At 50.9% G+C, this 144,179-nt stretch overlaps 1 protein-coding gene across 1 annotated transcript; it reads left to right on the plus strand.

Annotated features, from left to right (window-relative positions):
- The first annotated feature begins 44,731 nt into the window (after nt 1–44,731).
- Nucleotides 44,732–119,901, plus strand: arhgef38 (Rho guanine nucleotide exchange factor (GEF) 38). Its single transcript, XM_078412962.1, has 14 exons — nt 44,732–44,900; nt 84,568–84,755; nt 85,500–85,623; nt 88,972–89,119; nt 90,823–90,840; nt 92,036–92,235; nt 95,043–95,176; nt 96,176–96,280; nt 99,123–99,245; nt 103,073–103,411; nt 112,462–112,620; nt 116,325–116,523; nt 118,289–118,572; nt 119,716–119,901. The coding sequence occupies exons 1-14, from the start codon at nt 44,732–44,734 to the stop codon at nt 119,899–119,901; spliced, it is 2,376 nt and encodes a 791-aa protein (XP_078269088.1).
- The last annotated feature ends 24,278 nt before the right edge of the window (nt 119,902–144,179 follow it).

Genomic DNA, 144,179 nt, shown 5'->3' on the forward strand with positions numbered 1-144,179 from the left:
ATCATGAGAGGAATAGATCGGGTAGATGCACAGAGTCTTTTACCCAGAGTAGGGGAATCGAGGACCAGATTCAAGGTGAAGGGGAAAAGATTTAATAGGAATCCGAGGGGTAACTTTTCCACACAGAGGGGGGTGGGTGTATGGAACAAGCTGCCAGAGTAGGTAGTTGAGGCTGGGACTATCCCATCGTTTAAGAAACAGTTGGACAGGTACATGGATAGGACAGGTTTGGAGGGTTATGGACCAAACGCAGGCAAGTGGGACTGGTGTAGCTGGGACATGTTGGGCGGTGTGGGTGAGTTGGGACAAAGGGCCTGTTTCCACACTGTATCACTAAACTAAACTAAACTAAAAGCAGGGGAGATGAAGATGGAAGATAGACACAGAGTGCTGGAGTAACTCAGCGGGTCAGGCAGCATCTCTGGAGAACATGGACACAGAGTGCTGGAGTAACTCAGCGGCTCAGACAGCATCTCTGGAGAACATGGACACAGAGTGCTGGAGTAACTCAGCGGCTCAGACAGCATCTCTGGAAAGAAGGAATGGGTGATGTTTCGGGTCAAGACCCTTCTTCAGCTGGAGCTGGGAGAGATGGGTCTGGCGATGAGTGGCGGGATGAAGAGGCATCCTAATTCCCTCGGCGGTTCGCTGTGGACAACCGCTGTCCAAACAAAGCACGAATGCCCAACAACACGATGCCAACGCATTCATTAAAGGATTCAGCCCCACAGTAATTTGCCGTCTGCATGTTCCGGCTGACTGCACCACACTAGATGCGAGAATCAAAGCTGTCTGAATTATTCTTTCAGGAATTAAAAACTGCAATTAATTTTGTCGCATAAAGACTCTGTGAAGCAACACAGAGGCCTCTGATCCATCACGCATGGACAACATCAAACCTTCAACTAGAATCAGGGCGGCACGGTGGCGCAGCGGTAGAGTTGCCGCCTCACAGCGCCGGAGACCCGGGTTAGAAACATAGAAACATAGAAAATAGGTGCAGGAGTAGGCCATTCGGCCCTTCGAGCCTGTACGCACCGCCATTCAATATGATCATGGCTGATCATCCAACTCAGTATCCTGTACCTGCCTTCTCTCCATACCCCCTGATCCCTTTAGCCACAAGGGCCACATCTAACTCCCTCTTAAATATAGCCAATGAACTGGCCTCAACTACCTTCTGTGGCAGAGAATTCCACAGACTCACCACTCTCTGTGTGAAGAAATGTTTTCTCATCTCGGTCCTAAAAGACTTCCCCCTTATCCTTAAGGTGTGACCCCTGGTTCTGGACTCCCCCAACATCGGGAACAATCTTCCCGCATCTAGCCTCTCCAACCCCTTAAGAATTTTATATGTTTCTCTAAGATCCCCCCCTGATTGGTTCCATCCTGACTACGGGCGCTGTCTGTACGGAGTTTGCACGTTCTCCCCGTGACCGCGCCGGGTTTTCTCCGGGTGCTCCGGTTTCCTTCCACATTCCAAAGACGTGCAGGTTTGTAAGTCAATTGGCTTCTGTAAAGTGTAGATTGTCCCGAGTGTGCAGGATAGTGCTGGTGTACGGGGATCGCTGGTCGGCGCGGACTCGGTGGGCCGAAGGGCCTGCTTCCATGCTATATCTCTGATAAAAACAAAGTGGTGGGAGAGATGGGGAGGCACGGTGGCGCAGGGGTAGAGTTGCCGCCTTACAGCGAATGCAGCGCCGGAGACCCGGGTTCCATCCCGACTACGGGTGCTGTCTGTACGGAGCAGGTTTGTAATTGACCTGTAAAATTGTCAATTGTCCTCAGTCCTAAACCCGCTGTGGACAAGAGACAGGGGGTGTGGGGGAATGGGGAACGGGACGTGGGCCAAACCCAAGCTACAGGTCACGGGCAGGCACCTGGAAAGGGAAGGGTTATTTGCCAAGTGCAGGCAGGTGTGACTAGTGTATATAGGACATATTGGTCGCTGTGGACAAGTTGGGCCAAAGGGCCTGTTTCCTCACTGTCGCACTCTATGGTATTAATTGTTTGATTGAAAGACCAATATGGAAGATCAGGGAGGACCAACTTGTTTTTAAGAAAGAGTTAGATTTAGCTCTTAGGCCAAACGGAATCAAGGGACATGGGGGGAAAAAGCAGGAACGGGGCACTGATTGTGGATGATCAGCCATGATCAGATTGAATGGTGGTGCCGGCTCGAAGGGCCGAATGGCTGTGAGTGCGTGTGAAGTGATGATGGGGGGTGGGGGGGGCAGGGAGGGGATCCCAGGATTATGTTTCTGTTGCTCGAACCTGCAGTAGAACTCGTTCAGGTCGTTGGTCAGCTGACGATTGTCCAAGGAGTGGGGGGTTTGGGGGTTTAACCTACGTCTTTGGAGTGTGGGAGGAAACCGAAGATCTCGGAGAAAACCCACGCAGGTCATGGGGAGAACGTACAAACTCCGTACAGACGGCACCCGTAGTCGCGATGGAACCCGGGTCTCCGTCGCTGCATTCGCTGTAAGGCAGCAACTCTACCGCTGCGCCACCGTGACCGAGTGTAGTGAGGCTGAGGGAGGGGAGGGCAGGGAGTTCCCAGTGTGAATAATAAGCAGAGGACGGGGAAGCGAGGAGCTTGCCTGAATCAGAGGTTGTCCACTCTGCTCACCCGGCTTGCCAGCTGAAGATTAATGACATAACCTTCAGCCCAACTTGCCCACACCGACCAACATGTCCCTTCTACACAAAGATACTAGAGGAGCAAGATGAACCACTCCGTTGGAATCGCCTACACTTAAGTGTAGTACGCAAAGGAGCGGAACGTCCGCCATTTTAGTAAGGAAAACCCGCCGTCCGCCACGCCTCTCGCAGTGTAATCAGTGTTGTGGGGGAACAGTATGTGTGATGATACCATTAACATGCAGAATATATCTCATCTATCAACTCACAGATTTTTGTTACCTTTCGTTTTAAATGTTTCTGCAAGTTTCTGCCGACTAAAATGGCGCCGTGACGTACAACGCTTCTTAGGGTTGAGTGGTCGATCTTGCTCTACTTTATTATCGTTGCTCTACACGAGTCTCACCAGCCCGTATTTGGCCCATATCCCTCTAAACCTGTCCTATCCATGTACCTATCCAAATGTATCTTAAACGTTACGATAGTACCTGCCGCAATTACCTCCTCTTAGAGCTCGTTCCACACACCTTCCATAATTTGTGTAAAGAAGTTTCCCCTCAGATTCCTATTAAATCTTGCCCTGCTCAAATTTAACCTATGTCTTCTTGTTCTGAAGTCCCCTACTCTGTTCACTAACCCAATCTGTCCCCCTCATGATTTTGTTCTCCTCTATCAGGTCACCACTCATCCTCCTGCACTCCAAGGAATAGAGTCCCAGCCTACTCAACCTCTCCCCGTAGATCATGCCCTCGAGTCCTGGCAACATCCTCGTAAATCTTCTCCACACCCTTTCCAGCTTGACAACATCTCTCCTATAACATGGTGACCAGAACTGAACACAATAATCACCAACGTCTTATACAACTGCAACATGACCTCCCAACTTCTGTACTCATTTAGTTTACCCCCCCCCCCCCCATTGTAGATGCAATCATTATAGATTATAGATGCAGGAAAAATGTTCCCAGGGGACACAATCTAAGAATAAAGGGGAGGCCTTTTAAAACTGAGATGAGAAAAACCTTTTGTGAATTTGTGAATTTGTTGTGAATTTGTGGAATTCTCTGCCACAGAGGGCAGTGGAGGCCAATTCACTGGATGAATTTAAAAGAGAGTTAAATAGAGCTCTAGGGGCTAGTGGAATCAAGGGATATGGGGAGAAGGCAGGCACGGGTTACTGATTGTGGATAATCAGCCATGATCACAATGAATGGCGGTGCTGGCTCAAAGGGCCGAATGGCCTCCTCCTGCACCTATTTTCGATGTTCCATACAGCATGGGTTACTCAAGTCAAGTCAAGTCAATTTTATTTGTATCGCACATTTAAAAACAACCCACGTTGACCAAAGTGCTGTACATCAGTTCAGGTACTAAGAACGAACATACAATGGCACACAAACATAACAGCACATACATAAACAGTTCACAGCGCCCCCTCAGAGGGCTTCAAATGCTAGGGAGTAAAAATAGGTTTTGAGCCTGGACTTAAAGGAGTGGATGGAGGGGTCAGTTCTGATGGGGAGAGGGATGCTGTTCCACAGTCTAGGAGCTGCAACCGCAAAAGCGCGGTCACCCCTGAGCTTAAGCCTAAACTGTGGGATAGTGAGTAGCCCCAAGTCGGCCGACCTGAGGGACCTGGAGATAGAGTGGTGGGTTAGAAGATTTTTGATATAGGCGGGGGGGGAGGGGCAAGCCCGTTTAGGGCTTTGTATGTGAATAGGAGGAGCTTGAAGTTGATTCTGTACCGTACTGGGAGCCAGTGGAGAGAGGCCAGAATCGGGGTGATGTGGTCCCTTTTACGGGTACCCGTCAGGAGTCTCGCTGCGGCGTTTTGGACCAGTTGCAGGCGGGACAGGGATGATTGGCTGATCCCAGTGTATAGGGATGATCAAATATGATAGTGATGTTTAAGAGGCTTTTGGATGGGCACATGGATATGCAGGGCGGGCCCGTACAGGACAAACCAATTTAGCCCAATATATACGGGATTTCCCAGCAACCCTAGAGGGGGGAGAGACCTGCACTGCCCGCTGCCAACACCTCCCCCGCCGCTGCGGAACAGGAGGCCCATCAGCCCCTCGAGACTATCCCACAGCCCCGCTGTTAGCTTTATTTTATTATTGTCACTAGTACCGAGGTGCAGTGAAAAGCTATTTTGTTGTGTCCTATCCGGTCAGCGGAAAGACTGTACGTGACTACAATCAAGCCGTACACAGTGTACAGATACAGGGTAAAGAACAGTTAAACGAGTACTTTGGTTCTGTCTTCACAAAGAAGACACAAACAATCTCCCAGAAATACTAGGGGACTGAGGATCTAGTGGGAGGGAGGAACGGAAGGGAATCCATTAGACAGGAAATGGTGTTAGGTAAACTGTTGGGACTGAAGGCAGATAAATCCCCAGGGCCTGATGGTCTGCATCCCAGAGTACCCAAGGAGTTGGCCTAGAAATCGTAGATTTATTGGTGATCGTTCTCTCGACTCAGGATCAGTTCCTGTGTACTGGAGGGTAGCCAATGTAACTCCACTTTTTAAGAAAGGAGGGAGAGAGAAAACAGGGAATTATAGACCAGTTAGCCTTACATCGGTAGTGGGGAAGATGCTGGAGTCGATTATTAAACATGTTATAGCAACGCATTTGGAAAGCAGTGACAGGATCGGTCAAAGTCGGCATGGATTTATGACGGGGAAATCATGCTTGACTAATCTTCTGGAATGTTTTGAGGATGTAACAAGTAAAATGGATAAGGGAGAGCCAGTGGATGTGGTGTACCTGGACTTTCAAAAAGCCTTTGACAAGGTCCCACACAAGAGATTAGTGAGCAAAATTAGAGCACGTGGTATTGGGGATAAGGTAGTGACAGGAATAAAGAACAGGAAGTAAAGAGTAGGAATTAACGGGTCCTTTTCAGAATGGCAGGCAGTGACTAGTGGGGTGCCGCAAGGCTCGGTGCTGGGACCCCAGTTATTTACAAAATATATTAACGATTTAGACGAAGGAATTAAATGTGACATCTCCAAGATTGCGGATGACACAAAGCTGGGTGGCAGTGAGAGCTGCAATGAGGATGCAGGGTGACTTGGACAGGTTGGGTGAGTGGGCAGATGCATGGCAGAAGCAGTATAATGTGGATAAATGTGAGGTTATCCACTTTGGTGGCAAGAACAGGAAGGCGGATTATTATCTTTATGGTGTCAGATTAGGAAAAGGGGAGGTGCAACAAGACCTGGGTTTGTTTGTACATCAGTCACTCTCTGACTGAAAAAGTTTTTCCTCATCTCCGTTCTAAATGGCCTACCCCTTATTCTTAAACTATGGCCCCTGGTTCTGGACTCACCCAACATTGGGAACATGTTTCCTGCCTCTAACGTGTCCAACCCCTTAATAAACTTATATGTTTCGATAAGATCTCCTCTCATCCTTCTAAATTCAAGTGCATACAAGCCTAGTCGCTCCAGTCTTTCAACATATGACAGTCCCGCCATTCCTGGAATTAACCTAGTAAACCTATGCTGCACGCCCTCAATAGCAAGAATATCCTTCCTCAAATTTGGAGACCAAAACTGCACACAATACTCCAGGTGCGGTCTCACTAGGGCCCTGTACAACTGCAGAAGGACCTCTTTGCTCCTAAACTCAACTCCTCTTGTTATGAAGGCCAACATTCCATTGGCTTTCTTCACTGCCTGCTGTACCTGCATGCTTCCTTTCAGTGACTGATGCACTAGGACACCCAGATCTCGTTGTACATCCCTTTTCCTAACTTGACACCATTCAGATAATAATCTGCCTTCTTATTCTTACCACCAAAGTGGATAACCTCACACTTATCCACATTAAACTGCATCTGCCATGCATCCGCCCACTCACACAACCTGTCCAAGTCACCCTGCAACCTCATAGCATCTTCCTCACAGTTCACTCTGCCACCCAGCTTTGTATCATCTGCAAATTTGCTAATGGTACTTTTAATCCCTTCATCCAAGTCATCAATGTATATTGTAAATAGCTGCGGTCCCAGCACCGAACCTTGCGGTACCCCACTAGTCACTGCCTGCCATTCTAAAAGGGACCCGTTTATCCCCACTCTTTGCTTTCTGTCTGCCAACCAATTTTCTATCCATGTCAGTACCCTACCCCAATACCATGTGCCCTAATTTTGCCACTAATCTCCTATGTGGGACCTTGTCAAAGGCTTTCTGAAAGTCGAGGTACACCACATCCACCGGCTCTCCCCTATCATTTTCCTAGTTACATTCTCAAAAAATTCCAGAAGATTAGTCAAGCATGATTTCCCCTTCGTAAATCCATGCTGACTCGGAATGATCCTGTTACTACTATCCAAATGCTCCGCAATTTCGTCTTTTATAATTGACTCCAGCATCTTCCCCACCACTGATGTCAGGGGACTAACTGGTCATATAATTTCCCGTTTTCTCTCTCCCTCCTTTCTTAAAAAGTGGTATAACATTAGCTACCCTCCAATCCACAGGAACTGATCCTGAATCTATAGAACATTGGAAAATGATCACCAATGCGTCCACAATTTCTCGAGCCACACTCCTTAAGTACTCTGGGATGCAGACCATCAGGCCCTGGGGATTTATCAGCCTTGGAGTCCCATCAGTCTACCCAACACCATTTCCTGCCTAATGTGGATTTCCTTCAGTTCCTCCGTCACCCTAGGATCTCTGGCCACTAGAACATCTGGGAGATGTTTGTATCTTCCTTAGTGAAGACAGATCCAAAGTACCGGTTCAAACGTCTGCCATTTCCTTGTTCCCCATAATAAATTCCCCTGCTTCTGACTTCAAGGGACCCACATTTGCCTTGACTATTTTTTTCCTCTTCATATACCTAAAAAAGCTTTTGCTATCCTCCTTTATATTATTGGCTAGTTTACCCCTCGTACCTCATCTTTTCTCCCCGTATTGCCTTTTTAGTTATCTTCTGTTGCTCTTTAAAAGAGTCCAGCCAATTCTGTCCACTATACTGTAATACTGACACTTCCGATTTTTCCTTCTCCCTCTCAATTTGTAGAGTAAAACTTATATTGTGATCACTGGCTCCTAATGGCTCTTTACCTTGAGTTCCCATATCAGATCAGGTTCATTACACAACACTAAATCCAGAATTTGCCTTTCTCCCTGGTAGGCTCCAGTACAAGCTGTTCTAAGAATCCATCTCGGAGGGGAGAGGGAGAGAGGGAGGGAGGGGGAGAGTGAAGGAGGGAGGGAGGGAGGGAGAGAGAGAGAGAGAGAGAGAGAGAGAGAGAGAGAGAGAGAGAGAGAGAGAGAGAGAGAGGAGAGAGAGAGAGAGAGAGAGAGAGAGAGAGAGAGAGAAGAGAGAGAGAGAGAGAGAGAGAGAGAGAGAGAGGGAGAGTGAAGGGAGGGGGGAAGAGGGGAGGGGGAGGGAGGGGAGGGAGGAGGGAGGGGAGGGAGGGGGAGGGAGGGAGAGGAGAGAGACAGAGAGAGAGAGGGAGAGAGGGGAGGGAGGGGGGGGAGGGAGGGAGGGGAGGGAGGAGCACTTTCCCATCTCAGCCACCTCCTGCTCCTGACCTGCAGCTTACCCTGGGCAGCACCACCATCTGCTGTCCACTGCCGATACTGCAGGACTGCCCTGCCCTTGGTCCAGTGAGTCCCTCACCCTCCAGTGGACGGCACCAGTAAATGGGGAATTAGGGGTAGAGCACACATAAATGGGGAATTAGGGGAGGGCACCAGTAAATGGGGAATTATGTGGAGGGCACCTGTAAATGGGAATCAGGGGAGGGCACTGTAAATGGGGGAATTAGCAGAGGGCACCTGTAAATGGGGAATTAGGGGTGGGCACCAGTAAATACCCACTGAGTTACTCCAGCACTGTGTCCATGTTCTCCAGAGATGCTGCCTGACCCGCTGAGTTACTCCAACACCATGCCTGTTTTTATTAAACCAGCATCTGTAGTTCCTTGTATTTCCTTGTTTCCCTTCGTGGGAGAGTCTAGGACCAGGGGGACAGCCTCAGAATTAAAGGAAGTTCCTTAGGAAGGAGATGAGGAAGAATTTCTTTAGTAGGGGTGGTGAATCTGTGGAATTCTTTACCACAGACGGCTGTGGAGGCCGTTAATGGATATTTTTAAGGCAGAGATAGATAGATTCTTGATTAGACGATAGTTTAGAGATTACAACGAGGAAACCAGGCCCTTCGGCCCACCGGGTCCGCGCCGACCAGCGATCCCCCGCACATTAACACTATCCCACACCCACTAGGGACAATTTTTCAATTTTTACATTTACCAAGCCAATTAACCTACATACCAGTAGGTCTTTGGCGTGTGGGGGGAAAACAAAGATCTCGGAGAAAACCCACACAGGTCACGGGAGAACGTACAAACTCCGTACAGACGGCGCCCGTAGTCGGGATTGAACCCGGGTCTCCGGCGCTGGATTCGCTGTTGAACTCTACTGCTGCGCCACCGTGAACAGTTCTGTGTTTTTTGAGTCAGTGACAAAGATGGTTGACCAGAGTAGTTTAGTTTAGGTTAGTTTATTATTATCACATGCACCGAGATACAGTGAAATGTCGACGCTCTGATTCCACTGAAGTGCTGGTGTCATGGGTAGATGCCTGGGATGGTTTGTGTTAGGACTGACCTGGTCACACAGGGTCATAGACTCAACCAGTCCTGCAGCACGGAAACAGGCCCTTCAGCCCAACTTGTCCATGTTGACCAACATGCCCCATCTACACGTCCCATTCAGAGTCATACAGCACGGAAACAGGCCTTCAGCCCAACTTGTCCATGTTGACCAACATGCCCCCATCTACAGTAGTCCCATTTATACATGGAAACAGGCCCTTCAGCCCAGCAGATCCATGTTGACCAACATGCCCCATCTACACTAGTCCCATTCTGTCACACAGCATGTGAACAGGCCCTTCAGCCAGCAGATCCATGTTAACCAACATGCCCCATCTACACTAGTCCCATGTAGTCACACAGCATGGAAACAGGGCCTTCAGCACAACTTGTCCATGTTGGCCAACATGCCCCATCTACACTTCTTCTACATCCCGCAGCTCCGCTCTTGCTCCCCCCTCCCCCCACTCGCAACAAGGACAGAATCCCCCTCGTTCTCACCTTCCCACCCCACCAGCCAGCGGATCCAACGAATTATCCACCAACATTTCCGTCACCTACAACGGGACCCCACCACTGGCCATATCTTCCCATCCCCTCCCCTCTCTGCATCCGCAGAGACCGTTCCCTTCGTAACTCCCTGGTCCACTCGTCCTTCCCACCCAAACCACCCTAACCCCGGGGCACTTTCCCCTGCAACCGCACGAGATGCAACACCTGTCCCTTTACCTCCCCCCTCAACTCCATCCAAGGACCCAAACAGTCTTTCCAGGTGAGACAAAGATTCACTTGCACCTCCTCCAACCTCATCTATTGCATCCGCTGCTCTAGATGTCAACTTATTTACATCGGCGAAACCAAGCGCAGGCTCGGCGATCCGCTTCGCTGAACACCTTCGCTCGGGTCCGCATTGACCAAACTGATCTCCCGGTGGCCGAGCACTTCAACTCCCCCTCCCATTCCCAGTCTGACCTTTCTGTCATGGGCCTCCTCCAGTACCATAGTGAGGCCCATGGGAAATTGGAGGAACAGCACCTCATATTTCGCCTGGGCAGTTTGTAGCCCAGCGGTATGAACATCGACTTCTCCAACTTAGATAGTTCCTCTGTCCCTCTCTTCCCCTCCTCCTTCCCAGATCTCCCTCTATCTTCCTGTCTCCACCTATATCGTTCCTTTGTCCCGCCCCCTGACATCAGTCTGAAGAAGGGTCTCGACCGAAACGTCACCCCATTCCTTCTCTCCTGAGATGCTGCCTGACCCGCTGAGTTACTCCAGCATTTTGTGAATAAAAACCTTCGATTTGTACCAGCATCTGCAGTTATCTTCTTATACCCCCATCTACACTAGTTCCATTTAGAGTCACACAGCACGGAACAGGCCCTTCAGCCCAACTTGTCCATGTTGGCCAACATGCCCCATCTACACTAGTCCCAATCAGAGTCATACAGCACGGCAACAGGCCCTTCAGCCCAGCCCATCCATGTTGACCAATATGCCCCATCTCCACGAGTACCTACGTACCTAGATGGCACCCAGCCCAGGCAACTCTTTGTGAGCCGGTCACAGATTACAATCACACATTACAATTGCTCCACACTTTTAAACCTCTACTCCCTGCAGCAACAGTTCTTACTTTTAACTATCCTCTTCACGATATTCCCTCTATCCTACATTTGCACACTGTAAATGACTCGATTGCAATCATGTAGCGTCTTTCTGCTAACTGGTTAGCACGCATCAAAAGCTTTTCACTGTACCTCTGTACACGTGACAATAAACTAAACTCACACTCAAAAGCATTTGTTTGCCTGACATCCAGTCAAGAAAACGTCTTTACATGAATACAATCGAGATGTTCACAGTGCAAAGAAAAAGGATAAAGAATGCAACATGAGCAATGTTGCCTTGCCAACAGTCTGTCTGTCCTTTCTAGTTGTTTGTTATTTTAAGTTTGCGTTAAAGTATGTTTTAGTGTTCCTTGGTTTAGATAATAGACAATAGACATAGACAATAGGTGCAGGAGGAGGCATTCGGCCCTTCGAGCCAGCACCGCCATTCAATGTGATCATGGCTGATCATTCTCAATCAGTACCCCGTTCCTGCCTTCTCCCCATACCCCCTGACTCCGCTATCCTTAAGAGCTCTATCTAGCTCTCTCTTGAATGCATCAGAGAATTGGCCTCCACTGCCTTCTGAGGCAGAGAATTCCACAGATTCACAACTCTCTGACTGAGTGTGGGGGATGGGGGATGGGGGGAGTTGGGAGAGACTATTTTCAATCTCTTACCTCCACCGCGATGTGATTTGTCTCCGTGTCGTATCTCCATCCCCACTGCGGCCTAACATCGAGGAGTTGCCGGCCTTTCCTGGAGACCCGGCCCGGCCCTTCATGCCGCGGGCGCGGCGCGGACTTTAACATCGTGGCGCTGCGTTCCTTTGCCGGGGATCGACCGTGGAGAGCTCCAACCGCGGGGCCTGTGGACTTTAACATCGTGAAGCCCGCGGTCTCTGGTGAGAAGAGGTCGACTCGGGAGCTCCATGCCGCAGAGAGTTTCAAACCGTCCCGACGAGGCCAGCAGCCTCTCCGCATCGGAGGATGAGACGACCGGGAGGAGCCGACAACGGAGGCAGAGGCAGAGGAAGGAAACGGGGGAGGAGGAAGGTAAGAGAAAGAACGTGTCTGTTGCCCCCCAGCCCCAGGAGACTGGGAGCAGTGCCAATGGGCCCCAGCCCCAGGAGACCGTGAGCGGCACAACGGCCAATGGGCCCCTGCTCCGGGAGACCGTGAGCGGCACAACGGCAAATGGGCCCCTGCTCCGGAGACCGGGAGCGGCACAATGGCCAATGGGCCCCCAGCTCCGGGAGACCGGGAGCAGTGCAGTGGGCCAATGGGCCCCAGCTCCGGGAGACCGGGAGCAGTGCAGTGGCCAATGGGCCCCAGCTCCAGGACACTGGGAGCAGCGCAGTGGCTTCGCCAGAAAATACACCCTGTGCTGAGGAAGCCACCAACCTGTACCACTACCTGTGCGACAAGAATGTGCAGGAACTGAGCCAGATGATTGGCATGCGGGAGGATCGCCTGGGACAATAAAGGACAATGGAGCTGAAACTGGCATCCTTAAACGTGCGCAGTGTGAAGAGCACTGTGCGATGTGTAACCGCCTTGCAGTACCTGGCCAAGTAAAGGCGGATGTGACTTTTTTACAGGAGTGCGGGCTGCCACACCTTCGCTGCTATCGGAGGTGTCGCGATGGTGGCCCCACGGACTGTCGGTATGGTCGGGGGGAAATGATTGTCGTGCGTCCGGTCTGGGGATCTTGCTGCGGGGAGGGGGCTTCACCATCACTGAGGGTAAGGGAGGTGGTGGGGGGTCGTCTCTTGGTGGTGGATGTAATGTACCGTGGTTCTCCGCTCCGGCTGATAAATGTGTATGCCTCACCCAGGTGGAGCGAGCGGGTGGCCGTCCTCCAGCAGCTCCCACCGCTGCTGGCCACGTCTAGACCGCTCGTTCTGGCCGGTGACTTCAACTGCATCATCGATGCGGCTGGACGATCCGGCAGTGCCAACCACAGACTGGACGGCACCTCCAAACTCCTGGTGGAAACGGTCAAAGATGCAAAGCTGCGCGACGCCTTCAGTGACCCTGCAGGCGGAGTCCAGCCCACGGTTCACCTGGTCAGGACCAAACGGTTCAGCCCAGTCCCGGATAGACTTCCTCTTCACATCGAGGGCCGTCACGGTCAGACAACACCGACCTCGCCCCGGTGTTCTTCTCTGACCACTGCCTCCTTCAGGCCACCTGTCACCTACAGGAGGACCGGAAGGCGGGCAGAGGGACGTGGAAGCTAAACGTGGAGCTGTTGACCCCGGAGAACGTTAAGGAGCTAAAGAGGGACTACGCATGTTGGAGAACTGTGAGGCCCCTCTTTGACTCCCAGACACTCTGGTGGGAGGCAACAAAGGAGAACATCAAGAAGTTCTTCGTCTCCAAAGGTGTTCAGAGAGCAAGACAGGGTAAGAGGGAACTGTGTCAACTCCAGACAGATTTGCAGCAGCTACTCCTTCTGCAGAGGAGAGGGGTGGATGTGAGGGAGGAACTGAGAGAGTTGAAGGGCCGGCAAGCTCGGCTCTTTACCTCTGAATCCTCCAAGATCATCTTCCGGTCCCAGGGTCCGCCATGTTGAGCAGGATGAGACGTGCTCACGTTACTTCTTCCATAAGGTTCACAGGGGGAGCTCTGTGATCAAAAAGCCTTAGGGAGGAGGACGGCTCGGTAACATCCTCGCAGACAGACATGCTCAAGATCTGCAGATCACTTTTATAAGGATCTGTACGATGTAAAGACCACAGACAGCACCGCCTCCCAGAACTTCCTGTCCTCCATCACGGAAGTCTTGGACGACAGCAAGCGGGAGAGTCTGGACCAACCACTGACCCTGGAGGAGCTGACTGGCTCCATCCGTTCCTTTGACTCGAGTAAAACTCCCGGAGGCGATGGCTTACCGGCAGAGTTGTACTCGGCTCTGTGGGACTGGGTGGGCCCGGACCGAAGTGTATAACGATATACTCCTAGCAGGCAGCATGTCAGACTCTATGAGGAAGGGCAACATCACCCTGATCTACAAGCAGAAGGGGGAGATGAATGACTTAAGGAATTGGAGACCCATCACATTGTTGAATGTAGACTACAAGATCCTGTCTAAGGCCATCGCCAACCGGGTCAAGTCTGCTCTGGGACAGGTGATCCACCCGGACCAAACCTGTGCTGTACCTGGCAGGAAAATCTCAGACAGCCTGGTGCTGCTGAGAGATACCATTGCCTACGTGCAGGACAGACGGGTGGATGCCTGCCTGGTCAACTTGGACCAGGAGAAGGCCTTCGACAGGATATCGCACACGTACATGAGGGACGTGCTCTCCAAAATGGGCTTTGGGGAGGGAATCAGGAAGTGGATACAACTGCTCTACACCGATATCTGTAGTGCAGTCCAAATCAATGGGTGGGAATCAGACAGCTTCCCCGTCAGGTCTGGAGTCAGGCAGGGTTGCCCTCTTTCCCCTGTCTTGTTCGTCTGTTGCATTGAACCCTTTGCCGAATCCATCAGGAAGGATGCGAGCATAAGAGGAGTGACATTGCCAGGCAGTGGGGGCACTCAGGTCAAGGCCTCCCTGTACATGGACGATGTCGCCGTCTTCTGCTCGGATCCAGGGTCGGTCCGCAGACTGATCAGCGTCTGCGACCAGTTTGAGTTGGCCACGGGGGCCAGGGTAAACCGCAGGAAGAGCGAGGCCATGCTCTTTGGCAACTGGCCCGACCGATCTTCCATCCCCTTCACCATCAAGCCTGACTTCTTGAAGGTGCTGGGGATCTGGTTCGGGAAGGCTGAGGCGTGTAACAAGAATTGGCTGGAGCGGATAGCCAAGGTGGGGAAGAAGCTGGAGCTGTGGAAGCAGCGCTCCCTCTCCATCACGGGGAAAAACCTGGTCATCAGGTGTGAGGTGCTCTCGGGGCTGCTGTACTTGGCGCAAGTGTGGCCCGTCCCTCCCTCCTACGCCAGGGGTATCACCCGGGCCGTCTTCCGTTTCATCTGGGGGTCGGCGATGGACCGGGTGCGATGAGCCACAATGCACAAGTCGGCAGAAAACAGGGGCAAAAGCGTGCCCAACATCGCCCTCATCCTGATGGCCATCTTCGTGTGTGGCTGCATCAGGCGGAGCATAGAGCCAAGGCACGTGGGCACCAAATGCCACTACCTGCTGAGGTTCTACCTGTCCCCGGTGTTGCGAAGGATGGGCCTGGCGCAGATGCCACGCAATGTGCCAGTCAGCTGGACATTGCCGAACCATCTGTCGTTTGTGGACAGGTTCTTCCGGACCAACACCTTTGACCACAAGTCCATCGGGCAGTGGTCAGCACGGAACGTCCTGCAGGCACTGCAGGGGAATGACTCCATGGATCCTGTGGCGTGGTTCCCAGAACAGACAGCCCAGCTTGTCTGGCAAAATGCCTCATCGCCAGTACTCACCAACAAGCACCAAGACCTGGCTTGGCTGGCGGTGAGGGGAGCCCTCCCAGTCAGATCCTTCCTGCACCGCCGGAACCTCACTACCAGCGCACGCTGCCCTCGGGACGGCTGCTACGGAGAGGAAACGGTGGCCCACCTCTTCAAAGAGTGTGGATTTGCCAGGAGAGTCTGGAGGGGTCTGCAGGGGTCCCTGTCACGATTCATCCCGAGCAGCTCCGTCACAGAGGACTCTGTGCTCTACGGACTGTTCCCAGGGACGCATTCCGAGACTGACATCGAGTGCTGCTGGAAGGTCATCAACTCGGTGAAAGACGCTCTTTGGTCTGCCCGATCCTTGTTGACCTCCCAGCGGAGCAAGCTGTCCGTCAAGGAATGTTGCCGACTGGCCCACTGCAGACTGCAGGAGTACGTGCTGAGGGACGCTCTGAAGCTCGGTGCAGCCAACGCCAAGGCCCTGTGGGGGAGGACCACAGTCTAGGGTCCTTCCGCTGCTGGACATGGGGGGCAGGGTGTGGTGGAGAGAGACGCCCCTCCAAATAAGGGATATGTATGTAAATGTATGTAAATGTCTAAGTAAATGCCTGTATTGAATATGTAACCTCCGGAAATGTCGGATGGGTTTGTTTAAAAATGATGTTTTGTAAATGATATTTATAACTTGAATAAAGTATTTTTTGATAAAAAAAAAATAAAAAAAACTTTATTTTATGTGGCTGTGTGTCTTGTTGCTTTTCACTTAGTATGGCTGTGTGGTAACTCAAATTTCATCGTACATGTGACAATAAATTGATCTTGAAATCTTGAGTGCAAGATATATCATTGAAGTATGTAGGAACTGCAGATGCTGCTTTAATCCGAAGGTAGACACAGAGTGCTGGAGTAACTCAGCGGGTCAGGCAGCATCTCTGGAGAACATGGACACAGAGTGCTGGAGTAACTCAGCGGGTCAGGCAGCATCTCTGGAGAACATGGACACAGAGTGCTGGAGTAACTCAGCGGGTCAGGCAGCATCTGTGGAGAACATGGACACAGAGTGCTGGAGTAACTCAGCGGCTCAGGCAGCATCTCTGAAGAGAAGGAATGGGTGATGTTTCGGGTCGAGACCCATCTTCAGACTCGACCTGAAACGTCACCGATTCCGTTTCTCCTGAGATGCTGCCTGACCCACTGAGTTACTCTAGCACTCTGTGCCTATCATTGAAGTGCTGTCCTTGTGCTGCGCTGTTCTATGTTCCATGTTTGACCAGCAAGTGGCGGTCCAAAGGCAATAGCAGAGGAACCCCAGGGAGGATAGTGTTTGCTGAGGGAATGTGTCACAGAAATGCACAGCTCCCCTTGATGTGAGCTCCATTGACTCTGTCCCACTTAAGGGTGCCAACTTCCTCACTCCCAAATACGGGACAAGGTGACGTCACCACCCCGCGCCCCAACATGACCTCACCCAGCCATCGGCCACGTGCTCCCGCTCCACCAATGGCGGCCGCCCGGGCCGGGAGGCGGGTTGCTATGCAACCTCCGTCAGGCGGCAACGGGGCCTACACTGTCCGGTGTCGGGAGAGAAGGAATTTATAATGTAGGTATCATTGGGTGCTATTGTAACATGTATGTGCTTTGTTAAAATTTAAATAAAATTTAAAAAAAAAAAAGAAGGAACCGCAGATGCTGGTTTAAATCAAAGGTAGGCACAAAATGGTGGAGTAACTCAGCGGGACAGGCAGCGTCTCTGGAGAGAAGGAACAGGTGATGTTTTGGGTCGAGACCATTCTTCAGACTGATCCTAGAGGTATGGGAAGGTACAGAACAAAGACACACAATGCACATCCACAAAAGGATTTAACTGTACGTCGTTACATGTAATAATAAAGAGTTGACCATTGCCCATTAAAAAGACCAACTCCTATCTGCCTGTACTTAGAAACATAGAAAATAGGTGCAGGAGGAAGCCATTCGAGCCAGAACCGCTATTCATTGTGATCATGGCTGATCATCCACAATCAGTAACCCGTGCCTGCCTTCTCCCCATATCCCTTGATTCCACTAGCCCCTAGACCTCTAACTCTCTTTTAAATTCATCCAGTGAATTGGCCTCCACTGCCCTCTGTGGCAGAGAATTCCACACTGTAGGCCCGGACACTGTAGGCCCGGACATTGTAGGCCCGGACACTTTAGGCCCGGACACTGTAGGCCCTGACACTGTAGGCACGGACACTGTAGACAATAGACAATAGGTGCAGGAGTAGGCCATTCGGCCCTTCGAGCCAACACCACCATTCAATGTGATCATGGCTGATCATTCACAATCAGTACCCCGTTCCTGCCTTCTCCCCATACCCCCTGACTGCGCTATCCTTAAGAGCTCTATCTATCTCTCTCTTGAAAGCATCCAGAGAATTGGCCTCCACTGCCTTCTGAGGCAGAGAATTCCACAGATTCACAACTCTCTGACTGAAAAAGTTTTTCCTCATCTCCGTTCTAAATGGCCTATCCCTTATTTTTAAACTGTGGCCCCTTGTTCTGGACTCCCCCAACATCAGAAACATGTTTCCTGCCTCTAGTGTGTCGAATCCTTTAATAATTTTATATGTTTGAATAAGATCCTCTCTCATCCTTCTAAATTCCAGTGTATACAAGCCCAGTCGCTCCAGTCTTTCAACAGGCCCGGACACTGTAGCCTGGGGTCCGCTGTAGTCCCGGACAGTGTAGGCCTGGACAATGTGCCGGGCCCGGGCGCCGCCTAACGGAGGTTGCCTAGCAACCCGCCTCACGGCCCGGACGACCGCCATTGGCGGAGCGGGAGCACGTGGCCGTTGGCTGGGTGAGGTCACGTGGGGCGCGGGGCGGTGACGTCACCCCTATGTCCGTTATTTGGGAGTGAGGAAGTTGGCAACCCTACTTCTGTTCCGCCCCAGCAGTAAGGTGTTGTATGGTGTGGATGGTCTGGCTAGAATGACACCTGTACGTTTGTTGTTGTTGTGTCGCGGTCGGTCACCAGATCAGGTGTGTTTTAATGAGCAGCATTCCCTGGAGATCAGGTAACCCAGACGACCGTGCTCCACACACTCCCCTTTCCATCGCCTCAGAGCCGAGCTGCAGCTCAGTAGCAGCACAATGGCACAGTGGTAGGCCCGCCTCCTCACAGTGCCAGAAAACCTGTCCTTGGGTACTGTCTGAACGGAGTTTGCATGTTCTCCCCGTATGAGTTTCCTCCAGGAGTCATAGAGTCATAGAGTGATACAGTGTGGAAACAGGGCCTTCAGCCCAACTCACCCACACCGGCCAACATGTCCCAGCTACACTAGAGTCATAGAGTGATACAGTGTGGAAACAGGCCCTTCAGCCCAACTCACTCACACCGGCCAACATGTCCCAGCTACACTAGAGTCATAGAGTGATACAGTGTGGAAACAGGCCCTTCGGCCCAACTTGTCTATGTTCTCCAGAGATGCTGCCTGACCCGCTGAGTTACTCCAGCACTCTGTGTCCATGTTCTCCAGAGATGCTGCCTGACCCGCTGAGTTACTCCAGCACTCTGTTTTTTCCCCTCAAGATTTCAGCATCTGCAGCTCCTAAACTAAATCATGGGTGATTGATTTAGAAATTGGTTTCAAAGGCTGTATTCTTTAGTGAACAGAAAAACTGTTTGTGAGAATGTTACCGCTATTTGTTTACAAGAACAACATAGTGACTAGCATAACACTACTGACATTTACCATGTACACATTACTCTATAGCATATGACTGCTCACCCCCAGCTGCCTTACTAAACACAATTGCTTTGCTACAGAACCTTTTCCATCAGGGCAGTGACTTTAATTACATTGTCAAGAGTATTGCGTGCAGTTCTGGTCCACAGAAAGTATTTTATCAGGATGCACCACAGCTTGGTTTGGGAACAGCTCCATCCAAGACCGCAAGAAATTGCAGAGAGTTGTGGACGCAGCCCAGACCATCACACAAACCAACCTCCCTTCCATTGACTCCATCTACACCTCACGCTGCCTCGGCAAGGCCAGCAGCATCATCAAGGACCAGTCTCACCCCGGCCACTCCCTCTTCTCCCCTCTCCCATCCGGCAAGAGGTACAGAAGTGTGGAAACGCACAGCTCCAGATTCAGGGACAGTTTCTTCCCGGCTGTTATCAGGCAACTGAACCGTCCTCTCACCAACTAGAGAGTGGTCCTGACTTCCCATCTACCTCATTGGACACCCTTGGACTATCTTTGATCGGACTTTACTGGCTTTGCCTTGCACTAAACGTTATTCATGTTATTCCCGTCATCCTGTATCTGTACACTGTGGACGGCTCGATTGTAATCATGTATTGTCTTTCCGCTGACTGGTAAGCACGCAACAAAAGCTTTTCACTGTACCTCATGAGGTACACGTGACAATAAACTAAACTCAACCCATTACAGGAAGGATGTGGAGGTTTGGAGAGGGTGCAGAGGAGGTTTATCAGAAAAAGGAACTACAGCTGCTAGTTTACCAAAAAAAAAGACACAGAGTGCTGGAGTAACTCAGCGGCTCAGGCAGCATCTCTGGAGAACATGAACACAGAGTGCTGGAGTAACTCAGTGGGTCTTTGTGCCTTTAGGTGGACAGGCAGCATCTCTGGTGAGAAGGAATGGGTGATGTTTCAGGTCGAGACCCTTGTTCAGACTGAGATTCAGTAGGAAGGGAACTAGAGATATGGAAGGGTAAGGTGTGAAAATCAGATCAAAGCAGACGATGCTGAAGGAAATGTCGAATGGTTCATTGTTAGCTGAGAGGGAGATGACAACAAGGTACACAATCAGTAAAATTAATCAGGACTGTGAAACTAGTCGGAGAACTAGGGTGGGGGAGGGAAAGAGAGAGAGGGAAAGCAAGGGTTACTTGAAGTTAGAGAAGTCAATATTCATACCGCTGGGGTGTAAGCTGCCCAAGCAAAATATGAGATGTTGAGGGATGCACAGACAACAATCTCTCCCTGAATGTGGAGAAAACAAAGGAGATTGTTGTCGACTTCAGGAGAACACACACCCAACACCCCCACCCACTGACCATCAATGGTGCTGCTGTGGAACAGGTGAGCAGCACCAAATTCCTGGGGGTGAACATCACCGAGGATCTCTCCTGGAGCAACAACACCACGTCCATCGCCAAGAAAGCCCAGCAGCGCCTCTACTTCCTCCGCAAACTGAAGAGAGCGGGAGCCCCCACACCCATCATGTACACTTTTTACCGAGGCGCCATCGAGAGCATCCTCAGCAGCTGCATCACTGTGTGGTTCGGAAGCTGCACAGCCTCCAGCCGTAAGACCCTGCAGCGCATAGTGAACACTGCTGAGAGGATCACTGGCGCCTCACTCCCAACACTCCTGGTCCTTTATACCACCCGCCTCACCCGCAAAGCATTGAGCATTGTGGGTGACCCCTCCCACCCCTCCAACAGCCTCTTCACCCTCCTGCCTTCAGGGAGAAGGTTTCGCAGCCTGAGGTCGAGCACCACCCGACTAAAGAACAGTTTTTTCCACCAGGCTGTCAGGATGCTGAACTCTCTCCCCTCCCTCCCGCCTCTCTCCCCTGCCCCCATTGGACCTGGACTTTAACACCCCACACACACGCACATCCCGCACCAGACACTTTTTTTTTAACACTGCTATGGATAGGCTTTGCACTACTGTTCATTATTTTTTTATTGTAATATATTCATCTTCATCTTTTTTTCATTGAAGTGACTATATTTTATATTGATTGTTGTTTGCTGTGCCTTTTTAATTTTAACTTAATTTAATGCACTTTATTCCTCGGGATTGTGGGAAACGGTATTTGGATTTTCTGTCTGTGTAAACTAACTGGAAATCGACAATAAAGTTGACTTTGACTTTGACTTGACTTTGATATGAATTATGTGCAGGCAGATAAGAGTTGGTCTTGGCATCATGTTTAGCACAGTCATTGTGGGCCGAAAGGCCTGTTCCTGAGATGTTTCTATTTGCTCTCCACACCCTCCCAGTCCCCCCTCCCCCCTATCTGTTGTGGAGGAACAGGTTCATGACAAATTTTGGACAGGGTGAACTTACATAGAAAATAAGATGCAGGAGGAGGCCGTTTGGCCCTTCGAGACAGCCTGAACTTGCCCCTACTTTCCTGCTGTGTGTGGACATCAGAGGCTACAGGTGCCTGGAACCTTCATAAAGGCATGTGATCGGAGCAATAGACAATAGACAATAGGTGCAGGTGGAGGCCATTCGGCCCTTTGAGCCAGCACCACCTTTCAATGTGATCATGGCTGCTCAATCTCAATCAGTACCCCGTTCCTGCCTTCTCCACATACCCCCTGACTCCGCTATCCTTAAGAGCTCTATCTAGCTCTCTCTTGAATGCATTCAGAGAATTGGCCTCCATTGCCTTCTGAGGCAGAATTAGGCCATTCGGCCCATCAAGTCTACTCCGCCATTCAATCACGGCTGATCCATCTCTCCCTTCCAACTCCATTCTCCTGCCTTCTCCCCATAACCCCCCACCCATGGGTGATGTTTCGGGTTGCGACCCTTCTTCAGATCGTTCACTTGCCAGCCATTGTCCAGCCTCCATCTCTTTCCCAGGTTTCTCTCCCCTACTACAACTATGGCGCAGCGGTAGAGTTGCTGTCTTACAGCGAATGCAGCGCCGGAGACCCGGGTTCCATCCCGACTACGGGTGCTGTCTGTACGGAGTTTGTACGTTCTCCCCGTGACCTCGTGGGTTTTCTCCGAGATCTTCGGTTTCCTCCCACACTCCAAATACGTGCAGGTTTGTAGGTTAATTGGTTTGGTAAATGTAAAAATTGTCTCGAGTGTGTGTAGGATAGTGTTAATGTGCGGGGATCGCTGGTCGGCGCGGACACGGTGGGCCGAAGGGCCTGTTTCCGCGATGTGTCTCTAAACTAAACTAAACTAAACTACAATCAGTCTGAAGAAGGGTCCCGACCCAAAACGTCACCTACCCATGTTCGCTAGATATGCCGCCTGACCCACTGAGTTTCTCCAGCACTTTGATAGTTTAGAAATACAGTTTGGAAATAGGCCCTTCGGCCCACTGAGTCCGCGCTGGCCAGCAATCATCCCGTACAGTAGTTCTATCCTGCACACTAGGGGACAGTTTACAGAAGCCAACTAACCTATATACCTGCACGTCTTTGGAGTGTGGAGGGAAACCAGAGCACCTGGAGAAAACCCACGTGGTCACAGGGAGAACGTGAAATCTCCACACAGACAGCACCCGTAGTCAGGATGGAACCCAGGTACCAGGCGCTGTGAGGCAGCAGCTCTACCCACTGTGCCACCACGACATCCCCCCCCCTCTTTTCTGTGATATCACTTATAACCCTCATACACCACATCCTGGAGACCGTTTGTCTGTGAATCCTACAACTGCACAGCGTAAGCAGCCACTAAACATTCAACAAAGGATTCCTTCCTCACCACTTTACAAATAAAATGAATGCTACATGATGTAACCAGAAGGGAATCAGGACAACTGGGGTCAGACCAGGGTTGCCAACTGTTCCGTATTAGCTGGGACATCTCGTATTTTGGGCTAAATTGGGTTGTCCAGTAAGGGGCCGCCCTTGTCCTGTATTAGGCCCGGGGAGGGGGGGGGGGCTGTAGGCCCGGATGCTGTAGGTCCGGACAGTATAGGCCCAGACAGTGTAGGTCTGAACAGAGTAGGCCTGGACATTGTAGGTCCGGACAGTATAGGCCCAGACAGTGTAGGTCTGAACAGTGTAGTCCTGGACAGTGTAGGTCCGGACAGTATAGGCCCAGACAGTGTAGGTCTGAACAGTGTAGTCCTGGACATTATAGGCTCAGACAGTGTAAGTCCGGACAGTGTAGGCCCGGACAGTGTAGGCCCGGACAGTGTAGGCCCGGACAGTATAGGCCCGGACAGTGTAGGCCCAGACAGTGTAGGTCTGAACAGTGTAGGCCCGGACAGTATAGGTCCGAACAGTGTAAGTCCGGACAGTGTAGGCCCGGACACTGTAGGCCCAGACAGTGTAGGAACGGACAGTGTAGGTCCGGACAGTGTAGGCCTGGACACTGTAGGCCCGGACAGTGTAGGCCCGGACAGTGTAGGCCCGGACAGTGTAGGTCCGGACAGTGTAGGCCCGGACACTGTAGGTTCGGACAGTGTAGGTCCGGACAGTGTAGGCCCGGACACTGTAGGTTCGGACAGTGTAGGACCAGACAGTGTAGGCCCGGACAGTGTAGGCCCGGACAGTGTAGGCCCGGACAGTGTAGGCCCGGACAGTGTAGGCCCGGACAGTGTAGGCCCGGACAGTGTAGGTCCGGAGGCCCGGGCGCCGCCTAACGGAGGTTTCGTAGCAACCCACCTCCCGGCCCGGATGGCCGCCATTGGTGGAGCGGGAGCACGTGGCCGCTGGCTGGGTGAGATCACTTGGGGCGCGGGGGGTGATGTCACCTTGTCCCTTATTTGGGAGTGAGATAGGTCAGACACACTCTGTGTAAATACATTAAATGATTTTAAATGGAACATACTGCCACAGTGTTTATTTACTGCTTTATCTTATCAGTGACTTTTTTTCAAAATCGTTTATGTATCGTTGAAAAAAAATGGTATTAGCTTCGGGTAGAAAAAAAATCAATACTGTATTCAGTTTTGGTCAAAGAGTCACACAGCGTGGAAACAGGCCCTTCGGCCCAACTTGCCAACTTGTTCACCCTGCTACAGGAGTGATGTGTAGGAAGGAGCTGCAGATGCTGGTTTACACCGAAGATAGACATCAAATGGGCAGCACGGTGGCGCAGCGGTAGAGTTGCTGCCTTACAGCGAATGCAGCGCCGGATACCCGGGTTCCATCCCGACTACGGGTGCTGTCTGTACAGAGTTTGTACGTTCTCCCCGTGACCTGCGCGGGTTTTCTCCGAGACCTCCGGTTTCATCCCACACTCCAAAGACGTGCAGGTTTGTAGGTTAATTGGTTTGGTAAATGTAAAAACTGTCCCTAGTGGGTGTAGGATAGTGTTAATGTGCGTGGATCGCTGGTCGGCACGGACCCGGTGGGCCGAAGGGCCTGTTTCCGCGCTGTATCTCTATAATAAACTAAACTAAACTAAACTGCTGGAGTAACTCAGCGGGACGGGCAGCATCTCTGGTCGAGTGTGGTGTTGTTAAGCTGGAAAGAGTGCAGAGAAGATTTACGAGGATGTTGCCAAGAATCAAGAACCAAGAATCAGGGAGTCGTTGGATAATCTAGGACTGTATTCCTTGGAGCGCAGGAGGATGTGGGGTGATCTTATTGAGGTGTATAAGATCATTGGAGGAATTGAAAGGGTGAACGTGCTGAGTCTTTTATCAGAGTAGGGGAATCAAGAACCAGAGGACATGGGTTTAAGGTGAGAGGGGAAATATTTAACAGGAACCTGAGGGATTTTTTCACAGATGGTGTTGAGTGCATAGAACTAGTTGCCAGAGGAGGTAGTTAAGGCAGATACTTAGGTGTGCCAACTATCTCACTCCCAAATAAGGGACAAGGTGACTTCACCTCCCTGAGCCCCATGTGACCTCACCCAGCCAGCGGCCACGTGCTCCCCCCCCCCACCAATGGAGTCCGGGCCTACAGTGTCCGGGCCTACAGTGTCCGGGCCCACAGTGTCCGGCCCTACAGTGTCCGGGCCTCCAGTGTCCGGGCCTACAGTGCCCGGGCCTACAGTGTCCGGGCCTACACTGTCCGGGCCTACAGTGTCCGGGCCTACAGTGTCCGGGCCTACAGTGTCCGGGCCTACAGTGTCCGGGCCTACAGTGTCTGGGCCTACACTGTCAGGGCCTACAGTGTCCAGACCTACAGTGTCCAGGCCTATAGTGTCTGGGCCTACACTGTCTGGGCCTACAGTGTCCGGACCTACAGTGTCAGGCCTAATACGGGACAGTTAGCAACCAAAAGATACTATAACAACATTTAAACGATAGGTAAATGGATAGTAAAGGTTTAGAGGGATATGGACCGTACATGGGTAAGTGGGACTATCTTGGATGGGGCGTGTTGGTCGGCATGGATGACGTTTACCAGAATGATGGCTGTATAAGGGGATATCAGCTACAGGGAGAGGTCGGGACAGACCAGGATTGTTTTCTCTGCAACGCCGGAGGCTGAGGGGAGACTTGATAGAAGTTTATAAAATTATGAAAGGCATATAGAAAGGGTGGACAGAACATTTTTTCTCAGGGTGAAAATGTCAAAGCTGGAGGGCGTAGATTTAAGGTGTGAGGGGCAAAGTTTAAAGGAGATGTGGTGGGAGCCAGGGTTGGTGGTGGAGGCAGATACGATAGTGCTGAGTCAAATGCATTTAGACAGGTCAGGAATGGAGGGATGTTGACAACATGCAGGAAGGTGGGATTTGATTAACTTTACACCACTGTTGGCAAAACCTTGCCTCTCCCACCTTCGAGCTATGCCCTCGAATCGTTGACATTTCCACCCTGGGAAAAAGGTCCTGGCAGTCTACCTTATCCAAAGACGTACAGGTATGTGGGTTAATTGGCTTGGAGTATGTGTAAATTGTTCCTAGTGGGTGCAGTATGATAGTGTTAATGTGCGGGGATCAATAGATAATGGACAATAGACAATAGGTGCAGGAGGAGGCCATTCGGCCCTTCGAGCCAGCACTGCCATTCAATGTGATCATGGATGATCATTCTCAATCAGCACCCCGTTCCTGCCTTCTCCCCATACTCCCTGACTCCGCTATCCTTAAGAGCTCTATCTAGCTCTCTCTTGAATGCATTCGGAGAATTGGCCTCCACTGCCTTCTGAGGCAGAGAATTCCACAGATTCACAACTCTCTGACTGAAAAGGTTTTTCCTCATCTCCGTTCTAAATGACCTACCCCTTATTCTTAAACTGTGACCCCTGGTTCTGGGCTCCCCCAACATTGGGAACATGTTTTCTGTGTCTAACGTGTCCAACCCCTTAATAATCTTATACGTTTTGATAAGATCTCCTCTCATCCTTCTAAATTCCAGTGTATACATGCCTAGTCGCTCCAGTCTTTCAACATATGACAGTCCCGCCATTCCGGGAATTAATCTAGTAAACCTACGCTGCACGTCCTCAATAGTAAGAATATCCTTCCTCAAATTTGGAGACCAAAGCTGCACACAGTACTCCAGGTGCGGTCTCACTAGGGCCCTGTACAACTGCAGAAGGACCTCTTTGCTCGCTGGTCAGTGCGGACCCAGTGGGCCAAATGGCCTGTTTCCACGTTGTATCTCTAAACTAAACTAAACTAAAACTTATCGATGCCAACATAGTTTTATAATTTAATATAGGAAACATTTATTGTATCCGCTGTTCCAGGTGTCAACTTCTCCACATCAGCGAGAGGAAGAGCAGGGTCGGCGATCGTTTCGCTGAACATCTCCGCTCAGTCCACCTAAACCTACCTGATCTCCCGGTGGCTCAGCACTTCAACTCCCCCTCCCATTCCCAATCTGACCTTTCTGTCCTGGGCCTCCTCCATTGTCAGAGTGAGGCCCAGCGCAAATTGGAGGAACAGCACCTCATATTTCACTTGGGTTGCTTACACCCCAGCGGTATGAACATTGACTTCTCTAACTTCAGATAGTCCCTGCTTTCCCTCTCTCTCCATCCCCTCCCCTTCCCAGTTCTCCCACTAGTCTTCCTGTCTCCGACTACATTCTATCTTTGTCCCGCCCCCTCCCCTGACATCAGACTGAAGAAGGGTCTCGACCCGAAACGTCGCCCATTCCTTCTCTCCCGAGATGCTGCCTGACCCGCTGAGTTACTCCAGCACTTTGTCCATGTTCTCCAGAGATGCTGCCTGACCCGCTGAGTTACTCCAACTCTGTGTCCATGTTCTCCAGAGATGCTGCCTGACCCGCTGAGTTACTCCAGCACTCTGTGTCCATGTTCTCCAGAGATGCTGCCTGACCCGCTGAGTTACTCCAGCACTCTGTGTCCATGTTCTCCAGAGATGCTGCCTGAGCCGCTGAGTTACTCCAGCACTCTGTGTCCATGTTCTCCAGAGATGCTGCCTGACCCGCTGAGTTACTCCAGCACTCTGTGTCCATGTTCTCCAGAGATGCTGCCTGACCCGCTGAGTTATTCCAGCACTCTGTGTCCATGTTCTCCAGAGATGCTGCCTGACCCGCTGAGTTACTCCAGCACTCTGTGTCTACCTATAATTTAATATACTTCAGTATTGCCCTGGTACCCACAACCAGCACCTGTTCTGTGACAGTACATACCGATACGGCATACTAACACTTTAAAGATAGAAACTACATTTTCACATTTTTAGGATTGCATTTAGATTTAGGTTTATTGTTGTCACAGGTACCGAGGTACAGTGAAAAGCTTTGATTTGCATCGACTCCATCTACACTCCACGCTGCCTCTGGAAAGCAGCCGACATCATCAAAGACGTGTCCCTGTCCCACCCCGGTCATCCCCTCTTCTCCCCGCTCCCGTCCGGCAGAAGGTACAGAAGCTTGAAAGCGCGCACCACCAGACTCAGGAACAGCGTCTTCCCCTCTGTTATCAGGCTTCTGAACGGCCCTTCCATAAGCTAGGGCACTGTCCCATTCACCTCTACCCCATTGCGGACATTGGACTTTGTCTGTGGAGCTGATGCGCTACAATGCTGAGAACTATATTCTGCACTCTGAATCTTCCCCTTTGATCTACCTATTGTACTGGAGTTTGACTTGACTGTATTTGTGAGAAAATAACTGCAGACGCTGGTACAAATCGAAGGTGTTTAGGTCTGAAGAAGGGTCTCGACCCAAGACGTCACCCATTCCTTCTCTCCTGAGATGCTGCCTGACCTGCTGAGTTACTCCAGCATTTTGTGGATAAACACCTCTGACTGTATTTATGTGTAGTATTATCTGATCAGATTGGATAGCATGCAGAACAAAGCTTTTCTAATACTATAATACTCCTACTTTAAATACAATCAAGTCAAACTCAGGTACAATAGTAGAGCGATAAAACAAATACTTTTTAGTTATTAGCTTATTAAATTAGTTGATTGGTCAAAAAAATCAAAACAGAAGCAGGTGTTTGCTGAAGGGAAAATATTGTTGATCAATGTATCTTATTTTTTAATTGATTTGTGTACTTGCACCATTCAGTCACAAAAATATAGCACTGCCTATTATTGTCATGTCATCGAGTGTTGCTGATTTAATTTATTGTATTTTCCAAAATGATACCAAGATTTTGTTCCAAAGACATGTGCGTTTGCAGGTTAATAGGCTCTCTGGGTGAGTCACGGTGGCGCAGCGATAGAGTTGCCGTCTTACAGCGAATGCAGCGCCGGAGACCTGGGTTCCATCCCGACTACGGGCGCTGTCTGTACGGAGTTTGTACGTTCTCCCCGTGACCTGTGTGGGTTTTCTCCACCATCTTCGGTTTCCTCCCGCACTCCAAAGACGTGCAGGTTTGCAGGTTAATTGGCTTGGTGTAGGTGTAAATTGTCCCTAGACTGGGTGTAGGATAGTGTTAGTGTGCGGGGATCGCTGGTCGGCGTGGACCCGGTGGGCCGAAGTTCCTGTTTCCACGCTGTATCTCTAAACTAAAGCAAACTAAACTGTGCAAATTGCCCCTGGTGTGCAGGGAGTGGATGAGAAAGTGGGAGAACATAGAATTTTGTCACTCAAACTGTTTACGGTAGAGTAAATAACTCAGCCTTACAGCTCCAGAGACCGAGGTTCGATCCTGACTACGGACGCTTTCTGTTTGCACGCTCCCCCGCGTGGGTTTTCTCCGGGCGCTCCTGATTCCTCCCACATCCCAAACACGGTTTTTAGGTTAATTGGCTTCCGTAAATTGTAAATTGTCCCTGGTGTGTGGGATAGTGCTCATGTACAGGGGTGATCACCGGGTTGGCATGGACTTGGTGGGCTGTAGGGCCTGTTTCCACACTCTATCTCTAAACTAAATTATATTTATCTATAGGTTATTTCTGTCTTTAGTTTTTAGCTTTAGAGATACAGCGCGGAAACAGGCCCTTTCGGCCCACCGGGTCCACACCGACCAGTGATCCCCGCACAGTAACACTATCCTACACACACACTCAGAACGTACATACCTGTACGTCTTTGGAGAGTGGGAGGAAACCGAAGATCTTGGAGAAAACCCACGCAGGTCACGGGGAGAACGTACAAACTCCGTACAGACGGCGCCCGTAGTCGGGATCGAACCTGGGTCTAACATTCGCTGTAAGGCAGCAACTCTACCGCTGCACCAACTGTTAAAGCCCCTGTTAGGCTGCAGCAAGTAAGAAGTTTATTATTCTGTTCCCGGTACATGGACGATTAAATATTCTTGATCCTTGTAAGGAGGATTGAGGTGGGGTGTGGTTGCAATCCAGGGCAATGTGCAACACAAATTAACATCTGTAAATCCAATCATTAACCCGGCAACACTTCAGTTGCCGAGCACTATTCAGCCATCAAAGCTGGTCTAACCCCTCCAACTCTGCCGTCCATCCCCATCTGCATTTGCACTTTATCTTAAAGGGCAATGATTGAAACATGGGTTGCAGACGTTTGCATTTCTAAGGCATGGGAACATCTGAAAGACCCCTCAGGCCGACACCTTTCTTTGGAGAAGCCCAGTTGCTGTTGTTATGCATGAAGTCTGTCTCTGTGGCCCTGTCGGCAGCTCACCCGAACTGCACAACGTCTTTGTAATGTGACACTCCCTCCATGCAGAAACAAGGAACTGCAGACGCTGGTTTACACCAAAGGACGCAAAGTGCTGGAGTAACTCAGCGGGTCAGGCAGCATCTCTGCAGAACATAGACACAGAGTGCTGGAGTAACTCAGCGGGTCAGGCAGCATCTCTGGAGAACATGGACACAGAGTGCTGGAGTAACTCAACAGGTCAGGCAGCATCTCTGGAGAACATGGACACAGAGTGCTGGAGTAACTCAACAGGTCAGGCAGCATCTCTGGAGAACATGGACACAGAGTGCTGGAGTAACTCAGCGGCTCAGGCAGCATCTCGGGAGAGAAGGAATGGGCGACGTTTCGGGTCGAGACTCTGCTTCAGTCTGAAGAAGGGTGTTGACCCGAAACGTCACCCATTCCTTCTCTCCCGAGATGCTGCCTGACCCGCTGAGAAGAGTCGAGACTCTGCTTGACGTTTCTGCTTGACGTCTGCTTGACGTTTCGGGTCGAGACTCTGCTTCAGTCTGAAGAAGGGTCTCGACCCGAAACGTCACCCATTCCTTCTCTCCCGAGATGCTGCCTGACCCACTGAGTTACTCCAGCACTTTGTGTCTACCTTCGTTCTTTGTTTCTACATGGATAGATGCCGTTTCAGGTCAGGACCTTTCTTCAGACTCTCCCCCTGTGCCTGATCGAGGATGGTCATGCCTTCACTCTGCACCTTAAGCTGAGCTGTGTGGCTTTCCTGCAGGTGCTCCATGTAAGCTCCATCTGTAAGCCGAACGAATGAACTTAAGGAAATAACTTGCATCCAGGGGGCACTCCTAAGGACCTTCTACAACACGGGGTGGCATCGGCCATCTTCTATGGTGGTCTGCTGGAGCAGCAGCATCTCAGCGGTGGAAGGGAAGAGACTCGACAAGCTGGTCAGGAAGGCCAGCTCTGCCCTGGGTTGCCCCCTCGACTCAGTGCAGGCGGTGGGAGAGAGGAGGATGATGGCAAAGGAGGATGATCGCTGCTGGACAACGACTCCCACCCCATGCAGGGCACTGTCACTGCACTGAGTAGCTCCTTCAGTGACAGACTCCTTCACCCCAAGTGCGTGAAGGGGAGATATAGGAGGTCCTTCCTTCCCGCTGCTGTGAGACTGCACAACCAGCACTGCTCCCAGCAGTCGCGTAACAGTAACAGCTAAGAACACACAGAAAATTGATGACAATTTATGTATCTTATATTTATAATGAATCATCTCTTGCTGTCTTGCTATCCACTTTGCTGCTGTAACACTGTAAATCTCCCCGGTGTGGGACGGATAAAGGAATATATTATTATTATCACGCATTTCACCACCTCAGGGACTGCAATGCTTGACACTAGTTAAGTACTTTCCCAAGCCTTTATCCAAACACTCATGCTCAGAAATAGTTAAAAAATATATATATGTTTTCGACTTTATAGAAACAGCGCGGAAACAGGCCTTTCGGCCTACCGAGTCCACGCCAAACAGCAATACACTAGCTCAATCCTACACACTAGGGATAATTTACAATTAACAGGAACCAATTAACCTACAAACCTCCGTGTCTTTGGAGTGTGGGAGGAAACCGGAGCACCCGGAGAAAACACACACAGTCACAGGGGGAACGTACAAACTCCGTGCAGACAGCACCCGTAGTCAGGATGGAACTTGGGTCTCCGGTGCTGTGAGGCAGTGAGTCTAACTACTGCACCACCGAGCTGCCCCGATGCTAGAATGTACTCAAACTGTGCATTGAACATAGAACAGCACAGCACAGGAATAGGGGGACGCTGTAGGTCAGGGGGACGCTGTAGGATCGGACATTCTAGGCCCGGGACTGCTGTAGGTCCGGACAGTGTAGGCCCGGAGGCCGCCTAACGGAGGTTGCCTAGCAACCCGCCACCCGGCCCGGGCAGCTGTCATTGGTGGAGCGGGAGCACGTGGCTGCTGGCTGGGTGAGGTCACGTGGGGCGCGGGGCGGTGATGTCACCTTTTGTCCCTTATTTGGGAGTGAGATAGTTGGCAACCCCTAGTGCTGAAGATGATGCCACGTTAAACTGATCTCCTCTGCATGCACATGATCCATAATCCTTCTATTCCCTTCATAGCCATGCGGCTATTTACAAGTCTCTTCAATGCACTGTCTTTGCAAGCACACATATACCTATTAATAACTGTGTTTATGTAACACAAACACACAATGCTCATAAGACATGCAGTAAAGAACAGTCTGCATGTCATTACCCAAGTAATGATGAGTCAGAGTACAGGAGGGATATTGATCGTCTGACTGAATGGTGTCAGATTAACAACCTTCTCTCAACGTCGGTAAAACCAAGGAACTGATTGTTGACTTTAGAAGTGGAGGGCCAACGATCCACAAACTTGGCTTCATCCATGGGACTGTGGTGGAGAGAATCACAAATGACAAATTTCTGGTTGTGCACATCTCTGAAGATCGGTCCTGCACCCAGTAGTTTAGTTTAGATTTAGAGATACAGCGCGGAAACAGGCCCTTCGGCCCACCGGGTCCGCGCCAACCAGCGATCCCCGCACACTAACACCATCCTGCACCCACTCGGGACAATTTTTACATTTACCAAGCCAATTAACCTACAAACCTGCACATCTTTGGAGTGTGGGAGGAAACTGAAAATCTCGGAGAAAACCCACGCAGGTCACGGGGAGAACGTACAAACTCCGTACAGACAGCACCCGTAGACGGGATGGAACCCGGGTCTCCGGCGCTGCATTCGCTGTAAGGTAGCAATTCTACCGCCACGCCACCGTGACCGCCCTAACATTGATATACAATCTTCACGATGCAATCTTAAAGAAAGCTCATCAATGCCTCGACTCCCTTGGAAGATTTAAGAAATTCAGTATTCTAACAAATACTCTTGAACTTCTACAGGCGAACAGTAGCGAGCACACTGACTGGTTGCATCACGGCCTGATTCAGCAACTCAAACGCCCAGGAGCAAAGGAGACTGCAGAGAGTGGTGGACACTGCCCAGTCCATCACTGTACTGACCCCCCCACCATCGAAGGGATCTACAGCAGGCATTGCCTCAAAAAGGCAGCCAGCATCATCAGAGACCCACACCACCCTGGCCACACTCTCACTGACCCACACCACCCTGGCCACACTCTCACTGACCCACACCACCCTGGCCACACTCTCACTGACCCACACCACCCTGGCCACACTCTCACTGACCCACACCACCCTGGCCACACTCTCACTGACCCACACCACCCTGGCCACACTCTCACTGACCCACACCACCCTGGCCACACTCTCACTGACCCACACCACCCTGGCCACACTCTCACTGACCCACACCACCCTGGCCACACTCTCACTGACCCACACCACCCTGGCCACACTCTCACTGACCCACACCACCCTGGCCACGCTCCCATCTCGCTGCTACCATGGGGAAGAAGGTCCAGGAGCCTGAAAACCGTGACCTCCAGGTTCAGGAACAGCTTCTTCCCAGCAACCATCAGGCTCTTGAACATTGCACAACACCAAATAAAACGATGGTATGAAATGTCCTGCCTCAATTTGAGACTGTGGGCTTTAGCTTTGCACTAATAATGGGGATTTAAAAAAAAATTGAACTTTCTTTTGTATATTGTACTTTATTTGTGCTATATTGTGCTATATTTGTAAATGGTGCTTATAGAAATGGTATGCTGCTGCCTAAGAATTCACTAGGTCCTTAGGAATAGGAGTAGAACTAGGCCATTTGGCCCATCAAGTCTACACCGCCATTCAATCATGGCTGATCTATCTCCCCCTCCTAACCCCATTCTCCTGCCTTCTCCCCATAACCTCTGCTGCTATTCTCCCCATAACTTCCATATAATCTCCCCATAACCACTGTTATGTTTTCAGTTCATAAGATTCATATGGCAATTAAACACTCTTGGCTTGTCTGTTAGACACTCCAAAGACGTACAGGTATGTAGGTTAATTGACTGGGTAAATGTAAAAAAATGTCCCTAGTGTGTGTAGGATAGTGTTAATGTGCGGGGATCGCTGGGCGGTGCGAACTTGGTGGGCCGAAAATGCCTGTTTCCGCGCTGTATCTGAAATATGAAATAATAATAATAAATGCTGGAGTAACTCAGTGTGTCAGGCAGCATCGCTGGAGAGAAGGAATGAGTGACATTTCTGGTTGAGACCCTTCTTCAGACTGAGAGTCAGGGAAGAGGGGGACATAAAGATATGGAAGGACGTAGAGCTCTTAAGGATAGCAGAGTCAGGGGGTATGGGGAGAAGGCAGGAATGGGGTACTGATTGAGAATGATCAGCCATGATCACATTGAATGGCGGTGCTGGCTCGAAGGGCTGAATGACCTCCTCCTGCACCTATTGTCTATTGTCTATTGACAAGGTGTGAAAAGGACAGATCGAAGCAGGTACTGATAAGGAAATGTAGAATGGTTCATTGTTAGCTAAGGGGAAGGTGACAATGAGGCATACAATCAGTAAAATTTAATCAGGGGGACAGTGAAACTAGTTGGAGAAGTAGGGTCAGATTAGGAAAAAGGGAAGTGCAGCGAGACCTGGATGTCCTTGTACACCAGTCACTGAAAGTAAACATGCAGGTACAGCAGGCAGTGAAGAAAGCTAATGGCATGTTGGCCTTCATAACAAGAGGATTTGAGTATAGGAGTAAAGAGGTTCTTCTGCAGTTGTATAGTGCCCTGGTGAGACCACATCTGGAGTATTGTGTGCAGTTTTGAGGAAGGACATCCTTGCTATTGAGGCAGTGCAGCGTAGGTTCATGAGGTTAATCCCCGGGATGGTAAGACTGTCATTTGAGGAAAGATTGGAAAGACTGGGTTTGCATTCACTGGAATTTAGAAGGATGAGAGGGGATCTTATAGAAACGTATAAATTATAAAAGGACTGGACAAGCTAGAGTCGCCTGGCTTGGTGGCCATCTTGGAAAGGTAAGTGTGTCTTATCCCTTCTTTGCCATCTTGTGTGCCATGCTCAGGAAACTATGGTTCTTGGTTCTTGGTCCTTCAAAATATTCCGAATGGAATTTAAACTGGAGGTGATGGAGTGTGGACTTAAGCAAGAAGGGCTTCTTGGAGAAGAAGAGCTACCTTAAATGTAGTTGTGTCTGGTTGAATAACTATAGTAGGGTGAAGACTATTCCATGCTTTAATTGTGCGAGGGAAGATTGAATTGCTATACACATCTGTCTTGACAGCTGGTATCTCAAATTGAATCTCGTCTACTGCTGATATGTTTGGGTTTGGTGTAGATGTGGTCATCTATGTCAAGCTGACCATTTAACATTTTGTAAAAACAGGTCAAACGGTGGGCTTGACGTCTGTCTTGGAGAGTGTTCCACCCCAATGAATTTAGAAGTTCAGTAACACTCGCTTCTCTCTCATAGGTATTTGTAACAAAACGAGCTGCCTGTCTTTGGACACGTTCGATGGAAGAAATGTTTTTATTTGTGTATGGGTCCCATACTGCGAAGTTCAAATGTGGTCTAACAAGGGTGAAGTATAAGTTCTCCTTGATAGAAGTTGAACAGTGATAAAAGTTGCGTCTCAGAAAATCTAGGACACCTGTTGTTTACACCGTTGCTTGATGAGTCTGACCATTCCAACGTAGATCGTTCTGTAGGCAATAGACAATGGGTGCAGGAGGAGGCCATTCGGCCCTTTGAGCCAGCACCGCCATTCAATGTGATCATTGCTGATCATTCTCAATCAGTACCCCGTTCCTGCCTTCTCCCCATACCCCCTGACTCCGCTATCCTTAAGATCTCTATCTAGCTCTCTCTTGAATGCATTCAGAGAATTGGCCTCCACTGCCTTCTGAGGCAGAGAATTCCACAGATTCACAACTCTCTGACTGAAAAAGGTTTTCCTCATCTCAGTTCTAAATGGCCTACCCCTTATTCTTAAACTGTGGCCCCTGGTTCTGGACTCCCCCAACATTGGGAACATGTTTCCTGCCTCTAACGTGTCCAACCCCTTAATAATCTTATACGTTTCGATACATTCCAGTGTATACAAGCCTAGTCGCTCCAGTCTTTCTGTAATTTGACGCCAAGATACTTGGTGTGTTTGGATTCTTGAATGGTGGCACCAAGGATATTATATGATGTTTCGCCTGGTTTCCTCCTCCTGGTGACACGCATGGTTTCACATTTGGAAGCATTGAACTGCATCCCCCATTGTTGTGACCACGCAACCACAGTATCGAAATCTTTTTGGAGAGCATCTTTATCATCAGCTGACCTAATTGGACGGTACAGCAAACAATCATATGGACCTGCAACCCAAGATCCCTCTGTAGGTTCACGCTCCGAAAGTCCTATTGTTTATTCCATCCTCTCCACTTGCATTTAATCTCCCAATTCACACTGGTCCATATTAAACTTCACCTGCCACTTCCCCGCCCAAGTGCTCCAACTCCTTGAGACACAAAGAACTGAAGAAGAGTCTTAACCTGAAACGTCACCCATTCCTTCTCTCCAGAGCAGTGGCGTAGCTAATGGAGGAGCAAGGGGAACGACCGCCCCCTTCAGCACATTTTTGAAAAGTGGCGCCTTTTCAACAATTTTTTAACTCTTTGGTTCACTTGTGCTATAAAAGTCGAATCTCATTATTTTTTTAATTGTTTTTTTAATCGCATGGCATTGGAAGAACTTTCTGGAGTCATTACTTTATTTGACCAGCCTCCCAGTGTTTTGAACTGTCTGCTCAATCTCCTGTATAAGAAAATAACTGCAGATGCTGGTACAAATCGAAGGTATTTATTTCACAAAATGCTGGAGTAACTCAGCAGGTCAAGCAGCATCTCAGGAGAGAAAGAATGGGTGATGTTTCGGGTCGAGACCCTTCTTCAGACTGATGTCAGGAGGGGCGGGACAAAGGAAGGATATAGGCGGAGACAGGAAGATAGTGGGAAAACTGGGAAGGAGGAGGGGAAGAGAGGGACAGAGAAACTATCTAAATCTCCCGTGATGTGTTGGTGGCCGCTGGCATCTGGGGAACCAAAACAAACCGTGATGTCATCACCCCCTCTCCGACTGGCAGTTCACCTCGTCTTTCAGTACTAAAAGAACAACGCAGTCAGATCAAATCTTTCGCACTGACCCTAAAGAAACTTTGTGATACTAGATGGGCGTCCAGAAAGTCAGCAGTCTTGCAGAATTTATCAGCACTGGTAGTTGCTCTACAAAGAATTCTGGATAGTGAGATAGAAAACTGTACTCCTCAGCAGCTCGCTGAGGCAAAGGGTATACTGGAAACACTTATGAATTCTTAGTTGTCCTTATATTCTGGAGTAAAGTGCTAGACAAGGCTCTCAATTTATCCACATATTTACAGAAAAGTAGTCTAGATTTGGAAACGGCTTCTCATTTGATTCAGCTTTTTGAAAAAGATATGAAAAATATGCGAAATGAATATGAATCTCAATTCAAACAGATTGCAAATGAATTGGCTCGAAAATGTGATATTAATACGGAATACAAGCCGCACAGAGAATGTAAAAGTATGTGTTATGGCGCTTTTTTAATGTGCTCGCTCCCCCTGACTTTAGAACCTGGCTACGCCCCTGCTCCAGAGATGCTGCCTGACCCGCTGAGTTACTCCAGCACTCTGTGTCCATGTTCTCCAGAGATGCTGTCTGACCCGCTGAGTTACTCCAGCACTCTGTGTCCATGTTCTCCAGAGATGCTGCCTGACCCGCTGAGTTACTCCAGCACTCTGTGTCCATGTTCTCCAGAGATGCTGCCTGACCCGCTGAGTTACTCCAGCACTCTGTGTCCATGTTCTCCAGAGATGCTGCCTGACCCGCTGAGTTACTCCAGCACTCTGTGTCCATGTTCTCCAGAGATGCTGCCTGACCCGCTGAGTTACTCCAGCATTTTGTGTCGATCTCCCATCAAAGAATTGCAGCCTCTGGTTTAGAAAAAAAGACACAAAGTGCTGGAGTTAATCAGCAGGTCAGGCAGCATCTGTGGAGACGGTGGTTAAGTGACGTTTGAGGTCGGGACCTTTCTTCAGATTGATTGTGGTGGTTGAGGGGGGGGGGGGGGAGAGCTGGAAGAGAGGTGGAAGCAATGACAAACGTGGTGAGTGACAGTGGGTACGGGTGAGAGGGGTTTGATAGGCAGATGGATGGACAAAAGACCAAACCCCTTGAAATATGAGTGACTGTTAAATCTGCCACATTCAAAGTCAAAGAGCATGGAAACAGGCCCCACTGCCCAACTTCCCCATGCCTCTAACCTAACCTAAGGGCGGTCACGGTGGCGCAGCGGTAGAGTTGCTGCCTTGTGGCGAATGCAGCGCCGGAGACCCGGGTTCCATCCCGACTCCGGGTGCTGTCTGTACGGAGTTTGTACGTTCTCCCCGTGACCTGTGTGGGTTTTCTCCGAGATCTTCGGTTTCCTCCCACACTCCAAAGACGTCTAGGTTTGTGGGTTAATTGGCTTGGTAAATGTAAAAAAATATATCGCTAGTGGATGTAGAATAGTGTTAATGTGCGGGGATCGCTAGGCGGTGCGGACCCGGTGGGCCAGTTTCCGTGCTGTATCTCTAAACTAATCTAAACTAAACTATGTCCTTTGGTTCTCGATTCCCCTATTCTGTGCATTTACCCAATCTATTCCTCTCATGATTTTATACACTTCTATTCTCCTGCGTTTCAAGGAATAAAGTCCCAGCCTGCCCAGCCTCTCCCTGTAGCTCAGGCCCTCGAGTCCTGGCAACATCCTCGTAAATCTTCTCTGCTACTTAACCAGCTCCTTTCCAGCTTAACGGCTTCTTCCCTACAACAGGGTGACCGAAACTGAACATAATACTCTAAATGTGGCTTCGCTAATGTCTAATACGACTGTAACCTGATCTCCCTACTTCTATACTCAATACATGAAGAAAGGAACTAGAGATGCTGGTTGTGAAGGGTCTCGACCCGAAATGTCACCCATTCCTTCTCTCCAGAGATGCTGCCTGACCCACTGAGTTGCTCCAGCACTCTGTGTCCATGTTCTCCAGAGATGCTGCCTGACCCGCTGAGTTACTCCAGCACTCTGTGTCCATGTTCTCCAGAGATGCTGCCTGACCCGCTGAGTTACTCCAGCACTCTGTGTCCATGTTCTCCAGAGATGCTGCCTGACCCGCTGAGTTACTCCAGCACTCTGTGTCCATGTTCTCCAGAGATGCTGCCTGACCCGCTGAGTTACTCCAGCACTTTGTATCTATCCACTATACTCAATACTCCAACTGAGGAAGCCCATATACTGGTCTGCGTGTTATGAGGGAGTCCAGCATCATATAGATTTGTCGAAGGTCTGGAGATTGATGCAAGGGTCCCTGTCACGGTTTATCACCAACAGCTCCACAACAGAGGACTCTGTGATTCAGGGAACTGTTCCCAGGGACACATTCACAGACGGACATCGAGTGCTGCTGGAAGGTCATCAAAGCTGTCCGTGGGGGAATGTTGCCGACTGGCCCGCTGCAGACTGCAGGAGTACGTGCTGAGGGACGCACTGAAGCTTGTTGCAGCCAACGCCAAGGCCCTGTGGGGGAGGACCACAGTCTAGGGTCCTTCCTCTGCTGGACATGGGGGGCAGGGTGTGGTGGAGAGAGACGCCCCTCAAACAACGGAGGGGATATCACCCCGTGGGCCACATGAGTGGCAATGATGTTGTATGTAAAGACAGGTGTGAACACTACTGAGTATCGTAATATTTAGTGTATCGACACTGAATGTACCAAGAATTTCATACACTTTTTGTTTGTATGTCTTTTTATTATGAATATCTTTTTTTTAAATTAAAAAATTAAAAGAAAATTGTCCTGTAGAAAATTACAACAGAAAATGCTGCCATTTGGCCCATCATTCCTCACCCATTTGACACTTCCTCATGTATATTTTAATTTAACTGGTGTTTAAGAGGCTTTTCGAGGCTAATGGATATTGCAGGGGATGGAGGGTTACGGATCAGGTGCAGGTAGCACTTGGCAACATGTCCATGGCAGACGGGCAGGGGCACAGCGCTGGAGACACTGGTTCCATCCCGACTACGGGCGCTGTCTGTACGGAGTTTGTACGTTCTCCCCGTGACCTGCGTGGGTTTCCTCCGGGTCCTCCGGTTTCCTCCCACACTCCAAAGACGTGCGGGTTTGTAGGTTAATTGGCTTCTGTAAACTATAAATTGTCCCTAGTGGGTGTAGGATGGTGCTAGTGTATGGGAAGGGGATCGCTGGTCGGCACGGACCCGGTGGGCCGAAGGGCCCGTTTCCACGCTGTATCTCTAAAGTCTAAAGTAAAGTTCAGCACAGACATTGTGGGCCGAAAGGCCTGTTGCCGTGCTGTACGTCTGTGAATGCCAGACCTCATCATTTCACTGTGTAGAAAAGAACTGCAGATGCTGGTTTAAATCGAAGGTCTGAGGAAGGGTCTGAACCCAAAACGTCACCCGTTCCTTCTCTCCAGAGATGCTGCCTGACCCGCTGAGTTACTCCAGCACTCTGTGTCCATGTTCTCCCCGTGACCTGCCTGACCCGCTGAGTTACTCCAGCACTCTGTGTCCATGTTCTCCAGAGATGCTGCCTGACCTGCTGAGTTACTCCAGCACTCTGTGTCCATGTTCTCCAGAGATGCTGCCTGACCCGCTGAGTTACTCCAGCACTCTGTGTCCATGTTCTCCAGAGATGCTGCTTGACCCGCTGAGTTACTCAAGCACTCTGTGTCTGTCTTCATCATTTAACTAATTGCTGGGCCTGTCCTTTCATGCCGTCACCCTGTTGCTGTCAGCTGTTTCCTGGAACAATTTCCCTAAACATGCTGCATTCCTATTTAAACACGAGTGTCAGGACTGGGCTGAGTTGCGGGGAAAGGGAGCAGGGAATGGATGGCAGCTCACACATACACCGATCAGCCAAAACATTATGCCCACCTGCCTAATATGTTGTTGGTCCTCCGTGTGCAGCCCCATACGCAGCAGGGTGCGATGCACTGTGTATTGTGACACATTCCTCCCGTGACCACCATTAACATTTTCTGTGACTTGTGCCACAGTCGACCTTCTGTCAGTTCGGACCAGACGGGATAGCCTTCGTTGCCCTCGCGCATCGATGAGCCTTGGGCGCCCAACACCCTGTCTGTCGCCGGTTTGTGGTTTGTCCCTCCTCGGACCACTGTCGGTAGGTACTCACCACTGCTGACCGGGAGCACCCCACAAGCCTTGCCGTTTCACAGATGCTCTGACCCAGTCGTCTGGCCATAACAATTTGGCCCTTGTCAAAGTCGCTCAGGCCTTTACTCCTGCCCATTTCTCCTGCATCCAACATATCAACTTCAAGAACTGACTGTTCACTTGCTGCCTAATATATCCCACCCCTTGACAGGTGCCATTGTAACAAGATAATCAATGTTATTCACTTCGCCTGTCAGTGGTCATAATGTTTTGGCTGATCGGTGTAGATGGGTGCAGATAACAGGTAGTAACAGGTATCACAGCTAACTGGGAGGCAGGTAACAAATAGAACGTTACCGGTATTGGGGGCAGGTAACAGGTAGTAACAGGTAACATAAATAACGGGAGCAGGTAACAGGGGGGTAGCAGGTAATAACAGGTAGACTGTTCAGTCTTACTTCTTCAGTCTGCAGAAGGGTCTCGACCCAAAACGTCACCCATTCCTTCTCTCCAATGATGCTGCCTGTCCCACTGAGTTACTCCAGCATTTCAACAGTTCAACAGAGCTTTATTTGTCATTCGGTACCAAGGTACCGAACGAAACTACATAGCAGTCACACACAAAAAAGAACACAAGACACATGACCCCAACACAAACGTCCATCACAGTGACTCCAAACACCCCCTCACTGTGATGGAGGCAACAAAACTTCCACTCTCTTCCCCACGCCCACGGACAGACAGCTCGTCCCCGAACGACCCGCACAGTCCCCGCAAGGGGATGGAAGTCCCCGCGGCCGAGTCGCACCGGGTGCTGAAACGTCTCGCGGCCGAGCCGGGCGATGGAAGGCCCCGCGACCGAGCTGTGCGCAGCTAAGTCCCACGGCCGAGCCGCGCCGGGCGATGTTAGGCCCTGCGGCCGAGCCGCACCGGGCGATGGAAGGCCCCGCGGCCAAGCCGCACCGGGCGATGTTCAGTCCAGCGGCCGAGCCGCACCAGCGATGAAAAGTCCCGCGGCCGAGCCGCGCCAGGCGATGTTAAGTCCAGCGGCCGAGCCGCACCAGCGATGTTAGGCCCCGCGGCCGAGCCGCACCGGGCGATGGAAGGCCCCGCGGCCAAGCCTTTGATATAAACCAGCGTTTGCAGTTCTTTCCTACACAGGTAATAACAGGTAACAAGAATGGGGTTGGTGCAGGTAACACAGGTAACTGGTAACAAGAAACAGGGAATGGATAACATGCGACAGATAGAGGGTAACAGGTAACACAGGTGGCAGCGGGGGCAGGTAACATGTATTAGGGAACGAAACGTCACCCATTCCTTCTCTCCAGAGATGCTGCCTGTCCCGCTGAGTTACTCCAGCTTTTTGTGTCTATAGGGTGATACAGTGTGGAAACAGGCCCTTCGGCCCAACTTGCCCACACCAGCCAACAATGTCCCAGCTACACAGGTCCCACCTGCCTGCGCTTGGTCCATATCCCTCCAAACCTGTCCTATCCACGTACTTGTCTAACTGTTTCTTAAATGTTGGGATAGTTCCTGCCTCAACTACCTCTTCCGGCAGCTTGTTCCATACACCCACCACCCTTTGTGTGAAAAAGTTACCCCTCAGATTCCTATTAAATCTTTTCCCCTTCACCTTAAACCCATGTCCTCTGGTCCTCGATTCCCTTACTCTGGGCAAGAGACTCTGTGCATCTACCCACTCTCATCATTTTATACACCTCAATAAGATCACCCCCATCCTCCTGCGCTCCTGAGCTAGAGCTCAGACCCTCTAGTCCTGGCAACATCCTCGTAAATCTTCTCTGTACCCTTTCCAGCTCGACAACATCTTTCCTATAACATGGAGCCCAGAACTGAACACAATACTCTAAATGCGGCCTCATCAACGTCTTATACAACTGCAACATGACCAACTCCTGTACTCAATACTCTGACTGATAAAGGCCAATGTGCCAAACGCCTTTTTGACCACCTTATCTACCTGCGACTCCACCTTCAAGGAACCATGCACCTGCACTCCTAGATCCCTCTGCTCTACCACACACCCCAGAGGCCTACCATTCAGTGTGTAGGTCCTGCCCATGTTAGACTTCCCAAAATGCAACACCTCACATTTCTCTGTATTCAATTCCATCAACCATTCCTCCGCCCACCTGGCCAATCGATCCAGACCCTATGTCCTCTGGTCCTCGATTCACCTACTCTGGGCAAGAGACTCTGCATCTACCTGATCTCATGATTTTTCCACAACCATCTTCACTATCTGCAAAACCACCCACTTTTGTATCATCAGCAAACTTGCTAATCTTGCCCTGTATGCTCTCATCCAAATCATTGATGTAGATGACAAACAGTAACGGGCCCAGCACCGAACCCTGAGGCAAACCACTAGTCACAGGCCTCCAGTCTGAGAAGCAACCATCCACCATTACCCTCTGCTTCCTTCCATGAAGCCAATTTGCTATCCATTCAGCTATCTCTCCTTGGAGCCCATGCGATCTAACCTTCCAGAGCAGCCTACCATGTGGAACCTTGGCCAATGCTTTGCTGAAGTCCATCTTCAATTGAAAACAGCATCTGCAATTCCTTCCTACACATAACAGGTAGCAACAGGTAACAAGTAACACAGGTAACACAACAGCGGGGAAGGTAACACAGGTAGCAGGTAACAAGTAACAGGTAACAAGTACCAGGGCATGGACACCAGGTATTAACAAGTAACGTAATACAGGTAATAGGTACCAGGGCACGGACACCAGGTATTAACGAGTAACAGGTATCAAGTAACAAGTAACATAATAGGGGGCAGGTAACAGGAACAGGGCACGGTTACCAGGGATTAATGAGTAACAGGGACCAGGGCATGAACACTAGGTATTAACAAGTAACAGGGACCAGGGCACGGATACCAAATATTAACAAGTAACAGGTACCAGGGCACAGATACCAGGTATTAACGAGTAACAGGTAACATGTACCAAGGCACAGGTACCAGGTATTAACGAGTAACAGGTAACAGGTACCAGGGCACAGATACCTGGTATTAACAAGTAACAGGTAACATGTACCAGGGCACAGGTACCAGGTATTAACGAGTAACAGGTAACATGTACCAAGGCACAGGTACCAGGTATTAACGAGTAACAGGAACATGTACCAAGGCACAGGTACCAGGTATTAACAGGTACCAGGTATTAACAGGTACCAGGTATTAACAGGTACCAGGTATTAACAGGTACCAGGGCACAGGTACCAGGTATTAACGAGTAACAGGTACCAAGGCATGGATACTGGGTATTAACAGGTAACAAGTAACAGGTAACAGTAACGTAATAGGAGGCAGGTAATAAGTATCAGGGCACGGATACCAGGTGTTCAGAGTCGGCAGCGAGCACCGGGAGCGGGTCACATGCAGTAACAGGTAGCAGGGCACAGGTAACAGGTAACAGGTGGGCGTGTCGGCAGCTTCGGGCAGCGGCAGAGAGGCAGCGACAGCGGCGGCTCCGTGTCCCCCTGGTGCCCCCCTGGTGTCCCGGCGATGGAGGGTCCCGGGACCAAGCGCAAGAACCTGGGCTTCTTCAAGCCGCGGCTGTACATCCTGGAGCGGCGCCGCACCGACACCATCATCCCGCAGGGAGACGAGGAGAAGAGTAGCAACCTACGCCGCAGTCAGTCCGACCGCAGCGAGTACAGCCAGCGGCTAAAGGGTGAGACAGGGGGGAGGGAGAGGGGAGGGGGAGAGGGGGGGGGGGGGGGAGAGGGGAGGGGGGAGAGGGAGAGGGGAGGGGGGAGAGGGGGGAGGGAGGGGGGAGAGGGAGGAGGGGGTGAGAGAGGGGGTGAGAGAGGGAGAGGGTGGGAGAGGGAGAGGGTGGGAGAGGGGGTGAGTGAGAGAGAGGGGAGAGAGAGGTGAGAGGGAGAGAGAGGGGGAGAGAGAGAGAGAGGGGGAGAGAGAGAGAGGGGGGGTGAGAGAGAGAGAGGGTGGGAAGGAGAGAGGGGGTGAGAGAGAGAGAGGGGGAGAGAGAGTGGAAAGGGAGGGGAGGAGAGGGAGGGAGAGTGAGAGAGGGTGGGAGGGAGAGAGTGAGGGGTGAGAGAGAAAGAGGGAGAGGGAGGGGAGTGAGAGAGAGAGAAAGGGGGAGAGAGAGAGAGGGTGAGAGAGGGGGTGGGTGAGAGAGAGAGAGGGGGGGAGGGGAGAGAGGGAGAGAGAGAGAGAGAGAGAGAGAGAGAGAGAGGGGAAAAAAAAAAAAGATGGGGAATGGAGAGTGGGGAGGAGAGGAGTGAACAGGGATTCAAGAGAGAGCTAGATAGAGCTCTTAATGATAGCAGAGTCAGGGGGTATGGGGAGAAGGCAGGAATGGGGTACTGATTGAGAATGATCACTGATTGAGAATCATCATGAGTGGCGGTGCTGGCTCGAAGGGCCGAATGGCCTCCTCCTGCACCTATTGTCTGTTGTCGATTGTTTATTTGATGGGTAGAGGGGTGGGATGTGAGCAGAGGAGAGATCAGCAATGGGGTGGTGGGAGAGCGTGAGGGGGGGGGGGGGGTGAGAGCCAGCGGCCTGGAGAATGGTCGGGGAAAGATGGAGCGGAGGGGTAGGTTCGGTGGGATGGAGGGAAAGGGGAGGGAGGGAAATTGGGGAGGAAGAGAGGGCAATTGAATACGAGGTGGGAGGAGAGAGAGAGATACGGAGGGGAGTGGGGAAAGGTGAGGGAAAGTTGTGAGGGGGAGAGCAGAGGAGGGAGGAGAGGGGGATGGAGGAGAGAAAAGGGGAGAGGAGGATGGATCAGGAATGAGATGGATGAGGGGGAGAGATTGCAGGAACAGAGAAGGGGAGTGGGAGTAAAGCAATTGGGGAGGGGAGAGTGGTAGGAGTAAGGGAGAGTGTGGGGCAGTGGGGAGTGAAGGGCAAGTGGGGAGAGGAGGGTAGAGAGACAAAGAACTGCAGATGCTAATTTTAAGAAAAAGACAGAGTGCTGGAGTAACTCAGCGGGTCAGGCAGCATCTCTGGAGAACATGGACACAGAGTGCTGGAGTAACTCAGCGGGTCAGGCAGCATCTCTGGAGAACATGGATAGGTGGCGTTTTGGGTTGGGACCCTTCTTCAGACACAAAATGGATCAGATTAAAGTGACTCCAGTGAAAGAATAAACAAAATATTCCCCTTAAACCCTGACTGGGATTGGCCAGTGGGTTGTGAGTGGCTAGAATGAATCTTGTTGATGTGGGAGTGTTGTTGCTGTTGATGCAGGTGTGTTCTGGAGATGATACCACTGACCTCTGATGCCAAGGGTAACCTGCTCACCCTCAGTGGTGCTTTATTGCCTCATGTACAAACCCTCAGTGAAATTCTTTTCTTCCCTACAGCCCAGTAGAGTATTGCCGTACCCAAGCACATCCCCGATTAGCATAGTCCACTGATCCCGCATGCAAGAGGCTCCATGTTTTGGCGCCATTTTCCAAGTCCAGTCCGCGCTCTAGTTGTTATGAGCGGTGCCCGTTCCAGGCGAGCCCCAGGCTGCTGCAGGGCCTCCAGCCGTCGCCTTCCTTGGACGTGTGGATCGTCCAGTGAACCCACGTCCCTCTCCTTGCCCGTCCACCTTTGTTCCCCGCGGTTCCTACCGCAGCTGTCACGGGTGGCGCCGTGGTAGAGTTGCCGCCTCACAGCAAATGCAGACCCGGGTTCCATCCCGACTACGGGTGCTGTCTGTACGGAGTTTGTACGTTCTCCCCATGACCTGCGTGGGTTTTCTCCGAGATCTTCGGTTTCCTCCCACACTCCAAAGACGTGCAGGTTTGTAGGTTAATTGGCTTGGTAAATGTACACATGGTCCCTAGTGGGTGTAGGATAGTGTTAATGTGCGGGGATCGCTGGTTGGCGTGGGCCAAAGGGCCTGTTTCCGCGCTGTATCTCTAAACTAAACTAACCGACCTGGTAGTCTTTGTTGGATTGAAGTCGGAGGCTTCAAGTCTGTCCAGGCTTGCCCGCAGTGGTGAGCAATGAGCTGGGCTTAGATACTGCTGGCGGTCAGAGACGACTATCGGTGTGGTTTAGTTTAGAGATACAGGACGGAAACAGGCCCTTCGGCCCACTGAGTCCGTGCTGACCAGCGATCACCCCATACACTAGCTCTATCCTACACACACGAGGGACAATTCACAATTTTGCCAATTAACCTACAAGCCTGTACATCTTTGAAGTGTGGGAAGAAACCGGAGCAGGCGGGTGCAGGGAGAACGTGCAAACTCCGCACAGACAGCACCCGTAGTCAGGATCGGACCCGGGTCTCTGGCGCTGTGAGGCAGCAGCTCTACCACTTTGCCACTGTGCATGCCTGTAGTTGGTGGTTAAACTCTCCCCTTCTCTCCCCTCATCCTTCTCACTCCCCCTCCACCCTTCTCTCCTCTCTCCCATCCATCCCTCTCTCCCCTCCCCACCTCCTTTTTTTCCCCTCCTTTCTCCTCACTGCTTTCCCTCTTGCCTTCCTCCCGCCCCCCAACCCCCACCTCTACCTTCCGAGCATTCTTTGCTACATGCCCCATCTTCCAGGTCAAATTCCCCCCCCCCCCCAATCTTCCTGATCTCTCCACAACGTTCCTGTTCCCACCTAACGCTGATCGTGTAGCGGGTTCAAGGTGAGGCTCGCGTGACTGTTGAAGGCCAGAGAACTAGTTTTGTTTGGAGATGCATCATGGTTAAAGGCCCTTCAGCCCACCCAGTCCATGCCGACCATCGATCACCCGTTTGGGTAATTTACCGACAGGCCAATGAACCAGCAAACCTGTATGAAACCGGAGCACCCGGAGGAAACCCACGCAGTCTCAGGGAGAATGTAGAAACTCCACACAGACGGCATCCGTGGTCAGGATTGAACCCGGGTCTCCGGCGCTGTGAGGCAGCAGCTCTACCCGCTGTGCCAAAAAACCCTCGTCTTTGTCACTGACTCCATCCATCAGCCAATTAACACCCCCTTCTTTACACCCCCCCCCCCCGTCCAATCTGTATCGACCGATCAAACGTGCAAACTCCACACGGACAGCACCCGAGGTCAGAATCAAACCTGGGTCTCTGGCGCCGTGAGGCAGCAGCTCTACCCGCTGTGCCAGTTTTCCGAACTCTCCTGGCCAACATTCCCTACAAAATCCTTGGAATAGCTTTCCGCGCCTTCATTCCGTCTGTTTTGGACGTCTGGCGATCGTGTTTGCCCAAACGTGTCTTCAGTTATAAACCTCTCAAGATATAGCAGCACAGGGCTATTAATGCAAGTTCCCACTTGAAAAAATATACATCTAAAGTAGTCCTATCCATTAGTAGGAAAGAAAGCTGCAGATGCTGGTTCATATCGGGCAGCATCTCTGGAGAGAAGGAATGGGTGACGTTTCGGGTCGAGTCCTTTCTTCAGACTGAAGAAGGGTCTCGACCCGAAACGTCACCCATTCCTTCTCTCCAGAGATGCTGCCTGACCCGCTGAGTTACTCCAGCACTCTGTCCATGTTCTCCAGAGATGCTGCCTGATCTGCTGAGTTACTCCAGCACTTTGTGTCTACCTAATCCTATCCATTAAATGTCTTTTGCACAAGGGTCCTTTGAGGGTACTATTTTATATTTACATAAAGTTTAGTTATCGTTTTTAAACTTTAAATGAAAAAGAAAATAAATGCATTTGATGTGAAAATTTGGAGAATGATTTATGATTTATGATTGTGGTTTGATTCACCCTTGATAGTACAATTTGTGCTAGTGTGATACAGGCCCTTCGGCCCAACTTGCCCATGCTGACCAACATGCCCCATCCACACTAGTCCCACCTGCCCGCGCTTGGCCCATATCTCACTAAGCCTCTGTCCCATCCAGGTCGAGATATCCAGGGAATTCTGATGTGGTTTCAAAGTAGTTGAATGCCTTTTAAGTCACTGGAGTGTCCTTTATATAGAAAAAAGATAGATAATCTCATAACATATTTGGTGTGAAACTTGGAGAGTGGTTTGTAATTCAGGTTTAGAATGTGACCCGCTGCTGAAGTTTGACTGTACATTTTGTGTTGGAATATTGAGGGAATTTTGGCAATAGTTTTCAAGCTGTTAAATGCCATTAAAGTAATTTAGGTCCATGTTTATTATCATCACGTGTACCCAGATACAGTGAAAACCTATATTTTGCATGCTATCCAGTCAAATTAGATATACCAGACATAGTTACATTGTTCAAGTTAAGTGCAGCTAAGGTAGAGCAAAGGGGGAGATACAGAGTGCAGAATATAGTTCTCAGCATTGTAGCGCATCAGCTCCACAGACAAAGTCCAATGTCCGCAATGGGGTAGAGGTGAATGGGACAGTACCCTAGCTTGTGGAAGGGCCGTTCAGAAGCCTGATAACAGAGGGGAAGAAGCTGTTCCTGAGTCTGGTGGTGCGCGCTTTCAAGCTTCTGTACCTTCTGCCGGACGGGAGCGGGGAGAAGAGGGAATGACCGGGGTGGGACGTAATTTCTAGTATTCAAGTATCTGTCTGAGGAAGGGTCCCGACATGAAACGTCACCGATCCACGTCCTCCTGAGATGCTGCCAGTCCCGCTGAGTTACTCTGGGGCTTTGTGTCTTCTTGTGTCAGCCAGCATCTGCAGTTCCTTGTTCCTAATTTCAAGTATTAGTTGTGTGCGGTCGCTCTTGTTTCTGGCTGCTGTGACCCGTGTTTCTGTAACTCCATGCACCCTTGACTCTGCGATGCGTGTGTGTGTGTGTGTGTGTGTGTGTGTGTGGTGCAAGAGGCTGTAATGATGAGGTCATTCCCCAGCGAGCCGGTGTGCGTAATTGGAGCCAGTTCCTCGTTTAGACACCGCCCATATCATGTGGGTTTGATGTACCTGAGTCAACAGGTGCGTGTCTGAGTACATGATGTAATGTGTGAGCAGTTCAGGTGAAACAGGTGTATTCTTCATAGCCAAAATCCACCTGAGCTACAGTAGAGATACGCAGATAAGCCAGGGGTAACGGAGAAATGTCATGCTAATAGGGTCTGATCGACTATTCGGATTATTGCACAGTGAGATTTGCCTACCTTTTCCAGAAAATGGTTTGGGTTGTTTATTGCACTTGCAAGCTTGGGCGAAGAGTGCATTTTATTGCTCGTGTGAGCTGTTTGTGTGTCTGCAATGGTGTCACACTCAAAACAAAGGTGGAACTGTAAGCAGCTCACAAGGAAAGCAGCTATGGTTCAAGCAAATGATAGCATTCTCTGCTCAAGGTGACCTCTGCACTGACCAGCTGTTAACGACAGGGCGCGCGCGCATGCACACACACACGCACCCCACACACACACACACACCCCACACACACACCCCACACACACGCACCCCACACACACGCACACCCCACACGCACACCCCACACACGCACACCCCACACACACGCACCCCACACACACGCACCCCACACACACGCACCCCACACACACGCACCCCACACACACGCACCCCACACACATGCCCCACACACACACGCACGCACCCCACGCACGCCCCCCACACACGCCCCCCACACACACACTTCAGAGACCGTGCTGACCCACACATTTACACCATCCTGCACACACTGTGGACAATTTACACTTATATCAAGCCAAATAACCTACAAACCTATACGTCTTTGGAGTGTGGGAGGAAACCGAAGCACCTGGAGAAAGCCCACGTAGGTCACAGGGGAAAACGTACAAATAGCACCCGTAATCAGGATGGAACCCGGGTCTCTGGCGCTGTGAGGCAGCAACTCTACTGCTGCGCCACCTTGTACAGGGACATGTACATTGACTCCACAGTCACCTGTTGTCATTACTCTGTGTTGCTCAGGAACAAATGAGTTCATGCTTCTTTGAATTGCCTTGGGTTGTTTTGCTAAGCTAAAGCCATAGATTGTTGTAGGAGGATTTTACAGGAATCTGGTGACCTTTTTACAAAAACAGCAAAAGCTAGAAACTCAGTATGTGGAATAGCAACTGCACAGAAAGAAGCAGGTTTAACATTTCAAATTGCTGACTTTTCAGCAGAAACGTGTAGTGGAACGTTAAGCTGGAAATTTGAGGAAGGATATTCTTGCTATTGAGGGCGTGCAGCGTAGGTTTACTAGGTTAATTCCCGGAATGGCAGGACTGTTGTATGTTGAAAGACTGGAGCGACTAGGCTTGTATACACTGGAATTTAGAAGGATGAGAGGGGATCTTATCGAAACGTATAAGATTATTAAGGGGTTGGACACGTTAGAGGCAGGAAACATGTTCCCAATGTTGGGGGAGTCCAGAACCAGGGGCCACAGTTTAAGAATAAGGGGTCGGCCATTTAGAACTGAGATGAGGGAAAAACTTTTTCAGTCAGAGAGTTGTAAATCTGTGGAATTCTCTGCCTCAGAATGCAGTGGAGGCCAATTCTCTGAATGCAGTCAAGAGAGAGCTAGATAGGGCTCTTAAGGATAGCGGAGTCAGGGGGTATGGGGAGAAGGCAGGAACAGGGTACTGATTGTGAATGATCAGCCATGATCAGATTGAATGGTGGTGCTGGCTCGAAGGGCCGAATGGCCTTCTCCTGCACCTATTGTCTATTGAGAGGGTGCAGAGAATATTTACGAGAATGTTGTCAGGACTCGAGGTCCTGGGCTGTAGGAGGAGGTTGGGGCAGGCTAGGACTTTATATGAGGATGATCCTTAGGAATGAGTGGGTTAATATTAGGGTTGCCAACTTCCTCACTCCCAAATAAGGGACAAGGTGACGTCACCGCCCCGTGCCCCACGTGACCTCACCCAGCCAGCGGCCACGTGCTCCCGCTCCACCAACGGCGGCCACCCAGGCCGGGAGGCGGGTTGCTAGGCAACCTCCGTTAGGTGGCGTCTGGGCCTACAGCGTCCGGGCCTACAGCGTCTGGGCCTACAGCGTCCGGGCCTACAGCATCCGGGCCTACAGCGCCGTCCGGTCCTAATACGGGACAAGGGCGGTACCATACGGGACAAACCACTTTAGCCCAAAATACGGGATGTCCCGGCTAATACGGAACAGTTGACAACCCAAGTTAACATATGATGAGCGTTTTGACTGGGCCTGGACTCGCTGGAATTTAGAAGGATGAGCGGGAGACCTTATTGAAACTTACCGACCAGTGAAAGGCTTGGATAGAGTCGATGTGGAGAGGATGTTTCCACCTAGTGGGAGAGTCTAGGACCAGAGGGCACAGCCTCAGAATAAAAGGATGTACCTTTAAAAAGGAGATGAGGAAGAATTTCTTTAGTCAGAGGGTGGTGAATCTGTGGAAATTCATTGCCACACGCGGCTGTGGAGGCCAAGTCAGTGGATATTTTTAAGGCAGAGATTGACAGATTCTTGATTAGTGCGGGTGTCAGGGGTTATGGGGAGAAGGCTGGAGAATGGGGTTGAGAGGGAAAGATAGATCAGCCATGATTGAATGGCGGAGTAGACTCGATGGGCCGAATGGCCTAATTCTGCTCCTTGAATTTATGAACTGAATGGTCTGAAGAAGGATCCCAACTTGAAACGTTACCTATCCATGTTTTCCAGAGTTGCTGCCTAGGGTCGCCAACTATCCCGTATTAGCCGGGAAATCCCGTATTTTGGGCTAAATTGGTTTGTCCCGTACGAGACCGCCCTTGTCCCGTATTAGGCCTGGGGGCGCTGTAGGCCCGCTTGCTGTAAGTCCGGACAGTGTAGGCCCGGACACTGTAAGTCCAGACGGTGTAGGCCCAGACAGTGTAGGCCCGGACGCTGTAAGTCCGGACAGTGTAAGTCCGGACAGTGTAGGCCCGGATAGTGTAGGCCCGGAGGCCTGGGCGGCTGCCATTGGTGGTGCGTGAGCACGTGGCCGCTAGCTGGGTGAGGTCACGCGGGGTGCAGGGCGGGATGTCTCCTTGTCCCTTATTTGGGAGTGAGATAGAGGCACCACTATTGCTGCTTGACCCGCTGAGCTACTCCAGCACTTTGTGTGTTATTAAAAAAACTAACCAGCATCTATTGTTTCGTGCGTGTCCTCGGATCTTATGCCTTAGAGCGCAGGAGGCTGAGGGTTGATCTTACAGTGGTGTAGAACATCATTAGGGGAGTAGATAGGGTGGATGGACAGAGACTTTTAGCTTGGGTGGGAGATTCAAGAGCCAGAGGCACATGTTAAGGTGAGAGGATAAAGGTCAGGAAATTGCAGGGCAACCTGTGCAGACAAAGTGTGGTGGGCAGGTGGAATGAACTGCCAGTGGAAGTAAAGGCACAAAATGCTGGGGTACAGAGAAAAGCTTTTTTGATGCGTGCTATCCAGTCAGCTAAAAGACTATACATGATTACAATCGAGCCAGTGTCCACAGTCTACAGATACAGGAAAAAGTGAATAACTTTTAGTGCAAGGTAAAGTCCAATTACAGATAGTCCCAGGGTCTCCAATGAGGTAGATGGGAGGTCAGGACCGCTCTCTAGTTGGGGATAGGATGGTTCAGTTGCCTGATAACAGCCGGGAAGAAACTGTCCCTGAATCTGGAGGTGTGCGTTTCCACACTTCTGTACCTCTTGCCTGATGGGAGAGGGGAGAAGAGGGAGTGGCCGGGGTGAGACTGGTCCTTGATTATGCTGCTGGCTTTGCCGAGGCAGCGTGAGGTGTAGATGGTGTCGATGGATGGAGGCCGGGGTTTCCTGGAGGCTTTAGTTCCTGGACGTGTCTATGAGACTGTGACAAAATGTGTGCTGGCTGCTAACTGCTTCTCTCATTCTAACTGGGATATAGTCACCTTCCCCACCCCCAGCAATGTACCCTCAATCTCCCCAATCCTCCCCCCTCTGGACTACTTGGGCATAAGCCTTTAATTATAGAGTCACCAACATAGATTACATTTAGAATCATAGAAACATGGAGCACTGAAACAGGCCCTTCGGCCCAACTCATCCATCCATGATGACCAACATGCCCCATATACACTAGTCACATTTGCCTGTGTTTGGCCCAAATCACTCTAAACATTTCCTATCCATGTATCTCATAGAGTCATAGATTGATACAGTGTGGAAGCAGGCCCTTCGGCCCAACTTGCCCACACCGGCCAACATGTCCCAGCTACACTAATCCCACCTCCATAACCCTCCAAACCCTATCCATGTACCTGTCCAACTGTTTCTTAAATGATGGGATAGTCCCTGCCTGAACTACCTCCTCTGGCAGCTTGTTCCATACACCCACCACCCTCTGAGTGAAAAAGTTACCCCTCGGATTCCTATTAAATCTTTTCCCCTTCACCTTGAACCTATGTTCTCTGGCCCTTGATTCACCTACTTTGGGCAAGAGAGTCTGCGAATCTACCTGATCTATTCCCCTCATAATTTTATACACCTCAATAAGATCTCCCCTCATCCATGGAATAGAGACCCAGCCTACTGAACCTCTTCCTGTAGCTCACACCTTCTAGTCCTGGCAACATCCTAGTAAATCTTCTCTGCACTTTCCAGTTTGGCAACATCTTTCCTATAACATGGTGCCCAGAACTGAACACAATACTCTAAACGCAGCCTCACCAACGTCTTATACAACTGCAACATGACCTCCCAACTTCTACATTCAATACTCTGACTGATGAAGGCCAATGTGCCTAAAGCCTTTTTGACCACCTTATCTACCTGCAACTCGACCTTCAGGGAACCATGCACCTGCACTCCTAAGATAGACACTAAAAGCTGGAGTTCTCTGAAGAAGGGCCTTGACTCGAAACGTCACCCATTCCTTCTCTCCAGAGATGCTGCCTGTCCTGCCGACTTGCTCCAGCTTTTTGTGTCTACGTTTAAAACCAGCATTTGCAGTTCCTTCTTACACACCTGCACTCCTAGATCCCTCAGCTCTACAACACTCCCCAGAGCCCTACCATTCACTGTGTAGGTCCTGCCCATGTTAAACTTCCCAAAATGCAACACCTCACATTTCTCTGTATTCAATTCCATCAACCATTCCTCCGCCCACCTGGCCAACAGGATCCGAGGGGTAACTTTTTCACAGGATCAAGATCCTGCTGCAATTTTTCACAACTGTCCTCACTATATGCAAAACCCTAGACTATGGTTCTCCCCCACAGAGTATTGGCAGCGGCTGCACCTAGATGCAGTCTGGAGAAGGGTCTCGACCCAAAACGTCACCCATTCCTTCTCCAGAGGTGCTGCCTGCCCCACTGAGTTTCTCTGGCATTTTGCGTCTGGCTTTGCTGCCTGACCTGCTGAGTTACTCCAGCACTTAGTAAATATCTTTGATATAAACCAAAGATACCAGAGGAGCAAGAAGAACCACTCCGTCAAAATCGCCTATACTGAAGTGTAGTACGCAAAGGAGCGGAACGTCCGCCATTTTAGTAAGCAAAGCCCGCCGTTCGCAATGCCTCTCGTAGTGTAATCAGTGTTTTTGGGGAACAGTATGTGTGATGATACCGTTAAAATGCAGAATATATCTTGTCTATCAATTCACAGATTTTTGTTATTTTTCTTTTAAAATGTTTCTGCAAGTTTCTGCCTACTAAAATGGGCGCCGTGACGTACTACGGTTTTTCGGGTCTAGTGGTCTATCTTGCTCTGCTCTATTATCTTTGGTATAAACCACCATCTGCAGTTCTTTATTTCGATGTCACTCACTATTATCAAGGTGACCAAAACTTAACACGACCTACTTCCATTTGCAAACATTTAAAAATGTATGAAGCCCTCCCTGACCTGTGTGTGGTTTGACACTTTAACATCTAACGTGTAAATTGGAACCTTTTGTCAGTCAAGTACCTCGTTGAGTGTGAATGCATTTTCAGTTGTGGTTCCCAAGTAGATGTCTGGTTTTCCTCTTTCCAAAAGCGATCAAAAGAACCCGCCCATGGTTTGCAGAAGCAGGGATCTGCGGAAAGAAGGAACCGCAGCTGCTGGTTTATCAAGGAAAGGCGCAAGGTTGTGGAGTGACCTGAATCTGAAGGAAAGTACTGACCCGAAACGTCACCTATCCATGTTCTCCAGAGATGCTGCCTGACCCGCTGAGTTACTCCAGCACTCTGTGTCCATGTTCTCCAGAGATGCTGCCTGAGCCGCTGAGTTACTCCAGCACTTTGTGTCCATGTTCTCCAGAGATGCTGCCTGACCCGCTGAGTTACTCCAGCACTCTGAAACGTCACCTATCCATATTCTCCAGTCATGCTGTCTAACCCTCTGTTACTCCAGCACTCTGTGCCTTTCCTTGGTAAACCTGCAGTTCCTTGTTTTTGCTTCTGAGTCTATCTCGAAACCTTCAGCCAAAGTTCTCAATAACACCCATTGTAAGCCATTCCTCTGACAAAGATAATATCCACGTACTGTACTGTGTTAAATGGCTGAAACCTGTGGCTATTTTAAAGCACTAGAGACAATAGAATCATAGACACATAGAAATAGGTGCAGGAGGAGGCCATTTGGTCTCCTGTATCCGCGCTGTATCTCTAAACTAAACTGAACTAAAGCCAGCAAAGTCTGATCAAGGAGAGTCCGAGGGTCACTGAAGAGGTGGATGGTAGTTCAGCACTGCTTTCTGTTCAACATGGAGTCTGGATGAGTTGTTGCATGTGAACTGCAGATGCCGGTTTAAATCGAAGGTAGACACAAAAATGCTGGAGTAACACAGCGGGGCAGGCAGCATCTCTGGAGAGAAGTAATAGGTGACGTTTCGGGTCGAGACCCTTCGAAGGGTCTTGACCCGAAACGTCACCCATTCCCTCTCCCCTAGATGCTGCCTGACTTGCTGAGTTACTCCAGCATTTTGTGATACCTTCGATTTGTACCAGCATCTGCAGTTATTTTCCTACATTTACAGTGTGTGGATGCATGATAAGGGAATAACGTTTAGTACTCCAAAGACGTACAGGTATGTAGGTTAATTGGCTGGGTAAAAATGTAAAAATTGTCCCTAGTGTGTGTAGGATAGTGTTAATGTACGGGGATCGCTGGGCGGCAAGGACTTGGTGGGCCGAAAAAGGCCTGTTTCCGGCTGTATGTGTATGGTATGGTATGGTACAAGGTAAACTTTGTGCGGCATGGTGGCGCAGCGGTAGAGTTGCTGCCTCGCAGCGCCGGGTTCCATCCTGACCACGGGTGCTGCCTGCGTGGAGTTTGTACGTTCTCCCTATGACCTGCATGGGTTTTCTCCGGGTGCTCTGGTTTCCTGCCACACTCCAGAGACGTGCAGGTTTGTAGGTTAATTGGTTTTGGTCAAGATTGTAAATTGTCCCTCGTGTGTAGGATAGTGTTGATGTGCGGGGATCGCTGATCGGCGCGGACCCGGTGGGCCGAAGGGCCTGTTTCCGCGCTGTATCTCTAAACTAAACTGAACTAAAGCCAGCAAAGTCTGATCAAGGAGAGTCCGAGGGTCACTGAAGAGGTGGATGGTAGTTCAGCACTGCTTTCTGTTCAACATGGAGTCTGGATGAGTTGTTGCATGTGCAGGAAAGAACTGCAGATGCCGGTTTAAATCGAAGGTTGACACAAAATGCTGGAGTAACTCAGCGGGGCAGGCAGCATCTCTGGAGAGAAGTAATAGGTGACATTTCGGGTCAAGATCGTTCTTCAGACCTTCCTCGGAGTTGTTACCATCCACATAAACGATGGTACAAAAGTATGGGTGTGAGGAGTTATGGAGAGAATGCAGGATAATGGGGTTAGGAGGGGGAGATAGATCAGCCATGATTGAATGGCAGAGTAGACTTGATGGGCTGAATGGCCTAATTCTGCTCTAATCACATGACCTGATGACAAACGTCGCCCATTCCTTCTCTCCAGAGATGCTGCCTGACCCGCTGAGTTAAGGGCCTGTCCCACTAGGCGATTTTAAGGCGACTGCCGGCGACTGTCAAAGTCGTAGCAGATCGACAAAATGTTCTTTTACCCGACGACAATGACCACGACAATGCCGAGTCAGGTCGAGATTACAGCGTCTTCGGAAACATCACAAAATTCCCACGCTGTCAATGCTTCTCCGGCGTCCTAATTTTCGCTGAAATCACTGACAAGTCGGTAATTACTTGAGAGATTTGAAATATAACACCTTGCCCGGGTACTTGAAAACCAAGCTTCACGGTAACAAGGCATAAACTGGATTGACTTCCAGTTTACTTATAGCAGTATTAAGAAATGGTTAAATGGATTCTTGTGCGGAGTGTGGGCATTCTTTGAAAATAGACAATAGACAATAGGTGCAGGAGGAGGCCATTCAGCCCTTCGAGCCAGCACCGCCATTCAATGTGATCATGGCTGATCATTCTCAATCAGTACCCCGTTCCTGCCTTCTCCCCATACCCCCTGACTCTGCTATCCCAAAGAGCTCTATCTAGCTCCCTCTTGAATGCATTCAGAGACTTGGCCTCCATTGCCTTCTGAGAATGAAAATGTACGGGAGATGCATATCTGGTTTCTGGGTTGCATATCTGGGTTGGGAGCCCACTTTAAATGTAATGGCTGATGCCCATAAACATCGCAAAAATTCCCACACTTACCTGACTGTCAAACTGTCACCTCCAATCTATCTGTCAAATGTCCTGACGGTAAATAAATTGGTTAAACACAAGTAATTTATGGTATCTTCAAATGACTTTACTTAATTTAATATTATGTGCTTCTAAATGCATCTGCGACAACCTAGTAAACCTGGGGCCAGCATGCGACAGCACCCGCAGTAAGCAAGGATACCTGGCGACAAGCCAGCTGTCGCTGAGAAATTTCACTTCGGATGATTTCTCAGCGATGCGCTGAGATCCACTACGATTCTTGGAAGACTCCTCACGATCATGCCCGCGACACCCGGCGAACTGTCGGCGACAGCCTAGTCACCGGCAGTCGCCTTAAAGTGGGCAGGCCCTTTACTCCAGCACTCTGTGTCCATGTTCTCCAGAGATGCTGCCTGACCCGCTGAGTTACTCCAGCACTCTGTGTCCATGTTCTCCAGAGATGCTGCCTGACCCGCTGAGTTACTCCAGCACTCTGTGTCCATGTTCTCCAGAGATGCTGCCTGACCCGCTGAGTTACTCCAGCACTCTGTGTCTATCTTCGGTGTAAACCAGCATCTGCAGTTCCTTTCTTCACAATGTTGTGCAGCAACTGTTTCTGTCACCTGAGGGAATGGATCAGATAGAACAAAGAGCTTGCTTTCTTAAAGCAGCTTCCATGGAAGGTGAAGTGTAATCAGTAGTGTAATCAAGGAAATTCTGCAAACTCCCGTAAACAGTAACATGGTAACAGATTATGTCTTGTTGATGATAATTGATGGGTGAATCTTGGCCAGGTTATTAGGGAGAGCCTCACTGCCCTCTTGGTAAGTATTGGATTGTTTATAGTAATTTATAAGGAGTGAGTAGGGCTCCGTTTTACATCTCATCTGAATCAGAGATCATAAGACATGGTAACGGAATTCCAGGCCATTCGGCCCATCAAGTCTACTCCACCATTCAATCGTGGCTGATCGACCTACCCCTCTCAACCCCATTCTCCTGCCTTCTCCCCATAACCCCTGACACCCGCACTAATCAAGAATCTGTCAATCTCCACGTTAAAAATAACCAATGACTTGGCCCCTACCACTGTCTGCGGCAATGAATTCCACAGATTCACCATCCTCTGGCTAAATACATTCCTCCTCATCTCCTTTCTGTAGGTGCTATTTAATTCTGAGGCTGTGCCCTCTGGCCTGAGACTCTCCCACCAGTGGAAACATCCTCTCCACATCCACTCTACCCAGTGATGAGGGATTTGTACAGAGCCAAGGCAGATCCCTTGTTTAGTTTAGAGATACAGCGCGGAAACGGGCCCTTCCGGCCCACCGGGTCCGCGCCGACCAGTGATCCCCGCACATTAACACTATCCAACACGGGACTATCCCATAATTTAAGAAACAGTTGGACAGGTACATGGATAGGACAGGTTTGGAGGGTTATGGACCAAGCGCAGGCAAGTGGGACTAGTGTAGCTGGGACATTGTTGGGCGGTGTGGGCGAGTTGGGCCGAAGGGCCTGTTTCCACACTGTGTCACTCTATGACTCTATGACCTGGGTACTTGTGACACAGTACCATTGATTGGAATGCCGTTGATGATGAAGTGAAAAAGTGCAGATTTGCAACACCATCTCCTACGTGATCTTGGCGACCCTCTGACTATTCCACTCTGTGTAAAGCACAGAGGTCTAGCCACTGCTGCCTCATTGGAGATCTTTGAACTATATGTAATTGGACCTTATGGAGTCTTAGAGTGGAGACAGGCCCTTTGGCCCAACTTTCCCACACTGGCCAGCTACGCTAGTCCCACCTGCCCGTATTTGGTCCATATCCCTCCAAACCTGTCCTGTCCATGTACCTGTCTGTTTCTTAAACAATGGGATAGTCCCAGCCTCAACTACCTCCTCTGGCAGCTGGTTCCATGCACCCACCACCCTCTGTGTGGAAAAGTTACCCCTCGGATTCCTATTAAATATTTTCCCCTTCACCTTGAACCTATGTCCTCTGGTCCTAGATTCCCCAACTCTGGGTAAAAGACTCTGTGCATCTACCCGATCTATTCCTCTCATGATTTTGTATAAGATCTCCCTTCATCCTCCTGCGCTCCATGGAATAGAGTCCCAGCCTACTCAACTTCTCCCTGTAGCTCACACCCTCTAGTCCTGGCAACATCCTCGTAAATCTTTTCCACGCCCTTTTCTTGCATGAAATGTTGTACCTTCCATCCATTATCTGTGAACTGCTTGATTGTAATCATGTACAGTCTTTGACTGGGTAGCACACAAACAAAAGCTTTTCACTGTACCTCGACACACGTGACAATAATCAACTGGACTAAACTACAGAGGAGGATAAGATCATGATGGGAATAGATCGGGTACATTCATAGAGTCTTTTACCCAGAATCGAGGACCAGAAGACGAGGGTTTAGGATGCGGGGGAAAGATTTTATAGGAACCCGAGGGGCAACTTTTTTACACAAAGGGTGGTGGGTGTATGGAACGATCTGCCAGAGGAGGTAGTTGAGGCAGGGACGAGAAACTATTTTAAAAAACATTTTGGCAGGTACATGGATAGGAACGATTTAGAGGGATATCTGGACCAAGTGTGGCAAACAGGATAAATTTAGATGGGGTACTTTGGTCGGCATGGACAGTTTGGGCTGAAGGGCCTGTTGTCACGCTGTTTGTCCCTGTGACTCTAAATGCAATATATAGTTAGTGACGTATAAGATTATTAAGGGGTTGGACACGTTAGAGGCAGGAAACATGTTCCCAATGTTGGGGGAGTCCAGAACAAGGGGCCACAGTTGAAGTATAAGGGGTAGGCCATTTAGAACTGAGATGAGGAAAAACGTTTTCAGTCAGAGAGTTGTGAATCTGTGGAATTCTCTGCCTCAGAAGGCAGTGGAGGCCAATTCTCTGAATGCATTCAAGAGAGAGCTAGATAGAGCTCTTAAGGATAGCGGAGTCAGGAGGTATGGGGAGAAGGCAGGAACGGGGTGCTGATTGAGAATGATCAGCCATGATCACATTGAATGGCGGTGCTGGCTCGAAGGGCCGAATGGCCTCCTCCTGCACCTATTGTCTATTGGCATCTCTGGAGAGAAGGAATGGGTGACGTTTCGAGTCTCGTCCCGAAACGTCACCCATTCCTTCTCTCCAGAGATGCCGCCTGTCCCACTGAGTTACTCCAGCATTGTGTGTGTATCTTCGATTTAAACCAGCATCTGCAGTTCTTTCTTACTTGTCGTTAGTGACTTTAATTAAAGGCTTATCATCCCCACATATTTCAGTGTGGGTGGAGTGGAGGGAAAGTCTGTTGTGGGAGGGGCCGAAAGGCCTGTTTCCACATTCTAATAATAATAATAATAATAATAATATTCATTTATTGTCGTTGCAACGAGTACAACGAAATTAAAAAAATAGCAATCCTGACGGTGCGTACAAACATATATGCAATAAATGCAAAAACAAATAAATACAAATATATTAAATACAAAAGTTTTAACAGTGTGACCTAGTGCAGAAAGTAGTGTTCAGTTCTCGTATGGCCCTGGGGTAAAAACTGTTCTTAAGTCTGTTTGTTCGGGATTTGATCGACCTGAAACGTCGACCAGAGGGCAGAAGAACAAACAGACGGTGGCCGGGGTGGGATGGATCTTTTATTATTTTGCCTGCTCTACTGAGGCAGCGTAGGCTGAACAGGTGCTCCAGGGAGGGCAGTGAGCAGCCGATGATCTTCTGGGCCGTCGTGATGACCCTCTGAAGGGCCTTCCTGTCCTTTTCTGAGCAGCTGGCATACCATGTGGTTATACAGTATGCCAGCACACTCTTGAAGGAGCAGCAATAGAAGGACATCATGAGCTTCTCCTGCAGGTTGGTCTTCTTGAGGATCCTCAGGAAGTGGAGTCTCTGCTGTGCCTTCTTCACTGTGGTGATGGTGTTGGTAGACCAGGTAAGATCCTCTGCGATGTGCGTACCCAGGAACCTGAAAGCGGGTACCCTTTCCACACAGACCCCATTGATGTAGAGTGGGTCGTATTCTGCACTGGTTTTCCTGAAGTCAATTATAAGTTCCTTTGTTTTGGAGGAGTTCAGGACAAGATTGTTCACTGAACACCATGCTGCCAGCCTTTGGATTTCATCCCTGTAGGCTGTCTCATCTCCTCCTGAGATGAGTCCAACCACAGTCGTGTCATCCGCGAACTTGATGATGGTGTTGGTGGGATGGGTGGGGGCGCAGTCGTGAGTGTAGAGGGAGTAAAGGATGGGGCTCAACACACAGCCCTGTGTAATGGTGGAGGAGAGGTGAAATATGACTCTATGACTGAGGTAAAATATAATGCAGAGACAGATACTGAACGCACTCCTGGAATGTCCCGGTCTAATCTTCTGCTTGTTTAGATTCCACATAGGTGCTCTTTATTTCAGATTGCTGGATACTGTCAGTGGGAATACCGGTTTGGCTACTCTGATTGAGGTGAACACTGAGAGGATTAGTTTAGAGATACAGCGTTGAAACTGGCTCTTCGGCCCACCGAGTCCACGCTGACCACACTAGCTCTATGTTATCCCACTTTCTCATCCACTCCCGACACACTAGGGGGCAATTTACAGAGGCCAATTAACCCACAAACCCGCAGGTCTTTGGGGTGCGGGAGGAAACCGGAGCACCCGGAGGAAACCCACATTGTCACTCCATACAGCTGTGCCACCGTGTGTAGTATGGAACATGGTGTACGGGGATCGCTGGTTGGTGCGGACCCGGTGGGCCGAAGGGCCTGTCTCCACGCTGTATTTCTAAACTAAACTAAACTAAAAGGTACATGTGTCAATCAAGTATCAGGTTGCCAATTGTCCTGTATTAGCCGGGACATCTTGTATTTTGGGCTAAATTGGTTTGTCCTGTACGGGACTGTCCTTGTCCCGTATTAGGCCCGGGCGCTGTAGGCCCGGGCGCTGTAGGCCCGGGCGCTGTAGGCCCGGACAGTGTAGGCCCGGGTGATGTAGCCCCGGGTAATGTAGGCCTGGACGCTGTAGGCCCGGACAGTCTAGGTCCGGAGGCCTGGGCGCCGCCTAACAGAGGTTGCATAGCAATCTGCCGCCATTGGTGGAGCGGGAGCACGTGGGCGCTGGCTGGGTGAGGTCACGTGTGGCGCGGGGCGGTGACGTCACCTTGTTCCTTATTTGGGAGTGAGATCTTTGGAACCCCTAATGAAGTGCCTTTTGAACCTTTGAGTAGACCAGCATATCTTGATGTGATTGACCTTGGATGCAGACTGATTGCTGTCTCTCTCCTTTCTCATGACGATGATTTCCTGATCTCTGTGGTTAGCTGGGGAGGTTAACAGCTACTTCCTCCAAGCCCTTTGTTGGTTACAATAGACAGGGTGGTGTAAAGCCTCTTTGTTGTCGTGCGTGTGTGTGTGTGTGTGTGCGCAATGAGTCAGAGAGTCACAAAGTCGGGTAGCTGGGGAACAGGAGATACAAGGAACTACAGATGCTGGTTTACACAAAGAAAAAGACACAACGTGGGCGGTCACGGTGGCGCAGCGGTAGAGTTGCTGCCTTACAGCAAATGCAGCGCCGGAGACCCGGGTTCCATCCCGACTACGGGCGCTGTCTGTACGGAGTTTGTACGTTCTCCCCGTGACCTGTGTGGGTTTTCTACGGGATCTTCGGTTTCCTCCCACACTCCAAAGACGTACAGGTTTGTAGGTTAATTGGCTTGGTAAATGTAAATGTAAAAAAAAAAATATATAAAAATAAATTATCCCTTGTGTGTGTAGGATAGTGTTAATATGTGGGGATCGCCGGTGGGCGCGGACCCGGTCGGCCCGGAGGGCCTGTTTCCGTGCTGTATCTCTAAACTAAACTAAAACTCGTTGAGTTACTCCAACACTCTGTGTCCATGTTCTCCAGAGATGCTGCCTGACCCGCTGAGTTACTCCAGCACTCTGTGTCCATGTTCTCCAGAGATGCTGCCTGACCCGCTGAGTTACTCCAGCATTGTGTGTAACCAAACCAAATCACGTTTGGTTTAGGATTACATTTGGAGATACAGCACGGAAACAGCCCCTTCGGCCCATCAAATCCACGCCGGCCATCGATTATCTGTTCACACTAGTTCCATGTTATCCCACTTTCTCATCCACTCCCTACACACTAAGGGCAATCTACAGAAGCCAATTAACCCACACACCCGCACGTCTTTGGGATGTGGGAGGAAACCCAGAGCACCCGTAGAAAACCACGCGCTCACGGGGAGAGCATGCAAACTCCACACAGAGAGCATCCGAGGTCAGGATTGAGTCCGGGACGCTGGCGCTGTGAGGCAGCAACTCTATTTGAAATCCAACTTGTACTGTACAACATATGCCAGTGAGCAGTCCGCATGGAAGTGGGTCAGTCAGAGAATGCCAGCTTTTGTGAGAGAATTAGATACGCTTTCAAAAATATCATTCCTTCAGCGTCGTTTGAGCTGTTTCCAAAACAAAATTTGACACTGAGCATTAAGTCGAGTCATGAGTGTACTATTGTTATAAGCACAAGCGCCAGAACAATGACGTTCTTGCTTGCTACAGCTTTACAGGCAAGTAATGCAACACATAATCTACAATAAACAAATAGGACAGAAGAGCTTAGTTTCAAGAAACTACTTGGAGGAAAGAGATTGGGAAAGGATTATAGTTAGAGGGTTATAGGTGGTGCAGCGGTAGAGTTGCTGCCTTACAGCGAATGTAGCGCCGGAGACCCGGGTTCCATCCCGACTACGGGCGCTGTCTGTACGGAATTTGTACGTTCTCCCCGTGACCTGCATGGGTTTTCTCCGAGATCTTCGGTTTCCTCCCACACTCCAAAGACGTGCAGGTTTGTAGGTTAATTGGCTTGGTGAATGTAAAAATTGTCCCGAGTGGGTGTAGGATAGTGTTAATGTGCGGGGATCGCTGGGCAGCGCGGACCCGGTGGGCTGAAAGGGTCTGTTTCCGCGCTGTATCTCTAAACTGGTTCCCGAACATGATCACCAATGATTTTAGTGGAAGGTAGACACAAAATGCTGGAATAACTCAGCGGGTCAGGCAGCATCTCTGGAGAACATGGACACAGAGTGCTGGAGTAACTCAGTGGGTCAGGCAGCATCTCGGGAGAGAAGGAATGGGTGACGTTACGGGTCAAGACACTTGTTCAGACCCTACACATGATGGCAAGCTAAGCTGATTTGATCTGCCTGTACATGATCTGTATCCCACTATTCCCTGCTGTCCCAAAGCCTCTCAAACACCACTATTGTACCTGCCTCCACCACCAACCCCCGGCAGCATGTTCCTGGCACCCCCTTCTCTGTGATTAACTTTCCTCGCACGTATCTCTTTGAACTTTGCCCCTCTCACCTCGTCTTTCGGGAATGGGTCGAGAACACAGACTGGTTTTAAATGGGGTGGCACAGTGGTAGAGTAACTGCCACACAGCGCCAGAGACCCGGGTTCCATCCCGACTACGGATGCTGTCTGTGCGGAGTTTGCACGTTCTCCCCGTGACCGCGTGGGTTTTCTCTGGGTGCTCGATTTCCTCCCACACTCCAAAGACGTAGGTTAGTTGGCCGATGGAATTGTAAAATTGTCCCCAGTATGTAGGATAACACAAGTGTGCGGGGTGGGTACTTGGAGTATTGTGTTCAGTTTTGGTCACCATGTTAAGGGAAGGATGTCATCAATCTGGAAAGAGCACCAAGAGGATTTACGAGGATGTGGTCGGGACTCGAGGGCCTGAACTAGAGGGAGAGGTTGCGCAGACTGGGACTCTATTCCTTGGAGCGCATGAGGATGAGTGGTGATTTTATCGAGGTGTATAAAATCATGAGATGAACATATTAAAGGTATCACAAAATGCTGGAGTAACTCAGCAGGTCAGGCAGCATCTAGGAGAGAGGGAATGGGTGACGTTTCGGGTCGAGACCCTTCTTCAGACTGATACCTTCGATTTGTACCAGCATCTGCAGTTATTTTCCTACACAAGATGAATATATTGAGTGGGGGGCGGTCACGGTGGCGCAGCGGTAGAGTTGCTGCCTTACAGCGAATGCAGTGCCAGAGACCCGGGTTCCATCCCGACTACGGGCGCCGTCTGTACGGAGTTTGTACGTTCTCCCCGTGACCTGCGTGGGTTTTCTCCGAGATCTTCGGTTTCCTCCCACACTCCAAAGATGTACAGGTTTGTGGGTTAATTGGCTTGGGTTTGTATACTTGGTAATAATTGTAAATTGTCCCTCGTGTGTGGGACCATGTTAGTGTGCGGGGATCGCTGGTCGGTGCGGACTCAGTGGGCCGAAAGGCCTGTTTCGGCGCTGTATCTCTAAAACTAAACAAAACTATAATAGACAATAGGTGCAGGAGGAGGCCATTCGGCCCTTTGAGCCAGCACCGCCATTCAATGTGATCATGGCTGATCATTGCACAGTCTTTTTCCCAGATGTGTCGGAAAGAAGATGGTGTACGTTTTTAGCTGGAGGGGAAAGATGTAAAGGACAACTGAGGGGCAACTGTTCCACACGGAGGGCGCTGGGTCTGGGGAACAAGCTGACAAAGGAGGTCAGCAGGATCATGGGCAGGGGGGGGTACAGTAACAACCTTTACATAGGTACGTGGGAAGTTCAGTTTCAAGGGCTATGGGCCAAACACTAGGAATCAAGGCTAGCTTAGAAAGATATAGAGTGATACAGTGTGGAAACAGGCCCTTCGGCCCAACTCACCCACACCGACCAACAATGTCCCAGCTACACTAGAGTCACAAAGTGATACAGTGTGGAAACAGGCCCTTCAGCCCAACTCACCCACACCGGCCAACATGTCCCAGCTACACTAGTCCCACCTGCCTGCATTTAGGCCCATATCCCTCCAAACCTGCCCTATCCATGTACCTGTCCAACTGTTTCTTAAACGATGGGATAGTCCCAGCCTCAACTACCTCCTCTGGCAGCTTGTTCCATACACCCACCGCCCTCTGTGTGAAAACGTTACCCCTCGGATTCCTATTAAATCTTTTTCCCTTCACCTTGAACCTATGTCCTCTGGTCCTCGACTCTGGGCAAGAGACTCTGTGCATCTACCCGATCTATTCCTTGAATATCTGGGCCAGCATACACTGGGTGGGCCAAAGGGCCTGTTTCCTTGTTGCCTAACTGTGTTATATCAGCACTTTAGATCATACACCAGACTGGGCCTGGGACACTATGTAAACTGTTCCCAAGTGCATTTTGTTCACTTGTTCTGGGAGGTTGAATAACTTTTAACAAATGCATGCAAATAACTCGAATCAAAAGTCCACGCACATCCTGCTCACATGACTGCCGTCACCAAAGACTAGGGCTGCCAACGTTCTCACCCCCAAATAAGGGACAAAAGGTGACATCACCGTCCCACACCCCACGTGACCTCACCCAGCCAGCGGCCACATGCTCCCGCTCCACCAATGACGGCCGCCCAGGCCGGGAGGCGGGCCTACACTGTCCAGGCCTACACTGTCCAGGCCTACACTGTCCAGGCCTACAGAGTCCGGGCCTACACTGTCCGGGCCTACAGAGTCCGGGCCTACACTGTCCGGGCCTAGAGTGTCCTGGCCTACACTGTCCGGGCCTACACTGTCCGGGGCCTAGAGTGTCCGGGCCTACACTGTCCGGGCCTACAGTGTCGAAGCCGACACTGTCCGGGCCTAACACGGAACAAAGGTGTTCCCGTACGGGACAAGCCAATTTAGCCCAATATACGGGATGTCCCGGCTAACACGGGACAGTTGGTAACCCTATGTATGGGTGATCGCTGGTCGGCGCGGACCTGGTGGGCCAAAGGGCCTGTTTCCCTTTATCTGTATCTAAACCAAACTACGTTGGTCAAGGAGCCTGAAAACCGTGACCTGCAGGTTCAGGAACAGCTGCTTCCTGAAAACCATCAGGCTCTTGAACACGAACATTACTCCTACCTCAGCACCAATCTGCTATCGAATTTCTCCAGAGGTCCATTTCATCCATGTTCTCCTGAGATGCTGCCAGCACTTTGTGTCTTTTTGTGTTAAACAGCATCTGCGGTTTCTTGTTTCTACTATCGGTTTTGTCTGGTTGCCTTTTACATACTCGATTTGCAGTATTATAGTCTAGACTAGATACCCAGTATAAATGATCATTTATTGCGTTATTACTTAATATATATTTTTTCATTTGTCGTGTTGTGCTGTTGGTTTGATTGTAAAGTTGCATCAAGTAATAGGCATCGTTCCAGGTCATATGTTTATAAGTCATAGGAGCAGAATTAGGCCATTCGGCCCATCGAGTATTCTGCCATTCAATCATGGCTGATCTATCTTTCCCTCTCAACCCCATTCTCCTGCCTTCTCCCCATCACCCCTGACACCCGTCCTTATCAAGAATCTGTCTATCCCACTTTGAAAATACCCATTGACTTGACCTCCACAGCCACCTGTGGCAATGAATTCCACAGATTCACCACCCTCTGGCTGAAGAAATTCCTCCTCATCTCCTTTCTAAAGGAACGTCCTTTCATTCTGAGGCTGTGCCCTCTGGTCCTAGACTCTCCCACTAGTGGAAACATCCTCTCCACATCCACTCTATCCAGGCCGCTCACTATTCGGTAAGTTTCAATGAGGTGTCCCAACTCCAGTGAATATGACAATGAAAGGCTCAAGTTAATAACGTACATAAAGCATATATAGAACGTAGCACGCACTATGGCACAGAATGAGGCCCTTCGGCCCAAGATTACCATGCTGAACATGATGCTCTGATCTCCTCTGCCTGCACGTGAACCATATCCCTCCATTCCCTCCACATCAAGAGAGGTATGATGTAGAACTAGTGTTCGGAGTGTTCGCTGGGCAGTGGGACTAGGTGGGCCGATGGGCCTCCGGTTCACTTGCACCTCCTCCAACCTCATCTACTGTATCCGTTGTTCAAGATGTGGACTCTTACACATCGGCGAGACCAAACACAGACTGGGCCATTGTTTCGTGGAACACCTTCGCTCAGCCCGCCTGAACCAACCTGATCTCCCGGTTGCTGGACACTTTAATTCCCCTTCCCATTCCCACACTGACCTTTCTGTCCTCGGTCTCCTCCATTGTCAGTGTGAGGCCAAACGCAAATTGGAGGAACAGCATCTCATATTTTGCTTGGGCAGCTTACAGCCCAGTGGTGTGAATATTGATTTCTCTCACTTCAGGTAGCCCCAGCATTCCCTCTCTCTCTCTGTCCCTCCCCCACCCAAGTCACACCAGCTTCTCGTTCTCACCCAACAAACAGCTCACAACGGCCCGTTTCCTTTATCATCGTGACTTTTTTGCACATCTTTCATTCATTGTTCTTTATCTCTCCACATCACCGTCTATATCCCTCGTTTCCCTTATCCCTAACCAGTCTGAAGAAGGGTCTTGACCCGAAAGGTCAACCATTCCTTCTCTCCAGAAATGCCGCCTGTCTCGCTGAGTTACTCCAGCTTTTTCATATCATATCATATCATATCAATACAGCCGGAAACAGGCCTTTTCGGCCCACCAAGTCTGTGCCGCCCAGCGATCCCGTACATTAACACTATCCTACACCCACTAGGGACAATTTTTACATTTACATTTACCCAGCCAATTAACCTACATACCTGTACGTATTGGAGTGTGGGAGGAAACCGAAGATCTCGGAGAAAACCCACGCAGGTCACGGGGAGAACGTACAAACTCCTTACAGTACAGCACCCGTAGTCAGGATCGAACCCGAGTCTCCGGCGCTGCATTCGCTGTACCGCTGCGCCACCATGTCTATCTACTGTGTAGGTCCTGCCCATGTTAGACTTCCTAAAATGCAACAACTCACATTTCTCTGTATTAAATTCCATCAACCATTCCTCTGCCCACCTGCCCAATCGATCCAGATCCTGCTGCAATTTTTCACAACCATCTTCAATATCTGCAAAACCGCCCACTTTTGTATCATCTGCAAACCTGCTAATCTTGTGCTGTATTTTCTCATCCGAATCATTGATGAAGATTCAGGATATCTTTATTTGTCATCCAAAAAACAAGTCTTTTGGACGAGATTTCGTCACCCACAGTCCAACAATAAGAGCAATAAAATAAGCAAATTACACAACCCCAACAACACAAAACACAAAACAAAAGGAAACATCCATCACAATGAGTCTCCTCCAGTCATCTCCTCACTGTGATGGAAGGCCAGAATGTCTTTTCCCTTCCCCTGCCGTCTTCTCCCGCGGTCAGGCTGTTGTAGTTGCCACGTTCCAGGCCGCGCCGGACGGTGAAAGGTTCGACTAGTCACAGGCCTCCAGTCCGAGAAGCAACCTTCCACCATTACCCTCTGCTTCCTTCCATGAAACCATTTTCCAATCAGCCATCTCTCCTGGAAGTGTGAAAACGCACACCTCCAGATTCAGGGACTGTTTCATCCCGGCTGTTATCAGGCAACTGAACAATCAGATCCCCAACTAAAGAGCGGTACTGACCTCCCATCTACCTCATTGGAGACCTTTGAACTATCTCCAATCGGACTTTATCAGACTTTATCTTGCAGTAAATGTTGTATCCTTTATCTGTACACTGTATTTTCTTTTCCTGAACAGCAGGCACCAAAAAAGCTTTTCACTTTCACATGGCAATAATAAACTAAGCTCAACAATGAGAGGAAGTTGCGAAAGTGGGATAACATAGAACTAGTGTGAACGGTGATCGCTGGTCAATGTGGACATTTTAGTTTAGTTTAGAGATACAGCGCGGAAACAGGCCCTTTCGGCCCACCGGGTCCGCGCCGATCAGCGATCCCTGCACATTAACACCATCCTACACCCAATTAACCTACATCGATAGACACAAAATGCTGGAGTAACTCATCGGGTCAGGCAGCCTCTCAGGAGAGAAGGAATGGGCGACGTTTCGGGTTGAGACCCTTCTTCAGTCTGAAGAAGAGTCTCGACCCAAAACGTCACCCATTCCTTCTCTCCCGAGATGCTGCCTGACTCGATGAGTTACTCCAGCATTTTGAGTCTACCTTCGATTTAAACCAGCATCTGGTTTAATTAACCTACAAACCTACAATTAACCTACAAACCTGTACGTCTTTGGAGTGTGGGAGGAAACTGAAGATCTCGTGGGAAAACCCACACAGGTCACTGGGAGAACGTACAAACTCCGTACAGACAGTTCCCGTAGTCGGGCTGGAACCCGGGTCTCCGGCGCTTCATTCGCTGGAAGGCGGCAACTCTACCGCTGCGCCACCGTGACCACCCACACGGGCTGGTAGACTTGGTGGGCTGAAGGGCCTGTTCCCATGCTATATCTGGAACTCAGTAGTGCTCATACCTATTAAAACATCATTGGTACTCATGAGACCCCATGGGGTGATATCCCTCCCCACGTTTGAGGGGCGTCCAATCCAGACTCTGCCCCTCAATGTCATCATTAAGACCTGGCATTGACTGCTGTAACAGTGCACCAACATTCAGTGATTTGTCACGCGTAGGCCGTAGGAGCAGAATTAGGCTATTCAGCCCATCGAGTCTACTCTACCATTCAATCATGGCTGAACTATCTTTCCCTCTCAACCCCATTCTCCTGCCTTCTCCCCATAACCCCTGACACCCACACTAATCAGGAATCTGTCAATCTCTGCCTTGAAAATCCACTGACTTGGGCTCCACAGCCGTCTGTGGCAATGAATTCCAGAGGTTCATCACCCTCTGATTAAAGACATTCCTCCTAGTCTTTATTCTAAAGGTAGGTCCTTTTATTCCGAGCTTCCCATTGTCGCCAGGGCTTTGTAGGTCAGCCCATCAGTAAAAGGAGAAGCATTTGATTGTGTCAGAAACCGGAAGAAGATGGTAATGGAAAACAATAGTGGGTTGTGTGGTGAGGTGTTTTGTTTAACTGGTTAGATGGCTCTTCAAAGGCTGATGATGAAATGCAGCATCTGATCATTGAGAGATTTGACTTTGATCTTTCACTACTTTGGAATAAACTATGTCAGTTGTTTGCACTGTGGGGGACTGACGAGATTCATTCACCATTTTAACTCCCCTTCCCATCCCCGCACCAACCTCTCTGTCCTGGCCCACACACACACACACATGAGGCTTTAGTTTAGTTTAGAGATACAGTGCAGAAACAGGCCCTTTCGGCCCACCGGGTCCGCGCCGCCCAGCGATCCCCGCACATTAACACTATCCTACACCCACTAGGGACGATTTTTACATTTGCCAAGACAATTAACCAACAAACCTGCACGTCTTTGGAGTGTGGGAGGAAACCGGAGATCTCGAACAAAACCCACACAGGTCACGGGGAGAACGTACAAACTCCGTACAGACAGCACCCGTAGTCGGGATGGAACCCGGGTCTCCGGCGCTGCATTCGCTGAAAGGCAGCAACTCTACCGCTGCGCCACCGTGACGAGGCCTCACTCAAAATTTACTTTAAATCGTTTTATTATCATCAAATGTACCGAAGTGCAGTGAAAAGCTTTATGTTCATTCATTCATTCATTTGTTCTTTCTACCTTTTCATATCTCTAGTTTCCCTTTCCCCTTGACTCTGTCTGAAGAAGGGTCTCGACCTGAAACCTCACCCATTCCTTCTCTCCAGAGATGCTGCCTGACCCGCTGAGTTACTCCAGCACTCTGTGTCCATGTTCTCCAGAGATGCTGCCTGACCCGCTGAGTTACTCCAGCACTCTGTGTCCATGTTCTCCAGAGATGCTGCCTGACCCGCTGAGTTACTCCAGCACTCTGTGTCCATGTTCTCCAGAGATGCTGCCTGACCCGCTGAGTTACTCCAGCACTCTGTGTCCATGTTCTCCAGAGATGCTGCCTGACCCGCTGAGTTACTCCAGCACTCTGTGTCCATGTTCTCCAGAGATGCTGCCTGACCCGCTGAGTTACTCCAGCACTCTGTGTCCATGTTCTCCAGAGATGCTGCCTGACCCGCTGAGTTACTCCAGCACTCTGTGTCCATGTTCTCCAGAGATGCTGCCTGACCCGCTGAGTTACTCCAGCACTCTGTGTCCATGTTCTCCAGAGATGCTGCCTGACCCGCTGAGTTACTCCAGCACTCTGTGTCCATGTTCTACAGAGATGCTGCCTGACCCGCTGAGTTACTCTAGCGTTTTGTGTATTTCGAAAGGGAATCATTTTTTCGTTTTCAGTTTACTTTATTGTCACGTGTCCCACCCCGGTCATCCCCTCTTCTCCCCGCTCCCGTCCGGCAGTAGGTACAGAAGCTTGAAAGCGCGCACCACCAGACTCAGGAACAGCTCCTTCCCCTCTGTGATCAGGCTTCTGAACGGCCCTTCCATAAGCTAGGGTACTGTCCCATTCACGGCACTGTGGCGCAGCGGCAGAGTTGCTGCCTTACAGCGAATGCAGCGCTGGAGACCCGGGTTCCATCCCGACTACGGGTGCTGTCTGTACGGAGTTTGTACGTTCTCCCCGTGACCCGCGTGGGTTTTCTCCGAGATCTCCGGTTTCCTCCCACATTCTAAAGACGTGCAGGTTTAATTGGCTTGGTAAATGTAAAAATTGTCCCTAGTGGGTGTAGGATAGTGTTAATGGCCCGGGATCGCTGGGCGGCGCGGACCCGGTGGGCCGAAAGGGCCTGTTTCCGCGCTGTATCTCTAAACTAAACTAAACCTCTACCTCATTGCGCACATTGGACTTTGTCTGTGGAACTGATGCGCTACAATGCTGGGAACTATATTCTGCACTCTGTATCTTCCCTTTTGATCCACCTACTGTACTGGAGTTTGGTTTGATTGTAGTTATGCTTTGTTTTATCTAGTCTGACTGGATAGCATGCAAAACAAAGCTTTTCACTGTACCTCGGTACACGTGACAATAATAAACCTGAACCTAATGTTTACCTGCTTCTCTGCTCCAACTACTCTGACCTCGGGTCTCTCCTTGAGCTGCCTCATCACCAGTCACCGAGCAATATTCCGAATCCCTGCTGGAGGCGACCGCTGGGATGTGTGTACCTGGGCTGCAGAGGGAGCTGGGCACCATGTCATTCCCTATCTGGGAGTATCGCACAGCAACAGCGTCTGCCCCACTACTAGGGATGCCAACTTCCTCACTCCCAAATACGGGACAAAGGGTGACGTCACCGCCCTGCGCCCCACGTGACCTCACCCAGCCAGCGGCCCCGTGCTCCCACTCCACCAATGGCGGCCGCCCGGGCCGGGAGACGGGTTGCTACCCAACCTCCGTTAGGCGGCACCCGGGCCTCCAGGCCTCCATTGTCCTTACACTGTCCGGGTCTACAGCGCCCCCCGGGCTACGGTGTCCGGGCCTACATCGCCATCTGGGCCTAATACGGGGCAAGGGCGGTCCCGTACAGGACAAATTGATTTAGTCCAATATACGGGATATCCCGGCTAATACGGGACAGTTGGCACCCTACCCACCACCCTGTTCCCCTCTGTCCCTGCAAGAGACACAAACCTTCTCCAGCTTCCTGGTTTGGATTAGGTTTAGGTTTATTATTGTCACATGTTAATACGCAGAAGAACAGGACCGTACGGGAGCGCCCTTGTCCCATATTAGGCCCGGGGGGCGCTGTAGGCCCGGGGGGCGCTGTAGGCCCGGGGGGCGCTGTAGGCCCGGGGGGCGCTGTAGGCCCGGGGGGCGCTGTAGGCCGGGGGGGCGCTGTAGGCCCGGGGGGGTGCTGTAGGCCCGGGGGGCGCTGTAGGCCCGGTGGGCGCTGTAGGCCCGGGGGGCGCTGTAGGCCCGGGGGGGCGCTGTAGGCCCGGGAGGCGCTGTAGGCCCGGGGGGCGCTGTAGGCCCGGGGGGGCGCTGTAGTTTCGGGGGGGCGCTGTAGTTCCGGGGGGCGCTGTAGGCCCGGGGGGCGCTGTAGTTCCGGGGGGGCGCTGTAGTTCCGGGGGGCGCTGTAGGCCCGGGGGGCGCTGTAGGCCCGGGGGGGCGCTGTAGGCCCGGGGGGGCGCTGTAGGCCCGGGGGGGCGCTGTAGGCCCGGGGGGGCGCTGTAGGCCCGGGGGCGCTGTAGGCCCGGGGGGGCGCTGTAGGCCCGGGGGGGCGCTGTAGGCCCGGGGGGGGGGGCGCTGTAGGCCCGGGGGGGGGGGGCGCTGTAGGCCCGGGGGGCGCTGTAGGTCTGGGGGTCAGGTGTAGGCCCAGACACTGTAGGCCTGAGCGCCGCTGTAGGTCTGGACAGTGATGGCTAATGGAGTGTGTTCGGGGTGCGGGGCCGAGTGTGTTCACCTCGGCCCGGGCAGCCGCCATTGGTGGAACCGGAGCACCTGGCCGCTGGCTGGGTGAAGTCACGTGGAGCACGGTCACCTTTTGTCCCTTATTTGCGAGTGAGAAAGTTGGCAACCCTAGTTTGGACTATCATCTCAAGTCGAGCTGCTGATCTGATCAAAGTTGCGATCTCATGAGAGAAGAACATTGGGTCCAAAGCTCAGTGGACATTATTCCCCCATGCACATAGCCATGGTTACAGGAAGCCACCAATGTCCACAGGCGTTCTATGAGCACGGTGTTTAATCTCCAGTGATAACAAAATGCCTCGAACAACATTTGTTGTTGATTTGCTACTTCCCCACCAAATATTTGTTCTTCCATGAAAGGCTTATTCACAGAGTCAACAGTGATCTGAATAGACATGCAATGAATCATTCCACAATCTCACCACTGCCTTCTTCACAAACCAGGGCTGTCTTTGGAATGTTCTTTACTTCTGAAGGCCACTCTCACCCCACATCCCCTCTTCTCCTCGCTCCCGTCCGGCAGAAGGTACAGAAGCTTTGAAGCGCGCACCACCAGACTCAGGAACAGCTTCTTCCCCTCTGTTATCAGGCTTCTGAACGGCCCTTCCATGAGCTAGGGTACTGTCCGATTACCCCATTGCGGACATTGGACTTTGTCTGTGGAGCTGATGCGCTACAATGCTGAGAACTATATTCTGCGCTCTGTGTCTTTCCCTTTGCTCCACCAATATTTGAGTTTGGCTTAATTGTATTTATGTATGGTATTACCTGATTTGATTGAATAAAATGCTAAATTTGTGTGGCACGGTGACGCAGAGGTAGAGTTGCTGCCTTACAACACTAGAGACCAAGGTTTGATCCTGACTACGGGTGCTGCCTGTGTGTAGTTTGTACATTTCTTCCTGTGACCGTGTGGGTTTTCTCCGGGTGATCCGGTTTCCTCCCACATCCCAAAGATGTGCGGGTTTATAGGTTCATTGGCCTCTGTAAATTGCCGCTGGTGTGCAGGGAGTGGATGAGAAAGTGGGATAAGGTAGAACGAGTGTGAACGGGTGGTCGGTGTAGGTCGAAGGGCATGTTTCCATACTGCACCTCGAAACTAAACCAGTTAAGGCTGGGAACTATCACAATTGTTAAGAGACATTTGGACAGGTACATGGATCGGAAAAGTTCGGAAGGATATGGGCCAAACGCGGGCAGGTGGGACTTGGAGGCAGGTTTGGTCGGCATGGGAAAGTTGGGCTGAAGGGCCAGCTTCCATGCTGTATTAATCTATGAATCTATGTAAATTAGTTTACTAGTTTATTTAGTTTAGAGATACAGCGCGGAAACAGGCCCTTTCGGCCCACTGGGTCCACGCCGACCAGCGATCCCCGCACATTAACACTATCCTACACACACCAGCGACAATGTTTACATTTTATCAAGCCAATTAACCTACAAACCTGCACGTCTTTGGAGTGTGGGAGGAAACCGAAGACCTCGGAGAAAACCCTCGGGGCGAACGGGTTTTCTCCGAGATCTTCGGTTTCCTAAAGAGAGCTTTTCACTGTACCCCAGTTACAGGTAACAATAATAGACCTCAACCTAAACCAGTCACGTCCTAGAGTTACGCAGTCGAGAATAAAGTCACTTCAGCCCAACTTGTTAGATGTCTACATTTGCATTCACCGTCGTAATTGTAAATACCATTATCAATCAACCTCGATGTTTTGTGGTTTCTGGAGAAGGAAGCCTCGTTGATTTGAATAACGCGGAGGCTGGGAATGAACTTTGGTCTCGGTGTAAGGATCTAGCCAAGGTTGTATCCAGTGATGTGTGGCATTGATCTGGTTTGTCCTAAATTCACGGCTTTCAATTGTTTGCATTTTATGCGATTGTTTTGTTTCTATTTTCAAGGAAGAAGACGCGGTTCATTTTCCATTACCGATGATTGGCTGGAGTAACTCAGCCAGTCAGGCAGCATCACCAGTGAGAAAAAGGATAGGTGACCTTTTGGGTCAGGACCATTCGTCAGACTGAAGCGTCACCCATCCTTTTCCCCCAGAGATGCTGCCTGACCCGCTGAGTTACTCCAGCACTCTGTGTCCATGTTCTCCAGAGATGCTGCCTGACCCGCTGAGTTACTCCAGCACTCTGTGTCTATTTTCTCCAGAGATGCTGCCTGACCCGCTGAGTTACTCCAGCACTCTGTGTCCATGTTCTCCAGAGATGCTGCCTGAGCCGCTGAGTTACTCGAGCACTCTGTGTCCATGTTCTCCAGAGATGCTGCCTGACCTGCTGAGTTACTCCAGCACTCTGTGTCCATGTTCTCCATTACTTTGAGCGTAACAATAACAACACATAGCAGATACTTGGACAGGTAAATGGATCGGAAAGATTCAGAGGGATTTGAGACAAACACAGGCAAATGGGACTAGCTTAGATGGCATCTTGGCCAACATAGACAAGTTGGTTGTTCCTGTGCTATGTGACTATGAGAGATTTGTCTGATAACAGAGAAACATAGAAATTTGGTGCAGGAGTAGGCCATTCGGCCCTTCGAGCCAGCACCGAAATCATCCAAAATCAGTACCCCGTTCCTGCTTTTTCCCCATAATAGCCCTTGATTCCGTTAGCCCGAAGAACTAAATCCAACTCTCTCTTGAAAACATCCAGTAATGTGCATGACACTGACACACAATGTCTCAATGGTCATTCATTGAAGAATCAATGGGACGCAGGAGGAAGTGAGAGGAAAGCCACACAGTCACGGGGAGAACATGCAAACTCCACACAGTCAGCACCCGAGTTCAGGCTCCGCCTGATGCAGCCACACACGATGGTGGCCATCAGGGTGAGGGAGATGTTGGGCACGCTTTTACCCCCGTTCCCTGCCGACTTGTGCATTGTGCCCCGTCGCACCCACTCCACCTTCAACCCCCAGATGAAGCAGAAGATGGCCCGGGTGATCCCTGCGGCGTAGGAGGGAGGGACGGGCCACACTTGCACCCGGGAGCACCCACAGCAGCCCCGAGAGCACCCACAGCAGCCCCGAGAGCACCTCACACCTGATGAGGCAGCAGCTCTACCCGCTGCGCCACTGTGCTTGTTTCATCTAGGGGTGCCATCTTCCTCACTCCCAAATAAGGGACAAGGTGACGTCACCGCCCCGCGCCCCACGTGACCTCACCCAGCCAGCGGTCACGTGCTCCCGCTCCACCAATGGCGGCCGCCCGGACCGGGAGGTGGGTTGCTATGCAACCTCCGTTAGGGGGTGCATGGGCCTGTACTGTCCGGGCCTACGGTGTCCGGGACTACAGCGGCCCCCGGGCTACAGTGTCAGGGCCTACAGTGTCCAGGCCTACAGTGTCCGGGCCCACAGTGTCCGGGCCCACAGTGTCCGGGCTTACAGTGTCCGGGCCTGCAGTGTCCAGGCCTACAGTGTCCGGGCCTGCAGTGTCCAGGCCTACAGTGTCCGGGCCTACAGTGTCCAGGCCTACAGTGTCCGGGCCTGCAGTGTCCCGGCCTACAGTGTCCGGGCCTGCAGTGTCCCGGCCTACAGTGTCCGGGCCTACAGTGTCCAGGCCTACAGTGTCCAGGCCTACAGTGTCCGGGCCTACAGTGTCCAGGCCTACAGCACCGTCTGGGCCTAATATGGGACAAAGTACGGGACAAATCAATTTAGCCCAAAATACAGGATGTCCCGGCTAATACGGGACAGTTTGCATCCCGAGTTTCATCCCACCCGTCCGCCTGGAGAAGGAACAGGAATACCTCACGCTGCCTCGGCAAGGCCAGCAGCACAATCAAGGACCAGTCTCACCCCGGTCACTCCCTCTTCTCCCCTCTCCCATCGGGCAAGAGGTACAGAAATGTGGAAACGCACACCTCCAGATTCAGGGACTGTTTCTTCCCGGCTGTTATCAGGCAACTGAACCGTCCTACCACCAACTAGAGAGCGGTCCTGAACTACCATCTACCTCATTGGAGATCCTCGGACTATCCTTGATTGGACTTTGCTGGCTTTACCTTGCACTAAACGTTATTCCCTTATCATGTATCTATACACTGTAAATGGATCGATTGTGATCAATAGACAATAGACAATAGATGCAGGAGGAGGCCATTCGGCCCTTTGAGCCAGCACCGCCATTCAATGTGATCATGGCTGATCATTCTCAATCAGTACCCCGTTCCTGCTTTCTCCCCATACCCCCTGTCTCCGCTATCATTAAGAGCTCTCTCTAGCTCTCTCTTGGAAGCATCCAGAGAATTGGCCTCCACTGCCTTCTGAAGCAGGGAATTCCACAGATTCACAACTCTCTGACTGAAAAAGTTTTCCTCATCTCCGTTCTAAATGGCCTACCCCTTATTCTTAAACTGAGGGCCCCTGGTTCTGGACTCCCCCAACATTGGGAACATGTTTCCTGCCTCTAACGTGTCCAACCCCTTAATAATCTTATCGTTTCGATAAGATCCCCTCTCATCCTTCTAAATTCCAGTGTATACAAGCCTAGTCGCTCCAGTCTTTCGACGTATGACAGTCCCGCCATTCCGGGAATTAACCTAGTAAACCTACGCTGCACGCCCTCAATAGCAAGAATATCCTTCCTCAAATTTGGAGACCAAAACTGCACACAGTACTCCAGGTGCGGTCTCACTAGGGCCCTGTACAACTGCAGAAGGACCTCTTTGCTCCTATACTCAACTCCTCTTGTTATGAAGGCCAACATTCCATTGGCTTTCTTCACTGCCTGCTGTACCTGCATGCTTCCTTTCAATGACTGATGCACTAGGACACCCAGATCACGTTGTACATCCCCTTTTCCTAACTTGACACCATTCAGATAATAATCTGCCTTCCTATTCTTACCACCAAAGTGGATAACCTCACACTTATCCACATTAAACTGCATCTGCCAAGCATTCGCCCACTCACACAACCTGTCCAAGTCACCCTGCAACCTCATAGCATCTTCCTCACAGTTCACACTACCACCCAGCTTTGTATCATCTGCAAATTTGCTAATGGTACTTTTAATCCCTTCATCCAAGTCATTGATGTATATTGTAAATAGCTGCGGTCCCAAGATCATGTATTGTCTTTCCGCTGACTGGTTAGCACGCAACAAAAGCTTTTCACTGTACCTCGGTACACGTGACAATAAACTAAACTGTAAACTGAAGGGAACCGAGTGTTGTTGAGCTCAGCGTGAGGCGATGTGCTGTTGATGATCATTTGCTATCTCTGCATGTATCTCGAACATGGACTGTGTTTACCGAACTCCAACAAGATCGGGATGCTTGAGGGCACAACTCTTTCTTTGAAATTGCCTGTGAGCAGTCAATGTAAATTCTGCTCACTAGAACCCTTGCTATTTCTAGGTAACGTCAATTAGAAGGTTTAAAGGGAGTACACGAACAGTGTGCCCTGGGGATGTGAACACGCCAACTCTTTAAACGTGGCAACTCGTGAAGAGAAAGCTGCTCCTTTGGAAAATGTATTTCAGATACTAAACTTTGTAAGATAGGAAAGTGCTGCAGCCACTCAGCACATACAGGAAAGACTAGACCAAGTGGACACGTTGGGCCCAAACCTCTCCTGCATTGGTGTAGCACCCTCTCCTCCCCTCCCCTCCCCTCCCTTCCCCTCCCCCCTCCCTTCCCCCTCCCCCTCCCCCTCCCCTCCCCCTCCCCCTCCCCCTTCCCTACCCCTCCACTCCATCCCCCTCAACCTCCCTTATCCTCCCACCACCCCCTCCCTCCCTCCACGCCCTCCCTCCCTCCACGCCCTCCCTCCCTTCACCCCCCCCCCCCCCCCCCTCCCTCCCTAGGAGATAGATTTAAACTTTAAAATGTGAAACTTCTTCCATTAGCACCAAAGGGACGGCGGTGAGTAAGGTGGGCCTTACATTGTCACGCTATCGTGTACCGTTCTGGCTGTAGTTCAGGAACAAACAAACAAACAAACGAGAGTTTTAGTATATAGTTGTTTAATTTAGTTTAGAGATACAGCGTGGAAACAGGCCCTTCGGCCCACCAAGTCCACACCGACCAGCGATAGTGCTAGTACACTAGCACTATCCTACACATTAGGTACAATTTACACTTTTATAGCGAGCCAATTGACCTACAAACCTGCATGTCCCGTGACCTGCGTGGGTTTTCTCCGAGATCTTCACTTTCCTCCCACACTCCAAAGACGTACAGGTTTGTAGGTTAATTGGCTCTGTATAAATGTAAATTGTCCCTAGTGGGTGTGGGATAGTGTTAATGTGCGGGGATCGCTGGTCGGCACGGACCCGATGGGCCGAAGGGCCTGTTTCCGCGCTGTATCTCTAAACTAAACTAAACTAAGCATTGATAGGTGACATTTCGGGTCAGGACCCTTCTTCAGACAGGTGTGTTCCTGGTGAATCTCTTCTGCATTCTCTCTAGTTTAATGACGTGTTTGCTGTATATTAATCTAGTGAAGACTGTGACCATTGTAGCTGTCTGACATCACCATCATCGGTGGTCACTGGAAGCGAGTGTGACTGTCCTCTCCATAGGGTCGGACGCCTGTGCGTGACTTTGTTTAACGTGGGGAGACTGGTGCACAGACAGCCACCACACGGTCCTTGACAGATCTGGGTCAGGATCCAGTGGCGTGGTCCAAGACGACCGGGGACCCTTTTCTGCCGCAGCCTTCATCCATCTGCCTTCCCAGCCGTTGTGACGCTCCACTAAAGTCAGCCGCCATCCTCCCTCCGCCTGTTCCACCGTTGAGGTCTTGGTTGGATTGCTCTTTGTCAGGGACCTCCCCCTCGACCTTACTGCCATGGGTGACCCTACCAGGAGCGTAGCTCCAGACGGCATCGCTCTCAGGATCTCAGGACCACACGAGCTCCTCCACCGCGACAAGGTGACAATCCACGGAGAAGTGCGGTCTGATAAATATTTAAGTGTAGTCACTGTTGGGAAGAAGTACACTGGGTATCCCTGTTTAGGACGGACCTGCAGATGCTGGTTTAAACCAACGAGAGACACCAAATGCTGGAGTAACTCAGCAGGACAGACTGTGGAGCGAAAGAACGGGTGACGTTTCGGGTCGAGACCTTTCTTCATCCGGGCGACCCTGTTGTCCTGTCCAGTTCTCTCTTTCCCAGAGCCACATTCTAGGCAGGACGACCTCAGTGCAATATAAGTGCCGGGGAATCGCAGTCTAGTGAGACTGCCGTTTGGAGCACAGAGGATTATAGTGGGTAATAATGTGTAGAGTAAATAAGGCAAAAATAATTGTAGAGGCGGTAACTAAAGGATTAAAAATAATTGTCCCCACAAAATGCTTCGCAATCGAGAACCAGAGTTAAATAGAGCTCTAGGGACTAGCGGAATCAAAGGATATGGGGAGAAGGCAGGCACGGGTTACTGATTGTGTATGATCAGCCATGATCACAATGAATGGCGGTGCTGGCTCGAAGGGCCAAATGGCCTCCTCCTGCACCTATGTTTTCTATGTTTCTATGACATAGGTTTTGAGAATTAGAGGACACAGGTTTAAGGTGAAGGGAGAAAGATTCAATAGGAACCTGAGGGGTAACTTATTCACACAAAGGGTGGTGGGTGTATGGAATGAGCTGCTGGGGGAGGTAGTTGAGGCTGGGACTATCACTATGTTAAAGAAAAATTTAGACAGGTACATGGATAGGACAGGTTGAGAGGGACATGGGCCAAAAGTGGGCAGGTGGGACGAGTGTAGATGGGACATGTTGGTCGTTGTGGGCAAGTTGGGCCGATGGGCCTGTTTCCACGCTGTATGACTGTAAAGAAGACTGTGCAAAACACAAGACCTTGGTGCAAAACTTAATTTTCAGTACATTTGGCAAGTCAATAGTCAATTTTATTTGTCACATACACATAAATGTGCAGTGAAATGATAGATTACCCACAGTCCAACCAACACTCCAAAGACGTACAGGTATGTAGGTTAATTGGCTGGGTAAATGTAAAAATTGTCCCTAGTGGGTGTAGGATAGTGTTAATGTACGGGGATCACTGGGCGGCACGGACTTGGAGGGCCGAAAAGGCCTGTTTCCGGCTGTATATATATATATATATATATAAGAGCAATAACTCAGCGGGTCAGACAGCATCTCTGGAGAACATGGACACAGAGTGCTGGAGTAACTCAGCGGGTCAGGCAGCATCTCTGGAGAACATGGACACAGAGTGCTGGAGTAACTCAGCGGGTCAGGCAGCATCTCTGGAGAACATGGACACAGAGTGCTGGAGTAACTCAGCGGGTCAGGCAGCATCTCTGGAGAACATGGACACAGAGTGCTGGAGTAACTCAGCGGGTCAGGCAGCATCTCTGGAGCAAAAGGATGGGTGATGTTTTGGGTTGGGACCCTTCTCCAGAGATGCTGCCTGACCCACCGAGTATATCCAGCACTTTGTGTGCCTATCTATCACCTTGTCTAACTGCCTGGTGGGCAGAGGCAGGAGGAATGTATGATCTTCTGTTCTGCAGAGTGACCTGTTGAATGTTCTCCACTTTCTGACATTTCTTCCTTTCCCTCCTCCATCCACCGTCACACCCCTTCTCCCCCCCCCCCCCCTCCCCCCCACAGAGAAGTTGACGCCCCACGCGATTCCCGAGGCATCGGCGACCCCGCCGCTCGACCCGGCGGAGCAACGGGAGCTGCTGATGAGACGGAGGAGGAAGGTGATTGAAGAACTAGTGCAGACGGAGAGAGATCACTGCAAGGACCTGGAGCTCTGCATCACCCAGGTGGTGCAGCCCCTGCGGGAGAAACAGGTAAGCGGGGGGTACGGGGAACCGCAGCGGGTAGTGCCACTGCCTCACGGCGCCAGACTGCCCATCCTGACCATGGGCGCTGTCTTTGTGGAGGATGCACCTTTTCCCTGTGACCGCGTGGGTTTCCTCCGGGTGCTCCGGTTTCCTCCCACTCTCCAAAGACGTGCGGGTTAATTGGTCCCTCTGTAAATTGCCTCCAATGTTGGGAAAACGTAGAACTAGTGTGAACGGGTGATGGATGGTCGGCACGGTCTCGGTGGGCTGAAGGGCCTGTTTCCACGCTGTATCTCTGAACTTAACTAAACTAAAGATGCCAGACTATCAGGTGGACACAGAGTGCTGGAGTAACTCAGCGGGTCAGGCAGCATCTCTGGAGAACATGGACACAGAGTGCTGGAGTAACTCAGCGGGTCAGGCAGCATCTCTGGAGGCCATTTAGGACTGAGGTGAGGAAAACCGTCTTCTCCCAGTGAGTTGTGAATCTGTGGAATTCTCTGCCACAGAAGGCAGCGGAGGCCAATTCACTGGATGTTTTCAAGAGAGAGATAGATTTAGCTCTTCGGGGCTAAAGGAATCGAGGGATATGGGGAAAAGACAGGAACGGGGCACTGATTTGAGATGATCAGCCATGATCACAGTGAATGGCGGTGCTGGCTCGAAGGGCTGAATGGCCTCCTCCTGCACCTATTTTTCTATGTTTCTATGAAACTATGTCAATGAATGCTGGCCTCTCTCTCCTTGCAGATCGAGAGTCTGGATGTGGATGGCTTGTTCAGTAACATCGAATCAGTCCACCAGATATCGGCCAAGCTGTCGTCCATGCTGGAATACGCAGTCACTGAGGAAGATCCAGAGACACAGATGATCGGTAATGGAGGCCGCGCCCATGGATAAGAGCTCGCACGCCTGATTAACAACACAGGACCTAGAACAGTGCAGCGTAGGAACAGGCCCTTCGGCCCACAATGTCCGGGGGGGAAGCGTACAAAGATACAAAGAATTTATTAGCCAAGTATGTAAGAACATACAAGGAATTTGGTTTGCCGTACAGTCATAGCAAAAAAGACAGCAAGACACACAGCTACATAAAAATGAACAGAGGCCTCCATCACAGCACACAGCTCCCGCGTCGGGGCGATCGAAGCTCCCGCGTCGGGGCGATCGAAGCTCCCGCGATCAGGGCGGTTGAAGCTCCTGTGGTTGGAGCTCCCAAAGTCAATCCGTAACCAAGGGACTGCGAGCTCCACGATGTTAAGTCCGCAGGATCCCGCGGTTGGAGCTCCCGAAGTCGATCCCCAGCAAAGGGACCGCCAGCTCCACGATGTTCGGCCGCAGCGCGGACGGAGATACGATACGGAAAACAATCGCATCTCCGTCGGGGAAAGGGATTAAAAAAAAGCTTACCCCACCCTCCACCCCCCACATAAAACAAAACTAAAGATACACTAAAACAGACATTTAACAACACGAGAAGGAAAGGACGAGACAGACTGTGAGCGAGGCTGCCATCTTACGCACGGCCCCACCCCATAGTTAAGCTTGAAGTCAAGATCATCTCCCCTCTGTCTGCACATGATATCTCGGGTCGAGACCCTTCTTTACAAGATGTTGCCAGAAATCAAGGGCCTGAGCTCTAGGGAGAGGTTGGGCAGGCTAGGACTATACCTTGGAGCGCAGCAGGATGAGGGGTGACCTTATAGAGGTGCATAAGATCATGAGGGGAATAGACAGGATGAATGACAATAGACAATAGGTGCAGGAGGAGGCCATTCGGCCCTTCGAGCCAGCACCACCATTCAATGTGATCATGGCTGATCATTCTCAATCAGTACCCCGTTCCTGCCTTCTCCCCATACCCACTGACTCCGCTATCCTTAAGAGCTCTATCTAGCTCTCTCTGGAATGCATTCAGAGAATTGGCCTCCACTGCCTTCTGAGGCAGAGAATTCCACAGATTCACAACTCTCTGACTGAAAAAGTTTTTCCTCATCTCAGTTCTAAATGGCCTACCCCTTATTCAAACTGTGGCCCCTTGTTCTGGACTCCCCCAACATTGGGAACATGTTTCCTGCCTCTAACGTGTCCAACCCTTTAATAATCTTATATGTTTCGATAAGATCCCCTCTCATCCTGAATGCATAGAGTATTTTATACAGGAAATGGGAATCAAGAACCAGAGGACATAAGTTTACAGTGAGAGGGGGAAGATTTAATTGGCCCCTGAGGGACAACTATTTTTACACAGGTGGGTGTATGGAACAAGCTGCCAGAGGAGGTTGTTAAGGAAGGTACTATCACAATGTTTAATACACGTTTGGACAAGTACATGGAGAGGAGAGGTTCAGAGGGATATGATCCAAACGCAGGCAGGTGGGACTAGTGTAGATGGAGCACGTTGGTCAGCTTGGACAAGTTGGGCCGAAGGGCCTGTTTCCACGCTGCCTGACTCTGGGTCAGGCGGCATCCCTGGGCAGCATGTTGGCATATCGGTACAGCACCAGAGACCTGGGGTTCGATCCCGACTACGGCCGATCGAAGCTCCAGCGTCCGGGCGGCCGCCGCTCGCGGTTGGAGCTCCCGAAGTCGATCCCCAGCAAAGGGACCGCCAGCTCCACCGCGTTAGGCCGCAGCGCGGAAGGAGATACGATACGGAAAAAGTCACATCTCCGTCGGGGAAAGAGACAGAAAAAATGTTTATCCCACCCCCATCCCCCACATAAAACAAAACTAAAGATGCATTAAGACAGACATTTAACAACAGACTAAAAACAACACGAGAAGGAAAGGACAAGATAGACTGTGAGCGAGGCTGCCATCGTATGGCGCCACCCGGTGGCTAAGCATGAAGTCAAGACCAACTCTCCCCTGCCTGCATGTCATCCATATCCTTCCATTCCCAGCCTAGCCATGTGCCAGTCCAAAAGTCTCTGAAACGCCACTATCGTATCTGCCTCCACCACCACCCCTGGCAGCACGTTCCTGGCACCCACCACCCTCTGTGTAAGCAAAACATAAATTATTATGTGTGGGGAGGAACGGCAGATGCTGGCTTAAACCGGAGTAAAATGCTGGAGTAACTCAGCGGGACAGGCAGCATCTCTGGAGAGTAGGAACAGGTGACGTTTCGGGTCGAGACCCTTCTTCAGACTGATTACATGATGGCAGAGGATATCAGCTTAATCAAGAAATATACAATGCAGAACACAGAATATTACAGCACAGGAACAGGCCCTTCAGCCCACAATATCCATGCCGAACATGAGCCAAGACAACTCACCTCTGCCTGCACGTGATACACATCCCTGCAAGCCCTGCATATCCAAAAGCGTTTTAACCCCCACTATTGATAACAGGGAACTAGTGTGAACGGGTGATCGATGGTCGGTGTGGAGTCAGTGGGCCGAAGGGCCTGTTTCCATGCTGTATCTCTGAACAAGAAACCGTCCAAGTCTGTCCAACCTCTCCCTGTAGCTAATACCCCTTAATCCAGGCATCGTTCTGGTAAACCTCCTCCGCACACTCTCCAAAGCCTCCACATCCTTCCTGTAATGGGGGCGACCACAACTGCACACAATATTCCTAATTAGGTTGCCAACTATCTCGCTCCCATATAAGGGACAAGGTGATGTCACCGCCCCGCGCCCCATGCGACCTCACCCAGCCAGCGGCCACGTGCTTCCGCTCCACCAATGGTGGCCGCCCGGGCCGGGAGGCGGGTTGCTTTGCAACCTCCATTAGGCGGCGCCCCGGCCTCCGGACCTACAGTGTCCGGGCCTACACTGTCTGGACCTACAGTGTCCGGTCCTACACTGTCCGGGCCTACACTGTCCGGGCCTACACTGTCCGGACCTACAGTGTCCGGTCCTACACTGTCCGGGCCTACACTGTCCGGGCCTACACTGTCCGGACCTACACTGTCTGGACCTACACTGTCCGGGCCTACAGTGTACAATTGCCTACAGTGTACAGCACAGGAACAGGCCCTTCAGCCCACAATATCTGTGGCCCCACAATACAGTGCCCCCAGGACCTAATACGGGACAAGGGCGGTCCCGTATGGGACAAACCAATTTAGCCCAAAATACAGGATGTCCCGGCTAATAGGGACAGTTGACAACACTACTCCTAATGTGGCCTAACCATAGTTGTCCTATAAACCTGCATCATGACTTCCTGATTCTTGTACCCAATGCCTAATGTTACTTTATTTTTACAGGGGAAATATTTTTGCAGATTAAAACGCCCTTAGAGGAAGTTTATAAAATCTATTGTTATCACCACGATGACACCAATAGTTTGCTGGAAATGTATGACAAAGATGAAGAAATCCAGCAGCATATCAGGACCCAGGTTGATGTACTGAAGTAAGTGACCTGTTGTGTATGGTTTAATTTAGATACAGCGCGGTAAAAGGCCCTTCGGCCCACCGAGTCCACGCCGACCAGCGATCCCCACACACTAACACTACCCTACACACACTAGGGACAATTTACACATACACACAGCCAATTAACCTACAAACCCATATGTCCCTGGTGTGTGTAGGATTGCGTTAGTGTGCGGGGATCGCTGATCGGCGTGGACTCGGTGGGCTGAAGGGCCTGTTTCCGCGCTGTATCTCTGAACTGAATAGAACTGAAACAAACTGAAAGTCCCAGTGCGGATCACAGCCTCTCCTGTACAGTCCTGCCTCTCCTGTACAATACTGCAAAGGTGCTGCTTTGTCAGAGGTGCTGACTTGCAGAACTGGCACTGTATCTACCTACATGGAGTGAAGCCAGGAGATCTATTGGCTACCAACTCAAGAGAGATCTTCCAGTGTTGGCGCTATGTGCTTGACATAGATGTTAGTTTAGTCCAGCTCTAGTTCAGCGTTAGTCCAGCTTTAGTTCAGTTAAGTTTAGATTAATTTAGGTTAGACTATTATTGTCACGTGCACAGTGAAAAGCGTTTTTGTTGCGTGCTATCCAGATAGCGTAAAGACGATACATGATTACAATCAAGCCGTCCACAGTCTACAGATACAGGATAAAGGGAATAACCTTTAGTGCAAGATAAAGTCCCATAAAGAGTGATTAAAGATAGTCCAAGGGTCTCCAATGAGGTAAATGGCAGGTAGGGGTTGCCAACTTCCTCAATCCCAAACAAGGGACAAGGTGACGTCACCGCCGCACGTGACCTCACCCAGTCAGCGGCCACGTGCTCCCGCTCCACCAATGGCGGCTGCCCGGGCCGGGAGGTGGGTTGTTATGCAACCTCCGTTAGGCGGTGCCCGGGCGTCTGGATCTACACTGTCTGGACCTACAGCGGCCCCCGGGCCTACACTGTCTGGACCTACAGCGGCCCCCGGACCTACTACGGCCTCCGGACCTACACTGTCCGGGCCTACACTGTCCGGGCCTACACTGTCCGGGCCTACACCGTCCGGGCCTACACTGTCCGGACCTACAGCGGCCTCCGGACCTACACTGTTTGAGCCTACAGTGTCCAGGCCTACACTGTCCGGGCCTACAGCGTCGGGGCCTACAGGGCTCCCCGGCCCTAATACAGGACAAGGGCGATCCCGTACGGGGCAAACCAATTTAGCCCAAAATACAGGAAGTCCCGGCTAATACGGGACTGTTGGCAACGCTAATGGCAGGTCAGGACTGCTCTCCAGTTGGTGATAGGATGGTTCAGTTGTTATTGTGTGGGGCACAAAGATTTTACACAGAGGGTGGTGGGTGCCTGGAACATGTTGCCAGGGGTGGTGGTGGGGACGGTTACAATGGTAGTTTAGGAGGCTTTTAGATAGGCATTTGGACATGCGGGGAATGGAGGGGTATGGATTACATGCAGGCAGATGAGATGAGATTATTTTAGCATCGTGTTGGGCACAGACATTGTGGGCTGAAGGGCCTGTTCCTGTGTTGTCGACCAAGATGCCCCATCCGGGCTAGTCCCATTTGCCTGCATTTGGCCCATATGCCTCTAACCTTTGCCTACCCATTATAGACTGCAACTTGCAATTTAATATTTACAACTGATTTTGATTCTGGTTTAATTTTGCTCTTTCTTTTTCACTTAGGAAAATATATCAGGAGCAGTAAGTATGCATTTTAATTTATAAAGAACTTCTTTGATTTTTTTTCTGGGCAAACTATAATTTAGTTTGAGAGGGAAAGATAGATCAGCCAGGATTTGAATGTTGGACTAGACTTGATGGGCCGAATGGCCCAATTCTGCTCCTGTGTCTTACTAACCTATGGACATGTGAACCACCGATTCAACTTGCAGATTAACCTTTTGGGAATCCTGCACCAGCATTCCCAAGTCCCTTTGGGAATCCTGCTCCAGCATTCCCAAGTCCCTTTGGGAATCCTGCACCAGCATTCCCAAGTCCCTTTGGGAATCCTGCACCAACATTCCCAAGTCCCTTTGGGAATCCTGCACCAGCATTCCCAAGTCCCTTTGCACCTCTGATTTCTGGATCCTCTCCCCATTTAGAAAATAGTCTACGCCTTTATCCCTTCGACCACAGTGCATGACTCCACACACTTTGTTAGGCTGTATTCCACGTTCTCCGCCTTTATCCCTTCGACCACAGTGCATGACTCCACACACTTTGTTAGGCTGTATTCCACGTGCCACTTCCCAGCCCACTCTCCCGACCTGCCCCAATCGTTCTGCAGAAGGTCCTTGTCTGGCAGCAGGAAGGAGGTGTTGCCTTCCTGCATTGTGTTGCCTCCATGCTTCTCCCCGTGCTTGTCTAGGGTTGCCAACTGTCCCTTAATTGGCCAGGACATCTCGTATATTGGGCTAAATTGGTTTGTCCCGTAAGGGACCTCCCTTGTCCCGTATTAGGCCCGAGGGGGTGCTGTAGGCCCGGACACTGTAGGCCCGGACACTGTAGGCCCGGACACTGTAGACCCGGACAGTGTAGGCCCGGACAGTGTAGGCCCGGACACTGTAGGCCCGGACACTGTAGGCCCGGACACTGTAGGCCCGGACACTGTAGGCCCGGACACTGTAGGCCCGAGGGCCGCTGTAGGCCCGGACACTGTAGGCCCGGACACTGTAGACCCGAGGACCACTGTAGACAGTGGAGGCCCGGAGGCCCGGGAGCCACCTAATGGAGGTAGCGTAGCAACCCGCCTCCCGGCCCGGGCCGCTGCCATTGGTGGAGCGGGAGCACGTGGCCGGTGGCTGGGTGAGGTCATATAGGGCGCAGGATGGTGATGTCACCTCTTGTCCCTTATTTGGGAGTGAGAAAGTTGACAACCCTATGCTTGTCTCTCCAGGGGGAAGTCGAGCCTGCTGGACGTGGGCTCGCTGCTGATCAGGCCGGTGCAGCGGGTGATGAAGTACCCGCTGCTGCTGAGCGAGCTGTTCAAGTCCACACCGGAGCTCCACGCCGACCACAAGCCCCTGGAAGAGGCCCTGCAGGCCGTGGTGCACATCAACACCAACATCAACGAGTTCAAACGCAGGAAAGACCTGGGTAAGGAGACCGTCTGTCACCAGGGGGGTGAATCTCTCACCCACCACCCTCATCTTTGTTCATCCTGTGCCTAGGGGAGAGGGTGGGGGGGGGCAAAGATGTCCTGGTTGGGTTGCTCCTGGGCCTGGCCAAGCTGGACATTCGCGAGTCATGGCGCCAGGCGGAAGAGGGCTCTGCACAGGGTTGCCAACTGGCCCGTTGTTTGTCCCGTACGAGACTGCCCTTGTCCTATATTAGGCCCGGAGGGCGCTGTAGGTCCGGATTCTGTATGCCCGGACTCTGTAGGCCCGGACACTGTAGGCCCCGGGGCCACTGTAGGCCCAGACAGTGAAGGCTAACGGAGTGTGTTCGGGGAGCGGGGCCGAGTGTGTTCACCTAATGGAGGTTGCGTAGCAACCCGTCTCCCGGCCCGGGCGGCCGCCATTGGTGGAGCGGAAGCACGTGGCCGCTGGGTGAGGTCACGTGAGGCGCGGATGGTGATGTCACCTTGTCCCTTATTTGGGAGTTAGAAAGTTGGCAACCCTAGCTCTGCCCGAGCCGGCTGCCTGCCCCTTTCCCGGGGTTACGTCCGCGCCCGGGTGGTGTTAGAGAGGGACTACGCGCTGTCCACGAGCCCCCTGGGGGATTTCAGCGACCGCTGGGCACCGCGGGGGGTGGAATGCATCCTTGACAAGCAGTGTAAAATAGTTGTACAACAGCTTATTGTTTGTCTTGTATTAGGGTGGTGGGCTCTGTTTTGGTTTTATTGTATTGTATATATTATTCTAATATTTGAATAAATATTTTTGATTAAAACATAAGGGGTGGTGAAACTGTGGGATTCATTGCCACACATGGCTGTGGAGCCCAAGTCAAGGGATATATTTAAGTTAATGGATATATTTATATTCTTGATGAATTGGTTGATTAATTAATAGATTCTTGATGAGGACGGGTGTCAGGGGTTATGGGGAGAAGGCAGGAGAATGGTTCAATGGTCCTTAATTGTCACGTGTACCGAGGTATAGTGAAATTTGATTTAGGTTTAGGTTTAGAGATGCAGTGCAGAAACAGGCCCTTCGGCCCACCGGGTCCGCACCGCCCAGCGATCCTCGCACATTAACACCATCGTACACATACTAGGGACAGTTTTTACATTTACCAAGCCAATTAACCTGCACGTCTTTGGAGTGTGGGAGGAAACCGAAGATCTCGGAGAAAACCCACGCCGGTCACGGGGAGAACGTACAAACTCTGTACAGACAGCACCTGTAGTCGGGATCGAACTCGGTTCTGGCGCTGTAAGGCAGCAACTCTACCGCTGCGCCACCGTAACGCCCTTTGTTCTATATCTCTCTATACCTCTTGTTTCCCTTTCCCCTGACTCTCAGTCTGAAGAAGGGTCTCCACCCGAAACGTCGCCTATTACTTTTCTCCAGAGATGCTGCCTGACCCGCTGAGTTACTCCAGCACTCTGTGTCCATGTTTTCCAGAGATGCTGCCTGACCCGCTGAGTTACTCCAGCACTCTGTGTCCATGTTCTCCAGAGATGCTGCCTGACCCGCTGAGTTACTCCAGCTTTTTGTGTCTATCTTCGGTTCGAACTGGCATCTGCAGTTCTTTCCTACACTGAATATTTGCCATCCATGTATCTGTTGTATTGATCCTAGATGGTGCCCAGCCCAGGTGACTCCGTGAGCTGGCCACAGATGTGGATCTGTAATCACACATTACAATCGCTCCACACGTTTAAATCCCTACACTGTGGACTTGTAATCATTGTAATTATGTGTAGTCTTTCCGCAACATAAAAGCTCTTCACTGTAGATCAGTACACGTGACTATGGCCTAGTAGGCCTGTGACTAATAACTATTGGATTGTCTTTTGCACGTTGTAATTGTATTCACCCGAGCAATTTGGGACAAGGAATGGAGCTACAAGGAAATGCAGTTGCTGGAATCTTCAGCAAATCACAAAGTGCTGGAGGAACTCAGTGGCTCAGGCAGCATCTGTGGAGGGAATGGGTCGGAATCCTTCTTCACCCTCTGTAGAGACGCGCATATGTATGTGCCCCAGCACACACACATGCACAGACACATGCACACTCACACGCGCGCGCACACACACACACATACATACATACATGCATATTCAGAGACAGACGGGGACACACATACACACATGCACGCGCACACACATCCACACACAAACTCATACACACACACACACACACTTACACTGAGCACACACACACACTTACACACACACACACTTACACTTACACTTACTCATACACACACACACACACTGACACACAAACTCATACACACACACTCACACACACACATACATACACACACTGACACAGAAGCTCGTACACACACACTGACACACACACTTACACACACTGCGCACTCGCACACACATATACACACCCACACACAAACAAACTCACACACACACTTGCACACACACACACATACAAACACACACACACGCACACACAGACACCCACACAAACTCATACACACACTGCGCGCACACACACCCACACATAAACTCATACACACCCACACGCTCTGCGCATACTAACACACATACACACAAACTCAGACGCGCACACACACACGCACACACACTTACACACACACACACACACACACACACACACACACACACACACACACACCCCACACACACACACACACACGTTGCCTGTCCATTCCCTCCACAGACACTGTGTGAGCTGTGGGTCCAGTCTCTGCGGGCTCCAGTGTCTCCACGTTAAACCTCTCTGCTGACGGGTTCTTCCCGCCTGTGTTCTCAGTGATGAAGTACAAGAAGAGTGATGAGGAGGCGTCTCTCCGGGACAAGCTGTCCAAGGTCAACATCCGCTCCATCAGGAAGAAGTCCAACCGCGTCACCAGTCACCTGAAGATCCTCACTGGAGGAGAGCTGCAGGTAACCACACCCTGCACCCACACCATCACACATGGGCCCACATAAACCCCCACTCTCCCCCCCACTCTCCCCCCACACTCCCTCCCCACTCCCACCCCCACTCCCCCCCCTACTCCCCCCCACACTCCCTCCCCACTCCCCGCCCACACTCCCTCCCCCCCCACACTCCCTCCCCACTCCCACCCCCACTCTCCCCCCATTATCCCCCCTACTCCCCCCCCCCTACTCCCCCCCTACTCCCCCCCCACTCCCCCCCCACTCCCACCCACATCCCCCTCACTCTCCCCTCACTTCCCCCCCACTCCTCCCCCCCACTCTCCCCCCCCACTCTGCCCCCCACTCCCCCTCCCTACTCCCCCATTCCCCCTTTTCTCCCCCCCTTTCTCCCCCCCATTCTCCTCCCTTCTCTCCCCTTTCCCATCTCCCCTTTCTCCTCTCCCCTTTCCCTTTTCTCCTCCCCCCACCCCCCCTCCACACTCCCCCCCCCTCTTCCCGCCCCCCTTCTCCACCCCCCTCCACCCCCCAATTCCCCAGGAGTGTCGGGGTGAGACTGGTCCTTGATTCTGCTGCTGGCCTTGCCGAGGCAGCGTGAGGAGTTGATGGAAGGGAGGTTGGATTGTTACCCATGATATCCACCCAGATCAAACTAGCTGAGATGTAAGAGAATAACTGCAGATGCTGGTACAAATCGACGGTATTTATTTCACAAAATGCTGGAGTAACTCAGCAGGTCAGGCAGCATCTCAGGAGAGAAGAAATGGGTGATGTTTCAGGTCGAGACCCTTCTTCAGCTGAGATGGTGCACCTTGGCCTGTGTGGGCAAGTTGGGCTGAAGGGCCTGTTTCCACACTGTTTGACTCTATTGCTCCACTCTATGAACCTGAAGCAGGGTCCCGGCCCAATACATCGTCTGTCCACTCCCTCTGCAGATGCTGACTGACCCGCTGAGTTCCTCCAGTACTTTTTTTTTTTTTTCACTCTCTGGCTTAAATTCTACAGGTCAAAGACGAGAAGTTTGATCGAGAAGAGAAAACGTTTCGTAACTTGGAGAAGGCGGTGAGACTTTGTGCCAAGAACACATCGTCCTACCTGCAGAACATCCAGGTGTGTGTTGGTGCAGACTCCGATCTTCCCCGCTCTTTTACCACGTCTATCTGTCTGTGAATCTGTGGAACTCATTGCCACAGAAGGCTGTAGAGGCCAAGTCAATGGATATTTTGAAGGCAGAGATAGATAGATTCTTGTTTAGTTTAGAGATACAGCGCGGAAACAGGCCCTTTCGGCCCACCGGGTCCGCGTCGACCTGTGATCCCCGCACACTAACACTATCCTACACCCACTGGGGACAATTTTTACATCTACCAAGCCAATTAACCTACAAACCTGCACGTCTTTGGAGTGTGGGAGGAAACCGAAGATCCCGGAGAAAACCCACGCAGGTCACGGGGCGAACGTACAAACTCCGTACAGACAGCACCCGTAGTCGGGATGGAACCCGGGTGTCCGGCGCTGCATTCGCTGTAAGGCAGCAACTCTACCGCTGCACCACCGTGACTGCCCTCGATGTACTCTTCTATAGTCCGTGTCACTGCCTTTTCATCGGGATTGGACAAGCTGGAACATTTAATAGTTCATACGCAAGGAGTTCACGAGGATGTTGCCAGGACTAGAGGGTGTGAGCTAAGGGAGAGGTTGAGCTGGCTGGGGACTCTATTCATCGGAGCACAGGAGAATGAGGGGAGATCTTACATAGGTGTGTAAAATCGTGAGAGGAATAGATCGGGTAGATGTACAGAGTCTCTTGCCCAGAGTAGGTGAATCGAGGACCAGAGGACATAGGTTCAAGGGGAAGGGGAAAAGATTTAACAGGAATCTGAGGGGTAACTTTTTCCACACACAGTGGTGCAGCGGTAGAGTTGCTGCCTTACAGCAAATGCAGCGCCGGAGACCCGGGTTCCATCCCGACTAAGGGTGCCATCTGTACGTTGTTTGTACGTTCTCCCCGTGACCTGCGTGGGTTTTCTCCGAGATCTTCGGTTTCCTCCCACTCTCCAAAGACTTACGGGTTTGTAGGTTAATTGGCTTGGTAAATATAAAAGATTGTTCCTAGTGTGTGTAGGATAGTGTTAATGTGCGGGGATCGCTGGTCAGCGCGGACCCGGTGGGCCGAAGGGCCTGTTTCCGCGCTGTACCTCTAAAAAAAAACATTTTAAAAAAAACGTTTCTATAAGATCCCCTCTCATCCTTCTAAACTCCAGTGAATACAAGCCCAGTCTTTTTTCCAATTTTTCCTCATATGACAGTCCCGCCATCCCGGGGATTAACCTGGTGAACCTACGCTGCACTGCCTCAATAGCAAGGATGTCCTTCCTCAAATTAGGAGACCAAAACTGCACACAATACCCCAGATGTGGTCTCACCAGTTTAGTTTGCTTATTGATTAGAACACAGAAGGTTGCCATTCTGTCCATCGAGTCCATACTATCCCAGCAGTCCCATCCCTGCCACTTATGTCTCTGCAACCTATTATCTCTCACAAACCTCTCCACAGCAGCTAATTTTTCGACTGTGAACATTTACTAATGGTCAGAAGAAGACACTAAGTAACTCAACGACTCGGTTCAGTTTAATGTATAGATGTCACGTGCTGAGATCCAGTGAAAGGCTTTTGTTTGTGTGCTATCCAGTCAAAGAAAAGATTATACGAGATTACAACCCACAGTGTCCTGGTAAAGGATAAAAGGAATGACACTGAGTGCAAGGTAAAGTCTGATTAATGATAGTTCAAAGCTCTCAAATGAGGTAGATGGGAGGTCAGGACCGCTCTCTAGTTGGTGGTAGGACGGTTCAGTTGCCTGATAACAGCTGGGAAGACACTGTCCCTGAATCTGGAGGTGTGCGTTTCCACACTTCTGTACCTCTTGCCTGATGGGAGAGGGGAGAAGAGGGAGTGACCGGGGTGAGACTGGTCCTGGATTGTGCTGCTGGCCTTGCCGAGGCAGCGTGAGGTGTAGATGGAGTCAATGGAAGGGGGTTGGTTTGTGTGATGGTCTGGGCTGGGTCCGCAATTCTCTGCAATTTCTGTGGATAAATGTGAGATTATCCACTTTGGTGGCAAGAACAGGAAGGCAGATTATTATCTGTATGGTGTCAGATTAGGAAACAGGGAGGTGCAACGAGACCTGGGTGTCCTTGTACATCAGTCACTGAAAGTAATCATGCTGGTACAGCAGGCAGTGAAGAAAGCTAATGGCATGTTGGCCTTCATTGCGAGAGCATTTGAGTTTAGGAGCAAGGAGGTCCCTGGTGAGACCGCACCTGGAGTATTGTGTGCAAATCTGGTCTCCTAATTTGAGGAAGGACATCCTTGCTATTGAGGCAGTGCAGCGTAGGTTCACCGGGTTAATCCCTGGGATGGCAGGACTGACATATGATGAAGAATGGGTCGACTGGGCTTGTATTCACTGGAATTTAGAAGGATGAGAGGGGATCTTATAGAAACATATAAAATTCTTAAAGGTGTGGACAGGCTAGATGTAGGAAAAATGTTCCCGATGTTGGGGGAGCACACAGTTTAAGGATAACGGGTAGGCCATTTAGGACTGAGATGAGGAAACATTTCTTCACCCAGAGGGTTGTGAATCTGTGGAATTCTCTCCCACAGAAGGTAGTTGAGGCCAGTTCATTGCCTATATTTAAGACGGTATTAGATGTGGCCCTTGTGGCTAAAGGGATCAGGGGGTATGGAGAGAAGGCAGGTACAGGTTACTGAGTTGGATGATCAGCCATGATCATATTGAATGGCGTTGCAGGCTCGAAGGGCCGAATGGCCTCCTCCTGCACCTATTTTCTATGTTTCTATGTTTCTATCTGCAGTTCCTCCTGCCTCATCTCATTGGTGGTTCTCAAGTCACTGTTTGACCATTTGATTCTTGTTCTTGCTCAGGAGGGGATGCTGTTAGCCGTTCAGAATATCTATGAACTTCAGAGAACCTTCCAAGATCCCACCCAGACCAACGGCAGCTCTCAGCGGGATCTCAAACACTATCTCAATTCCGTTGAGAATTTTGTAAGTACTCTGCTCATTATTACAATCCCCTTGAAATACGGGCCCAATGCCCCAACGAGGGTTGCCAACTTCCTCACTCCCAAATAAGGGACAAGGTGACGTCACCGCCCCGCGCCCCACGTGACCTCACCCAGCCAGCGGCCACGTGCTCCCGCTCCACCAACAGATGCCGCCCGGGCCGGGAGGTGGGTTGCTATGTGACCTCCGTTAGGCGGCCCCCGGCCTACAGTGTCCGGGCCTACAGTGTCCGGGCCTACAGTGTCCCGGGCCTACAGTGTCCGGGACTACAGTGTCCCGGGCCTACAGTGTCCCGGCCCTACAGTGTCCGGGCCTACAGTGTCCGGGCCTACAGTGTCCCGGGCCTACAGTGTCCGGGCCTACAGTGTCCAGGGCCTACAGTGTCCCGGCCCTACAGTGTCCCGGGCCTACAGTGTCCGGGCCTACAGTGTCCAGGGCCTACAGTGTCCCGGGCCTACAGTGTCCGGGCCTACAGTGTCCGGGCCTATAGTGTCCCGGGCCTACAGTGTCCCGGGCCTACAGTGTCCCGGGCCTACAGTGTCCGGGCCTACAGTGTCCAGGGCCTACAGTGTCCCGGGCCTACAGTGTCCGGGCCTACAGTGTCCAGGCCTACAGTGTCCGGGCCTACAGTGTCCAGGCCTACAGTGTCCGGGCCTACAGTGTCCGGGCCTACAGTGTCCCGGGCTACAGTGTCCGGGCCTACAGTGTCCGGGTCTACAATGTCCAGGCCTACAGTGTCCCGGGCTACAGTGTCCCGGGCTACAGTGTCCCGGGCTACAGTGTCCGGGCCTACAGTGTCCGGGCCTACAGTGTCCGGGCCTACAGTGTCCCGGACTACAGTGTCCCGGACTACAGTGTCCGGTCCTACAGTGTCCGGGCCTACAGTGTCCGGGCCTACAGTGTCCGGGCCTACAGTGTCCGGGCCTACAGTGTCCGGGCCTACAGTGTCCGGGCCTACAGTGTCCGGGCCTACAGTGTCCGGGCCTACAATGTCGGGCAAAAGGATCGCAGGCTCCACGATGGTAAATCCCGCGGACTCCCGCGGCTCAGAGCGCCGGGCCGGTCTCCAGGAAAGGCCACCAACTCCACGATGTTAGGCCACAGTGGGGACAAAAGAAAGCACAGACAGACGTTGGCGAGGCAGCCCCCGGCCCACCGAGTTCAATAGACAATAGACAATAGGTGCAGGAGGAGGCCATTCGGCCCTTCGAGCCAACACCGCCATTCAATGCGATCATGGCTGATCACTCTCAATCAGTACCCCGTTCCTGCCTTCTCCCCATACCCCCTCACTCCGCTATCCTTAAGAGCTCTATCCAGCTCCCTCTTGAAAGCATCCAACGAACTGGCCTCCACTGCCTTCTGAGGCAGAGAATTCCACAGTTCGGACTGTCACCTGTCTGCACTAGTTTTATGTTATCAATTCAGGTCAGTTGAGTTCAATTCAGTTTAATGCCACGTGTACTGAGGTACAGTGTAAAGCTTTTGTAGCGTGCTAACCAGTCAGCAGAAAGACAATACATGATTACAATCGAGCCGCTTACAGTGTATAGATACATGATAAAGGAATAATGTTTAGTGCGAGGTAAGGCCAGCAAAGTCCAATCACAGTGAAACTAAGAAATGTTGTTGATGGGGTAGAGATTTAAGAGTGTGAAAGTAAGCATGCAGGTACAGCAGGCAGTGAAGAAAGCTAATGGCATGTTGGCCTTCATAACGAGAGGATTTGAGTATAGAGCAAATAAGTCCATCTGCAGTTGTACAGGGCCCTGGTGCGACCACATCTGGTCTCCTAATTTGGTCTCCTAATTTAAGGAAGGACATCCTTGCTATTGGGGCAGTGCAGCATAGGTTCACGAGGTTAATCCCTGGGATGGCGTGACTGTCGTATGAGGAAAGATTGGAATGGCTAGGAGTGTATTCACTGGAGTTTAGAAGGATGAAAGGGGATCTTATAGAGACGTATAAAATTATAAAAGGACTGGGCAAGCTAGATGCAGGAAAAATGTTCCCAATGTTGGGGGAGTCCAGAACCAGGGGCCACAGTCTAAGAATAAAGGGGAGGCCATTTAAAACTGAGGTGAGAAGAAACCTTTTCACCCAGGGAGTTGTGAATTTGTGGAATTCTCTGCCACAGAAGGCAGTGGAGGCCGATTCATTGGATGAATTTAAAACAGAGTTAGATACTCTAGGGGCTAGCGGAATCAAGGGATATGGGGAGAAGGCAGGCACGGGTTACTGATTGTGGATGATCAGCCATGATCACAATGAATGGCGGTGCTGGCTCGAAGAGCCGAATGGCCTCCTCTTGCACCTATTTTCTATGTTTCAATGTTTTTATGGAGCGATTGTAATATGTGATTGTAGATCTGCTTCTGTGGCTAGTACGCAAATAATTGCCTGGATTGGGCGCCATCTTGGAAGATCCCTTTGCTTCTGAGTCTGTAGGACCATCGAACATAGAGCAGTCTGAAGAAGGGTCTCGACCCGAAACGTCACCCATTCCTTCTCTCCAGAGATGCTGCCTGACCCGCTGAGTTACTCCAACATTTTGTGTCTACCTCCGAATTTAAACCAACATCTGCAGTTCTTTCCGACACATACAGCAGACAGCACAGGAACTGGAGATACCAAGGTTTCTTGGGCGAAGTTGGGACAGTCCAAGAGGGGAGAAGGGAATTGTCAACGTTTTGGGTTGAGACCCGAGCATCAGGACTGAGAGACGAGATCACAATCATAAGACATTGGAGCAGAATTAGAGCATTTGGACCATCAGGTCGACCAAATGCCCCATCTATACTTGTCCCACGTGCCTGTGTTTGCCCTGTACTCCTTTAAACTTTGCCCCTCTCACTTTAACCCTACACCATCTAGACTTTGACATTGCTGACCTGGTGGTAGAAGTTCCAACACAGTCTACAGATACAGGATAAAGGGAATAACGTGAAGTGCAAGGGAAAGTCCGATTACAGATAGTCCGAGGGTCTCCAATGAGGTAGATGGGAGGTCAGGACCGCTCTCTAGTTGGTGATAGGACGGTTCAGTTGCCTGATAACAGCCGGGAAGAAACTGTCCCTGAATCTGGAGGTGTGCGTTTCCACACTTCTGTACCTCTTGCCCGATGGGAGAGGGGAGAAGAGGGAGTGACCGGGGTGAGACTGGTCCTTGATGATGCTGCTGGCCTTGCCGAGGGAGCGTGAGGTGTAGATGGAGTCAATGGGAGGGAGGTTGGTTTGTGTGATGGTCTGGGCTGCGTCCACAATTTTCTGCAATTTCTAGCGGTCGTGGATGGAGCTGTTCCCAAACCAAGCTGTGGTGCATCCTGATAAAATGCTTTCTACGGTGCATCAGTAGAAGTTGGTGAGAGTTGTTGGGGACATAAGTAGATGTTGGGGCGCAGCGGTAGAGTTGCCGCCTTACAGCGAATGCTGCGCCGGAGACCCGGGTTCCATCCCGACTACGGGCGCTGTCTGTACGGAGTTTGTACGTTCTCCCCGTGACCTGCGTGGGTTTTCTCCAAGATCTTCGGTTTCCTCCCACACTCCAAAGACGTGCAGGTTTGTAGGTTAATTGGCTTGGTAAATGTAAAAATTGTCCCTAGTGGGTGTAGGATAGTGTTAATGTGTGGGGATCGCTGGTCGGCATGGACTTGGAGGGCCGAAAAGGCCTGTTTCCGGCTGTATATATATGATATGATGATATGATATGAACTAACCTAAACTAAACGTGGTGAAGTTCCTGGACCGTCTGAGGCAGCAGCGTGCTGGCCCTGTGTGTAACCCCTTGTCACTCTTTGCCTTTGCTGACAGAGGGAGCGTCTGGAGAGGTTGGTCGTGTCGCCCCTGGCCACCCTACAGGTCCTCTTCGCTGCCCCCCAGAAGCTGATCCAGAAACGCTACGACAAGCTCCTGGACCACGTGGGCGGCCTGAGGCAGTCGGAGAACGCGCGGGACAGGAGGGCGGCCGAACAGCTGACCCAGGCCAGGCGTGACTACCAGGCACTGAACAGCCAGCTGGTGGAGGAGCTGCACACCTTCAACAGGGCCGCCAGACACATCCTGCTCAACTGCCTTCGCTGCTTCATCGCCATCTTCCACCACCTCATGGACTCCGCGCTGCAGGCAACTCCGCCCCTCGCTAACGCCACGGTACGTCCACGCCACGGGGAACGGCTGCGGCCGCCACCTCCACGCCTTACGCTCCAGACATAGATGGGGGTCGTAGACACACAGACACACAGACACATAGACATAGACACATAGACACGTAGACACACAGACACATAGACACACAGACACGTAGACACATAGACACATAGACACACAGACACACAGACACACAGACACACAGACACAGACACACAGACACACAGACACAGACACACAGACACACAGACACATAGACATAGACACATAGACACACAGACACACAGACACATAGACACATAGACACGTAGACACATAGACACACAGACACACAGACACACAGACACATAGACACACAGACACACAGACACACAGACACGTAGACACACAGACACACAGACACATAGACATAGACACGTAGACACATAGACACACAGACACACAGACACATAGACACACAGACACACAGACACATAGACATAGACACATAGACACACAGACACACAGACACATAGACACGTAGACACATAGACACACAGACACACAGACACACAGACACATAGACACACAGACACACAGACACGTAGACACACAGACACGTAGACACGTAGACACACAGACACGTAGACACACAGACACATAGACACACAGACACATAGACACACAGACACACAGACACACAGACACATAGACACACAGACACATAGACACACAGACACACAGACACATAGACACACAGACACATAGACATAGACACGTAGACACACAGACACATAGACACACAGACACACAGACACATAGACACACAGACACACAGACACGTAGACACACAGACACATAGACACACAGACACATAGACACGTAGACACACAGACACATAGACACACAGACACACAGACACATAGACACGTAGACACACAGACACATAGACACACAGACACACAGACACACAGACACATAGACACACAGACACACAGACACATAGACACACAGACACACAGACACATAGACACACAGACACACAGACACACAGACACACAGACACATAGACACACAGACACATAGACACACAGACACATAGACACACAGACACACAGACACACAGACACACAGACACATAGACACACAGACACATAGACACACAGACACATAGACACACAGACACACAGACACATAGACACACAGACACACAGACACATAGACACACAGACACATAGACACACAGACACACAGACACATAGACATAGACACGTAGACACATAGACACACAGACACACAGACACATAGACACACAGACACATAGACACACAGACACACAGACACATAGACACACAGACACATAGACACGTAGACACACAGACACGTAGACACACAGACACATAGACACACAGACACATAGACACACAGACACATAGACACACAGACACACAGACACACACACACACACAGACACACACACACACAGACACATAGACACACAGACACACACACACACACACACACAGACACACAGACACACACACACATAGACACATGTTTCTGAACTCAGGTTTCAGAGCCCACCACAGCACAGAGTCTGCCTTGTTGAAGGTACACAACGACCTGCTTCTCGCCATCGACACCGGCGACTGTGCAAACCTGCTCCTTCTCGACCTCAGCGCAGCGTTCGATACAGTGGACCACACCATCCTTATTGACCGTCTCCGGTACGCGGTTGGCATTGATGGCACTGCCCTGAGCTGGTTCGCTTCGAACCTCAAAGATAGGAGTTTCGCCATCAACATAGGCAGTTATTCCTCTGCTCCAGCTAGCCTCTCCTGCGGAGTTCCACAAGGCTCCATCCTAGGCCCCATTCTCTTCTCTCTATACATGCTCCCCCTTGGCCAAATCATTCAAAGGCACAGCATTTCTTTCCACTGCTATGCCGATGACACTCAGCTTTACCTCCCCCTGAAACCCAACAACCAGTCAAATTTAAACAGCCTCTCACACTGCCTTGAGGACATAAGATGTTGGATGGCACAGAACTTCCTCCAATTAAATGAGAGCAAGTCTGAGGTCATCCTATTCGGCCCCCCCGACTCCATCAAATCGATAACAGGCAGTCTTGGAAGTCTATCCTGCCTAGTCAAACCGCATGTCAAAAACCTCGGCATGATATTTGACTCTGCATTAAAATTTGATAAGCAAGTCAACGCTGTGGTAAAAGCCAGCTTCTTCCAACTTCGAACCACAGCTAAAATCAAACCTTTCCTCCAATTCGACGACACAGAAAAAATCATTCACGCTTTCATTTCCTCCCGCCTAGACTACTGCAACTCCCTATACACTGGGATCAGCCAATCTTCCCTGTCCCGCCTGCAACTGGTCCAAAACGCCGCAGCGAGACTCCTGACGGGTACCCGTAAAAGGGACCACATCACCCCGATTCTGGCCTCTCTCCACTGGCTCCCTGTACGGTACAGAATCAACTTCAAGCTCCTCCTATTCACGTATAAAGCCCTAAATGGACATTCCCCCCCTACATCAAAAATCTTCTAACCCCCCTCTCTAACTCCAGGTCCCTCAGGTCGGCCGACTTGGGGCTACTCACTATCCCGCGGTCTAGGCTTAAGCTCAGGGGTGACCGCGCTTTTGCGGTTGCAGCTCCTAGACTGTGGAACAGCATCCCTCTCCCCATCAGAACTGCCCCCTCCATCGACTCCTTTAAGTCCAGGCTCAAAACCTATTTCTACTCCCTAGCGTTTGAGGCTCATTGAGGAGGCGCTGTGAACTGTTTGCGTGCTACTGTATGTTTCATTTTTTTTCCTTAGTACCTAATCAGATGTACAGCACTTTGGTCAACGTGGGTTGTTTTTAAATGTGCTATACAAATAAAATTGACTTGACTTGACTTGACATAGACACACAGATACATAGACACATAGAAAATAGGTGCAGGGGTAGGACCATTTGACCCTTCAAGCCAGCACCGCCATTCACTGTGATCATGGCTGATCATCCACAATCAGTAACCCGTGCCTACTTTCTCCTCATATCCCTCGATTCCGTTAGCCCTAGGAGCGGGTTAACTAAGAGGGCGGCACGGTGGCGCAGCGGTAGAGTTGCTGCCTTACAGCGAATGCAGCGCCGGAGACCCGGGTTCCATCCCGACTACGGGTGCTGTCTGTACGGAGTTTGTACGTTCTCAGCGTGACTTGCGTGGGCTTTCTCCGAGATCTTCGGTTTCCTCCACACTCCAAAGACGTGCAGATTTGCAGGTTAATTGGCTTGGTAAATGTAAACATTGTCCCTAGTGGGTGTAGGATAGTGTTAGTGTGCGGGGATCGCTGGTCAGCACGGACCCAGTGGGCCGAAGGGCCTGTTTCTGCGCTGTATCTCTAAAACTAAAGATATAGATGGGGGTCATAGTAAAATAGAAACATAGAAAATAGGTGCAGGAGTAAGACATTCGGCCCTTCGAGCCATGTGGCTGATCATCCACAATTAGTACCCCGTTCCTGCGTTCTCCCCATATCTCTTGATTCCGTTAGCCCTAAGAGCTCCTGTATATCCAACTCTTTCTTGAAAACATCCAGCGATTGTATCCAGAGGACAGGGGTAGAAGAAGCAAGGAACTGCAGATGCTGGCTTACACAACAGGACACTAAGTGCTGGAGTAACTCAACAGGTTAGCAGTTAACTATCTGCCTATCCAACTGCCCACCCCTAAATTGCCTGTGGCCACTTATTACTTAGTAATAAGTTGAGGGGGGGAAAGATTTAATAGGAACCTGAGGGGTAAAGTTTTACACAAAAGGTGGTGGGTGTATGGAACGAGCTGCCGGAGGAGGTAGTTGAGGCAGGGACTATAACAGCATTTAAAAGACACTTGGTCAGTTACATGGATAGGACAGGTTTCGAGGGATATGGGCCAAACGCAGGCAGGTGGGACTAGCGTAGATGGGGCATGTGGGTCGGCCGAAGTGCCTGTTTCCATACTGTATAACTCTATGATCCTATGATTTATGATCCAAACAAGGAACTGCAGATGCTAGTTAGTACACAAAAGGACTCAAAGTGATGGAGTAACTCAGCAGGACAGGTAGCATCTCTGGAGAACTTGGATAGGCGACGTTTTGGGTCGGGACCTTTCTTCCGATAAGGGAGATCTTATAGATGTGTGTAAAATCATGAGGGGAATAGATAGGGTGAATGCTATATGGGGTTTAAGATTATTAAGATTATTAAGGGGTTGGACACATTAGAGGCAGAAAACATGTTCCCAATGTTGGTGGAGTCCAGATCCAGGGGCCACAGTTTAAGAATAAGGCCATTTAGAACAGAGATGAGGAAAAACTTTTTCAGTCAGAGAGTTGTAAATCTGTGGAATACTCTTCCTCAGAAGGCAGTGGAGGCCAATTCTCTGAATGCATTCAAGAGAGAGCTAGATAGAGCTCTTAAGGATTACGGAGTCAGGGGGTTTGGGGAGAAGGCAGGAACGGGGTACTGATTGAGAATGATCAGCCATGATCACATTGAATGGCGGTGCTGGCTCGAGGGGCCGAATGGCCTACTCCTGCACCTATTGTCTATTGTGTATTGTCTATTGTCTATGGGGAAGATGACTTCAAGCTACAGAGAAGCTTTACAAGGATGTTGCCAGGTTTTGAGAGGCTGAGCTATAGGGAGAGGTTGGGCAGGCTGGGACTTTAGTCCATGGAGTGCAGGAGGAAGAGAGGTGATCTTATAGAGGTGTACAAAATCATAAGGGGAATAGTTGGAGTCTTTTACCCAAAATAAGGGAATCAAGAACCAGGGCATAGGTTTAAAGTGAGAGGGGCAAGATGCAATAGTGGGGCAACTTTTCCACCCAGATCAAGTGGGTGTATGAGTAAACTCCCAGAGGAGGTAGTTGAGGCAGGTATTTTAGAACGTAGAACAGTACATCACAAGAACAGGCCCTTCGGCGTACAATGTTCTTGTTGAATAGGGTTGCCAACTGTCCCGTATTAGCCGGGACATCCCATATTTTGGGCTAAATTGGTTTGTCCCGTATGGGACCGCCTTTGTCCCGTATTAAGCCTGAGGGTGCTGTAGGCCCGGACACTGTAGGCCTGGACACTGTAGGCCCGGTGGCCACTGTAGGCCTGGAGGCCCGGGCACCGGCTAACAGAGGTTGCATAGCAACCCGCCTCCCAGTCATGGCCGCCGCCATTGGTGGAGCAGGAGCACGTGGCCGCTGGCTGGGTGATGTCACGTGGGGCTAGGGGCGGTGACGTCACCTTTTGTCCTTTTTTTGGGAGTGAGATAGTTGGCAACCCTATTGACGAAGATTATGCCAAGATAAACTGATCTCTGCATGATCCATGATCCTCCATTTCCTGCACAACCTGTCTATCTAAAAGCCTCTTAAAAGCCAGTATGATATCTGGTTCCACCACCATCCCGAGTTCAATCCTGACCTCGGGCTCTGTCTGTGTGGAGTTTGTACATTCCCCCTGTGACCGCATTGGTTTCATCCAGGCACTCCGGTTTCCTCCCACATCCCAAAGATGTGTGGATTTGTAGGTTAATTGGCTTCTGTAAATAGCCCCCAGTGTGTGGGGAGTGGTTGAGAAATTGGGATAGCATTGAACTAGTGTGAACAGATGGTCTATGGCCAGCATGGACTTGGTGGGCCGAAGGGCCTGTTTCCATGCTGTAACTGAATTAAACTAAATGGAAAATGTAGAATCATGGATGCTAGTTTCCAAATAAAAAACACGAAGTGATGGAGTAACTCAGCAAGTCAGGCAACATCTCTGGAGAACATGGATAGAAACATAGAAAATAGGTGCAGGAAGAGGCTATTTGGTCCTGCGAGCCAACACCACCATTCATTGTGATCATGTCTGATCATCCACAATCAGTAACCCGTGCCTGCCTTTTCCCCATATCTCTTGATTCCACTAGCCCCTAGAGCTCTATCTAACTCTCTTTTAAATCCATCCAGTGAATTGGCCTCCACTGCCCTCTGTGGCAGAGAATTCCACAAATTCACAACTCTCTGGGATAGGTGACGTTCAAAATGAAATGTCAGCTATCCATGTTCTCCAGAGATGCTGCCTGAGCCACTGAGTTACTCCAGCACTCTGTGTCCATGTTCTCCAGAGATGCTGCCTGACCCGCTGAGTTACTCCAGCACTCTGTGTCCATGTTCTCCAGAGATGCTGCCTGACCCGCTGAGTTACTCCAGCACTCTGTGTCCATGTTCTCCAGAGATGCTGCCTGAGCCGCTGAGTTACTCCAAGTCAAGTCAAGTTTATTTGTCACATGCACATACACGATGTGCAGTGAAATGAAAGTGGCAATGCCTGTGGATTGTGCACAAAAAAGAATTACAGTTACAGCATATAAATAAAGTTAATACAGTTAATACAGAGAAGACAAAAATTAGTCCCTGGAGTTATAAAAGTTAACAGTCCTGATGGCCTGTGGGAAGAAACTCCGTCTCATCCAGCACTCTGTGTCCATGTTCTCCAGAGATGCTGCCTGACCCGCTGAGTTACTCCAGCACTCTGTGTCCATGTTCTCCAGAGATGCTGCCTGACCCGCTGAGTTACTCCTGCACTCTGTGTCCATGTTCTCCAGAGATGCTGCCTGACCCGCTGAGTTACTCCAGCACTCTGTGTCCATGTTCTCCAGAGATGCTGCCTGACCCGCTGAGTTACTCCAGCACTCTGTGTCCATGTTCTCCAGAGATGCTGCCTGACCCGCTGAGTTACTCCAGCACTCTGTGTCCATGTTCTCCAGAGATGCTGCCTGACCCGCTGAGTTACTCCAGCACTCTGTGTCCATGTTCTCCAGAGATGCTGCCTGACCCGCTGAGTTACTCTGGTCTTTTTAAACTGGATGGAAGATTGAACTCAATGGAAGAAACTCAATGCTATCTGCTGCTCTCTCACTAGGTGGCAGTACTGGCCTTCTCTCTGCCCCCATTGCCTGGGCTGTTGTAATTGGAATTTGATATCAAGTCAAGAGAGTTACGTAGTCATGTGTACTGACAATGGGAAATTAAATACTTTCAGCAGCTTAACAGGCCAAGAAACGCAATAGACGCAGATAAATATATAATAATCAAAAAAATTCAACAACAAAAGTACAAAAATAAGTCCATAGTGCAACCAAAGACACATGGAAACATAGAAACATAAAAACAGAAAAGCATAGAAACATAGAAAATATGTACAGGAGGAGGCCATTTGGCCCTTCGCGCCATGGCTGATCGTCCACAATCAGTAACCCGTGCCTGCCTTCTCCCCATATCCCTTGATTCCACTAGCCCCTAGAGCTCTATCTAACTCTCTCTTAAATCCATCCAGTGAATTGGCCTCCACTGCCCTCTGTGGCAGAGAATTCCACAAATTCACAACTCTCTGGGTGGAAAAGCCTTTTCTCACCTCAGTTTTAAGTGACACTTTATTCTTAGACTGTGGCCACTGGTTCTGGACTCCCCCAACATTGGGCACATTTTTCCTGCATCTAGCTTGTCCAGTCCTTTTATAATTTTATACGTCTCTATAAGATCCCCTCTCATCCTTCCAAAATTCCAGTGAATACAAGCCCGGTCTTTCCAATCTTTCCTCATCCGACAGTCCTGCCATCCCGGGGATTAACCTGGTGAACCTACGCTGCACTGCCTCAATAGCAAGGATGTCCTTCCTCAAATTAGGAGACCAAAACTGCACAAAGAAGATCACTGTTGCTGAGGTTAGTTTTATGCAGTGATCAAGAGCCTGATGGTTTCTGGGGAAGAAGCTGTTCCTGAACCTGGAGGTCAATACACAATAGGTGCAGGAGGAGGCCATTCGGCCCTTCGAGCCAGCACCAGCACGTCATGGTTTACAGACTCCTGTACCTTCTTCCCGATGGTAGATGCGAGCTTGCAAATCATTTGAGTTGCTGCAAGTTAGAATTTCATTGTTCCATTTTGGGACATACAACAACAAAATACTCTTTCGTTTAGTTTAGCTTTGGAGATACAGCGTGGAAACAGGCCCTTTGGCTCACCGAGTCCACGCCGACCGGCGATCACACCTCACACTAGCACCATCCCACACACTAGGATGATTTACAATCTTTATCAAAGCCAATTAACCTACAAACATGCACGTCTTTGGAGTTTGGGAGGAAACCGGAGCACCCGGGGAAAACCTGCGCTATTCACGGGGACAACGTACAAACTCCGTACTGACAGCACCCGTAGTCAGGATCGAACCCGGGTCTCCGGCGCTGTGAGGCAGCAACTCGACCGCTGCGCCACCGTGCTGCCCATTCTTGATCCTTGACGAGATTTAGGCGTGGTCAGGATGGTGTGGGTCTCTGAGGATGCTGGATGCCTTTTTGAGGCAGCGCCTCCTGTAAATCCACTCGATGGTGGGGAGCTCAGTACCCGTGATGGACCGGGCAGTGTCCACCACTCTCTGTAGTCTTGGGCTGATATTCTTGGAAAAATAAGGAACGGCAGAATCTGGACTCTTGAGCAAAAAGTGCTGGAGTACCTCCGCAGGTCAGGCAACATCTCTGGAAGACATAGGTATTAGGCATTAGAAGCAGGTTTAAGGCCAATTTACAAAAGATTTTCAGTCTCAGGGTAAGAATAATTCGAGTGGAGCAAACTGGAGGCTGATTCAAAGAGTTGGCTTTAGACTGTAGAGATACAGCGCGGAAAAAGACCCCTTGGCCCACCGAGTCCGCGCCGATCAGCGATCACCCAGTACATTAACACTATCCAACACACGAGGGACAATATACAATGTACAGAAAGAAGCTGATTAACCCCCAAACCTGCACGTCTTTGGAGTGTGGGAGGAAACCGGAACACCCGGAGAAAACCCACGCAGGTCACGTGGAGAACGTACAAACTCCGCACAGACAGCACCCGTAGTCGGGATGGAACCCATGTCTCCGGTGTGTGAGGCAGCAGCTCTACCGCTGCGCCACCGTGCCGCCCCTGACACGGACACAATTGACCAAATGACCTCCGGTAAATTGTGACTACTGAGCATTCATGATCGTTTTTATCTTTCTAGGCTTCTCCTACAAGAAACGTCCAAGAGAGGCACAAGCAAGTGATGGAGGAAGTTTATAAATTGTCTTTTGGTAAGGAATTCGGCAGTGGAACTCAGCGGGCGATGGAGAGGAGGAACAGCTCGGAAGAAAGATCAAAGAAAAGATCACCAGCCTTCATGGTCAGTAACCACTTGGTGCCAATTCATTAGCGCCACGGGTGTGATTTTTAATGTTGCACACAGCACAGGAAACTCCTGATGCTGGAGAACATGGACACAGAGTGCTGGAGTAACTCAGCGGGTCAGGCAGCATCTCTGGAGAACATGGACACAGAGTGCTGGAGTAACTCAGCGGGTCAGGCAGCATCTCTGGAGAACATGGACACAGAGTGCTGGAGTAACTCAGCGGCTCAGGCAGCATCTCTGGAGAACATGGACACAGAGTGCTGGAGTAACTCAGCGAGTCAGGCAGCATCTCTGGAGAACATGGACACAGAGTGCTGGAGTAACTCAGCGGCTCAGGCAGATCTTGGAGAAAACCCATGCAGGTCACGGGGAGAACATACAAACTCCGTACAGACAGCACCCATAGTCAGGATGGAACCCGGGTCCCTGGCGCTGTGAGGCAGCAACTCTACCGCTGCGCCACCGTGCTGGATACTGTGCAGAGTAATGCTCACTGCTCTATAGGACATCATTCACTGACATCGTTGCAAGGTCCGACCTCCATCTGTGATGTCCCACCTTAGGTTGCCAACTATCTCACTCCCAAATAAGGGACAAGGTGACGTCACCGCCCCGCGCCCCACGTGACCTCACCCAGCCAGCGGCCACGTGCTCCCGCTCCACCAATGGCGGCCGCCCGGGCCAGGAGGTGGGTTGCTATGCAACCTCTGTTAGGCGCCGCCCGGGCCTCCGGGCCTACACCGCCTCCGGGCCTAATACGGGAGAAGGGTGGTCCCATACAGGACAGACCAATTTAGCCCAATATACGGGATGTCCCGTCTAATACGGAACAGGTGGCAACCCTAGCAGTAAATGCTGACCTTCCAGAGGAAGGGAAAGGAACTAATCTTATAGCTGAGAGCAGTCATGTGCATGAAATTCAGCAGATTTGCTCATTGGTTCCAGGCGGTCTTGTTCTCAAGGACAACTTTTGGTTTCACTTCAGCTTTTGATTTATTTTTCTAATGGTAGCATTTTTCTCAAGGAGAGAGTGGATGTGGAGAGGATGTTTCCAGTGGAGGAGGCAGATACGATGGCATTTCAAAGGCCTTTAGACAGGCTGTAGGCCGCGTGCAGTCCACACGCTCGGCCTCTTTGAGCAGCGCCCGGTCCAGCCGAGCCCCAGGCTGCAGCAGGGCCTTCAGTGACCCACTAACCCGCCGACGCCGTGCACTCCATCCCACAGCCTGTCTGCTTGCCGGCCCACTGTCCCTTGCATCCGCCGCCGCCGCCATCTTGAATCTCTTCGCAGCTTCAGGGGACACACGGTGACGCAGCGGTAGAGTTACTGCCTCACAGCGCCAGAGACCGGGATTCAATCCTGACCTTGTCAGTGGTCATAATGCACGCGGCCTATGCCATCGTATCTGCCTCCTCCACTGGAAACATCCTCTGTGCGGAGTTTGTACGTTCTCCCTGTGACCGCGTGGGCTTTCTCCGGGTGCTCCGGTTTCCTCCCACACTCCAAAGACCTGCGGGTTTGTAGGTTAATTGGCTTCCAGTGTGTCGGATAGTGTTAGTGTACGGGGTGATCGCTGGGTGGTCCGTGCTGTATCTGACACACAGAAAATAGGTGCAGGAGGAGGCCATTTGTCCCTTCGAGCCAGCACCGCCATTCACTGTGATCATGGCTGATCATCCACAATCAGTAACCCATGCCTGCCTTCTCCCCATATCCCTTCATTCCACTAGCCCCTAGAGCTCTATCTCACTCTCTTTTAAATCCATCCAGTGAATTGGCCTCCACTGCCCTCTGTGGCAGATAATTCCACAAATTCACAACTCTCTGGGTGAAAAAGTTTCTTCTCACCTCAGTTTTAAAAGGCCTCCCGTTTATTCTTAGACTGTGCCCCCTGGTTCTGGACTCCCCAAACATCGGGAACATTTTTCCTGCATCTAGCTTGTCCAGTCCTTTTATAATTTTATACGTTTCTATAAGATCCCCTCTCATCCTTCTAAACTCCAGTGAATACAAGCCCAGTCTTTCCAATCTTTCCTCAAATGACAGTCCCGCCATTCCGGGGATTAACCTGCTGAACCTACGCTGCACTGCCTCAATAGCAAGGACGTCCTTCCTCAAATTAGGATATCTCTAAACTAAACTAAACTAAACCAAAGATCCTGTCCGGCCCTCAGTGATGGGCAGGGCAGGGCAGGGCAGGACTATGCGGAACCCTCTTGCCAACGGGTTACCTGGCTCGGTGATGGGTGTGCCGGGCCTACTGCGGGGGATAGGCACGGCACCACCCTCTGTAGCACATTACATAACCTACGCTGATCAGCCAAAACATCATGACCACCGACAGGCGAAGTGAATAACATTGATTATCTTGTTACAACGGCACCTATCAAGGGGTGGGATATATTAGGCAGCAAGTGAACAGTCAGTTCTTGAGGTTGATGCATTGGATGCAGGAGAAATGGGCAGGAGTAAAGACCTGAGCGACTTTGACAAGGGCCAAATTGTTATGGCCAGACGACTGGGTCAGAGCATCTGTGAAACGGCAAAGCTTGTGGGGTGCTCCCGGTCAGCAGTGGTGAGTACCTACCGACAGTGGTCCGAGGAGGGACAAACCACAAACCGGCAACAGGCAGGGTGTTGGGCGCCCAAGGCTCATCAATGCGCGAGGGCAACGAAGGCTATCCCGTCTGGTCCGAACCGACAGAAGGTCGACTGTGGCACAAGTCACAGAAAATGTTAATGGTGGTCACGGGAGGAATGTGTCACAATACACAGTGCATCGCACCCTGCTGCGTATGGGGCTGCACACGGAGGACCAACAGCATATTAGGCAGGTGGTCATAATGTTTTGGCTCATCAGGTCATAATGTTTTAGCTGATCGGTGTATATCCTACATATTAACATCTTGGGGCCCCATATCTGAAGAAAGGTGTGCTGGCACTGGAGAGGCTCATAGTGATACAGCGTGGAAACAGGCCCTTCGGCCCAACTTGCCCACACTTGCCCCAAGACCCCCCAAACCTGTCGAGAGAAGGTTTACGAAAATGATCCCAGGGACGAGTGGGTTAACCTATGATAAGCGTTTGTCGGCACTGGGCCTGTACTCGCTGGAGTTTAGAAGAATGAGGGGGGACCTCATTGAAATTTACTGAATAGTGAGCGGCCTGGATAGAGTGGATATGGAGAGGATATTTCCACTAGTGGGAGAGTCTAGGACCAGAGGCCATAGCCTCAGAATTAAAGGATGTTCCTTTAGGAAGGAGATGAGGAGGAATTTCTTTAGTCAGAGGGTGGTGAATCTGTGGAATTCATTGCCACAGACGGCTGTGGAGGCCAAGTCAGTGGATATTTTTAAGGCAGAGGTACATAGATTCTTGATTAGTGCGGGTGTCACGGGTTATGGGGAGAAGGCGGGAGAATGGGGTGAAGAGCGATTGAATGGCGGAGTAGACTTGATGGGCCGAATGGCCTAATTCTGCTCCTCTCACATGATCTCACTTAATAGAGAGTTAGATAGAGCTCTGGGGGCGCGTGGATTCAAGGGATATGGGGAGAAGGCAGGCACGGGTTACTGATTGTGGATGATCAGCCATGATCACACTGAATGGTGGTGCTGGCTCGAAGGTCCAAATGGCCTCCTCCTGCACCTGTTTTCTGTGTTTCTATGACCTTATCTCAATGTTTATTTCCATGAAGCCACCAGCTGCTCATCAGACTCAAGACCACAGGGCCAAGCTCCTGTCGATCCATAGTCCTGAGATGGTGTTCCAAGCCAAGCGGAAATTCAACGCCGCCCAGGAGCTCGACACGTCGCTACACGAGGGTGAACTCGTCGCCGTTCTTGAAAAGCAAGATCCGATCGGCAGTACGAGCAGGTGGCTTGTTGACAACGGAGGTTAGTGCTGCTCTCTGTACAGTCTTCAGCAAACGGTCAGCACGGCGTTTCATAGGGAGACAGAGAGAGAGAGAGAGAGAGAGTCACAGTGTGGAAACAGGCCCTTCCGCCCAACTCACCCACACCGGCCAACTTGTCCCAGCTACACTAGTCACAGAGTGACACAGTGTGGAAACAGGCCCTTCGGCCCAACTTGCCCACACCAGCCAACATGTCCCAGCTACACTGGAGTCACAGAGTGACACAGTGTGGAAACAGGCCCTTCGGCCCAACTTGCCCACACCAGCCAACATGTCCCAGCTACACTAGAGTCACAGAGTGACACAGTGTGGAAACAGGCCCTTCGGCCCAACTTGCCCACACCGGCCAACATGTCCCAGCTACACTAGTCCCACTTGCCTGCGCTTGGTCCATAACCCTCCAAACCTGTCCTATCCATGTACCTGTCCAACTGTTTCTTAAATGATGGAGTAACTCAGCGGGTCAGGCAGCATCTCTGGAGAACATGGACACAGAGTGCTGGAGTAACTCAGCGGGTCAGGCAGTATCTCTGGAGAACATGGACACAGAGTGCTGGAGTAACTCAGCGGGTCAGGCAGATCTCGGAGAAAACCCACGCAGGTCACGGGGAGAACGTACAAACTCCGTACAGACAGCACCCATAGTCAGGATGGAACCCGGGTCCCTGGCGCTGTGAGGCAGCAACTCTACCGCTGCGCCACCGTGCTGGATACTGTGCAGAGTAATGCTCACTGCTCTATAGGACATCATTCACTGACATCGTTGAAAGGTCCAACCTCCATCTGTGATGTCCCACCTTGGGTTGCCAACTTCCTCACTCCCAAATAAGGGACAAGGTGACGTCACCACCCTGCGCCCCACGTGACCTCAACCAGCCAGCGGCCACGTGCTCCCGCTCCACCAATGGTGACCGCCCGGGCCAGGAGGTGGGTTGCTATGCAACCTCCGTTAGGCGGCGCCCGGGACTCAGGGCCTGCACTGTCCAGGCCTACAGCGGCCCCCAGGCCTACAGTGTCCGGGCCTACAGTGTCCGGGCCTACACTGTCCGGGCCTACAGTGGCCCCCGGGCCTTCTGTAGCTTGTCCAATCCTTTAATAATTTTATACGTTTCTATAAGATCCCCTCTCATCCTTCTAAACTCCAGTGAATACAAGCCCAGTCTTTCCAATCTTTCCTCGTACGACAGTCCCGCCATTCCGGGGATTAACCTGGTGAACCTACGCTGCACTGCCTCAATAGCAAGGACATCCTTCCTCAAATTAGGATATCTCTAAACTAAACTAAACCAAAGATCCTGTCCGGCCCTCAGTGATGGGCAGGGCAGGGCAGGACTACGCGGAACCCTCTTGCCAACGGGTTACCTGGCTCGGTGATGGGTGTGCCGGGCCTACTGCGGGGGATGGGCACGGCACCACCCTCTGTAGCACATTACATAACCTACGCTGATCAGCCAAAACATCACGACCACCGACAGGCGAAGTGAATAACATTGATTATCTTGTCCCTAGTGGGTGTCGGATGGTGTTAATGTGCGGGGATCGCTGGGCGGCGCGGACCCGGTGGGCCGAAGGGCCTGTTTCCGCGCTGTATCTCTAAACTAAACTAAACTAAACTGGACATGTTAGCACGTGCCAGCTCGGGACCCTTCTTTAGACGTGGTTGTACATACTGTATTCCGTGCAGCATGTGTATTGATGTGGTGTTAAAGACTGACGAGTGCCTCCTTCCTCTTTGCTCCTCACAGTGACCCAGGGCTATGTGTACTCCTCGTTCCTGAAGCCCTACAACCCCGCCCTCAGCCACAACGGCTCGCTGCCGGACGGCTCCGCCGCGGACGGCCATTTTGACGACATCACCCTTTTTGTGTCGTCTCACAGGGGGCCGCCCGGCCTCGCAAAGTCTCCGCACCTCAGCGCCGGCGCCAGCGATGCCGCGCCCAACGGCTCCCCGGACACGAGTCCCTGCAGCCCGGACACGCTGTCGGTCAGCAGCAGCGAGGACAACTCCAGCGAGGTCGGAGAGCAGCAGGTAGGTCTCCCCCCCCCACTCCGTCCGGCCTCAACAACGCGTCAGAGACAGTCTGAAAACAACACGTCCCAAAGTGCTGGAGTAACTCAGCGGGTCAGGCAGCATCTGTGGAGAACATGGACACAGAGTGCTGGAGTAACTCAGCGGGTCAGGCAGCATCTCTGGAGAACATGGACACAGAGTGCTGGAGTAACTCAGCGGGTCAGGCAGCATCTCTGGAGAACATGGACACAGAGTGCTGGAGTAACTCAGCGGAGTCTTATCTTATAAATGTTAAAGGTCTGCACGGTGGCGCCTCACAGCGCCGGAGACCCGGGTTCGATTCTGACTATGGGTGCTCTCTGTGTGGAGTTTGCACGTTCTCCCCGTGACCACGTGGGTTCACTCCAGTTTCCCCCCACATCCCAAAGACGTGCGGGTTTTGTCGGATAATCGGCCCACTGTAAAATTGCCCTGAGTGTGTAGGGTCTGAATGTGAAAGTGGGATAACATAGAACTAGGGTTGATCGATGGTCGGCGTGGACTCAATGGGCCGAAGGGCCTGTTTCCATGCTGTATCTCCAAACCTAAACCTAAACCAAACCTGATTTCATTTGGACACCAGGTAAAACAAAGCTATCACCGTATCAGTGCAAGCGATAATAATAAGTTTGTTAATTTAGGTTTGTTTAGGTTAGTTTCGAGATACAACGTGGAAACAGGCCCTTCGGCCCACCGAGTCCACACTGACCAGTGATCCCACATTAACACTATCCTTCACCCACTAGGGACAATTTACATTCATACCAAGCCTATTAACCTACAAACCTGCACGTCTGGAGTGTGGGAGGAAACCGGAGCACCCGGAGAAAACCCATGTAGGTCACGGGGAGAACGTACAAACTCCGTACAGACAGCACCCGTAGTCGGGATGGAACCCGGGTCTCCGGCGCTGTGAGGCAGTAACTCTACCGCTGCGCCACGCTGGACCAAGTTAGTTAGCTAGTTTAGGTTATTGTCGTGTGCAGTGTAAAGCTTTAAAGCCACACCCACACCAGTTCCGTTGATGATTTGAAGCAAGATGGCGATGCAGAGTGGGGAGGTTCCACTGCCGTGCGTGCTACTGTGGGATTGTGACTGGAGCCCACTGCTTCTGTTTTCCAGGTGTACTACGCCGTGTACCCGTTTCAGGCGAGGAGTGAGCATGAGCTGAGCCTTCAAGAGTACGAGCGGGTGAAGATAGTGAAGCCCAGTGATCTGAGCGGCAACAGGGACTGGTGGCTGGCTGAGGTCAACGGGAAGCGAGGCTATGTCCCTGCAAACTACCTGGGACGAATGTCTTACGCCTGAACCCGCCACTCGTGCAAACCGCTCAGCGTTTCATGGTGGAAACGCAGGACCACGCGGCTGCTCTACTGGTCTCTGGCATTGAAGGAGCCAGGCCATGCATGTGAGTGCATGTACACACCTATGTGTGTGTGCATACACCTGCATGGGTGCATGAGTGCATGCATGCGTGTGCGTGTAAACGTGTGTGTGCACGTGTGTGTGTGCATTCACCTGTGTGGGTGCATGAGTGCATGCATGTGCGCACGTACGCGTGTGAGAGCGCACACCTGCATGGGTGCATGTGCGCTTGCAGGTGTGTGTGTGTGTACGTGTGCGTGTATGCTGCGTGCCTGCACCACACGTGTGTGTGTGTGTGTGTGTGTGTGCATACACCTGTATGGGTGCATGTGCATATGGTGTGTGTGTGTGTGTGAAAACCAATGAAGGATATGACAACAGTGATCCAGATTGTGGGGACACACGATCTAGATGTTGCTATTAAACACACTCCTGTGGAGTAGAGACTTTTTAAAGTAAGACGTTTTGAGATATGAAGGTATACATTAATTTACGAGCTCCAGAGAGCGTGCACATGATCCAGAATATTGAAGGACTCTTTTGCTGATCGCATTTCAATGCTTGTCATGGAAGGGGAAGCCCAAAACCACAGCCTGTTTTAAGTCATTGTGGGCACTGTTTATTTCCCTTCTCATGGAAGTAGACACAAGGAACTGCAGATGTTGGAATCTTAAGCAGAAAATATATAAGCGCTGGAGGAACTCAATGGTTCAGGCAGCATCTGTGGAGGGAATGGGTAGACGGTGTTTAGAGTCATAGAGTCACAAAGTGATACAGTGTGGAAACAGGCCCTTCGGCCCAACTCGCCCACACTGGCACACAATGTCCCAGTTACTTTAGTCCCACCTGCCTGCGCTTGGTCCATAACCCTCCAAACCTGTCCTATCCATGTACCTGTCCAACTGTTTCTTAAACGATGGGATAGTCCCAGCCTCAACTACCTCCTCTGGCAGCTTGTTCCATACACCCACCACCATCTGTGTGAAAAGGTTACCCCTTGGATTCCTATTAAATCTTTTCCCCTTCACCTTGAACCTATGTCCTCTGGTCCTCGATTCCCCTACTCTGGGTAAAAGTATCAAGAGAGAGTTAGATTTAGCTCTTGGGGCTAAGGGAATCAACGGATATGGGGAGAAAGCAGGAACTGATTTTGGATGATCAGCCATGATCATATTGAATGGCGTTGCTGGCTCGAAGGGCCAAATGGCCGACCCCTGCACCTATTTTTCTATGTTTCTATAGTGGAAGAGAAACCTCTAAGTATTCAGACTCCAGAGTAAGAATGGTATAACAAGTGAATGTTCTGTGGGATACTGGTAAGTGAAGTACCAGTACAAAGATTAAATCAAGAAATTATTCCAAACAATATTTAAAATGCTATGAAACAAAATAAAGAATGATCAAAATACCAAATGACAATGCTGTAGTGGAAACTGTAGCACCTGACAACATGGTAGCTAATCAGCCAGCTTGTTAGTTCATGGTACTCTGAAGGTCAGTTATAAGACATTTTATTTTACAAGTGAATGCATAAAATTGTGTGCTCAATGTATAAAAGAAGGATAAAAAAGGAATTCAAAATAATTCAGTCCAAATTTGCTTCAAAGCTTTGGTAAAAATCACATTTCCAATATCAAAATTACCTTGATGGTTCTATCAGCAGAGCCCGTTACAAACCATTGGTTTCCAGGTTCCACCGCAAGACATCTCACCCAGCCCAAATGGCCACTGATCACCTGCAGAACAATGCAAGACTCAAGATTAGAAACAGTACATCAGACTTGTTGAAACTAGGAACTTTTCAGATGCTGGTTTACAAAGAAGAAACAAAGTGCTGGGGTAACTCAGACGGATAAGGCAGTAACCCTGGAGAAGATGGATGGGTGACGTTTTGGGTTGGGACCCTTGCAGTCACACAGTCATACAGTGTCGAAACAGGCCCTTCGGCCCAACTTGCCCACACCGACCAACATGTCTCTTCTACACTAGTCCCACCAGAGTGCATTTGGCCCATCTATATACTAAAACTCTCGTTTGTTATCTTATTTGTGACTGAACTTCAGGCAAAACGGTACACGTTACCAAGACAATTTTAGGCCCACCTTACTCACCATTGTCACTTTAGTGATAATGCAAGTAGTTTTATTGAAATTGGTGTTATATTTTTAGTTATTTCCATTTCAAAGTTTAAATCTATCTCCTGAGGGAAGGGGGGAGGAGGGAAGGGGGAGGGGAGGAGGGGAGGAGGGGAGGGGAGGAGGGAGAGGGAGGGAGGGGGGAGAGAGCAGGGAGAGAGCAGAGGGGGGAGTGGGGGAGGAGAGGGTGCTGCACCAATGCAGGAGAGGTTTGGGTCCAACGGGTCCACTTGGTCTAGTATCCCTCTAAACCTGTCCTTTCTATGTACCTGTCCAATTGCTTCTTAAACGTAGTGATAGTCCCTGCCTCTACTACCTCCCCTGGCAGATCGTTCCATACACCTACCACTCGTTCTCTGAAAAAGTTACCTCTCGGACTCCTATTCCTATTAAATCTTTCCCCCTTCACCTTAAACTTATCCCCCCCCTGGTTTTCGATTCCTCTACTCTCGGCAGGAGACTCTGTGCATCTACCCGATCTATTCCTCTCATGATTTTGTACACCTCTATAAGATCTCCCCTCATCCTCTTGCGCTCCATGGAATAGAGACCCAGCCTACTCAACCTCTCCCTGTAGCTCACACCCTCTAGTCCTGGCAACATCCTTGTAAATCTTTTTTGAACTCTTTTCAAGCTTTCCAGGTTGGGTTATAGAGCACCACTTAGCTTGGTAAAGTTCATAGTTGGTGCGTTGCTATATTTATTACCATGACCATAGAAACATAGAAAATAGGGGCAGGAGGAGGCCATTTGGCCCTTCGAGCCAGCACCAGATTCATTGTGATCATGGCTGATCATCCACAATCAGTAACCCGTGCCTGCCTTCTCCCCATATCCCTTGATTACGCTAGCCCCTAGAACTCTTTTAAATTCATCCAGTGAATTGGCCCCCACTGCCCTCTGTGGCAGAGAATTCCACAAATTCACAACTCTCTGGGTGATTTTTTTTTTCTCACCACAGTTTTAAATGGCCTCTCCTTTATTCTTAGACTGTGGCCCTGGTTCTGAACTCTCCCAACATTGGGAACATTTTTCCTGCATCTAGCTTGTCCAGTCCTTTTATAATTTTACATGTTTCTCTAAGATCCCCTCTCATCCGTCTAAACTCCAGCGAATACAAGCCCACTCTTTCCAATCTTTCCCCATATGACAGTCCCACCATCCCGGGGATTAACCTGGTGAACCTACGCTGCACTGCCTCAATAGCAAGGACATCCTTCCTCAGGTTGGGAGACCAGTGTTATTGTTACGATCAATCCACTGCTTAGCACACAGATATAAGTGGCATGTTTGTAGAATAACAAGGTTCTTCAGCAATCTCTGATCATAAACATCTTATCTAACCATGACACCAGGGAATTCATGAAAGCACAATAACATTGTGCATTCCCTCTTGCCTGACTTGAAAGGGGTCCTGTCCATTCCCTCCACAGATGCTGCCTGACCCTCTGAGTTCCTCCAGCTCTTTGCATGTTGCTCAAGTTTCCAGCACCTGCAGTTCCTTGTTTCTCCATTTTACCGCTCCAGTGCAAAATCACCTCAGGGTGTGCCCACTTTGAAGATGTTCTCCTCCTCCTCTCTCCGACGGGGGTTCTGTGAGACCCTCTCTCACTGCTCCCCCTCTGTGCTTCCTGCTGCCCGACCGTGTTCTGATCCGCATTCACTACCACAGCCACGCGTGTCTCCTCGACGCTTGCCTACGCCTCCATCTTGTGTCTTGTGCCTCCCTGCTCTGGTTCCAGGCCCATCGGTTTGGGCCCAGCGGGATCTAAGATACCTACACAGCTTCTCGTGACAGTTCTCCCCGTGTTAAACATTCTCCTCTACTTCCTTACAAGGCTGAGGAAGTTCAGCAATTCCCCAACAACTCTCACCAACTTCTACAGATGCGCCGTACAAAGCATTTTATCAGGATGCACCACAGCTTGGTTTGCGAACAGCTCCATCCAAGGCCGCAAGAGATTGCAGAGAGTTGTGGACACAGCCCAGACCATCACACACACAAACCAACCTCCCTTCCACTGACTCCATCTACACCTCACGCTGCCTCGGCAAGGCCAGCAGCACAATCAAGGACCAGTCTCACCCCGGTCACTCCCTCTTCTCCCCTCTCCCATCAGGCAAGAGGTACAGAAGTGTGGAAACGCACACCTCCAGATTCAGGGACAGTTTCTTCCCAGCTGTTATCAGGCAACTGAACCATCCTATCCCCAACTAGAGAGCGGTACTGACCTCCCATCTACCTCATTGGAGACCCTCGGACTATCTTTAATCGGACTTTACTGGACTTTACCTTGCACTAAACGTTAGTCCCTTTATCATGTATCCGTCCGTACACTGTGGACGGCTCGATTGTAATCATGTATTGACTGGATAGCACGCAACAAAAGCTTTTCACTGTACCTCGGCACACGTGACAATAAACTAACCTCAAACTCTGGGGAGTGTGAAGAAGGTCCCTACTTGAAACATCTCTCCACACGGATGCTGCCTGACCTGCTGAGCTGCTTCAGAACTTTGTGATTTGCTCAATAACAATCACTGCCTTCCCTCAGGGGCAATGATCATGAACTTGACTCGTCTGCGGAGAGTATTTCCGAACTCTCGCAGAATGCCATCGTCTGGGATCGGAGAATTGAAGTTTTATTTTTACAAATCGAATGCTGCCACCACAGGTAGAATCAATGAAGGTGATCTCTCCTGTACCTGCAGGGTCATTGACGAGCGGAAGGGAAGACAAACCACCAACATCCATTCACATTTAGTTCAAAGCTCGGAAAATCTGCAGCACAGAGCCATTGGGGCCTAGTGCTCCGATGTCTTACTAGGGTTGCCAACTGTCCCGTATTATCCGGGACATCCCATATTTTGGGCTAAATTTGTTTGCCCCATACGGGACCGCCCTTGTCCCGTATTAGGCCCGGGGGCCGCTGTAGGCCCGATACTGTAGGCCCGGGGGCCACTGTAGGCCCGATACTGTAGGCCCGATACTGTAGGCCCAGCGCCCACTCTAGGCCCGGACAGTGTAGGCCCGGGGGCCGCTGTAGGCCAGGACAGTGTAGGCTAACGGAGTGCGTTCGCCTAACACGTTGCGTAGCAACCCGCCTCCCGGCCCGGGCGGCCGCCATTGGTGGAGCAGGAGCACGTGGCCGCTGGCTGGGTGAGGTCAAGTGGGGCGCGGGCCGGTGATGTCACCTTTTGTCCCTTATTTGAGAGTGAGATAGTTGGCAACCCTATGCCTTACAGTCTGACGGAAATTCTCCAATGTCATAATTAATTCACATCAAGAGACCTTTGGACTTTGATCGGACTTTACTGGCTTTGTCTTGCACTGAACATTATTCCGTTCATCATGTATCTGTACACTGTGGGCGACTCGATTGTAATCGTGTATTGTCTTTCCACTGACTGGAGAGCACGCAACAAAAAAGCTTTTCACTGTACCTCGGCACACGTGACAATAAACTAAACTGAACATAATTGTTGGTAAACTAATTGGTACTTCATCAGTCGGGCTGTTGAGTGTAAGAGTCAGGAAGTCATGGTGAAGCTTTAAAAAACTTTGGCTGGGCTGCATTTGGAGTATTGCGTACATGTCTGGTAGCTCCATTGCAGGCATGGTCTTCCAGCTACACTGGAATTTAGAAGGATGAGAGGAGATCTTATCGAAACGTATAAGATTATTAAGGGGTTGGACACGTTAGAGGCAGGAAACATGTTCCCAATGTTGGGGGAGTCCAGAACAAAGGGCCACAGTTTAAGAATAAGGGGTAGGCCATTTAGAACTGAGATGAGGAAAAACCTTTTTCAGTCAGAGAGTTGTGAATCTGTGGAATTCTCTGCCTCAGAAGGCAGTGGAGGCCAATTCTCTGAATGCATTCAAGAGAGAGCTAGATAGAGCTCTTAAGGATAGCGGAGTCAGGGGGTATGGGGAGAAGGCAGGAACAGGGTACTGATTGAGAAAGATCAGCCATGATCACATTGAATGGCGGTGCTGGCTTGAAGGGCCGAATGGCCTCCTCCTGTACCTATTGTCTATTGTCTATCTCTCCAAGGGCATTAGTGACACAGTAGTTCCTTACTCACAACTAACCCTCAATCACAACTCACTGATCGATGGTCAGTCTGAAGAAGGGTCTCGACATGAAACGTCACCTGTTCGTTTTCTCCAGAGATGCTGTCTGACCGCTGAGTTACTCCAGCTTTTTGTGTCTCTGATTGATGGTTAGCATGGATACAGTGGGCCGAAGGGCCTGTTTCCAGGCTGTATATCTAAACTGAACTAATACTTTTCCCTTGAGCAGTGTCACAGAGATTTTAGTTTGGTTTAGTTTAGAGATACAGCGCGGAAACAGGCCCTTTGGCCCACCGTGTCCACGCCGACCAGCGATCCCCGCACATTAACACCATCCAACACCCACTAGGGACAATTTTTACATTTACCAAGCCAATTAACCTACAAACCTGCACGTCTTTGGAGCGTGGGAGGAAACCGAAGATCTCGGAGAAAACCCACGCAGGTCACGGGGAGAACGTACAAACTCCGTACAGACAGCGCCCGTAGTCGGGATGGAACCCGCGTCTCCAGCGCTGCATTCGCTGTAAGGCAGCAACTCTACCGCTGCGCCACCGTGACCGCCCTAAAAGATTATGTAGTCATTATCTCTTTACAGTTGTGGGAGCCTGCTGTGCAGATAGTGACTGTCTAACAGTGACTCCACTTTGAACAGCTTCATGGCTTAGTAAATACTAAGTGCTGGAGGAGCTCAGTGGGCCAGGCATCGTCTGTGTGGATAGGATGGTCAGGTGGCATTTCAGGTCGGGGCCCTTCATCAGACAAAGTTTAGTTTAGAGATAGTGTGGAAACAGGCCCTTCAGCCCACTAAGTCTGCATTGACCAGTTCACACTAGCACCATCCTACACTCCATGGCCAATTCACAGAAGTCAATTAACCTACAAACCTGAGATAGACACAAAAAGTTGGAGTAACTCAGCGGGTCAGGCAGCATCTCTGGAGAACATGGACACAGAGTGCTGGAGTAACTCAGCGGGTCAGGCAGCATCTCTGGAGAACATGGACACAGAGTGCTGGAGTAACTCAGCGGGTCAGGCAGCATCTCTGGAGAACATGGACACAGAGTGCTGGAGTAACTCAGCGGGTCAGGCAGCATCTCTGGAGAAGAGGATAGGTGACGTTTCGGGTCAAGACCCAGCTTTTTAAAATCTATCTTTGGTTTCAACCAGCATCTACAGTTCCTTACAATAGACAATAGACAATAGACAATAGGTGCAGGAGTAGGCCATTCAGCCCTTCGAGCCAGCACCGCCATTCAATGCGATCATGGCTGATCACTCTCAATCAGTACCCCGTTCCTGCCTTCTCCCCATACCCCCTCACTCCGCTATCCTTAAGAGCTCTATCCAGCTCTCTCTTGAAAGCATCCAACGAACTGGCCTCCACTGCCTTCTGAGGCAGAGAATTCCACACCTTCACCACTCTCTGACTGAAAAAGTTCTTCCTCATCTCCGTTCTAAATGGCCTACCCCTTATTCTTAAACTGTGGCCCCTTGTTCTGGACTCCCCCAACATTGGGAACATGTTTCCTGCCTCTAATGTGTCCAATCCCCTAATTATCTTATACGACACAACCTACAAACTGTACGGCTTTGGAGTATGAGAGGAAACTGGAGAAAATCCACGCGGTCACTGGGAGAACGTGCAAACTCCTTACAGCCAGCCCCCAGAGCCTGGATGGAAGCCGGGTGGGTCTCTGGCACTGTAAGGTAGCAACTCTACCGCTGCACCACTGTGCTGCCCGAGTGTTTGAATAGAGTCCTGAACAAAGGCTCTATCAGTGCCCCACTTAGTCTGAAGAAGGGTCCCAACCTGAAACGTCACCTGCTCATTCCCTCCACAGAAGCTGCCTGGTCCGTTAAGCTACTCCAGCACTTTTGCGTTTTGCTGAAGATTCCAGCATCTACAGTTCCTTGTGTGTCCACTGTGTGAAGGCCTGTTTATGTCCTGTTTATGTCACATAAATGAACATTTTCTTTTAAACTGATTTCCAGACCCTTTACGTCAATGGAATTACCTGTGTGAAAACGAATAAATTATTAAAGTGAGTTTTATTACAAATGCCTAGATTTTTGTCAATTTAACGCCCAGACGCATTGCCATTTATTCATCGCTTGTTGTGTTTCAATATAGTTACACACAACACCACCTGTCTAGGACCAGAGGGCACAGCCTCAGAATAAAAGGACGTAACTTTAGAAAGGAGACGAGGAGGGATTTCTTTAGTCAGAGGTGGTGAATTAGTTTAGAGATACAGCGCGGAAACAGGCCCTTCGGCCCACCGGGTCTGCGCCGACCAGCGATCCCCGCACATTAACACTATCCTACCCCCACTAGGGACAATTTTTACATTTACCAAGCCAATTAACCTACAAACCTGCACGTCTTTGGAGTGTGGGAGGAAACCGAAGATCCCGGAGAAAACCCACGCAGGTCACGGGGAGAACGTACAAACTCCGTACAGACAGCACCCGTAGTCAGGATCGAACCCGGGTCTCCGGCGCAGCATTCGCTGTAGGGCAGCAACTCTACCGCTGCGCCACCGTGCCATCCGAATCTGTGGAACTCATTGCCAAAGACGGCTGTGGAGGCCAAGTCAGTGGGTAATTTTAAAGCAGAGATTGACAGATTCTTGATTCGTGCGGGTGTCAGGGGTTATGGGAAGAAGGCAGGAGAATGGGGTTGAGAGGGAAAGATAGATCAGCCATGATTGACTGGCGGAGTGGACTCGATGGGCCGAGTGGCCTTAATCTGCTCCTGTGACTTATGAACTCATCCGTTATTTGAAGAGACTTGGGACTGATCTTATGGAAACATTGGGTTCTGTCCCGACGAGATATGGCTTGTGTTAATATATCTTCAAAGTTCAGCAACTGTGCTGTGTGTGATGGGAGATATCAGCAGCCTACACATTGAAGCAGGTATGCAATGTAAAAACTATTGAATGCAACGAAACTCCTACATTTAAAGCACTTGAGTGCTTGAGTTGAAATGTTTTGAGTTTCATGCAACGTGGAACAGTACAGCACAGGAACAGGTAGGGTTGCCAACTGTCTCATTCCCAAATACGGGACAAGGTGGGGTCACCGCCCCGCGCCCCACGTGACCTCACCCAGCCAGCGGCCACGTGCTCCCGCTCCACCAATGGCGGCCGCCCGGGCCGGGAGGCGGGTTGCTACGCAACTTCCGTTAGGCGGTGCCCGGGCCTCCGGACCTACAGTGTCCAGGCCTACAGTGTCCGGGCCTAAAGTGTCCGGGCCTACAGTGTCCAGGCCTACAGTGTCTGGAACTACACTATCCGGGCCTACAGTGTCTGGAACTACACTCTCCGGGCCTACAGTGTCCGGACCTACACTGTCTGGACCTACAGTGTCCGGGCCTACATTGTCCAGACCTACACTGTCCGGACCTACACTGTCTGGGCCTACAGTGTCTGGAACTACACTGTCCGGGCCTACAGAGTCCGGAGCTACAGTGTCCAGACCTACACTGTCTGGGCCTACACTGTCTGGGCCTACACTGTCCGGAGCTAAAATGTCGGAGACTGAGAGTGTCGGGGCCTACAGTGTCAAGGCTTACTCTGTCCGGACCTACAGTGTCAGGATCTACAGCGTCGGCATCTACAGCATCCAGGCCTACAGCATCCAGGCCTACAGCATCCAGGCCTACAGCATCCAGGCCTACAGCATCCAGGCCTACAGCATCCAGGCCTACAGCATCCAGGCCTACAGCATCCAGGCCTACAGCATCCAGGCCTACAGCATCCAGGCCTACAGCATCCAGGCCTACAGCATCCAGGCCTACAGCGCCCCCGGGCCTAATATGGGACAAGGGCGGTCCCGTACGGGGACATACCATTTTAGCCCAAAATACGGGTTGGCCCAGCTAATACGGGACAGTTGGCAACCCTAGGAACTGGTCCCTCGGCTCACAATGTCCGTACTGAACACGACCTCGTGTGTTCATTGCTTCCACAGATGCTGGCTGACCCGCTGAGTTCCTCCAGCTCTATGTTTTCTCTGGGCATACGGTTTCTGGTAGGTCTAACATTTACCTCTGCCCTGACGCAGAACAGTTCAGCCCACAATGTCCGTACTTAATATAATGCCAAGTTACACTGATCTCCTCTGTCTGCATGTGATCCACATCTCTCCGTTCCCTGCATATCCATGTCTTATCTAAAAGCCTCTTAGACACCACTATCGTATCTGCCTTCACCACCAGCGGGTTCCAGGAATCCACCGTGTGAACTAAACCTGTCCCACATATCTCCTTTAAACTTTGCTCCTCTCACCTAAGAACTTTTATTTTTTAGAGATACAGCGTGGAAACAGGCCCTTTCGGCCCACCGGGTCCGCACCGACCAGCTATCCCCACACATTAACACTATCCTACACCCACTAGGGACAATTTTTACATTTACCAAGCCAATTAACCTACAAACTTGCACGTCTTTGAAGTGTGAGAGGAAACCGAAGATCTCAGTGAAAACCCACGCAGGTCACGGGGAGAACGTACAAACTCCGTACAGACAGCACCCGTAGTGGGGATGGAACCCGGGTCTCCGGCGCTGCATTCGCTGTAAGGCAGCAACTCTACCGCTGCACCACCATGACCGCCCTAAAAGATTATGTAGTCATTATCTCTTTACAGTTGTGGGAGCCTGCTGTGCAGATAGTGACTGTCTAACAGTGACTCCACTTTGAACAGCTTCATGGCTGTGAAGGAAACACTAAGTGCTGGGGGAGCTCAGTGGGCCAGGCATCGTCTGTGTGGATAGGATGGTCAGGTGGCATTTCAGGTCGGGGCCCTTCATCAGACATAGTTCAGTTTAGAGATAGTGTGGAAACAGGCCCTTCAACCCACTGAGTCTGCAGTCTTTGTGTCAGTACAAACTCCGTACAGACAGCACCCGTAGTCGGGATGGAACCCGGGTCTCCGGCGCTGCATTCGCTGTAAGGCGGCAACTCTACCGCTGCACCACCTTGACCACCCAAAAAAAACGCTGGTTTTTGACATTTCCATCTTTTGCCGAGGGTCTTTAGAGGCAACTTCTTGTTCAAGTCTGTGGGCCAGGGGGTTTTCTATCTTTTTGGCAGAACATGTTTTAAAGTATGGGACCGTATTGATGAAATACACAGTATTTATGATGAAGGTCCCGTGGGTTTGAGGAGCCATTGAATATGGGCTGGGCCTACTAGTGATAAACTGGGTAGGAAAAAAACTGCAGAAGCTGGTTTAAATCGAAGGTAGACACAAAATGCTGGAGTAACTCAGCAGGTCAGGCAGCATCTCGGGAGAGAAGGAATGGGTGACGTTTCGGGTCGAGACCCTTCTTCAGACTGATGTCAGGGGAGGGGGCGGGACAGAGATAGAATGTCGTCAGAGACAGGAAGACTAATGGGAGAATTGAGAAGGGGAAGGGATACCGCTGGGGTGTAAGCTGCCCAAGCGAAATATGAGGTGCTGTTCCTCCAACTAAACTGGCATCAATTCAACCTGTGTTTAGGTTTAGAGATACAGTGCAAAACTGGCCCACCGAGTACATGCCGACCAGTGATACACTAACATTATCCTGCACACCAGGGACAATTTACAATTTTACCCAAGCCAATTAACGTACAAACCTTTAAGTCAAGTCAAGTCAATTTTATTTGTACAGTATGGCGAGTCCGAAACTTGTTGGTTATAGAAGAAGTTTATTGCAGCCGCAATATTCGAATACAGAGTTAAACAACAAGGTAAAGGACAACCATCACAAACTTACTGTCTTCCTTGAAGACTTCGCCGAACTAACTAAATCGGGCGCCAAACGCGCACATGACATCGCTGGCCAATCAGCGATGTCGCTCCCTGGACCAATCCCCATGGTCGCGTTCCCACGTGACCTCGCTGGCCAATCCGAGGGTTCGACGACCTGGACCATTCTCTATGGTCGCTACATGACCCCCCCCAGAACCCGAGGTGCGGAACCTAACAGGGAGCCGGATTTCGCGACCATAACGAGTACGGAGAGGGACAGCCTGAACCACAGGAGCCGGAGGTTCCGGACTTGGCGGAACCGCCGGGACGGGAGGTTCTGGAGGAACTACCGGAACGGGGGGTCCAGGAGGAACTGCCGGAACGGGGGGTCCTGGAGGAACTGTCGGAACGGGGGGTCCTGGACTGAGCGGAACTAACGGAGGTCGGCCTCTCCTAGGGGTTTGACCGACCAGGACTGGTTGATCCGGATCCAAATGGGCAGGTTTGAGCCGGGACACCGAGACGAGCTCACTCTTGCCGCACATGTCTAAGGTGAAGGTAGCCGTTCCCTTACGCAAAACCCGGAACGGCCCTTGATAGACCCTCTGCAACGGGGCGCGATGGGCATCTTTACGCAAAAAAACAAACTCACAGTCCTTCAGGGAAGACGGTTCATGTACCATGGGACACCCATGACGTGAAGTCGGAACTGGAGCCAGGGAGCCCACCCGTTCCCGGAGAGATGCTAACACTGATGGGACGGTAGGCAGCTGGTCTGAAGGGTCAGGAAACAGATCTCCGGGTACTCGAAGTGTCGAGCCATATACTAGTTCTGCGGACGACGCACCGAGATCTAGCTTAGGAGCAGTCCGGATGCCCAAAAGAACCCAAGGGAGTTGGTCTACCCAGTCCGGGCCTTCAAGCCTTGCACTGAGGGACGCCTTAAGTTGGCGGTGGAACCTTTCTACGAGTCCATTTGCCTGGGGGTGATAAGCAGTCGTGGGTTGTAACTTGGACCCGTACAGTTCTGCCAGCGCGGCCCAGAGGGACGAAGTGAACTGTGGCCCTCTGTCAGTGGTAATAACTGCCGGGACCCCGAAATGAGCTACCCAATGAAGGGCCAAAGCCCTAGCACAAGACGCGGACGAAATATCAAACAATGGGAAAGCCTCTGGCCACCGGGTGAACCGATCCACCACCGTGAGGAGGTGGGTGTAGCCCCGGGAGGAAGGTAAAGGCCCGACCAAATCCACGTGGATGTGGAAAAAACGAACAGCCGGGACCTCGAAATCCTGTACGGGGGGCTGGACGTGGCGCTGGACTTTAGCGGTCTGACAGGGCACGCAGGAACGTGCCCACCCCGCTACCTGTTTCCGCAGGCCATGCCAGACAAACCTCGCTGCTACCAAGGCAGAGGTGGAGCGGATAGACGGGTGCGCCAGCCCATGAATGGCATCGAAAACCCGGCGCTGAAGGGAGGGCGGTACTACCGGCCTGGGACGGGGAAGAGAAACATCGCACCAGACTTTCGTGCCCTCCGACCCACAAGCTACCTGGGCCAACTTCAATCCCGAAGTGGTGGACCGGTAAGTCGAAACGGTATCCGCTAGGAGCTGTGCCTCCGCAAGCTCCTGGGGATCCACCTCGCAGTCCACCGCCGAAATAGGGGGAAAAGCAGGTCTAGACAGGGCGTCAGCAACGGCATTGAGCTTACCCGCGACATGACGGACATCGGTGGTAAATTCTGAGATAGCAGTCAGGTGCCGCTGCTGGCGGGCCGACCATGGGTCAGACAATTTCAAAAAAGCAAATGTTAATGGCTTGTGGTCCGTAAATGCCACAAATGGGCGGCCCTCGAGGAAGTACCTGAAATGACGAACAGCTAAATAGAGAGCCAGAAGCTCTCAGTCAAATGCGCTATATTTCAGCTCGGCCGAATTTAGTTGCCGGCTGAAAAACGCTAAAGGCTGCCAACGGCCACCGACCTGCTGCTCCAGAACCCCGCCCACCGCCACGTCAGAGGCGTCAACCGTCAGGGCCGTGGGGGCGGAGGGGCTCGGATGGACCAACATGGTGGCGTCTGCCAAGGCTGCCTTAGCTGCTGTAAAAGCCGACTCAGCGGTCGGGGACCACAACAACTCTACCGGATTCCCTGCAAGGCATTGGAAGAGTGGGCGCATGACCCGCGCAGCTGCCGGAACGAACCTATGGTAGAAATTAACCATGCCTACGAACTCCTGTAGCCCTTTTACTGTGGTGGGCCTAGGGAATGCCCGGATAGCCTCCACTTTTTCGGGCAAAGGGGAGGCGCCGGCAGGGGTAATTCTGTGCCCTAGAAAATCAAGAGCAGGAAGGCTGAATTGACATTTGGAGGGTTGGATTATGAGCCCGTTACTTGGAGCCGCAGGAACACGGTCCGCAAATGGGCCTGGTGTTCCTGCACGGAGGGGCTGGCGACCAGGATGTCGTCTAAATAAATAAACAAAAACGGTAAACCCCGGCCCACGCGGTCCATCAGTCGCTGGAAAGCCTGTGCCGCGTTCTTTAAACCGAAAGGCATACGCAACCATTCAAACAACCCGAACGGAGTAATTGTTGCAGTTTTCTGTATGTCCTCCGGTCGCACCGGAATCTGATGGTATCCTCGCACCAAATCGATTTTGGAAAACACCACCGCTCCTTCCAGCCCAGATGAAAAATCCTGTAGGTGCGGTATGGGGTAGCGATCAGCCGTGGTGACAGCATTGAGACGCCGATAATCGCCACATGGTCTCCACCCCCCAGATGCCTTGGAGACCATGTGTAACGGCGAGGCCCACGGGCTGTCAGACTGACGGACAATTCCCATTTCCTCCATTTTCCTGAACTCCGCCCTTGCCACCACCAGTTTGTCTGGCGGTAGTCTCCTGGCCCGAGCGAAAACGGGAGGGCCTTCGGTGCGGATGTGATGGACCACACCGTGCTTAGCCGAAGGCGTGTCAAAACGTTGGACGAGCAGCTCCGGAAACTCTGCCAGAATCGCAGCATACGAGTCGGGGGCCGCGACGACGGCCTGGACAGTAGGGCTGGGCGAGGAGGCGATTGTCGGAGCGACGTGCTCATCTTCGGCGGAGGGTCGGAGGTCGTTACCGCGGACATCAGGAACCAGTGAAAAAGCCCAGAGAAAATCTGCGCCCAGGATCGCTTGTTTGACGTCGGCTATGATGAATGGCCATTCGTACGTGCGGAGGCCTAACACAAGGGACATCTTCCGTGTACCGAAAGTGCGAATTGGGCTGCCATTAACCGCGATGAGGGTGGGACCTGTTTTACCCGATCTGGTTTCGAGGTCGGTCGGCGGCACTATGCTGACGATGGCTCCCGTGTCTACCAAAAATTCTGTGTCCGTGAATCGATCATGGACATAGAGGCGCCGGTTCTGGCCAATCGTAACTGCCCCTATGTACGATCGGCCGAGGCATTTCCCGCGAAGGTACAAGGCAAACGGCAGTTGCGGGATTCGTTACCCCATCGTAGGTGATAATAGCACCAGCCGCGCTTGTGCGGATCTTTTTGGCGGGCTTTCGGAGAATTGGCGGGAGACGTGGCGCCATCTTGCCATCGCTGTGGCGTGGTCACTGATGTCGAGACTTTGTTGATCGAACCACTTGCCTTGTTTTTTGCCGCTATGAGCGCGTCCGCTTTCGCTGCATATGCTTCGGGGTCCTTAAAAGAACAATCCGTGAGCAGCAGTCGGACATCCTCGGGAAGTTTCTCACGGAATGCCTGTTCGAACATAGGGCAATCCGTATGCTCACCGGCTAGCATCATCATTTCGGCCATGAGGACGGAAGGCAGTTGGTCTCCAAGATCTGGTAGGTGCAGAAGTTTTGCCGCACCACCATGCTTATTAAACCCGAAGGTTCGCAGTAATACTTTCTTCATGGCCTCGTACTTGTTTTCCGCAGGTGGATCCACGATGAACCGCATCACGCGCTTGGTTGTGTCCGGCGATAGAGCGCTGACGAGGTAGTAGTACTTCGTGGATTCGTCCGACACCTTCTTTATATGAAATTGAGCCTCGGTGTGGATAAACCAAGCTTGCGGTGCGTGCGTCCAAAACAACGGAAGATGAACGCTTCCGGCGCTTGACTCCGGTGTGCCCGGCTCCGTCATCGTCAACGAGGCGTCGGGTTCCTGCTCAGTCGGTGATCGTCCAGATCACGTCGGGGTCACCAATATGGCGAGTCCGAAACTTGTTGGTTGTAGAAGAAGTTTATTGCAGCCGCAATATTCGAATACAGAGTTAAACAACAAGGTAAAGGACAACCATCACAAACTTACTGTCTTCCTTGAAGACTTCGCCGAACTAACTAAATCGGGCGCCAAACGCGCACATGACATCGCTGGCCAATCAGCGATGTCGCTCCCTGGACCAATCCCCATGGTCGCGTTCCCACGTGACCTCGCTGGCCAATCCGAGGGTTCGACGACCTGGACCATTCTCTATGGTCGCTACAACAGCACATTTAAAAACAACCCACGTTGACCAAAGTGCTGTACATCAGTTCAGGTACTAAGAACGAACATACAATGGCACATGGAACATAACACACATGGAAACATTTAGACAGGTTTGGAGGGGTATGGGCCAAATGTGGGCAGTTTGGACTGGTGTGGCTGGGGCATGTTGGTTGGTGTGGGCAAGGTGGGTCGACGCTGTACGACCCTATGACTCAGGTACCTGACCTGATGAGGCAGGTGTCAAGGCAAGTCAAGTCAAGTTTGTCACATACACATACACCATGTGCAGTGAAATGAAAGTGGCAATGCCTGCGGATTGTGCACAAAAAAGAATTACAGTTACAGCATATAAATAAAAGTTAATACAGAGAACACAAAATTTAGTCTCTGGGGTTATAAAAGTTGACAGTCCTGATGGCCTGTGGGAAGAAACTCCGTCTCATCCTCTCCGTTTTCACAGCGTGACAGCGGAGGCGTTTGCCTGACCGTAGCATCTGGAACAGTCCGTTACTGGGGTGGCAGGGGTCCCTCATGATCTTGCTTGCTCTGGATCTGCACCTCCTGATGTATAGGTCCTGCAGGTGGACGAGTGTAGTTCCCATGGTGCGTTCAGCCGAACGCACTACTCTCTGCAGGGCCATCCTGCCCTGGGCAGAGCTGTTCCCAAACCAGACTGTAATGTTGCCGGACAGGATGCTCTCTACAGCCCCAGAGTAGAAGCAATGAAGGATCCTCAGAGACACTCTAAATTTCCTCAGCTGTCTAAGGTGGTAAAGGCACTGCTTTGCCTTACCCACCAGTGTGGCAATGTGCGTTGCCCATGTCAGATCCTCTATGATGCGGACTCCCAAGTATTTAAAACTGCTCACCCTATCCACAATAGACCCATTTATCTCCAGTGGCGTGTACGTCCTTGGATGTTGAGCCCTTCTGAAGTCCACAATCAGCTCCTTCGTTTTTTTGACATTCAAGAGGAGGCTATTGTCCTGACACCAGGTGTATAGCAATTGGTGGAACAGCACCTCTTATTCTGTGTGGGTAGTTCACAACCCAACTTCACCTTGCCCGTCGCAACGGTCTGAACGCCTCCCAACAGATACAGTTTGAAATCCATACACAGACAAACCCCCACCAAAGAATTCACCAGCCCCATCTTCTGTGGAGGTCAATTCACTGGATGTTTTCAAGAGAGAGTTAGATTTAGTTCTTAGGGCTAACGGAATCAAGGGATATGGGGAAAAAGCGGGAACGGGGTACTGATTTTGGATGATCAGCCATGATCATATTGAATGGCGGTGCTGGCCAAAGATACTAGAGCAGCAAGATGGACCACTCCGTTGAAATCGCCTACACTGAAGTGTAGTACGCAAAGGAGCGTAACGTCCGCCATTTTAGTAAGCAAAACCCGCCGTTCGCTTCGCCTCTCACAGTGTAGTCAGTGTTTTGGGGGAACAGTATGTGTGATGATACCATTAAAATGCAGAATATATCTCATCTATCAATTCACAGATTTTTGTTATTTTTCTTTTAAAATGTTTCCGCAAGTTTCTGCCTACTAAAATGGCGTCATGACATACTACGTTTTTTAGGGTCGAGTGGCCTATCTTGCTCCTCTAATATCTTTGGTGCTGGCTCAAAGGGCCAAATGGCCTACTCCTGCACCTATTTTCTATGTTTCTCTATGTCTTTGGAGTGTGGGAGGAACCCGGAGCACCCGGAGAAAACCCACGTGGTCACGGGGAGAACGTACAAACTCCATACAGACAGCACCCATGGTCAGGGTTAAACCCGGGTCTCAGGTGCTGTGAGGCAGCAGGGGAGCCAACATCCTCACTCCCAAATAAGGGACAAGGTGACGTCACCGCCCCACGTGACCTCACCCAGCCAGCAGCCACGTGCTCCCGCTCCACCAATGGCGGCCTACCCCGGGCCGGGAGGCGGGTTGCTACGCAACTTCCGTTATGTGGCGCCTGGGCTTCCAGGGCCTACACTGTCCGGGCCTACAGCGGCCCCCAGGCCTACAGTGCCCGGGCCTACAGTGCCCGGGCCTACAGTGCCCGGGCCTACAGTGTCCGGACCTACAGTGTCCGGGCCTACAACGGCCCCCAGGCCTACAGTGTCTGGGCCCACAGCGCCCCCTGGGCCAAATATGGGCCAAGGGCAGTCCCGTACAGGATAAACCAATTTAGCCCAATATACAGGATGTCCTGGCTACTACGCGGCAGTTGGCAACCCTACCCAGCTGTAAACCACATTTAAGGCCTTTGAAAATAAAGGAGCCTTCTTCTAGCTGTGGGAAAGCCTTTGAGGAGATCCTGATGACTCATTGCCGTCACACAGTGCATAGACAGGTCCACTAGGGACATTTTTTTCACTTACCAAGCCAATTAACCCACAAACCTGTACGTCTTTGGAGTGTGGGAGGAAACCGAAGATCTCGGAGAAAACCCACGCAGGTCACGGGGAGAACGTACAAACTCCGTACAGACAGCACCCGTAGTCGGGATGGAACCGGGTCTCTGGCGCTGCATTCGCTGTAAGGCGGCAACTCTACCGCTGCGCCACCGTGACCGCCCTCTTTTCTGTACCTGTCATAATTTTATCTATGTCTCCAGGCAATCTCCCGTGTTCCAGAGAAAACAATCCAAGTCTGTCCATCCTCTCCCTGTAGCTGGAACCCTCTAATCCAGGCAGCGTTCTGGTAAACCTCCTCTACACCCTCTCCAAAGCCCCCACCTCCTTTTTGTAATGGGGGCGACCAGAACTGCATGCAATATTCAAAAGGTGTCCTAACCATGATCCTATAAAGCTGCATCACAAAGTAGCTATTTATACAAATCCAATATCTACTGGTCTCCAATTTAGTTTAGTTAAATTTAGTTTAGTTTAGAGATACAGCGCGGAAACAGGCCCTTTCGGCCCACCGGGTCCGCGCCGCCCAGCGATCCCCGCACATTAACACTATCCTACACCCACTAGGGACAATTTTTACATTTACCAAGCCAATTAGCCTACAAACCTGCACGTCTTTGGATTGTGGGGGAAACCGAAGATCTCGGAGAAAACCCACGCAGGTCACGGGGAGAACGTACAAACTCCGTACAGACAGCGCCCGTAGTCGGGATGGAACCCGGGTCTCCGGCGCTGCATTCGCTGTAAGGCAGCAACTCTACCGCTGCGCCACCGTGACGCCCTGATGTGAACAGTCCTGTCTCTGCGGACGCTGGCAGGGCTGCCGTGAATTTCCAGCACCTTCCTGCCTTCATGCACTGAGACACGAGGAAGCTAAAGTCTACTTCACACATGGCCTCGCGCAAGTGAGAAAGAAGCTCGTCATGGCACCGCGGCACCCGTGATAATAGACCAAACTAATCGTCTCTGGTGAAGTTTGGTGAAGATTGGCGCATTGCCAGGAACTGGTACACACACTCATGACACCGTCCTGGGTAACAATGGCTGTTTATCACCATTGTTACACATCCTACTTCTCCCACTGCAGATTTCAAAGAGCCCGCTCCTGAGGTATGAAGGCTGGCGTCGAACAAGGAACCAGAGTCCACGGCACATAACAACTCAGAGAATCCGTGCAGGTGAGGGACAGAAAACCTATCCCCACCCCTCCCAAAAGCAGAGAGGACAAAGGGTGCCGAGGGGGAGGAGGTGAATTTGGTATCTCAACGTTGAAGGGGTTGGAATTCCAAAGTTTGAAGTCTTAAGAATGTTTGGAGATGAGCTCCAACAAACAGTTGTGGAGTGCTGGAGTAACTCAGCGGGTCAGGCAGCATCTCTGGAGAACATGGACACAGAGTGCTGGAGTAACTCAGCGGGTCAGGCAGCATCTCTGGAGAACATGGACACAGAGTGCTGGAGTAACTCAGCGGGTCAGGCAGCATCTCTGGAGAACATGGACACAGAGTGCTGGAGTAACTCAGCGGGTCAGGCAGCATCTCTGGAGAACATGGACACAGAGTGCTGGAGTAACTCAGCGGGTCAGGCAGCATCTCTGGAGAACATGGACACAGAGTGCTGGAGTAACTCAGCGGGTCAGGCAGCATCTCTGGAGAACATGGACAGAGTGCTGGAGTAACTCAGAGGGTCAGGCAGCATCTCTGGAGAACATGGACACAGAGTGCTGGAGTAACAGCGGGTCGGGCAGCATCTCTGGAGGATACGGATAGGTGACCTTCTGGGTTGGGTCTGTCAGGCAGAGTCCCAACCCGAAACATCATCTGTCCAATCCCTCAACAGGTGCTGTCTGATCTGCTGAGTGTTTCCAGCACTTTGTGTTTTTCTCAAGATCCCTGCATAGAGTCAGTCATACTGCGTGCAAACAGGCCATTCGGCCCAACCTGCCCACGCAAACCATCCTACCCCATTTACACTAGTCCCACCTGCCTGCATTTGGCCCACATCCCTCCAAACCTATCCTATCCATGTACCAGTTCAAATGTTCTTTAAACTTTGTGATTGTCCCTGCCTCAACTACCTAGCTCACACTGTACTCTGTGTAGAAAAGGTTGCCCCTCGGATTCCTATTAAATCTTCCCCTCCTCACCTTAAACCCAGGTCCTCTGGTTCTCCACTCCCCTTCTCTAGTTAAAGGACGAGCCGTTGTAGACGGCACTGTGACGCAGCGGGTAGATCTGTTGTCTTACAGCGCCAGAGACCCGGGTTCCATCCTGACTGCTGCTGCTGTTTGCACCTACTCACTGTGACCGTGGGGGTTTTCTCCGGGTGCTCCGGATTCCTCCCACATTCCAAAGACTTTGGGCGGTCACGGTGGCGCAGCGGTAGAGTTGCCGCCTTACAGCGAATGCAGCGCCGGAGACCCGGGTTCCATCCCGACTACGGGTGCTGTCTGTACGGAGTTTGTACGTTCTCCCCGTGACCTGCGCGGGTTTTCTCTGAGATCTTCGGTTTCCTCCCACACTCCAAAGACGTGCAGGTTTGTAGGTTAATTGGCTTGGTAAATGTAAAAATTGTCCCTAGTGGGTGTAGGATAGTGTTAATGTGCGGGGATCGCTGGTCGGCGCAGACCCGGTGGGCCGAAGGGCCTGTTTCCGCGCTGTATCTCTAAACTAAACTAAACTAAACTAAACATGCAGGTTTGTGGGTTAATTGGCTTCTGTAAATTGTAAATTGTCCCTCTTGTGTAGGATAGTGCTAGTGTACGGGGTGATTGCTGGTCGGCATGGACTCGGTGGGCCGAAGGGCCTGTTTCCGCGCTGTATCTCTAAAGTCTAAAGACTCTGCATTCACCCTAGCTATTCCATTCATGATTCTGTACCGCACCATAAGATCAGCCATCTCCTGCGCTCCTGGGAAACATAGACACATAGAAACATAGAAAATAAGTGCAGGAGGAGGCCATCTGGCCCTTCATTGTGATCGCGGCTGATCATCCACAATCAGTACCCCGTGCCTGCCTTCTCCCCATTTCCCTTGGTTCCGTTAGCCCGAAGAGCTAAATGCAACTCTCTCTTGAAAAGATCCAGTGAATTGGCCTCCACTGCCCTCTGTGGCATAGAATTACACAGATTCACAACTCTCTGGGTGGAAAAGTTTTTCCTCATCTCAGTCCTAAATGGCCGACCCCTTATTCTTAAACTGTCACCTCTGGTTCTGGAATTTAGAAGGATGAGAGGGGATCTTATCGAAACGTATAAGATTATTAGGGGGTTGGACACGTTAGAGGCAGGAAACATGTTCCCAATGTTGGGGGAGTCCAGAACAAGGGGCCACAGTTTAAGAATAAGGGGTAGGCCATTTAGAACTGAGATGAGGAAAAACTTTTTCAGTCAGAGAGTTGTAAATCTGTGGAATTCTCTGCCTCAAAAGGCAGTGGAGGCCAATTCTCTGAATGCTTTCAAGAGAGAGCTAGATAGAGCTCTTCAGGATAGCGGAGTCAGGGGGTATGGGGAGAAGGCAGGAACGGGGTACTGATTGAGAATGATCAGCCATGATTACATTGAATGGCGGTGCTGGCTCGAAGGGCCGAATGGCCTCCTCCTGCACCTATTTTCTATGTTTCTATGAAAGGCGTACGGTACGCTTGCCTTCATTGGTCGGGGCATTGAGTACAAGAGTCAGGAAGTCATGATGCAGCTTTATGGGACTTTAGTTTGGCTGCATGTGGAGTATTGCGTGTGGTTCTGATTGTCCTGATACAGGAAGCGTGTGGGGGCTTTGGAGAGGGTGCGGAGGAGGTTTACCAGAACGCTGCCTGGATTAGGGGGTGTTAGCTACAGAAAGAATGGACAGACTTGGATTGTTTTCTCTGCAACGTCGCTGGTTTTGGGGAGAAGTACATAAAATGATGAGAGGCGTAGAGAGGGTAGACATTCAGAACCTCTCTCCCAGAATGGAAATGTCAAATACTAGAAGGGCACAGCTTTAAGGTGAGAGGGGCAAAGTTTAGAGATTTGTGGGTCATGTTTGTTACACAGAGGGTGGTGGGGGCCTGGAACGCTGTGCCAGGGGTGGAGGAGGTGGAGGCAGATACGATCGTGGTGTTTAAGAGATTTTTGGATAGGCACGTGGATGTGCAGGGAATGGAGGGGTATGGACCACGCGCAGGTGGTTAAGAGTTGATCTTAGCATCATGTGTGGCACAGATATTGTGGGCCGAAGGGCCTGTTGGTGTGCTGTACTTTTCGATGTTCTACGTTCCGTCACCACCAAACCATTTTATTCTCTCCATAACCCCATCAATTCAACAAGGATGTTGCCAGGACTAGAGGGTGTGAGTTCTAGGGAGAGGTTGAGCAGGCTGGGTCTCTATTCCATGGAGCGTAGGAGGATGAAGGGAGATCTTATAGAGGTATACAAAATCATGAGAGGAATAGATCGGGTAGATGCACAGTCTTTTACCCAGAGTAGGGGAATCGAGAACAAAGGACGAAGGTTTAAGGTGAGCGGGGAAAGATTTGATAGGAACCTAAGGGGCAAATTCTTAACACAGAATTGTTATGGTGGGTGTATGGAACAAGCTTCCAGAGGAGGTAGTTGAGGCTGGGACTATCACAACATTTGAAAAACATTTGGGCAGGTACATGGATGGGACAGGTTTAGAGGGCCAAATGTGGGCAGGTAGGGGGGGGGGGGAAGGAGGGAGGGAGGGAGAGAGGGAGAGAGAGAGAGAGAGGGCAGAAGGAGCTCGTGTGACCCTAGAGAGATAACACGCGGTGTCCACGGGGACTCTGGAAGCCTTCCGTGAACGCCGATCGCCGGGGGAGGTTGGGGCTATTGTAAATAGAGATTGCACCATTCTACTGTAATGATTGATTGATGTGTTGTGACCATTGAGCGTTTATGTACGTTTTGATACCCTGTAATATGCAAATGTTGAATAAAGTCCCTGGAGTGGAAAAAAAGGGGGAGAAGGAGAGGGAGAGAGAGAGAGAGAGAGAGAGAGAGAGGGAGAGAGAGAGAGAGAGAGAGAGGGAGAGAGAGAGAGAGAGGGAGAAGGAGAGAGAGGGGGGATGTGAGAGGAGAGAGAGAGTGGGTGCGAGAGAGAGAGAGAGGGAGGGAGAAGGAGAGAGAGAGAGTGTGATAAAGAGAGGGAGAGAGAGAGAGGGGGGGGGGGGGCAGAAGGAGAGAGAGAGGTACATGGATAGGACAGATTTAGTGGGATATGGGCCAAATGTGGGCAAGTGGGACTAGTGTAGCTGGGACATGTTGGCCGGTGTGGGTGAGTTGGGCTGAAGGGCCTGTTTCCACACTGTGACTATGACTCTAGTGTAGCTGGGGCATGTTGGCCGGTGTG

Source organism: Rhinoraja longicauda, chromosome 1, assembly GCF_053455715.1.
Source record: "Rhinoraja longicauda isolate Sanriku21f chromosome 1, sRhiLon1.1, whole genome shotgun sequence".
Classification (NCBI taxonomy): domain Eukaryota; kingdom Metazoa; phylum Chordata; class Chondrichthyes; order Rajiformes; family Arhynchobatidae; genus Rhinoraja; species Rhinoraja longicauda.

Excerpts from the sequence above, each read along its gene's own strand:
- arhgef38 (XM_078412962.1), top strand. The coding sequence starts at position 44,732 with ATGGAGGGTCCCGGGACCAAGCGCAAGAACCTGGGCTTCTTCAAGCCG. Across the intron at positions 92,236-95,042 it reads CAAACGCAGGAAAGACCTGG|TGATGAAGTACAAGAAGAGT; the intron begins GTAAGGAGACCG and ends CTGTGTTCTCAG. Across the intron at positions 99,246-103,072 it reads TCAATTCCGTTGAGAATTTT|AGGGAGCGTCTGGAGAGGTT; the intron begins GTAAGTACTCTG and ends CTTTGCTGACAG.